General features: G+C 46.8%; 3 protein-coding genes, 3 long non-coding RNA genes and 1 pseudogene across 7 annotated transcripts; 3 read left to right on the forward strand and 4 right to left on the reverse strand.

Annotated features, from left to right (window-relative positions):
• Positions 1 to 9,186: 9,186 nt before the first annotated feature.
• On the reverse strand, positions 9,187 to 51,642 carry LOC149352696 (uncharacterized; annotated as a pseudogene). Its single transcript, XR_016289328.1, has 4 exons — positions 51,589 to 51,642; positions 50,343 to 50,764; positions 49,355 to 49,583; positions 9,187 to 14,047 (listed from the first exon to the last, which is right to left on the reverse strand). The product of XR_016289328.1 is annotated as an uncharacterized LOC149352696 (transcript).
• LOC149352697 (uncharacterized) lies at positions 27,045 to 29,081 on the reverse strand. The gene is made up of 2 exons (XR_016289547.1): positions 27,573 to 29,081; positions 27,045 to 27,170 (listed from the first exon to the last, which is right to left on the reverse strand). It is a non-coding gene; the product is annotated as an uncharacterized LOC149352697 (long non-coding RNA).
• LOC149352698 (pfs47 receptor-like) lies at positions 37,782 to 41,048 on the forward strand. The gene is made up of 3 exons (XM_089581923.1): positions 37,782 to 38,049; positions 39,852 to 40,063; positions 40,687 to 41,048. The coding sequence occupies exons 1-3, from the start codon at positions 38,028 to 38,030 to the stop codon at positions 40,939 to 40,941; spliced, it is 489 nt and encodes a 162-aa protein (XP_089438049.1). The 5' UTR covers positions 37,782 to 38,027; the 3' UTR covers positions 40,942 to 41,048.
• Prm (Paramyosin) lies at positions 51,465 to 81,804 on the forward strand. The gene is made up of 14 exons (XM_089581921.1): positions 51,465 to 51,742; positions 60,071 to 60,127; positions 61,058 to 61,311; positions 62,172 to 62,250; positions 62,981 to 63,226; positions 65,228 to 65,424; positions 68,892 to 69,241; positions 71,570 to 71,810; positions 77,531 to 77,726; positions 78,878 to 79,006; positions 79,564 to 79,728; positions 80,123 to 80,329; positions 80,785 to 80,985; positions 81,475 to 81,804. Exons 1-14 carry the CDS (start codon positions 51,641 to 51,643, stop codon positions 81,670 to 81,672), a joined length of 2,622 nt encoding a protein of 873 aa, XP_089438047.1. The 5' UTR covers positions 51,465 to 51,640; the 3' UTR covers positions 81,673 to 81,804.
• Positions 71,904 to 75,584, forward strand: LOC149352700 (uncharacterized). Its single transcript, XM_089581922.1, has one exon. It carries the CDS (start codon positions 74,822 to 74,824, stop codon positions 75,410 to 75,412), a length of 591 nt encoding a protein of 196 aa, XP_089438048.1. The 5' UTR covers positions 71,904 to 74,821; the 3' UTR covers positions 75,413 to 75,584.
• A 10,331-nt stretch (positions 81,805 to 92,135) lies between the features above and the next one.
• Positions 92,136 to 95,076, reverse strand: LOC149352701 (uncharacterized). The gene is made up of 3 exons (XR_016289548.1): positions 94,957 to 95,076; positions 93,121 to 93,250; positions 92,136 to 92,670 (listed from the first exon to the last, which is right to left on the reverse strand). It is a non-coding gene; the product is annotated as an uncharacterized LOC149352701 (long non-coding RNA).
• Positions 95,077 to 101,387: 6,311 nt separating this feature from the next.
• LOC149352702 (uncharacterized) lies at positions 101,388 to 102,023 on the reverse strand. Its single transcript, XR_016289549.1, has 3 exons — positions 101,858 to 102,023; positions 101,586 to 101,746; positions 101,388 to 101,507 (listed from the first exon to the last, which is right to left on the reverse strand). It is a non-coding gene; the product is annotated as an uncharacterized LOC149352702 (long non-coding RNA).
• Positions 102,024 to 144,179: the final 42,156 nt, after the last annotated feature.

Consider the following 144,179-nt stretch of genomic DNA (forward strand, 5'->3'; position numbering starts at 1 on the left):
CGAAGAAGCCGCACGAAAATTGCGACTATCTATCTCGTGGTTATTCCAGAGGGGTGTGCTCTGTTAACTGATGAAATTTAAATCGATTTTAACGCTTGTTATTCATGACATAGCTTAATTTGAAGATAAGTTCGAAAGGTACGTTTCAGAAGCGAGTATTCAAAACGGGTATACTGAATAAACGTTTAATTGGCATCACAGCCATCGCTGACGAAATGAATATGCTCGAACTGTACGAACAACTGCAGGCAGTGTCCTGGAGTCACCTCTGCTTATCGCTTCGCAGACACGGACACTGTTCGTTCTTTCACCATCACATAACGCGTAACCTGTACTTAAGAGTACAATGCGGTAATATTAGAGAACCTTCCCGCGCAAGTACTCCTCTGTCGCCTAGGTTCTGTCTACGTGCCCATCCATGCGGAATTGGTCATTCCCTACTTTACTTTCATAAATGGCGGGGAGTCCCCGTACACCCCACCCCTCGCGCAGTGGTGCAGCGATTAAGCGATGCGCCGCTGTCCTGGCGCTGTTTTGCTGGCTGTTTCGGACACAGCCACCTGTAGGTCTTGCGAGACCCAGGTTGCTTTTCCCGAGCAACCTCTCGCGACCAATGATTTATTTAACTGCCACCTGCAACGGTGGACAGTTTGCTCATGATCCGGAGGGTAGGCTGCTACACGGTGTAGGTTTTGATGACGTCATAAGGTCATGTGGTCTAGGTGGCCGGTGGGACACTTTCTTTTTCTCTCACAACGCCGCTTATCACGCCAGATTTTCTGCAAAACGGGCGCCTTATAACGCTATCGCGTTAATAGTTATAATAAATAATAAAAGGAAACATCTAATTTCGTAAAGAGCTTCTAGGGCAACCTGCCATTTCGATATTCTCTACGAAATAATGAACAGGACGAAATAGAGCATTTTATGTCCCGCTCAAAAACGAGCACTTGTAAATTGTCTTTTGCCGCAGATAATGACAAAAAGAAACCTGAATTATGGAACTGCTTTGCTTAATATCCCGATTTAGACCAGAATTTGAGTTCAAGAAATGTCGTCCGAATTTTGCGTTACCCGAATTTCGGGAAAAATAAAAGGGCCCTATGCATACGCAGTGAACGGCTCCCTCGATGTACTGCCTCGCGCGGCTTCATTCAGCGTAAAACAATACGCTTCTCAAACTTGAGCATCCCTTAAAAAGGGTTTCCGTTACTGTTTTCCCCGCACATATGGAAAAACAAGAAACAAAATTATACGGGATCAATACGAAAAAAAAAACACAGAAAAGGACGCATTCACAAGAAGAAAGAGAAGGCATGAAGACGCTGGAAACACAACTGAACTTCACTCGGTGAAAATTGTCACAACAGAGCGCATGGGCGAAAGCAACAACACGTACAAAAAAAAAAAAAGCTACGCTTCTTCAATACGGGATGAAATGTCACGACGAAACTTTATACACAGCATGATATTTGATATTAAAGCATATTTAATATTATATTTTATTATCATATTATATATAATATAATATTATATTATATAGCATATTTGATACTATAACATGACAGTATGATATATGTGTGCGTTAAAAGACAAAAGGGGCAATGTCATTAGCAATATGGATAAGATAGTTCAAATAGCCGAGGAGTTCTACACAAATCTATACGGTAGCCAATGCAATCAGAATGTTAATGAGAGATGCAGTAGAGCACAGCAATGGGACATCCCACCAGTAATGAAGGAGGAAGTAAAGAAAGCCTTAGGATTAATGCAAAGGGGGAAAGCAGCCGGTGAGGATCAGGCAACAGCAGATTTGTTGAAGGACGCAGGAGAGATTGTGCTAGCTAGCCACCCTGTATATGCAATGCCTTGTGACCTCGGGCCTACCAAGTGCTTGGAAGAACGCTAATATTATCTTAATTTATAAGAAATGAGACGTCAAGGACTTGAAAAATTACAGACCGATCAGCTTACTGTCCGTTGCCTACAAGGTATTTACTGAGGTAACCACTAATAGAGTAAGGCCAACCATAGACTTCAATCAACCAAATGATCAGGCATGGTTTCGTAAAGGATACCCGACAGTAGACCATATTCACACTATCAATCAGGTGATAGACAAATGTGCAGAATATAACCGACCCCTATATATAGCCTTCATTGATTACGAGAAAGCATTTGACTTAGTGGAAACCTCAGCAGTCATGCAGGCATTGCGGAACCAGGGTGTAGGAGAATGTTATGGGTAAATATTTGAAGAGATCTATAACGACTGCACAGCTAACATAGTCCTCCATTAAGACAGCAAAAAAATTCCAATAAGGAAGGGTGTCAGGCGGAGAGACACGATCTCGACCGTCTGTTTACAGGAGGTATTCCGAGGCCTGAATTGTGAACAGCTGGGGATAAGAATTAATGGAGAATAGCAATCTTCCATTCGCTGATGACATGGCCTTGCTAAGTCCCTCAGGACATGGACTGCAAAGCATGATCAGTTAGTTAGACAGGCAGAGCAGAACGGTGGGTCTAGAAATTAACAAGCAGAAAACCAAGGGAACAGCAGTTCGCAATTGGTAGCGAGGGGCTGGAAGTAGTAAGTGAATATGCCTACTTAGGGTAGGCAGTGACCACTGATCCGGATCATGAGAGGGAAATAACTACAAGGATAGGAATGGGGTGGAGCGCATATGGCAGGTTCTCTCAGATAATGAATGGCAGTTTACCAATATCCCTCACGAAAAAACTATACAACAGCTGTATCGTACCGGTACTCACCTATGGGGCAGAAACGTGGAGGCTAACGAAGAGGGTTCAGCTTAAGTTAAGGACAACGCACCGAGCTCGGAGAGATCGGAAGCAGGCGGAGTGGGTGAGGGAAGAAACGCGGGTTAATGGCATCCTATTCGAAATCAAGAGGAAGAAATGGGCTTTGCTAGGGCATGTAATGCGAAGGCAAGATAACCGCTGGTCCTTAAGGGTAACGGAGTGGATTCCAAGAGGAGGCCAGCGTAGCAGGAGCGGCAGAAAGTTAGGTGGGGGGATGAGATTAAGAAGTTTGCGGGGATACGTGTGCAGCAACTAGCAAAAGACAGGGTTAATTGGAGAGACATGGGAGAGACATTTGCCCTGCGCTTGGCATAGTCAGGCTGATGATGATGATATTTCTAAGATCTTCGCTTGCTGCTCAAAGACAGAGACTACAGCTGCATGGAACGACAGCTCGGGTTCCCGCGTTAATCAAAAAGTACGGATGATTTAGTGCACTGATACACAAATTTTATTCCCCTCATCGCAAACTTATTAAGAAGTGGAAACTGGGGTGGAGGATATGGCGGGATATCGGCACTAACAACCCCGAGCAGAGAAATCGACACCCCGTACCACTGCGTCGGCTGTTGCTCGCCGAGGTGCTGAGTCGCCCCTACGATAGCCAGAGTTGGTTGTGACTGTCTAATACAACCAAGAACTCCTGGGCTTGTCAACAGGGTTGCGGAGCAAGCGGTAGGGTGGTGGCACAGACTTGGAGAAGTGTCTGAGTGCAGCAAAGAAATTTAGAAAAAAAAAACACTGATAGCGTACGTAATGGAGCTTGAAAACACCCGCTGAACACGGCGCACCTTAGGGGTTCAACCCCCGAACAACCCCATCTCTAAGCTACTTTACCCAGCGTACCATTGGCTGGGAAATGCATTGAAATAGACGGGAGTCAGTTCAGTGTACCTGCGTGTATCTTTAAACTCGGAGGTCGTGGGTTTGGATCCTCTCGGCGGCATGTGGTTGTTTTTCTTCTGCTTTCTAATCAATTATCTTTAATCTATAAAATGATTATGCTGCTAATCTCCCACTGATCGCCGCCACAAATTTAACAAAAATAGAAACAATCCCCTGTGCTCCTTGGTTTCGGTGACGGTTGGCTTCTTCCATATTTTTTCCACATCCAGGTTGCATTTGCTGTGTCCAGAGTGATCAAGTGTGATTAGGGTGGGATCGAAAACGAAAGATACAATGCTTTTAATTCATATGAGTCGTTGGAACAATCTGTGGAACTTGCGTAAATTTCGTCAGTATATGAGGCTATGGGTAATTGAATACTGCTTTACGTACCACTCACGGGGTGGCACGTAATTACCTAATATACATTAATTAAGGCTAGAACTGCTCGCTGAATTGCATAGTTGAATTGCAAGTACTGTATACTTGACATATGAGCAAGTAAAATTCGTGTTTGGGCTAGCTGGTTCATGGTGAAAACAACATGAAGACGGCGCGACCAAAGGGGACAGAAACGAGACGCTGGCCCTGTAGTTTGTGTGCCCTTTCTGTCCCTGTTGGCCGTGCCATATTCATATTACTTGACATATGACACTGGAGCACTTCTTATAATTCACGTAACGACCTTATGCTTCGAAAGTATTGTCTCATAAAAGTTGCATCTGAGCCCTACCTCACTGTGAACGTAAAACGACACGGAAAGCAGCGCGTGTGTTGTCCTTTTTTCCTCTCATTGTCATTTTGCGATCACAGTCATGTACAGTCATGTACAGTCATGTACAGTCATGTACAGTTATGTACAAAAGTTTGGGGGATCCGGATTTGCGTAAAAAGAATTATTTCCGTGTGGCCTAGATGGTCCGTCAGCTGGCGTTTTTCCAGAGTATGCAGCGCGGTTGTCTCATTATGCTTCAATGCGTTTTGCTGATCTTCCCACGAACACACAGAAATAATTTTTTTTTACCGCGAACCCACATCTGGCAAACGCTTTTCCATGACTGTGTGATCAGTGGCAACTAACCCAAATTTATGATTTGATTTATTTGATTTATTGGGGTTTAGCGTCCCAAAGCGACTCAGGCTATGAGGGACGCCGTAGTGAAGGGCTACAGAAATTTCACCACCTGGGGTTCTTTAACGTGCACTGACATCGCACAGCACACGGACCTCTAGAATTTCGCCTCCATCGAAATTCAGCCGCCGCGGCCGGGATCGAACCCACGTCTTTCAGGCCAGCAGCCGAGCGCCGTAACCACTGAGCCACCGCGGCGGGTAACCCAAATTTCTGTTTTGTCTCATCTGAGAACCAGCTCTTGAAGGCACCAAAGCCGGCACAGTTTACGGCGTAAGTGGACCTGTCATTTTTATTAATTTTTTTGGCATTAAATGATTGTCAGGAGAGCCAATTCTGTTTTAGCGAAACTGCAGCAAATTCTCGTGGAGCATATCGCTTAATCTTTCAGAACTGCGCAGTTTTACGTCTCTCCCGAAAGCCCTCTTTCACCACAAATAAGCAATCAGGTAGTAAAGACAAAGCCACTGGCCGAAGAGGCTGCGCTGATCGATGTGTCGACCTGTCTATTCCAAAGCAGAGCTCGGCCGTCTGAGCACTGAAACCACCATGTGGCACCAGCATACGCTGCAAGAAGTTGATGCTGCCGGTCGAGGGCGCTTCATTCATATGGATGGAAGGTGTTCTTGGCCTTCATCGTGAAATCGACGCGAAATTGACGCGAAATATGAACAATGAAGACACAGCACTTATCTAATCACTACAGGCTCCGAGAAATGTTAAACATCGCACCGTGAGTTGTCTTTTAGCTGTTCTACAGATTAACCTTCAGCAACTCCGGCGTGCCCTGATACGGCATCGAGCACCATCGCAAATAACGCCACGCCGCCGTACGTCACACCAGTGCTGCAGCATTCGGCATATGCCTAGTTATATAATCTAAGATATACTGATCGTCACCTCTGACCAGGGGCGGATTCATCGGACGCTCTTGGAGGGGGTTGTTGAGGGGCATGGGGGCGAAGGGAATAATGCATTACTTTAACTTTGTTCGTAAAAAAAAAGGTGGTTTTAACACGGTTTTCTTGCGTAAAACTTCTCGCTTGGAGTAGTGGTTGGGGGTGGGGGTGATTGCCGCCTTAAATCCGCTCCTGGCGCCGTCGAATGAATGCTTGTTTCGAAGCGCTTGCTTCATGTGTTGTTGTGCAATGGTTACAACTGTGAGGCATGACCAAACGTCAGCAATAAAATGCGGTAATTCTTTCATTAGCTTCGTTGATTGTTTTGGAAGCTACGAGGTATGCTGAGGCGTCAGGAACTACGCATAGGGATATAGCTCCGTGTTTCAACGGCGCCTACGTTCTAGACTCATCGTTGTGTTGAAGTTGAGCTGCTCACACTTGTTTCAAAGCGTAGTGGAAACCTGGATAACGGACTGCAATGTGCCCCACGTTTGTGTAATCAATGCTGCATTTCATGGCCCGATGCGAACGGTGACTGCACACTTGATCATTCCCTTCCTTAAATCACTGATGTGACCCGTAGCTTCGGCTTCACTATAGACGAAGACGAACATGTTGAGATGAAAGATTGTTCACATCAGGTGATTTCTGATACGATGCTGGTAATGATTTCCTAACTTAGCTTCTGCTAGTCGCATATGAAATAGGGCATACTGAATTCGCGTACATGCCTTAATTTTATATTTAAAAAACGACTTTTACACTTCATTTGTTGTAATCTCGGTTCCAAGGTCCAGTTCAGATAAATGTAAGCAAGAAAAAGTTTAGGTGCTTGGTTTGGTTTATGGGGTTTAACGTCCCAAAGCGACTAAGGCTATGAGAGACGCCGTAGTGAAGGGCTCCGAAAATTTCGACCACCTGGGGTTCTTTAACGTGCACTGACATCGCACAGTACACGGGCCTCTAGAATTTCTCCTCCAAAGAAATTCCAGCCGCCGCGGCCGGGATCGAACCCGCGTCTCTTGGGTCAGCAGCCGAGCACCATAACCACTGAGCGACCGCGGCGGTAAAGTTTAGGTGCCTCCATTTACTTAATCTACCTACGTTGCTTGTTGCCTCGTGAAAACCTTTCGATGGCAGCGCCCGTTCATCTTTGAGCTTTGCCTATTACGGTCAGAGTGTATGTTTTGGTAGAGAGAGACTCCAGCCCGTACATTGCGTGTGTAAAGTACATTACGGGTTCTACTCGGGTGCGGTAATTAGGCACGCTTGTTATGTCCACCAAGCCACCAATGTTGACATCTCGCAGCTTGTGCAAAGGCTGCTCGAAGTGTGTTGTTATGTTTCGGACTACGTGATGAACTATCGCCCCTCTTTCATGTCGCCTGGGTCAACCGACTTTCCTTATGGCTGAAGCAAATCTTGAGACGCAGACATTGCTTGAGTGGCCAACATTTACTGCGGCTGATCAATGAGAAAGGAATATAATGAAATCAAAACTTTATTTGATACAGAAATGCAGATGTTCGCAGAAGAGAGAAATATGAAGCCTGAGAGAAACGGCTTCATCTTGAGTGTGTCCGTTCAGTACTAAATGCGTATACAACAATTGAAATCAGTGCATATGCCACATACATTGAGCACTTTACTTGGTAACAGTGGGACTATTTACATTCTTGGGAGTGGCACAATTTACTATCCCAGGCGTATCAGGGAAGCCCGCCACTAATTCTTAAAAACATGTTTTCTTGAGGTAATGGCACGACTTTTGCGACATAGTAATATCAGTGTTAGAATACACCAGAAAACCGGTGAATCGGTTTAGCTGGTAAGCTGGTGAACTAAGTTCTAAAAGTTATCTTTTTAGCTATTAGAGGTGGATGCCTCGTTGTAATTAGCTGGCTTTTAGTAAGAGCCATATCAGTTTCTAGAAATTCAGAAATCTGATTTCCAGTGGTGTTGTTTATCAACAAACTTTGGCCATCTCTTCCGCAGTTCAACAATCCCGCGCCCGCGGTGAGCGCTCAGCGACGTTTATCAAAACGCGTCAGTCGCGCAGGTGCCACGTGACCTTCCCTGCCACGACTGAACTGCGGCGCTCACCACTGCTCGCTGCCCTCGCTGCACCAGTCGATGCCTGACAGAGAAGGTCACATGATACTTGCGCCAAGGAGTGACGCGATTTGATAAACGTCGGTGAGCGCTCACCGGAGACGCGCGGTTTTCGAATTGCGGAAGAGATGGTCAAAGTTTATTTATCCACAACACGGTTGGAAATCAAGTTCCTGAATTTCTAAAAACTGACATGGCTATTGCTAATAATCAGCTACAAATCTCGAATTACAAAGAAGCGTCCACCTCTTATAGTTAAAAAAAGTTAACTATTAGAATTTAGTTAACCAGCTTTCTGGTTAAAGCGATTCATCAGTTTTCTGGTATCCTCCAACACGGTTATTACTATTCCGCGAAAGACACACTGTTACATCAAAAAACCTATTTTTAAAAACTAGTGGTGGTCATCCCTGATGCTCTAGGTATAGTGTCGTGTGTTGTCAGTGAGGCCATCTATATTTACAGAGTTTGGTTTATGCATGCTAATTCCTGTTAGAGGCACTGTAGCGATGATCGAGCGGCCTTGGGCGTCAAGCAGGTCGTCTGCTGGCTCTGCGCTGGCTCGGGTTCGAATCCAGTATCTAACGTTCAAGAGTGTTTTCTTTTTCTCATGTACTATATATGACTACCGTTGGGAAGGAAATTTGAGACTTATTATGGCGTCAGTATTGGTGTCAACTAGTGTTGGGCTTTCAGGAGGCTGTTCGACTCAGTTTGCCGCAAACGAGAACTGAAGTCATTTCATGCCTAAAAGAAGAGGCTGAAACAATGATCAGCTGCTTGAAAGAAAAACAATGAAACGCTGCAATTTCATACACTTTGGATTTAGAAACTGCACTGCGACAACACACCATGAAAACAAGCACGATGTCTGGATCATTCACATAAATGCTTTTCAGTGTGAGCTTGTGGGGCAGGCGTATGAGTGGCTATTAGCGACACTTAAAACTGTTTTCGCTGACCCATCTCCCTTTCTTGCCACAACTGGAGGAGAACATTGGCGGCTCTTGAAAACCGCATTCAGGGTAAAATGAGGAATATTTTTTTCTGACGTCGTTCAACTTCATTTTCGTTAAATGTGTTATATCCCTGTTGCACGGTAATCTCGAATGCCATCGAACCGATAGCCTATCGCCTCAAACATGAATTGAGGGTTCCTACACGGGCAGCTCCAATGGCAATCCAGACGTCTGTCGAGTCAGTGAAGCAACGCGCAACTCTATCGAGATCTTGAGGGTCTTCGAGCGGCGGCTGCGGGCACTCTCGGGCGCGGAGTGCTCGCAGCAACGTGCTGGGGAATAAAATCGGAGAAGTACAATCTGAAAAGTATAGAACATAAAATATATATACTTTTTATTTTGTAGGAAAAGGACAGGCCGGGCTACAAAACACTGCGGCAAGCATAATACCATCGTTGCCAGCGATACAAAAACAATTGACACCAGATTCCTCAAAAGTGCATGAATACTGTGCAGCTTGTCCAAAACAACGAAATTAATTTCATGAGTGATTAATATTACGGTAACAAATAAACACTTTATTTTTAATCTTTCCAGGTCTGCAAATTTATTGGCGGCGACGGGGGAGCCAAAAGAGTCTGCAGGATGATGAAGTTTCTCGACGGCGATTGAGTCAGCGGCGTAGCCAGCGGGACCGCTCCGTCGAGTCCGATAGCAATCGAGACTCTTGGAGGCTTTCGACTCATTAGCTTTTCAAGGTTCTCATGTGACAGAGGTAATACTTGAGGGTGAGGATACATATATGTATGTGGACGGTTTATTCTAAAGTCAGCTATGTTACTGCCTGGGACATAGTTGAAGGGCAGTAGATAACTGCAGCTTGGTGGGAAGACCGTTATAGATGCTGCTAAATAAGAAAACGAGGCCGAGAATGTAGTCGTCTGGGAACGTGGGCCGCAACTTGAAGGGGATGACCTGTGCGTCGAGATATGCACATGCGGAGCACAGTGTAAGGTGCCTGGTACAGTGAGCTGTGAAAAATTATCTGAAAAGAAAAAAGGACAGAAGCTGTAGCAATGTGGCGTCAGCAAGAAAAAAAAGCGGCAAGTTAATTCCTGCATTCTCAGATGACACGCTGATGTGCAATGAATGCAGTGAATTTGTCTTCGTGAGAGGGATCGTCTTAGATTTCGAAGCCATTCGAGGTGGGTTCTCAGATAGCCTTGATTGTCAACGGACGCATAAGTGGGATCGAAGTGCAAAACGTGAGCCCCGCATGAACAATGCTCCCGCAGTAGTCGCTTCGGCAGGAAGATAGCACAAGATAAGGCCGCATTGTCACCAGCTAAGTGATTTGCGGTTCGAAAGTTCCCGCCCCCACAATCAGCGCTGGGTACTATCATGCCTGCAAGTGCTTCCGACCGTAGACCAAGTTGTGTAATTCATGATTGAAGTGTATGGAATGTTTACCGTCCGAGCACAAGAATTCGACTTATCAAGTGAAATCGCACGGTTTGAGCCTTGGATGCAGCAATGGCCCTCACACGCGCAAGAGCTACAAGAAACGGGGCGATTTTAACCGAAAACCGTAATTTCGCTTAGTTTCAGCTTCGTTACGCAGGAGAAAGAAAAGTGAAATGTAATGTGCCAAATGCCAAAGCTGCTATATACTCAATTACAGTTAGTGCTAGAAGGGCGTGCTTTATTTTTGTGGTGTGTGAGCATCTCGGTTCACATACCCAACAAGTCTAGACAAAAGCATTTTTAAATGAGAAAGAATTTATGAACTCAAACTTTTTATATATATTGCAATATTTCATTGTAAAAATCGATATATTCGCAGATCTCCCGTCGACAGGCTTGAATTTTTTTTGGTATTTATGTTTTTGCCATCGTGAAAAGCGGTCCCAATTGGCTTTCTATGGCAGTATTTACTGCTCGACGCGAGCGATGGAGAAACTTTAAAAGAAAGATTTTGCTACTCATCGGAAGAATGGACCATTACTTTCAGTGTTTTCATAACTAGTGCCTTACAATTTTCGAATATTCAAAATTTTTCTCCAAGAATGTTGAACATGATTCGATTCGACACCCTGGCCTTGTTTGTGACGAAGGGTTCTGCTGCCGCAGGTGACTGGAGTGCTTGCCATGCGTATTGTCGCAGTTGAGAGAGCTGTTAGTGTTACACAGGACATTTTCGGTGGTCGTCAAACTCTAGTTCTTTTGAATCTGTCAAGGACCATTTGTGCCGATTGGAAACAAACACTGTTGCAAATTGCGAGCCATTTACTGTAGAAACCATTCATTTTGAATGAGGTGGTCAGAAAGTGCGTCTTTTGAAGCTCTGGATGATCCTGGATAAGTCCGCGGCGATCCAACTTTTTTTTTTTTTAGTTTTTCACGTTCTTTTTGCTTCTTGTGGCTCACTGAAGCTCATTTGGTTCAAGAACCTTACCTTGTCTGCTGTGTAAAGTGGTATCAAAAGCATATCGGCTTTTTATTAACCGTACACGGTGATTGCTGGCATTCAAGAGACCTTTGGAGCCATCGGCGGTGCCTTTAAAAACCAACTTACCCATATCTCTTTCCTGGAAACACTGCTGATGCGCAATTACGCATCAACAATCCCTAAATACAAGACAGAATGACAAGCAGGAAAACGAAAATTCTGAGAGCACTTAAGTCTGCTTATGTGGAGTAATGCGAAAGCGTGTTTTTTGAGGAAAGGAAAGGGCGCAGTAGCTCTCAAATCTCGATATCCAGGTGGACACCTCATCCGCGCCTTAAAGCATGCAACTGAAGGTGCATATGACATCTTTCCGAACCCCTGTCGTCAGCTAGCCTCCAACTTCACATCTCGACATCTCGGTGGACACCTCAACCGCACCTTAAGGGAAAATGTAGTCTCAGAAAGCATGCGATTGAAGGTGCATGTGTCATTGCTCCGAACCCCTGTCCGAAGCTAGCCTCCAACTTGACTAAAACGTGTAACTATAGGCAAAGAATAATGCTGTCACACCACCGGAATGCTGTACGACGAACGGTCGCTCAAAATTTTGGTGAATGTATTCGGGAATACTGCCTCCACATTGAGATCAATCTGTGGTGACATCACTGGGATTTCGTCTGCACCTGCGATATCTGTTGCTAAAAACAGCGTCGTCGCTTCCTCTTCTCTCTCCTGTCCGCACATGGGAGCGATTGTGACTCAGCTGGGGTGTGACCTCATCACTCTCTAAATTTTAATCTCTCTCGCACGCCGGCGGCTCGGGTTCGATTCCCATCTAGACCCCCATTTTTAAGCATGAAATGCTTTTAGCCCCCGTTGTCGGAAGTGTGGTGACGTCACGCCGAGACCGAGAGCCATCATCCGGGCACTGAAATCCACTCATCCGGGCACTGAATTCCAGTCATCCGGGCTCTGAAACGAGAACATCCGGGCACCGTACGAGACTTAACGAGATTTAACGAGACTCTGTAAGCCCTCCTACGCGACCGCCGGCATGCAAGCGCCGGTTGGTCTCCAAAGGAGTCAAAAAATAACTGCTGCCAGTGCCTTCTCAATGTTTATCAAGATATCAGTCGCTGTGCGTTTGATAATGCACGGAATTATAATTTCCGATTTCTAATAACGCGTGCAAAAAGCACATAAATGCCACGATACACTTCGTTGTCATACGTGATCTCTTGTCATACGTGATCTCTTAGGGGCTTCGCGCATCGAAGCAAAGCCGCGCAGGCGCACAGGGGCCCGGGGGAGAAGCGCTGCGTTCAAAGGGCAAGGCATCGCGCCGAACGGGTGGTGGCGTTCCTCCCTTCCATTACGGTGTGGTTCGGGTGTCCACCGAGATGGCAGAGAATTACTGCGCCATTTCCTTTCCTCAAAAAACCTTGCGCTCAAATGGCAAGGCATCGCGCTGAACGGGTGGTGGCGTTCCTCCGTTCCTGTACGGTGCGGTGCGGGTGTCCACCGAGATGACATTAGGCTCGTAAACATTTCATGCTTACTCTACTCTCGGTTACGGGAGAGGCAGAGATTATTTTTTTCTCATTTTTATTCTAATGTCACATGACTTCTTATGACCGATGACGTCACAAGCGACCAATTTCCGGTGACTGATTTTGCGGACACTTCCGGCGTCAGCATAGCCGTGTAATGCTTTCGCATTAATAATCTCCGATGACACCGACACTCGCTCCGTCTTGATAGAAAAGGGCATGCACTAGAGTTCTCAGAACACTAACTCGCTTTTTCAAGAAATAAACGCTGTTTGTTCTAGTCAAATCTCCTTGGCCAACACGAGCGCACTGACTAAGTTTGCGCTCTAGTAACCTTAACGTTTCAAGGCGTCACTCGTCCGTCATAAAAAAAATCCGTCTAATTAGAGTATGCAGTCCTCAGAGAAGCCAATTAGTCAGATTTACAGCACAAAACACAAACGATTATTTCTTTTACAGGCACGCACATAATTTCGTATGAAGGGTAACATTGGTTGGAAATTATAACATTGCAATGCCAGAATTTTTCAAATTAGTACTTGGGGACCAAGGGATAACATTTTTTTTTCGAAGATACGCATGAGGCTAGAAGCGTTTTTTTTTTACGCGTTACAAAATCTATTTGCACTAGTAAGTCGAAGGACGTGATACCAGGCTCACTGCATTGAGATATATTACTCAATGCATTCGCTAGCAAACATGAAAAACAGCGAACAGAAAAAACATGACAAAACAGGAAGCTTCGCCGACTTCCCCATCTGCCGAAATTCAGCGTTCCCGCTTTGGGGGACCACTCATCAAGTGGCAGCTCTGTCCACGCTAACGAGAAGCCAGTTAGGTGAGAGACTGTGGCCTCTTCGGCAGGCGACATTGCGAGTGGAGTCGGGGCCGAACCGCTGGTCCCCGCGACCCCATCGGTGAGGCGTCGCGGCCGGAGCTGCCACCGGTCACCGGGGACGGCCCGAAGCCGCCGCGGTGCAGAGGAGGGAGCAGCAGACGCGCCGCGTTCCTGCCACCGAGCAGCGCCCCGAGTGAGCGCCGCCCCTCAACGAACGAGGAGCGTCGTTCTCGTCCTCGGCGCCAACAATAGCTGCGCGCGGCGCCAGGAATGTCGCTGCTGCTTTCCGTCGCACGTCTCCTCCCGGGGCGGGCAGGGGCCGGCTGCGGCGGTGGTCGAGGTTCGGTCCGCCCTCGGCGTGGCTCACCTTGGCGGCATTCCACGCATGACTGAACTGCGAGCAAAGATAGAGGGGGGGGGGGGGGGGAAAGAGGAAAAGAAATAAGTATTGATGCTTCAGCGCCAGTGGTGGCTGTTGGTCCTGCTTGGTGGCAGCACTATGGCTGTTACTTTTCAAGACACTTTACTGGAAGCAGTGGAAGCGCATATTCGCTGTTGGTTGCTGTGTGTAGTGCTCTCGAAGGCGAAGGAAAGTTTGCCACAAGCTAAGGCTGGCGTTAGCGACTACAGTTATTGTGCATCTACAGGCATCAGGAGACAGAAAAGGTTGCCGGTGAAAATACTGAAATGTGGAGCTAGTATGTATATTTTTCTGTGTGTGAATTTAGCAATTGGAAGAGCGACCTTGACCTAGCTCTCCCCGTCAGAGATAGCGAGTTAGAAATTTGAACCTTGTTTTTTTGTCCTCTGTTAGAGTGACCCGTCGTTCAACGCAGCCGAGTTGTTACTTTTCCTCTGCCGAATACTTAAGTTTTCTCACATCGGGAGCATCGAATCGGACGCACCCAGGCTATTGTCTGTAGGGCAGCTGTGTTTCAGATTGCCTCACTTTTCCAGGCCTTAGCAAACCCCATCTACGAAGCGCTATCCCTTCGGAGAGTTCGAAGTGCGAGGCTAACGAGCGTCTTTATCGCCTCAATACGCCCACACCTGCAACTGTAGGCTGTGCACAGTATCCGTTCGAGTGGGAAGGCCGCGGGCGATAGCAGAATTCCTAGGAAGGAAGCAGCTTAGAAGACTTTGCTTCTATCGGAAGATACGCGGCCTACTTCCCGCACAATGAAGTGGGCAGATGTCAACGTGACCGAAGAATCATACGTACACCTCCGCTATGGCTGCAGGCGTGACGGCAAGACCACTCAGCCTTGTGCAAGGATACATACGCGCCACGTGTATCTCAGCAAACTGAGTGGCAACTGCATCCGTGGGAGATAAGCATGGCAACAAAAAAATAATGAAATATAAAAACATGCGTTCTCGATCCAAAATGAGCTGTGTCGTATCTCTGATATCTTTGCTCAAGGTTAAGCACTGAGCGGAGGCACAGACCGATATATCCTTTAGAGCTACATGCCTCTGCTTACGAATGGACTGGACAAAAGTATTGGATAATTTTCGCACACACATCGCACAGAATGTTAGGCTGCCCAGTCATTCAGATGTTCACACATTGAATTCGTTTAAAAACCACACATGAAAAAATGAATAAAGAAAAGACGCAAATTTTCTTTTAAAAGTAATTATTCTTAAAGCACAAAAGAAACAAAAATGCTGTTCAATCGAAACTAAGTTTTAACTGACATTAAGCAATTCAACGGCTTGCATGTGTTAATGCTAATAAACGCTTGATTTTGATAACTGTCAGAGATGTTGCGAAAAACCCGCGTATATTCTGCATTATGGCTTGTTCGTCTTATCGTTGGACTTAGGGACCTTCCTTGTCGCGGAATGAGTTCCTATCTGTCGCACCCACGGTAGATCAGTGGGCGTTCCGCTCCTGGGCACGATCGAGGTCGCGTGTTCGGTCGCTACCGTGGCGGCCACTTTTCGATGAACCCGAACTGCGATGGCTTGCGTGCACTGAGATTTCAATGCACCACAATGCACCCTGGTGGAATCTCAAGGGTAGCTTTGGCATGAAAAAAACCGCCGGTTACCTTTCCTTCCTCTCATATACCTTGCACTTCTCATCGTTCAAGAACCGGACGGGTTGCATCATTAATATCACGTACCCTAGCAGTGAAGGGGCTGGGAAGAGAACCTGCCGCCTTTGACGCCAGCAAAAAAAGAGATGGCCACCGTAACTGCTTCCGAGGCTCAGGCGGAAAATAAGCGGAAACATACACATACGTTCTGGCACCTGCATTTGCGGTAAAGCGGTGCATTGAACAATATGTTCGACATAATATGAACTAAGCTTCGTAAAGAAGGTTTGGTTTGGTTTATGGGGTTTAACGTCCCAAAGCGACTGAGGCTATGAGAGACGCCGTAGTGAAGGGCTCCGGAAATTTCGACCACCTGGGGTTCTTTAACGTGCACTGACATCGCACAGTACACGGGCCTCTAGAATTTCTCCTCCAAAGAAATTCCAGCCGCCGCGGCCGGGATCGAACCCGCGTCTCTTCGTAAAGAAGGGTCCACTTTATTTCAACGAAAAAGTATGTTTTGTGATGCGCTAACGCGCGGGGCAGCAACTCTTCATCCGCTCTCTACAAAGCACATTGTACTGAAAGGCCCCCTTGTACCAAGAGTATAATAGACGAATACAAGTTACCGTAATCAGTTCACTGAATTATTTAGATTTATCTATATTTATCTCGATTAATTCTTGCGCTTAGGCTACCATCATGGACCTCAGCTGTGAGGCCGAGGCAGTGCTTTTTAGGATGTAATAATAATATTTTTCAGCAAATATTGTTTGGTCTCGAAATCTTGCCCAAAAATATTGTTAGCCACTAGTACATTTCTTCTTTCGCACTGTGTGTCGCAATTACAGCCGTTGTTTTCGCTGGCTCTAGATTCATTGATTATTTTTGCAGAATGGGGTAACAAATTCTCAAGAAGCTCCTGATTAGTGGAGGAAAAAGTAATAATTGGGGCTGCTGTGCCCTTGGACAAGAATGTATAACTTCAATATTCAAAGAAGCTGTGTATTGGTGATACTTGTATGAAACCTGCAAGATTTGCAAAGAATGCGAACGGGGGTTGTTCTTTGGATTCACATTGCTGTCCCCTTGCTGCATCTGAGAGATTACGCCGCTGCAGACGCTATGAGTAAGCCGCACGGTTTAGAGCTCTGAACTTCTGCAACTTTCTCAGCGCTTTCTTCGCACTACAAAGAAGAAAAAAAAAACCTACCGGTGTTGCGTAATTCTTTCGTTAGCGCGGCTCTACCCATTTCTTTTGCTTGGTGGCTAGCCTTTTATCGAGAGGAAGGAGAAGCACCCCTGACTGAGAGTATTTAGCTTCATTGAACGGTAACAAAGTAATATTTTTTACGATATGTAATATATCAGCCCGCAAAGCATGGATAGGTAGCCAATCATCATCGAAAGAAGATGCTTACATTATATGCAGAACTTGACTATTATGTTTTCCAAGTCATGTTACGCGGAAGGAGCGAGAAACATGTGCTTAGAAAACACACAGTAAAATGTTCGCAAATTGAAAAAAAAAAAAAAATGGCCCACGTTAGCATTTAGCAGCCGTTGCTTAAATGTAGTATGTTTTTTTCTATCCATTCAAGGGATACAGACACAAAATTTTGAACGCGAACAAACGACATCATTTGTTTGGTGGGCGTAACGAGCTGCATTCTAGCGAGTTTCAGTTGCAGGCGTTGAGTGGGACATAATTTAAAATGATTTTTAATGCTGTCCGAGGAGCCGCTCCGCATTTCCACCTACATCGTGGCATCAAAGTGCACTTTCCCCAATTATTGTGACGTCACCGAATCCAGTGATTGTTCTCAGGAACAACCAGTGCTTGCCGGCGACGCCGACGTCATCAGTATTGTGAGTTCAGGTTGGCCGGTGCACCGTGACGTCAAGGTGCACTTTAGCACTGGCGCCGACCGAGACCGAAACTGTAGACACATAATCGTTTGTAATCAATTATTAATGCTGCGCGCTGGTATTTTCAGCTCATTTTCGTCATTACTAGGCCCGTAAACCTCTTTCAAAGCAAAAAAGAAAAAAAGGGACACCCAACCTTTTGTGTCTGTACCCCTTTAAGTTTGCCTAGTGAAAGCGGGGGCGGATAAAGTTACGTGATCAAGCTGGCCAAACGGCGGCTGCGTCATAGTTACTTCCATGAGTGAGCATGAACAGCGCCGGCTACGCGTTGGCGACACAGCAGCACACTTCTGGTAGCCCAGAAGAGGGCCAGTGAAGTGGCTCAGAATCCAAGCTACGCGACCAGTTTGCTCTGGTGGGTGGTTAGAGTCGCGATTTTACGGCACAAGGCCGAGGTTTATGGTTTGGGGGGGTTTAACGTCCTGAAACGACTCAGGCTATGAGGGACGCCGTAGTGGAGGGCTCCGGTAATTTCGACCACCTGGGATTCTTCAACGTGCACTGAAATCGCACAGTACACGGGCCTGTAGAATTTCGCCTCCATCGAAATTCGGCCGCCGCGGCCGGGATCGAACCCGTGTCTTTCGGGTCAGCAGCCGCGTGCCGTAACCATTGAGCCACCGCAGCGGGGCTAGCATCCAGCGTAATGGTGACTGCCGGTCTGGCACATCCTATATGCGCCTTGTTTCGAATCCAACACACTCGCTGCGTATTTTGCTTTCCTATTTGTATCTTGAGTAAAAATATGCGAGACGCATCACAATAAGGTAACAATGATAACTTCTTAAAACAGAACACTCTTTTAAGAAGTAAACATCATAAACCCTCGTGCCAGTATGTTTTATAATCCCTGACAGGAACACGTTGAATTTCAGGCAAAATTTGAGCAAGCGGGTGCATGTTCGTTATCCGTGCATTTTCTGGTTGCTGAGAAGTCTGCGAGCACCGGCGCCATCTAAAGAGCAGAAAGGGAACTTTTATGCTAACCTCTAACTTTGTCACGTGCAGCTGGTTTATTCCCGGTTGACACAGCCACAAAACGAGTTAAGATGCGTTCTTCCTTCGGTATCTCGGGCCACACGCAAACAACCAGCGCAGAAAGCCATCAGTGAAGGGCTCCTCCTTTCAGACAGCTCTATGACATGATTTGACCAGCTCGCATGACCTTCGACTTTTGCGTGGTATACGCACGCCTCAGTGCTTTTTTTTTTTTTTTTGAGAAGCGATTCGCATTTTTATCGCTTTCCCTTTGCTATCACTGTTGAATTTCACAAAGATTCTGCCCTGCTGTCGAGCGCTCGAGCCAAATATTGCTTTGAAAACAGTATTTCAAACCACTGTTAACCTCTTTACCAGAGGACCAGTGATTAACGGCCCGTTTTTCTACACTATATTGTCAAGGGCTCCTGTTACCTCCACACGAGATGGTTAGTTAGGACTTCTAGTTAGCTTACTCCATACAAAACGGTTAATATTAATAAGTTCTCTGACCTGCACTAGATTATGCTTGGCTCGCGGGTTACATAAAACAGCTACTGAACACATAAATATGCCCACGTATGCAGTTCTTTTTAATAAGCCCTCTGTATTTATTACACCATTCGCTTCCTACGCGCAGGCAGGTTACTATAAAAAAGAGACCGCGTATATCATCCGCGCCTTTTAAAACAATCTTCCTCTGAATTAGAGGAAGTGGAAAGGGAGCTGGCTCACTTTGCATACTGACTTCGTACGCTGTTTTCTGTGTGCACTAAGCTGGCTGCTATTTTCGGTGCGCGTTTACCCGTGATAAAACAAGTGCGAATAAAAGTCTGTCCGGCTGAAAAAAAATAAAAGAGGTGTAAAAAGATAAAAAAAAAAGAAGAAGCGAGTATACGCTCACCAAGGTGCCGTTCAAACAGCTATGGGGCAAACAGAAAACGGCGGAGCCCAAACGAGGCAAAGCGCGCAGCAACCAGCAAAAAAAAAAAAAAAAAACGCCACTGGGGTTTCTGCTTCCTTTTCCACGCATCTGCGGCATTGCGCAGTGACGGGAGTGCTCTCCGCAGGCTTTATGCGCGCTCCAGCGAAAACCGTTATCGACCGTCCGCTGCGCCGGGCGTACGTTGCGCGCAGCATGCACTGAATGTTTCGCAACCCACGCGGCATCCGTCTGGTGCTGCTGCTGCTGGCGATGGGGGTAGGCACACTGGGCGTCAGAGGATGCCTCCATCCACCGGCGTACTTAGCGTCGCCTCTTCCCCGCCCCTTCCGCGCTTCCTTTTCTCGCTGTTAGCTTTTGCCTCAGAGGCGTAAATAAGTATTCAAGAGCTCGGCTCCCAGCAGGCGGATCTGATTTCGAGACGCGATGTTTCACATCTCCAAAAGCGCGAAAGACGAGCGCACAAGGAGGTTTTTTTTTTATGTCTACTTCAAAAACACTTCTGACGCAAAGTTTTTTGGGGCGCGGGCGTCGTGGCCACAAGTGTAACATGGGAGTTTTCGCGGGGGAGCAGTGCACGGGGCTATGATCAACCAGTCGGCTCAGCATCAGGGGCGTGTAGCGAAGGCGGTGGGGGCTGGCCAAATGAAGCCTCTGCCTCTTTTATGTAGAAATCTCTGTACAGATTCCTTACTACGCCGCTGCCGGCCGTAAATTGCTGATGGGATCGAAAGTGAAAAGATGTGTCGTAAAATTTTTGATGCCAGCACTGCATTTTTTTTTTGCCGCTGGAGTGGCTTTTTCCGCGATTTCTTTTTACCAGTTTGGGAAAAGCAGAAAAATAATGTTTCGGAGAACATTTATCATCGTTTGCTTCATTTTGTTCCTATTTAACGACGGCCCTGGTTGATGTACACACTAAGAAGATATGAAGGCGATTAAAAACTTGTACATTTTTACATATATTTTCACCTGGGCTGTCAGACAAGACGTAACGGACGGCTGGGTCATTTTTAAGCAACCTGGAATTATGTTCGCGCACAAGATTTTCAGTGCGTGGGAGTTTTTTTTTTCTTAATTTCGCTTCCATTTGAAAGAGGCCGAAGCAAGCAAATGGAGCCCCCGAACAGGTGCCCCACATAAACCTAACTACCGCGGCGGCTGCATAATGGCGACTGCTTTATGCTCAATCTAGCTGAATTAAAGTGTTTCACCTAAGCCCGTTTTTGCAAGAAGGCAACAAAAAGAGTTAGTATTTTCCACAGTGCGAAACTGTTTTCGTGGACGAGGGAGCGACTGGCTACTCTGGATTGGATGAGACACGGTAGGTGGCCTTCACATCGCTTCATACTGTGTACGTATACCGCGTCAGTAAGGTAAATGCTGCAGCAGAAATAAGAAGCGAAATTCGAGTGTCCCGAAAACGTGCAGAGTGCGTTCAGAAGGGAGCCAGGTGCTACGCAAAAAGGTGTGGCCGGTCGTAGCGGCCCCTCGTGCCTATTGTGTAACTGTGCGATTTCCTTCGCGATATCACTCATCTTGAGAACAATTCCTCCAAGGAGTGCAACTTCGGGTGTAGAGATATGGCATCCGTAAGTGTGCATATTTATTTAAAAGAGATATGAAGAAAAAAAAAAGAGTGAAGAGCACAGCCTCTTTAGGGAGGAAAGCCGGCTACACAACCCGCGTAGCGAAAGTGAGGTCAGAGAGCAGAGTGAGCGGAAAATGACGAAGCTGGCGAAGAGAAGTACGGGGAGGAAATGATGGTATATCTGTACCAAACATATCTGTCCCAATAAAAAGAACAGCCAAAATTCAAAGCGGCCAGAGTGACAGTACGCTCGGGTGTGTGGTAGTTTAAGTACAGAGGCGAGCTCCCATTCACATCTTGAAACAATCCCAGCCGCGGCGGTTGAATTTCTTTGGAGGAGAAATTCTAGAGGCCCGTGTACTGTGCGATGTCAGTGCACGTTAAAGAACCCCAGGTGGTCGAAATTTCCGGAGCCCTCCACTACGGCGTCTCTCATAGCCTTAGTCGCTTTGGGACGTTAAACCCCATAAACCAACCAACCAACCAACATCTTCAAACAATCTTTGACTTTGGTTAGAAGGTTATTATCTGCATTAATGAGAAAGCATTACGGTGCTCTGTATTGGAAATCAGAATTATATAGCAAAACAAACTGAACTTTTACGAAAGGGGCCACCGCTGTTCTTGGCGGCGCCTCAACGTTTGCGGACGATGAAAGAGAGGCCGGGTGCTCTTTTTATACGTGGTGGCCTATACCGTGTGTCGATATTATTGAAGCCAAGCTGTTTGATTCCAGTGTGCCATCATCAACACCCAATGAAACGCGAACAGAACAACTGAACCTCGATCACAAAGAGTAAAAAATATTAGCGGCTGGAAAGGAGAAATACAGCCATTGCCTATTAACAGTTCCAAAGAATGATCTTTACCCCTTCGATGCGAAAATCCGCCGCACTGGTACTCTCCCTGCCTAGTTTAATATCTTCCATTTCTGTGGTTTGCGTTTCAGTACTCTTGTTCGCGTTTCACTTGACGCTAACAGCATAACTGCTAGGGCGAATGTGTCTACATTAGCCAAGGCTCAACCGCACTATAGGAAGACTTTTCCTAGAAATTTTTCCGCCCAAGATATTAGTGGCAGAGTGCAACAGTGCCACAAGAGGCGTTATCTGGTACGTGCGATCGTGTCTTCCAGTGATGCCGACTCGCTCCGGATGATCTATTCATTGGTCAGCAGGTGAGCATTACTCGCAGAACTATGAGAGCAAAAGAAATGCGATTTCAGGTAGTGAATTAAAGAGCAAGTCTTACGAGCAAGGAAGAAGAGAAAAGCGGCAGGTGAGATCAAGTGTTTGTAACCGCTATGCACCCTGGCCAACCCCCCGCCGTTGGTATGTGCCATTAATCCTGAGGACATCATCATCATCAATCATCATCAAGTGACTGCATTGGCGATTTTTACGAAATCGACGCCACTCTGCGGGGGCGACGCGAACTAGTCTAAGAAGGATCATGTTGTCAGAGTTTTGGTGAAAAAATACACCTTGGAAAAACCGCTGCATGGACGTTTGGATGCTAACGAAATAGAAGAGCCGCTAACCGTCACTCGAAGAAAACGTCGACGTCGCCGCCTACCTTCAACACGCAGAAGCCCGAAGACTTGCGAGATTACGGATCAAAGAGCAGCAACGGACCGACGCTAGACGCTACAACCCACGAAGACGCAACGCGTAATACAAGCCAGGAGACAGAGTCTGGGTTTGGACGCCCATTCGCCACCGCGGATTGAGTGAGAAGCTTTTGCGCCGTTATTTCGGCCTGCACAAGGTTCTGCGTCGGCTAGGTGAACTGGACTATGAAGTCGTCCCTGAGGAAATGACTGCATCCCAGCGACGCCGCGTACGACTAGAAGTTGTCCATGTCGGCCGTCTAAAGCCTTATGGGCGCTAATGAACGCTGCGTTTCCACTCTCGGTGTTTATTGTGCGAAGTACATTTTATTTGTTTTTAATCACTTTAATTGTTTTAAAGCATCTGGTCGATGCTTCTTTGAGAGGGGAGTAATGTCGCGATTCTGTGTAGTGTTTGTTTGTTCATTCTTTAAAGCTGCCGGCACGCCGCTGTATCGCTTTGTTTGCGATGCATGACGCGACCAGACTTATCTCGACTGATCGCATCCAGGCGGAGCCGATTCTACGTTGTTCCAGAATGTTGTAACTCTGCACGCTTTATCTCGAAAGTTCGCTATTGTCTTTAAATTGAGCCTGGCCGAGAACAGTCGGCATTCTGTACTTTGTGGGCGCAAGTCAGCCAAAATAAAGAGTTTCGTTTGGTAGCCATCCTCGCTCGCCGGACTGCAGTCACCACTACGTGACAATATTATCAAAAAAGGCTATAAAACGATACACGTATTAGCCTTAACTAAATAAAACTATCAGTGCACATCAAAGCAAATGCCTAGAGATTATGGGGCAGTGAAACTAAAAGCTCTAAGTGCAAGAAAACACGTCTGCGAACTGGTTCACTTAGCCACTTCTTCTACTTTCCTCCTCACTTAATGCTATTCCAGCAGTTATTGATTTACTGACTTGTTCATTTGGTCATAAACTGATGTAGAGACTTTTGTCTCTACATATTTTTGTGAAAATAAACATCAAACCAAACCAAACATCAATGCTCGACACCCACTGTCGCTTACAAATACTCCTCGTTCGCTAATCAGCAGTGGCCTGATCTTTTTAAACTCGGACTGCACTGCACACAAGTAACGCTTTTCTGCACGTCTGACTCATGCCTCTGCGCGCCCCAAAGCAGTGCGAACACAATGCGACTTGTTCGGTTCACTGCCCTCGGGGCAAGATTTCTGAAGCAACTGCAAGGGTTCTCTATCAGAACAAAGTCTCACGAGTAATTGCGCTTTTTCTGCATGCTTTAAAAATACTGTAGCTACTTCCTGATTGGAATTGCAGATTTTTAAGGCAACAGCGTTAAGGGTTCCGTTCAGCGGAGAAATTGCCATAGTTTGCATTGGCGTGTCGACAAAATGGGGATCGATCGAGAGGCTGGAGACGTCACAACCACATGACCTCGCGGGGGTAATTCGAACACCCCGCAACGATCACACAGTACAACAGTGATAATGTCACTGCACAATTACTCATTGGCTTACAAGGTCATGTCGTCATTCCACCACCATTACGTAGTGAGTGAAGAAAGAAAAACAGTTCCACTGAAAAGGAAACTGGTTGAGCTGGGACTCGATCAGCGGCCCCCTATAGGAGTTGAGCTGGCCGCGCTATCCCTCGACCACTGAGGAATATGTTCGTTCATTGCGATAGTTTGGGGGCTTTATGCGACCACCTCATACTGCATAGTAAGGAACAAATAAAAAACAAATAAAAAGAAAAGAATACAATAAAAGAAATGAAAGGAAAGAACAGAGTCCGTGTCGAAGTGATGCGAAAGAGGACGCCGTGTCGAAAGAGGACGCCAGGCCGCTGAAGGCACCCATTAACACTACTGCGTCATACCCTTAAGGCGGAGCTTAATGGTCCCCGGAATTTTTTTAAATAATGCAGCCTATCCAACAAACATGTGTACCACTGATTATTTTAAAATCTGCAAGATTTATGCTGGTCGCTATCTGCGGCGCTGCACAGTAGAATTCGGATGTTTATGCAATAGGGACTTGTCTAAGGAACCGTTGCTGTTAAAAAAGGTCCTTGAGGCATCTCAAATGAAAATAACATAAAATAAGCTAACGTTTAAGCTGTGTCATTTCGGTGGTGATTGACCATCTATTTTAACGGTGTAGTCAATGAAGACGCACTCGCGAATGGTTGTGTAGGAAGAGGTGTAATGTTCTTTTTATGCGATGTCGACTTGCAAGTAAGCGTGTCAGATGATCTACAGATGACACACAGCAACGCAGCTGTCTACACGGCGGAACCTAGACTATACTACAGAGCAGCAACACGGGCGTCGCGAAGACAAGTTTGTCATGAACCAATGAGAAGAAACATCTGAAGACGTTGGCGGCGCTGTCATTCATCGTGCACATCGACCACAGCAACTGCGAGCCACAGTCGTGGTGCTTACGCACATCACGGGTGTTCAAGCAACATCACTAATAAATATTTCAGGCTTCACTAAAGAGAACAGGTCATTGCAGTTGTCAGTGTTATGCGGCTGAAGGCTAAACAGCTTCAATATCGACACCGCCTTTCTTTCAAAACAAGCTCGAGCGACGACACGACGCCCTATCAGGATCCATCGAGGAAGCGAAGCGTTTTTCAACAAATTCGGACGTCGGACCACAGTGTGCAAATCCTGAGACCACTCCTTCTTTCTTTTTAACACTTTGTTTCCATACAAATCCAAGTGAAAGCCCAGGTCACCTTGGTCCGTGTTGTACTTTCCGTTGCCTCTGCAGTTTCAAGCGAGAAGTCGCCGACAACGGAGCGCAGCTCATGCCGCGATACTGCACATGGCGTAAGGCGGAGCAGTTGTTTCTTTTGCCCTCATGCTCGCTGAGTCATCGAGGCTGTGCATAGCTGATGCTACAGAGGCTGAACTCACATTTAGATAAACGGGGTCTGCATAGTCATCTGTACAGAGAGCGACAAAGTAAGGCTTGGTATACGCCACAGGCTGCAAACACCGGCAAAACTGCATCGTCGCGCAGTCTGAAGTTGCACGTCTGGCGCTAAGGCCTTGCTATGCACACGCATGTGTATTTGTTCTCGCAGCCATATCTATTTCTTCCCTTCTGGTGAACAAACTGGCGATATGCAGCGCATGTCACGAAGGGCCCCAGTTTTTTAATCACCATATCACGCTCGCAGTTCGACGGTGCACGACGGACGATGATAAATGCGCTGTTCACTTCGCAGTGACTTGATAGATAACATAGTGTCGCAACAGATCTTACCCTATTTTTTAGCCGCAGGTCGTCCTCAGATAAATCGACTTCTCCCCTTTCACAGGAACCCCCATGGTACCGCGCAGGAGTCGTCTTTATGTGTCCGAAATTCCCGTTCTCGACATTGAGAGAATTGGTCAAGGACGTTGAACACGCACCCAGCTATCCCACTACCCAATCCAGCCCTCTCCACCCACATCTCCTCATACTGAACACCGTTCTATGACATTCTTATCTTCGTCTACGACAGCTGCACCGTGATGACAGCTGTTGCTAATCATCCTGTGCATTTTTTTTTTCACGTTCTTACATCTACCGTCCCAGTAAACCATAAAACGTACCATAGACATCAGCAAGATATTTACGCTGGACATTAGACACCTCCATTAGACATCCATATTAGTACCGTTTACGAAAAATCTACGTACCTACAACATGAAAATTGGGGTCCAGTTCACGTTGTAGGTACAGCCTTTGTCAAAAGTTTGGAGCCCAGAGGGTTTGCTTCTGAAGCACACTGTCTGGTTCGTAATGCATCTCCAGCGCTCCAAATTTGCTAAAGGTAAGAAGATTTCTGGTCCTGCCTCCTACAATCGGTAGGACTACCACGAATGTTACAGGAGTCCCACTGCGAGGCTTAGAAGCAAACCCCCTGGGCTCTAAACTTTTGACAAAGACTGTACGTACTGCAGACATCACGCTCTACATTTATCAGATATTTGTGAACATGTAAGTACGCCCAGTCTACGTAGCCTAGACGTCTATATAAAGAGAATATGACTATACATAGATCAATATCCAGGTGAAAATTTCTAACTGGTTCCAGTCCTACTGTTTTAAGAGACACATTTCCAGACTGGAACCAGCTGCAATACGAGACGCAGCTGACACCTGTTACAATTCCAGATGGAACGGAGACCTACTGCATCCCAGCCACAGACTTCCCTATGGAGTCGTCGGGACGTCCAAGCACTCCAGCTAGCTCAAATACAGTTGAGTAAGCGAGTACATGGCCATCATGGGAGCCCAAAACACTGCAGATGACTTCCTAGTGCGTCAGTATTTTATTGCGCTCGGCGCTTTCACTGAATCTTCTCGTTGAGCATAATCGTCAGGTTAACAGCTGCGGTGGCATCAATACTCTTCAGCCGAGCCCAATAGGCCAGGGTTGCTGCAAAAGAAAGCATAATTGTTCACTTTTACAGGTGACAAGAGAATGGCACAGCAACCACAACAAACAAACCCAGTAATTTACGCCACTTTTACCGATGCAAGTCTATGAAGCGTGAAAGGTTGCCCTTGCAGCACTAAAAGGCAGTCGTGCTGAGCGGAGTGTGCTTGCACACGCACTTCGGCACACCATCCGAACGCATGCCCACATTTCGGTAGTAGAGGCCAGCTGGTTGCATACATCACCAGCCTTTGTTTCAATACACAGCGAGTTTGGCAAAACAGCCAAACGAGTGAGCGTAAAAATATAACGTGCCGATAAATGCGTTAGAATTTTTTCATTACGAACGCAAAAAATAGCATAAAATACACTTCAATGAGTAAACTGAGACTGAGTACGCACCAAGAAAGGTCACGATCCCAGCCGGTGAAAACGACTTGTAGTCCTAATTCGTACTGACGGGTCCACTTCGCCGAGTAGTAAAAGCAAGCAAACTGTCTTCCTTCAGCTCCATCAAGGAAAGAACGGTTGAACAATCTCGCCAGCAATAATAAGGGAATAATTAATTCTGTGTCGAGGTTCTTCAAACACAATGTTCCCACGGAACACGATTGAAATCGCACACGCCCTGCGCTCTACCACTGCCGCCATGGCTGAACCTAGCCTCGTGCGCATGTGCGAAACTGTCACATATTTTGTATCGTCTCTTTTTTGTACTTAGTAGCAGGCTTGGTGTGGCATGAAAAATAAGTTAATTATTTTTAAATTGTAGCATATTACTTTTTTCACAGCTGCAATCGCCATGCGCAGTTTGCGCTATTATTGATAAAATACTATACGAACTACAACGCGATGGCGGCTTAGACAATTCACCGCACTTTCCCCGCCGCCGCCTGTCCGCAGCATAGAACAGGCATATGGGCAGCGCATGTAGCATGAAGGCAAGATGACCAATTATCATTAGGGTAACGGGCTGGATTCAGAGAGAATGCAAGCACAGCAGAGAGGATCAGGGCAGGTGGGCAGATGAGGTTCGGAAGTTTGCTGGGATAAGGGGGCCGCCGCTGGCACAGGGTTAACTGGAGAAATTTTTGGCCTGCACTGGACATGATTACAGTGTTGACATGATGATAAAAAGCGGGACTCAAGAAGTTTATTCTCAAGAAATATGAGGTCACACATTCAGCAACACAAATGCCTAAGCTTTCCTCAGCTCAACATTCCAATAGTTATCATTGCTAGCGCGATTAGCAGATTTAAGACATTTTTGAAAAAAAAAATAACTCCCAAAAATTGAACTGAACCAATTCTTGTATTTTAAATAGTTGGATAAGTTGAATAAAACATGCTTAATCAGAAAAAATGGTTATTATATAGTCCTGGCTGCTAAATAACAAAAGTTTTTTAGTGTGTCCTCACTTTTCAGTGTGGTTGAGATAGCTTGCAGGCTGTAGCACAAGGTATAAATTGAATGTAAGAATAGTAATGAAATAACAATGCGAATCCTGACCAAAGTGACTGGCATTTCAAACCAACTGCGTACAGTTGAGTCAGAAACCTGATGCGTGTGCATTCAGATTTGTCTGTACTACTTCCCGTATTTTTCTTCTTTCTAGGCAGGATAATGTTGCCGTGAAGCGAGCACGAAAAAACACAAAAACACAGGCAGCGCTGGTCATGCCTCCAATTTGTAGTCAACAGCGATTTCAAACTTTAAATGCAGTAAGGCAACACGAAATATCGAACGATTGAAAAATATGGAATTCTTAAATTATATATCTCGCTTACATACCCAGGACGTGACAAGTAATATCTACGAGAAGTCTAGGTTAAGGCAGATATGATGTCGTGGGTACGTCTGCAGCTTTTCCACGAAAAAAGGTTGGTAGATAAGACGTCTGAGAGATTTTGGTTTGGTGCATAGACGTTCAGACTTAATCTGGACATCTATGGGAGGTTTGTGGTTTGCTGGGGTGGCTCGCGCGCCGACATGTCATCGTTCGTTTACCACGCGGTACGCATTATAATTTTCACTCTCGCCAGACGCGCCGGTTTGCTCTGAAGAAATTGTGATCACGTGCGGCACCCTCGACAATGCATAGGAACATTCGCAAAATAAAGTTTCTCGCTTCAATGCATTCTGCTTTTCGGCCTGTTCGCTCTCATTTGTAGACAAGACGCTGTCTTTAAGCCCTCGAAAGCAGCAATGAAGGGAGGCAATAACGCATGCTGAGCTGGTGCTTCGCCGAGCCAGCTAAGATAGGTTATCTGCCAAATCACTGCAAAGCGAAGGGCGCACGCTTCCCCGGCCGTCGTGAGCCGCTGAACTATGCACGCGACGCGATAGTTGAAAAACACCGGCTCATGGCGCCCAGCCCTCGATCTAACTAGCTTACTCGCCGGAAAGTCGGAACAGGATATGGCTGCGAGCACGAAGAAACGCGAATTCACGCACTAAGGTCACTACACCAAACGTGCAACGTCAGACGGCGCGGTGATGCAGTTTTGCTTTTTTTTGCCGGCTGTCGCGTGCCCCGCCTTATTTTGCTGCTGGTTGCACTCGCGAACAACTATGTGCGCCTCTACAAAGAACTCGACACACCTCAAGCAATACCTGTGCTACACGGGCGTTTAAAATGCCTTCGAATTGAATGTAATCCCCCTCAACTGCCGGTTTTGTGCTACTGCACGAGGTTTTTGAGCAGCATTCGGTTGAAATGAACTAATATCGGCCAGCAGTATATATGTGTAAATATCTGACCGAAAACATCTTCGACGGTAGTCCGTCTGGTTGGGTTCTTGAGATAGTTGAGAGGAAACTGACGCCAACGAATATTTTAATATTGCCCAACGTTTCAGGACCAACTCGGTCCCTTCTTCAGGGCTGACTAAACTGTGCCAGCAGCAGCGGGGTGCTGGCTTCGCTCTCCCTTTGTTAACACGTGGCGCAGTCCACTAAGGTACGCGGAGTGGAGCGTTCCTGGAGTACTATTCATCGCCACCTTTGTGAGCCGTATGTGCCATGACTCCACATGTCGCCTCTTGGACAGGTTTGGCTCCACGGCCAAGACGCTCACCTCCCCGAAGGATAGCATTGGGAGCATTGCAAGTAGGTGGGCGTTTCTATAATCCGCTTATTATCGCGAGTGAATTATATTCCTCACGAGAGGGAAAAACTGTCAAAGGAAGTTCTCCGCACATGTGTCCGCAGAATGTGTCCACACGAAGTCGTACCTGTCATGTGTTATATTTAATTGTGTGATGACGGTGTAGTGTGTAGTAACGCAAACGAATAAACTTGAAGTGTCATGTGAAGAACAATGAGTTGCATAAAGAAGTGATGACGTAGTCTAAGGGTCGTGTGACAAGTGTCATGTGACTAACGATGATTTATGAAAATGAAAGAAAGTAATGACGTTTTCCAATGGCCATGTGATAAGTTTCACTTGACAATGATGGCTCAAGAGCCATGCGACGTGACAACGAACTTGAGAAAGTTGCAAAGTCATTCAAGGGTCATATGATAAGCGTCATGTGATAACGAACTTAGGAAAGTTGAAACGCCATTCCAAGTCACGTGTAGTGTACAAACGAAGCACATAGTAGCACAAACGAAGCACCTAATCACTGCAACAGCAGCAACAATGCAATGCTTACGCATTTCTCCAATGCAGCAGACTGCAGTGCTCTCAATTTTCGAACCCTGCTATGGTTTGCAGTGCGAAAATTATGCTTGGCTCACGATCGCGGCGCCCGTGACGTCAGGTGCTGGCTATCCACAGAAAAAGGTGGGCGCCGATAAAACGTAGCTCACTGCCACACTTTCAACCATAACTCTCGTGTAGTAACAACAAAAATACGTGAAATGACACCCGTAACAACCTTTTATTATCGTTAACGATTTTATTGCGGAGCAAAGCTTCAACTAAAGTTACCAAACCAGTCTTCACGGTAGCAGCGCCAGTGCGACATGGCGAGTGAATGCTGAAGCTTCCGACTGCCTTGGAAAATCGTCTTGGAGCACCACAGAACTCCGTCGGGTCCGAATGCCATTCGACTCAAATGTCCATTGAATGTGTTTGTGCAGCATGGGTATTACCGTATCTGCTCACGTAATGAACGCGCTCGCATAATTAACGCACCCCATACATGGCTGTCAAAAAGTGCAATCTTTTTGCCCCGCTTAGTAATAATCGCACCCCCTTCTTTACGCGCGCAGTCTGCTGCTGATGTTAGTGAATGCTATCAAGCGTCCTTTTTGGAATGCCCGAAGGACTGCACAATATGCGAATGTCAAGACTGCAGTATATCATCTTACAGGACGACGAGCCAATAAGAGTGTTCCGCAAGGAACCCAGAAACGAAACAACAACTCAGGAACAAGAAACGAATCGAAACCACGTCTGGTCGCAAAGGGTTTCTCGGTTCGGTCTGGCACATCAAGGATTGAAGCACTTGTTGCGGTTGGGCTTTGCGTTTCTAATGCAGTGAGTTGCACCAAAGTGAATTCTGTTTCCTGCTTAGAAAGCATTATGGGCCGCTACGCGCGCTATATGCGCGCGGGTTTAAATTCTCGAGCACGGAAACCGTGGTGAAGAGTGTGTTTTGTATTATTTCGAAGGTGAGTCACACCAGATTAAGTATTTAATCCACCAGTCTAATTTTGTTCCGCTCATACAGTTTAAAAATTTTAAAATATTTTGCCCCACGTAATGAACGCACACTGAAAATTTTTGGAGATTTTTCGGAAAAAAAAAGTGTGTGCATTATGCCAGTAAATACGGGGCTATAAGCCATAGAAGTCTACGGGATGCAAGTGTACGGGAATAATTTTATTTCGAAACAGTCACGTGAGCCACTCGCCTGAAATATTTGAAGGTGAGTCGGAAGGAGCATGCCTCATCAGCTGGCAACATTACCAGGAGGCTGGGCCGCGAGGCTGGAAATAATTCCCCCCACTTATGCCTTTTTGGCAACAAATGGTGATGTCACTTACTGTTAACTGTCATGTGTTTTCCTAACTCTATACAGGTTAGTTATTACTATCCGTAGCTCGCCTGTGGCGTTCATGATTGTCAGGACAGTTAATGGGAAGAGCACCCGCTAGAAAAGGCGTGAAGAAAAAAAAAAACACACCAAAAGCGCTGGCACGCAACTGCGTGGTTAAAAAAAGGAAATAAAAAAAAAACATTAAACAATTGATAACTGCGCACACCAGGTGCCACGAAAAGAAAATGAAAAAAAAAAGGTATAAAACATCGCTTAACATGCCAGTCGAGATAGGCAAACGCTTTCTCACGCAGCACGACATATGGCTGGCTAATCTAATCGTCTTTCAATCGCACCCTTGGTGTATGTAAACCACTCACTTGTCCTGAAACCGCGAGGTCAGCTCGTACTTACTACAGCGCGCAGCCAAATGCCAGTGAGGCGCTCCTTGCTATGATAGACTGTGTTCTTTGTGCGTTATCTGCACCTTGCGCTGCTCCCGTTAACTGTGCTGTCATTTACCAACTCGCCAAGATTTAAATCACACATACTTTGAAATTTCTTCTGTGTTAACCAACCACAGTGACTGTGTGGGTACAATGTTCTGTTGCTGAGTACAATTAAGGTCGCAAGTACCGCACACTGCTGGGGTGGCAGCCGCTAAATTTTGATTGAGACGGGCGGCTATCAGACGCTCATTTGGCGAGATTTCAGCGCTAATACCAGTTGGTGGAAATGAATTGAGAGCGTTCTGTTTGCAGCCCAATATTACCCACCCTGTAATGTAATAATAAGCTTAAAAACCCTTTCAGGGGAAAAGGCCTAAGACAAAAATTCTTTGCTCGCGCTTTGGCTCGTTCTTATTTTTCACAAAGCAGCTGATTGAGCTATGCCTTTATTTTTCGCAAAGCAGCAGTACAAAGCTTAAGCTTGACAGGCTTTAACAAACATCAGTCAAAACGAACTGTAAAGTGAAACAAACTGAACTTTGCCTCTAGGCGCGTTCCAAGAAAGCGGTAACTTAGCGTCTCATGACAGTAAGCGCGTGGAATGTTAGTCAGCATAGTTAAAGTTAATAATGTTCGCGGAATGTTGCCAGTAACGTCTCCGTTAACATTTCTTGCGCTATTCTTGGAAAGCATCTTCATGCGCCCCATCCATCTTTCTCTGGCGATGCGCACAGGCTCCCCTTGCTGTAAAATACTTGATCGAACGCTACCGCCGTGCGAGTGACACAAGGCTCAACCTTTCCTCATCTGGGCCATTTCAGCTCGTCGCGAGCGGGTGCATCGTCGCTTCACCGCCTACGCTTGGCGTCCAAGCCACGGAGAGAAAAGCTTGACGAGTAGCAACAAACTGTGCTCGCGTTCTTTATACGTGGTTCTCTCACACCCTCTCGAAATTGTCCTTTCGCACGCATCGCGAGATTGTGAAAGGGATCTATTTTCCACTGCTTCCTGCTCGGCAGAAATTCTCTTGAAATGGCGTTTTTGATTTTATGTTTCAATGAGCTATCGCCCCGACAAATGAAGCCATTTTTAAGGTCAAACTGACCTCCGTGCATGTGTGAGACGGTCGTAACGAGACAAAAGTGCAAGCCTGCCCGTTCACCGAAAAGTTGGTCATATAGCTTCCAGTCGATGGTTCCCTGTAGGGTTGCCGCCTGTTTGGTAATCCGTATCGCTGCATATAAGGTTGCTGCAAAGCGTTAATCACAAGGTAGCCGCCAGTACGTTACATTTCACGTTGTTCGTAACTGTATACGTGTACGGTTATGACAAAGAACTTCGATAAGGAAATTTTCAAATTGCAGTATGGTATCTTTAATTGTGGAAGCATATTGGAGGACGTCATCGCTACGTTGAAAGTTATTTCTTGACCCTGCCGAAACAGCCTGGAGTACAAGTCTCGTTCTTAGACACGGTGTTTCTGATGATGACTGCCGTTGCACGGAGAAATAAAACCAGAACTCTTCGGTTGCCTCAGGTTTCCCACCGTTGCCAATGCTTCCTGAAGACGCCTCCGTTCGAGGTGAATGTTGTGGCACCGACGAAAGATGCTCAGGCTGAATACCGAGACCATATAATGTGACTGAATATGCAACGAACACAACTGACGGTCTTACAAACGTTGAGTTGGCAGCACGTAGAAGTGCTGACCTGTTGAATTTCGAAAAAGAAGGAGTTCGTGTAGTCTACGTCGGAGAAGGTCAGACGGAGCACAACTCGATCGCGTTCGCTGAACACGCCCGAGTTCTCGCACATTGCCTAGGTTGCATGGATCTTTGTGTGTACTATTTTCCAATGCCACTTCGAGAGGGAGAGATAAAACTTTATTTCACCCGAAGGTGGAAGGGGTTATCGGACAGGATCTTGAGCGATGGGTGGTCCTATGTCCAAGATCCCAGTGGAGCTTGTCGTTGCTTCGGATTGCTCAATTAACATGACCTGGTCTTGCGGGTCTGAGCGGGTCAGAAACTATTCACACTGCTCGACTGACGGATTTGTAAACTGAGGTTTTATCGGGCTATCCCGACATCCGCAAATGATGTGATAGAGCGTGGCGTCCTCTCCACATCGTGCGAAGTTTGCATTAAATATAGTAGAAAAGCAGCGAACAACAGTGCCACCGCATCCGCTTTGAGCGGGACTCTGGTGAGTGTTGATGGGTAATACTTGTTGGGGGGCTAGTTGGTGCATGTTTCTAGGAAAGGGTTGTAGCGCCGAAAAAGACAACACACAGCAAGTGAGACGTGACAGGCGCAACTTCCAACTGTTTATTCACCGCGAATGCGAATGAATATAAGGCAAGCGTTCAGGAGGGTTAGCAAGAACCACAGGTGCGCGCGCGGGTTGTACAAAAATTGAAAAAAATTGAAAAAAAAAAGACAGGTGAGCCACTCAGGTGTCTCACTCCCGTGTATCTAAAAAAAGCAGTTTCATTCTTATATATGGTAATTGATGGAGTACTAACACAATCACAACAGTAACTTCTGATGTAGAAAGCCTCCAACTGTTCACGGGCTGTCTGGTCCTTACTTCTGTTTAAAACCTTCGTTTCTTTCAGCCTTGCTGCACACTTAATCTTTCTTCACCGCAGGCTTTACAGTGATGGGGCAAATGTGAACCAGTACCATTTTGTAAATCCCGATTATGTTCTGCTAATCGGTCGTTAATACAGCGGCCGGTTTTGGCAGATGTACTTCTTTCCGCACGTGAGAGGAATCTGATAGACGACTCCCACGGCACATTTAACAAACGGAGGTGCGTATTTCTTCTTACATTCAGTTTTGTTTGCCGTGTTCGGATCAGTTTTAATGCACAAGGCAGCCAGTTTTTTTTTGTGGCGGAAAAAACCACAGGAACCTTGTATTTTGTTGCCACATGCTTCAAATTGTGCGCCACCTTATGGGTGTACGGGATGAAAACCGGTCTACTTTTGGGTTTGGTGACCTCATCTTCATTGCGTTTTTTACTACAGTCTTTCTTCACTTTTCTCAGCAAAGCTTCTGCTACTGCGCATAAGATCGACGTTGGAAAGCCTGCTTGTTCCAACTTCAGAGCCTGGGTTCAAACCCAACTTCAAACTTCGAACTTCAAACCCAGGTTCGGAAGTTGGATCAAGCAGGCTTTCCAACGTCGATCTTAGGCGCAGTACGGTGCCATACATACGGTGCCATCATTGCCGACGGTGTTGCCATCCCATATCATCGCTTACACTCCCAGCGCCCCCGCTTGGTCGATACTCCCGCCTACACCGCGTCGCAGGCGAGCTCCGCCGTCCCCGCTCCTGACGCGCGAAAGCCATCGGTGTAGGAATCAAGCGAAGAACTGCGCGGCGGCGATGGACGAGCGCTGCTCGTGCCATGTCGTTTCATGTGGCTGCCTTTGGGGCGGTGTTGCCGGAATTGCTTTCGCTCGTCCTACTCGGTTTAACTACGTTAAAACCCGATCATTTGCGACATGAAAAATATCATGATAAGCCAACATTACAAAGCCAACAGTAAAGTAACAAGACTTAAGCCAACTTCATGCAATTATGCTTTCGCACGTTTATAGAATTTCATTGTCTCTCTGTCATTTTTGCTAATAATGCTACTCGTATGCTTGGTCTCCCTCGCTGTAACTTTTCCCTTGCTCCTGTGTCCTTAAAACTTATTTTATATAAGCTTCTTGTGCGCCTGAAACTAGTGTACGCCTCTTCTGTTCGGGATCCTGACGTTAAACATTTTCTGCAAACCCTCGAATCTATCTAAATTCGCTTTGCTCCTCCCCAACTTTCATTACGCCTATGTGTTTCTGGTTTATGCCTTTTTCACTAAATTAACCTCACTAATGAAAGCCTAAAACACTAGCTTTTTAGTACCCCTACTTAAGTCTTATCCCGCGCAGAGACAAATTTGGCGAAACAAACTACAAAACAACTTTGTTCCGAATTTTTCGCCCCAAAGACTAGCACATACTGGAACCACCTTCTTACCTCCGTCGTGTCCATCATCGCTCTCTGCGCCTTCAAGTCTGCTGTCTCTGATCATCTTCGTTAATCAGCCCAGTATACGTGTCTACTTCATTTTTTTTCACATCCACTCCTCTTTCTAATGCCGATTCCCTAAGAGTAAATAAATGAGAAGAAATGAGACGTCAGCTCCAAGTCGGGACAACAATTTCTTCGTGGCAAAGCCGCGGCTTTTGAGCACAGCTCAGGTCCGCACCTCATTGACTGAGAGCCGGCAAACTTGGCGCTCTATGTAAGTAGCGCTTCCTTCTCTTCCAGGTGCCCGCGTAACTCGTAATCTGTACGCTGCGCAACTATGCGCTAGCACAGCATGGATGATGGGAGCCGTCTCCGTGGCGAAGAGTTGCTTCATTTGTGAAGCTAAAGAAAGGAGAATGCCAAACGAATATTTGGAAAGCCATATTTCCAAAAGCCGGCTTCATTTGCAAAAGTTAATTATCAGCTTACGTTGGTTCGGCTGTTTGAAGGTCATTGTCCATGATTTTACATGCTTCCTCCCTTACAGATCACACAAACTGATATGACCTGCACCGACTGTTATTTCTTTTGATTAAATAACTCTGTAATATATTTAGCCTTAGTCTACATGTGCGCCCATTTTAATTTATTTCGCAGTCAAATGAAGAGCCTCAAAACAAGCTTGTAGTATATGTAAGAACAAGCAAATAAACAAACACACGAGCGAATAAAAACAAGCAAAAGCAAACCAATTAATCTTACACCCGCAAATGGCAATAGCAAACCTAGAATTCACAAAAAATAAACAATAAGGGTGTTGCAGGGTAGGAGCGAGAGGTTCCTTTGTTGTCTGTTGAAACCAGAGCGGATAAGGCAGAATTGCAGATCATTTTAGGAGTAGCAGAGATCCCAAGAGCTTCAGACAATACAACGCGGCAGTTTCAAATCAAGATTCAGGATTGTTCCCCAAGTGGTCGGCGGGAACTTTTCTGATATTGTTAGATCGATGCATTAAGACTCGGGTCATCTCGGTATATGCAGTGATATACGCTTGTGCATATCTATCTCCGCTCGCCTCTTTGAGGCCTCTCTACGGTGGCTCTTATCAGGCGCGTTTGTACTTTGCCGCGAATGGGCTTATCGGACACTGCCTTGGAAGACCAGACTGAATAACACCTCATTCCCTCGCTTTCTCTCACTCGCTCCTCCACGGTGTGCGCCGTGGGCAAGTGCGCACGTACGCTTGCTCAAGTGCCTTGCCCACCTTCAACAAGGACCTCCTTGCCCGAGATCCCTTATGCCTATATATGCTGTGAGGTTTCTGCCCGTCAGCTACCAATTCCGAGGCAGGCAAGCTGTTGTGATCTCCCGCCGAAGACACCGCCCGCTGTGACCATGGCTGACGCCGACTACTCAGGTATGTCTCAAGCAGTCGACAGCTTTGACAACGAAAGGAAGCTTAACGAGCTGATACCTTGATAGGACCTGTTCCATTTTGAAAATGACTCAATAAGGGTCTAAGTACACTGAATTCCTGCAGTGTTTCACTGGTGTGGCTTTTTGGGAACAGGTGATAAAATTTCAATCGGCGGTTTATCGCCGCATTTTTCTGCAGATTGTAAACGTGGTTGTCCAAAAATGAGTTAAAATGTGTGTTCCCAAGCTGAACTACTAGCTTTCCTGGTACTTGACGTACTTCGGCGCAAGGTGAAATGTAAGATGTTTGTGGGCATGAAGTGTGATGCTAGGCTGAGACGCTTCAGCAAGACTTCTGACGAACGCGACAGGACCTGCCGAGCTGCTTCGTAGAACGAAGAATGTCCGTGCAATGAACTGCGTGCTTTGTACTTTCATTTGCTCAAAGCAGCCACGTACGCGGTGCTGGAGCACGTACGGATGAAGGGAAAAAAGTTACTTCTGCGCAAGCCAAAGCTCAGAGACCTGTTAACTCGGGGATCGCATGGAAAGTGTGTCATTCATCGGAGCTTGAAAATATTGGAAAAGAAAAAAAAGGCGGTTTCAAGACTGCACACGTTTTGTTGATAAAACCCATGTGCGTATTTTGGTTGTTGCTTTCTAATTTCGAAACATGCTCCACTACTCGGAGGGAAGACACTTCTGGAGATTTTTTTCCGGCCAGCAGAACACTTCGATAACATGACAGCCATATTACCTGTGCTTGTGGTATCTTCAATATGCACTGAACCCATTGAAGATGCATATTGGACATGCCACTCATAGAAATAGCATAACGTTTGCGCCTGTGATTGTAGCGTTAGGTCAGCGAACTGAGCTCAACGATACGTCTTAGAGGCGTTTTTATATTTCCCCAAAGTGTTCTGAAACACCAGCAGGCTTTACCGATAGTTTTTCTTGGAAGTTGGTCGTTGTGGTTACGCCAGAGCCGTTTTCATGAATAAATTATTTTGTCGGGAATGTTTCAGTGCTTTTTGATAACTCAGTAAGGGACTGCGAATGAGGTTTACTTTTGATTCTGCAAGAGAGAAACCCGTGACGAATGTTAACGGCTTAAAAACAAGCTACAGGCTTCACTGCAGCTTTAATGCCTTCCTTGGTGAACACTCAGCTGCGGGCTTTCATCGTAATTTAATTACGTCGTTGTCAAAAGAAAACTGGGTTCAAGGTGGTGAGGTAATTTGATATTAGTTAATTCGGGGTGACATTAGGCGATGTGAATCAACTCACTCGTGAAGTGACTGCGTGTGGAATTTTCAATGCGAAGGCAACCTGAAATGAAAGCCGCTGAGATCGCATATACGGAATGTACAGAAAGAAAACAGAAGAAGGGAAGTATACCACGGGCTATGGCCGCCGCGGTGGCTCAGTGGTTATGGTGCTCGGCTGCTGACCCAAAAGACGTGGGTCCGATCCCGGCCGCGGCGGCTAGAATTTCTTTGGAGGAGATATTCTAGAGACCCGTGCACACTGTGCGATGTCAGTGCACGTTAAAGAACCCAGGTGGCCGAAATTTCCGGAGCCCTTCACTACGGCGTCTCTCATAGCCTGAGTCGCTTTGGGACGTTAAACTCCATAAACCAAACCAAACCACGGGCTATGAAAGATGATAAAGGTAGGCAAGCTACGAGAAGAGGCACTTTTGGTCAGTGATTGTTGCGGCTTCTGCGTCGTATCTTCCCGTATGTGGTGTTTGTACATGCGTGGCGGGAACCTCACTCTGTCCGCTTCTTCGCGACGCAGTGACCAAGTACCAGTGCTGCTGCGAATGGGTGACGTGCTTCGAGAACCGGCTGCCATACCACGCTCTTAGCGCGGGCACCCTGAACGGCCGGGACGTGTACGTCGCACGCGCTGTGCACGAAGGCGAGACGCTCATCGGCTGGGCGCAGCCTGACAACTCCTGCTGCTACGTCAGCTGGAGCGGCGCTGCGCACGCGCACGCTGAGTACCAGGTGTGCCTTCGTTATTTATTGCCAGAAAAGAAAAACCCAGGCGTGAGAACGTGGTTTAAAACTTCGCTCATCACTCGTCAACTACCGAGTTGCTTCGGTATATAGCTGATCCTTTGCTCGACATGACTAGAACAGCGTAAACAGCTAAGTCGGGTAGTATTATTTGCACTTTTTTATTGTCCAAAGAGGGAGAATGAAAGTAATCAAACGAAGGCAGTTCACATAAGAACGAATAACTTGGGAAGGGCAGGAAAATTTGTTCAACTTTTTTCGACATCACTTTTATTTGTGAGGCGACTGTTTCAATATTGTAAGATTTGAAAGACTATAAGAATGAACGCAACAGGCGTGCACAGAACCTAAATCCCGCGCTACATTTTGTTTTCATCAACCGTTAAGCTGGCGCTTGACACTAAGCACATGCGATTGTGTGGGCCACCCAGTGTCTATGAAATACTGACGTTGCTTCAGTACAAGTTCACCCCTACCAGTGGGGTATTACCTGAATCGCAGAATTGATGTTCAAGAGCAGCAATCACTAACCCTCCCAGACATCCACGCATTTAGGACCCGTCCTCGGTGATGGTGCAGCTAACATGCGCACGTTCCAATCGTTCGTACAGTGCTTGGCGACCGAGACCCCCGACAAAATGGCCTGGGTGCCTGCCGCCGATGGAGACCTGCCGTACGGAGCCGTGCATGGCGGTCGCGCAGCCGACAACGAGCCCCTCTTCATCGGTCGCGTCCAGACCGATGACGGCGTGCTTGTCGGAAAGGTGCACCCCAGCCACAGGACCCTCTACGTGGCGAAGGACGACCAGGAGCTCAGCTTCAACGACTACGAGGTCCTCGTCTGCAAGAGGCTCGAGCTGAGCTAGCTGACTTGCGTCGAAATGCAGGCGCTCTATCGGCAGGACGTTTGCAAAAGAGCCACTGTCCTTCGCTGATCTGGAATGAAATAAACGGTACAGTTCCTTGCACCACAGGCAGGCCCCAGTTTTCTATTGGAAATACATAAACTTCGGACTCTTATTCACGGAAAAAAGATACTAATGGACGTCTTTCGGAGGATCATCGAATGGCGTAGAATATATTACAAACAACCTAGAATATCAAGGTTATCAGAACTCGCTCATGGATCGCACGGAGCCTCGATTGTCTAATGTACACTAGTATACACTCAGAATCGGCATTCGCTCTGCGTGCAGTGATTGGCGCCTAAGCGTAAGGTGACTGAATAAAACCCTTATGGCACCCAATGCACGCTGAGGCGTCTTCTGCCGAGAGATCTTACTGTCGTTCACTACTGTGGTCCGGAATGAGTCAATAAGCATTGCCAAGCGTTTAAACATGTCAATAAGCATACGGATAGGACAGCGGCATCCGCTCCCCTGTCACACACCTTATTTCCTTAAGCGAGAATTCAAACTCGCGTTAATGGAGATTTTCTCAGACCCTGCTATTTTCAGCAACAATTCGATACACAGGAAAATTTGTCTTTTTTTTTTATTTCAAAGCGCCGTCGCCGCCCCAGAAACCTCTGTTTTCAATTTGTCACGCGTTGCTTTCAAGGATTACCCACTCTGTACCGGAGTCAGGATTTTTCCTTTAGTTGAGCTCGAATGTACCCAAGAATTAAAGCTGGCCTCAGTGCACAGAACGATGCACACACTGAACTGTAGGGGTCAACACATTCCACTTTTCAGTAGAGCTTACCTCTCAGCTTTGAATGAAGGGCGCTGTTCTGCCTGTTCTCTTCCACGATATCAGAGCCATCGAGAGCCCCCCTGCGCACGATATATCGGGTGTGGATTCCACACCTCCAGGGTAACAATAGATGGCTTTGCTACAGATATCCCGATATAAAAACTATTGTCCCAGCGGCAATTGTCGTGAACGCATGGCAAGACGCACTGGACGCTCGGCTGCTCAAGAGGACTCCTGAGGCGCAACGTGCTGATAACAGCATAGCATGACAAAATCCAAGTGCCGAACGAGCCTCTTAAGAGCCCCAAAATTCGGATGCGATTTTCAGTTTGTTCGCAATAACAGGTTCCATTTATAGCTTTAGTATTCACAAAACTTCCCAGGGAATTTTATATAGACCTTTCGAACCTGATTGTCGGCATAATTAAGGCTGGGCTGCTATTTGTACCTGGCGCTACCAATCCACCGTACCTACGGGAGGGTCGCACAGCAGCTTAGTGCAGAATAAGGCGACGCCCAGGAAGCGGTCGGTAGCGCTACATAAAAAAAGCAGACCAGCAAGCAATATGGTGGCAGTAAAGTAGGTAAGCTTGATGGAGACAGAACCAGCCACTATAAGAGGCGCTAGCGTCGATTGCAGGACAGCAAGCTGCTGTTCTGCCATGAAAGAGCCCCATCCGATTAAGTTAAGACCAGAATGGAATACAGGCACTATCTACTTTCTTTCGCGCTGTTTTTTCCACGTGTTATGCAGAATAAGAAGTTGGTGATCACTGACACCTAGTTTGCGTTGAATGATGAAGGTCTGTCCATCTAGAAGGCTGTGCCCTCCAACCGATGTGCGCCGAAGCGCGGTCTCTGTAGGCGGCGCACAAAGCAGGAAGTTTTGTTGCCAGGAGGAGAGCATTACAAGATCCTGGCGCTACTGTTGGCGAACGGCTTAACAGCTCGTGCGCTTCCTAGCCCGAGGCCATTTATAACATTTCCCCATTTTGCCTAAACTACCTGTGAATCAGCCGGTTGCTTCCTCCATTTTGGGTGGAAAAAACAGCGCGAAACGGACGGAAGACAAAGATAAAGGAAACCACACGGACGAGCGCTGACTCACAACTAATTTTTTTTATTATTCAGAAAAAACAGACATTTATAGTTAAAAAGTCACATGATCTGACGTCACTCGCGCACATGCCCAGACTAACAACAGTCTAAGAACTACATCATGAGTCAAGATTAAAACCTTACAACGCGATTTCAGAACACTGTGATTAACCGAAAAAACACGAGACAGCCAGAAACAAAAAAAAAAAAACAGACAAAGCCACTAAAAAACAAAGCACAAATCACGTGTTGTCAAGAAATGCGACCTCTTTATCGACCATCAATAAGGAAGGCTGAATGACGCATTCACCCCGTCTTTTCCGAATATGATATGCCTCAATGAGCTCCCTTGTCGTCTTATCTCTATGGCGGAATAAAATACGTGTGTGCGCGACTAAAGGTCTGCATACTTTTTTATTTTCAAGCTTGCAAGCTTTGCAGTGCTCTTTTAGATGCGAATAGTTTGAATCTGATAGTGAACGAAGATGCTCCCTAAGTCGAATATTTATACATCGGCCGGTCTGTCCTATATATACTCTTTTACATGAAAGAGGAATATAGGACAGACCGGCCGATGTATAAATATTCGACTTAGGGAGCATCTTCGTTCACTATCAGATTCAAACTATTCGCATCTAAAAGAGCACTGCAAAGCTTGCAAGCTTGAAAATAAAAAAGTATGCAGACCTTTAGTCGCGCACACACGTATTTTATTCCGCCATAGAGATAAGACGACAAGGGAGCTCATTGAGGCATATCATATTCGGAAAAGACGGGGTGAATGCGTCAGTCAGCCTTCCTTATTGATGGTCGATAAAGAGGTCGCATTTCTTGACAACACGTGATTTGTGCTTTGTTTTTTAGTGGCTTTGTCTGTTTTTTTTTTTTGTTTCTGGCTGTCTCGTGTTTTTTCGGTTAATCACAGTGTTCTGAAATCGCGTTGTAAGGTTTTAATCTTGACTCATGATGTAGTTCTTAGACTGTTGTTAGTCTGGGCATGTGCGCGAGTGACGTCAGGTCATGTGACTTTTTAACTATAAATGTCTGTTTTTTCTGAAAAAAAAAATAGTTGTGAGTCAGCGCTCGTCCGTGTGGTTTCCTTCGTCTTTGTCTTCCGTCCCTTTCGCGCTGTTTTTTCCACCCAAAAATGAACGTATACCAACTCGCCCAACTTTCCATTCTACTACAGTGGGTTGCTTCCTCCTCTAAAAAAGTCCGGAGGTGCTCTGTCTATGGCAGGAACGGGGATGCAAAATTGATTGGTCATCGATGAGCCGTAGCTAAGTATCCGCATTTGGGCGCAGTGTTCGGCCTTCAGCACCTCCGGTATGATGCCTTTAGTGGGTGGGACGCGCCACATCGGAGTGTGCATGGACTGCACGCTCGACTGTGATAAATAATGAATTAAGCCACTTCCACCGCTCTCTCTCTCTCTCAGCACACTGTCAAATAACAATGCAGTTGGTTTCCTACGAGGACAGTCAGTTTTGTGATGTGAACCGAAGACTTAAGTCGAAATATAACGAAGCTTGACAAATAATAGTAGAACCACGCCTGAAAAAGTTCCTTTCTTTGTCCGCCTTGCAAAACTTCAGAAAACCGTGCCCCCATTACCATTACTGCAGCCGGCACTTGAATCGGCACCCCGTCCGCGTGCAGATACCTTTTGTTTCGTGTGCACGTGTTGAAGGTGTACTCGTGTCACTTCGGAAAAGGACAGGCGCTCTGTGCTATCTTTCCTTTGTAACAATGGTAGAAACCTTATGTTGGCAGGCCCCGCCGCGGTGGCTCAGTGGTTACGGCGCTCGGCTGCTGGTCCGAAAGACGCGGGTTCGATTCCGGCCGCGGCGGCTGAATTTCGATGGAGGCGAAATTCTTGAGGCCCGTGTACTGTGCGATGTCAGTGCACGTTAAAGAACCCCAGGTGGTCGAAATTTCTGGAGCCCTCCACTACGGCGTCCCTCATAGCCTGACTTGCTTTGGGAGGTTAAACCCCAATAAACCAATAAACCAACCTTATGTTGGCAGAACATATTTAGGCTGCAGTATGATGTCTAATTCTAGAAAACAGCCGAAAATGCCGCACTCCATTTGATGCAGATAACAGATTTCTTCGAAATTAATTACAAAGGTTGGTTGGTTGGTTTATGGGGTTTAACGTCCCAAAGCGACTAAACCAACCAACCTAATTAAAAAGGCGTCCACTACTTTTTCGCCTTGCAATCTTAGAAATTCCTACAGTGAGCCTGCGGTTTACAATGTCTAATACTAATCGACGTCATTATTGCCACGTTTTGCGTACCAACTGACTTTCAGACCAAAGGAAACAATAGAAGCAAGGTTAAAGAATAAAATCATGTTGGACTATTGGTGGCCACCAGAAATCGAATCAGCTACGTTCGTCGCACCCATTGACACCACAGTCACAGTCACGGATATCAGCAAAGAACGTTCGGAAACCTCACCGTACAAATACACGAGATCTTTGAAGGCAGTTGCTGCAGATTTCCAGCATTCTGAGTAATCTGCTGAGAAAACAATATTCTCATATAATTCGATTGGCCACGCAGCAGTTCCTTATATTGTAATCGTAGGAATAGCAAGAATCACGCCCAAGAAGAGAGAACTTCCTGCTAGTGGCTTGAAGTTATGACAGTTCTGTAAAGGCGACTGCAGCAAGCGGCTATCGGTCACAGCATTTCGCTTTCGTCATTGAGATGCGCTTACATTGATCACCGTTCCTTAGCAAGTCACCACGGACGCAATCTGTCATAAAAATGGTTGCATCTGAATTGCCTTTCAAAAGTTTGTTTCTTATATGTTCTCCGAAACGGTAGCCAGCACGTAGAGACGTAATGACAGAATCAAGCATTGTGAATCATTGTAATGTCATGATAATTTTTCTAAGCATTGCACAAAAAAATTACAAAATATTGCACACACAGGCACCCATGCAAAAAAAGCATCATGTAAGTTGACGGACCCGGTCTGATATTTCGCACCTACAAGGTGATAGGCTACTGGACATGTGTTTGCGGGCTCGTTCCCGGCCGCTGCAGTGGAACTGAAAGGTTTCGGAATACAAAACCACGCGTGTACTGCGCTTCTGCTGCACGTCTGGAAGTTTCAAGTGGTGGAAATTAATCCGGAGTCCTTCAGTACAGAGTGCCCACAGCCTATAGTGTTGCTTCGGCACTCAATGAGCTGATACAAGATGTCTGACTTCATAGCAACTGCAAGAACTCCCTCGAATTACTCAGACCCAGCCAGACACGGCTTGGAGCGCCACGGGTGTAGAGCACTTTTTAACGCTTTATTTAAGCTTTCGCCTAAATCGTATTTAAGCACCTCACTGAAAAAAAAAAAAACATCAGCAAAAATGGAAGTTTTCCTGAGTTCTTCATGACATGCCGGTGACTACCTGTATTCTCTTCTACGCATCGCCTTTAAGTGGCATGAAACTCGCAGCTGTCATCAGTCCCGAAGCGATGTTTCCGCTTAGCCTCCCACATTGTCCGGGTCGTTGTAGAACAAGATGGAAGCAGCATTCCCTTTCACGCACTTAGCCCGAAAAAGTCCACAGGAAAATCTGCAGTGGCGCGCCGAAATCCCTGTGACTTGCTTCCGGATCAGTTCTACGCAGTTCTATTTTATTTATTTGGTCTCACGCCGTTACTCGTGGTGACTAATACTGGAGCGGCTGTTGTTTCGAAAGGCTGTCGCGTGCTAGTGAATCAGAAGAGGGAGCATCCACTTCTTGTCGCTGACTCATCTCGGCCAGAATCAGGCAGCCGCCGGGAGTAGTACCGTGGGCTCCTGGAACAGTGCCACGGCTAAGGCGACGGCGGCAAGACTATACGCGGGCCGCGGGTGGGGAAAAAATAATGCAGACGAGGAAGATCGCGCGGCCGTTGACAAGCGCTGGGACCGTCACCGGCGGCGGCGGCGCGCTGCAAAGCCCTTACGGACAGGGCGGGCAAGAGAGCGCCGAACGGACCTGGGCGCCGAGAGGCGCAACAACTACAAGAAACGAGGCTACGAGCGCAGAGACATTCGTGACAAACGACGCCTTCCCTGAATTAATATGGGAAAGGCAGCGACATCGCGAGGAAGGCCCCTTCGCGACTCGCGTTATGTCAGGAGGAGGCGAGCTTCGCGTCGGAAGCTGCGCGAGGCTCTCTAATGGCTCGCGCTGGAGCTACTCAACGTCAGCATCAGGCCTCGTGAACCAAGTAAAGCCCAGGGCGTAATTAACCTCTCGCGTTTCCAGGCTTCACTCCGCTGGGACAACTGGCGGCTTACACGAACAACGAAGGAAACGCTGTTGAAGAAACAAGAAACTCGGTTCGTGCGAGAGGTGGGAGGAGCATGTGGGTACTCGGATGCTTAGAAGATCGGGGTAAAGCTGCGAAAAGAACGACGACGTCCGGTGGCCTGCCGTGCTTGTATACTATGAGCGGCGTGCAGCTGAAATTTGTTCGACGCCCTCTTTCCCGGCCTCACTAACAGCTGCATGGAGTTTTGTCGTCGTTAGAGGTCAGTTATGTCAGTTTTTAGAAGAGAGGAAGCTCGTGGAAGCCCAGTCACCCCAAGTTGGCTGCAATGCGGTACGCTAGCTCTTCAACGAAGATGACACAGCTGTTAAACAGTGAGCTCCCACTGCCTTGTTCTGAATTCCTCGCTCATTGAGCGGCTGGACACGCGCTGCAAGAGCCCCAACCGACCTAGCAAGACAGTGCCCCGGTAGATCCGACAGTTGCGGAAGCTGAGTGTACAAAATTGCACTCCTCTATCCCGTTTCGCAGTTTGTTAGCACTGCAGTTTCGCACTGCTCGAGCACTTTCACTCGTGGAAGTGCTGATGGTCATGAAGGTCGAAAGCGTTTAGTGCTTTCACGTACTGCGCACGCACAAATAATTGCATAGCCTGCAGCGCCATATCTTCTGTGGCGGTGATCTATTGATACGGCAAGCTTAGCAGAAACCGAGTGAATTCCAGGGGAAGGCAAGCGTAGCAGGGGTCGGCAGGAAGTTTGGTGGGCGGATGAGATTAAGCAGTTAGCGGGCATACGGTGGCCGCAGCAGGCAGAGGACAGGGCTAATTGAAGAGACATGGGAGAGGCCTTTGGCCTGCAGTGGGCGTAGTCAGGCTGATGGTGAAATGATGAGCAATCAGCATGCGTGAGGTGCGATACCGTACACCTCACGCATACCGTACAAAATAAAAAAGCTACCTAACAAAGTAACGCAGCTCAATTGTATGGAACCAAATACAAAAAGCTCAGTATAAACACCGATGATTGCTAAGACTTAAAAGAACTCCCTCAAGACAATTGGCGGCGGATAAATTTTGCCACAGCAACTGGGCTACTTAGCCGCAACCGTTTCGCACAATAGCGTATTGCTCCGTATTCACTCTCGAAAAACAGCGGGCTAAACTCGGAATGTTCTAGCCTTGATTTGGAGATTTCGCAGCACTGGGTATGCAATTGTATCCAATGTGGCAAACCAGCCTTAAAAATCAACTGAGGCTAAATCGCTGACGGTAATTCTTTTTTGTTTGTTCTGAGCCTGTCGCAAACTGTAAACCGGCTTTCGACCACACGTTTTGCAGCTCTTGCATGCGCTGATCTCAAACAAATGTCAGCATAACGTTTCTATCAGGAACATTAGAGCAGCAGCAAATGCAATATTTTGAACCTTGCGATAAGTAAGGGTCAGGCTGGCTCAGAAATCGCAAGAGGAATTTTCTCTGGTGTCAGAGCGGCAAAGTGTTCTCGCCCAGAACCTCAGAAAACAAGGCAGGCATCGAGCGATGATTCTATCTAAATTATATTCGTTTTTTTCTCAGCGCTAGTGGCTCAACCACCGGAACACTCACTGTTTGTGCAATCAGAGCTTCTGCGTGGCGTGTGATGGGACAGAATAAAATGGACGGAAAGTATTGTTGCAATGTACCGGTCCAATTTTCATTTCGCCGTGGGCAAGTTTCTAGAGAGACTAAACCGTCAAGCCATAATGCACTTGAAATGCGCGGCCGAGGTTCAGAGGTCTCAACAACGCCGCGCTTCACTGTTCATTGTGTTACACTGAGACCTAAAAATACCAATGAATCGATTAGATAACAACCACCATGTTAGAATTCCACAAGAATCACTCGCACAGAAACAGAATGTGTGATAACAGCGATATAGCAAACGGCTTCGAAATTGATTCGGTCCGAACACTAAGCGCGTTTCAGATATCAATAAAATTCTGCGGACACGTTGCTCTAACAGTCTTAAGTTCGCGAGTTAGCTTGCTAACCATACTATTCGTCCTCCGTCCCCTTGCGATGTTCCAAGCCTGGCTCTCATGCAGTAACCGCGACAAGAGCAAACACAGCGTTGTTGACTGGGGAGGCGCTCGGAAATCAAACGCCTTGTCATGACGTTTGATCACCGTGCGCCTAAGTCCACGAATAAAGAAACAACAAAAGAAGACTTACGCGTTGTCTCACGGAGCGCATGCTGCCATCATCGGCGCTGTTCTCTTTGCAGGTTCTGAAGAATCTTCTCAGGCAGCGGGGGCGACCTACTGATACTGATGACAAGGACGCTGCTTTGCGTCGCGCTGCCTTCAGCAGTCGAGGAGAGACTGAGCCATCTTGCACGCGCTGCAGTGGACCCCGGCAGGAATACTGCTGCTAGTAGCTACTCGACGTCTCGGCATCCTGGCTGCACTCATAATGAGGAACCACTACGGGAACAGAATGGTGGTTCTATGAGGGGGAACGCCACCTAGCTTCCAAGGCGTCGCCACGCAGGCGAAAACTAACGAAATCTAGCTGCGAACATAGACTTCAGGTTACAAATCAGGCCAGTACAAATCAGGTTAGAACAAAATAATTATCATCAGCGAATGTTGTCCCGTTTGTGCTCTTCCGCTCACTTTTTGGAAACTAACATTCAGCTGCACTAGGCGTTAGAGCCAGGGGCGCAGATTTGGGAGAAAAATAGTAAACGCATCTTGTGCATTCCAATTTGAGCACGACAGTGAGACAAAAGTGAAAACACCAGTCATAAGTGAGGATGACTCCACGGCGGTGACACCAGCGCTTGCCTCCACTTTCACGACGGGCCCGACGCAGAAAGCAGGAGAGAGAAAGAAGCAAAAAATAAAACCTCAACTTGGGTGTTAATTTTTTTTCTTTTCCTTGCTCGTAGAAAGAGAAGAAAAAAATTGTGGAGACAGGAGCTGGAGACTGAAAGACAAGTTGCCACAAGCGAGCCGCAGCGGAAACAAGAAGGGAAAGTAAAAATACGCGTGAAGGAGTCGCAAGCCAAGAACAAAAAAGAAACGCTGGGGGCTATTTTTAAAGGATTCACAAATCAGAGCGGTTGAAGCACCCGCAGAAAGTGGAGGAAAGGAAGGATGTAAGGATGGAGAGGGAGAAAAGAGCGCGCGTGGCCGACGACGGGGGAGAGGGGACGAACCCTGGCAAGTCGACGTTTTTGAGCGGAGAGTCTCGAGTTTTGCCGGTCACATTCCGAGACGCTGCTGGGAAAGGTGATTCCAAAATGGCGGTCTCCCAAATCCGTCTTGACGAAGCCAGGTGTGCCATTACGTGTGCAGCGCGTGGACAGCGGGAGGTGTCATTTACGCCCAGGCGGGCTGCTTCGGCAGCGAGGACACGCGGCTCTCTGCACGAGCAGAACCAGTCGCTCTCTTTGGGAACAATCGGTGCCCTAGACAGCAGGGGACGCGCGCTTGAGGGGCCGGCGTCATCCAATGTGCCCCGCCCACTGACGATGCTGGGGTATGGTGCCTCTGGCGTCACTGACGCCCAGCACCGTTTGGGCACGTTTGCGCCGACTACGTCAGCCACCTCAACGCGGCCAGAGACCCTTAGCGCGAACTACGTGAATGCCTAGAAATAAAAAAAAAAGAGAAAGCAAAAATAACGCAGAAAGCCAAACTGCAGTATTCGCTATTAACAATATTCTCAACAATGCTACCAAACTCCTCAGTTTCATCGCAGCAACACCACATACAACTAAAATTGTTGAAGATGGTCTTTATTTCCCAGAAAATAAACGCTTCGGAATTTTCTCAACACAATAAGCCTCTCCTGCTGCATTCACCGTGCTCGCGCTTTCGTCTTGTGGGCCGCAAATCCCTGCGCGGTATTTCCGCATCTCGCTCGTTTCGGATGCATGACCTCATCGCGGTGACTGCTCCCAGTGCGCGGCTTTCTTATTCGCAGCCACGCGATGACGTTTGAACGTGGCAGCGATTGCCCGCTCTGGTAAACGCTTTCTTTTTTCGCGTATATGGCCATGCGCGAGCGGCGCGCGGCTGAGCGGCGCGCGCGCCGGCGGCCGAGCGCCGACTCCTCGGAGGCATGCCCGCGGCTCGCGCACTGGGCCAACGGCGCGCTTCCCAAAAAGGGCTCCGGTCCGGGAAATCCGAGCTCGGAGCGCGGAGTCCCAAAACGGGCCGCCCAGAGCCGCCCTCTTGCAGCCGGGCGGGCGCGCAGCAAAAAAGCAACGGCCTAAAGCCCAGCAGGAGCACCTTGTTGGCTGCAGCCGACCAGCACGCCCTCACGCGGCGGAATCAGCCCTCTGGAAGGACCTTCAAGTGGCGATCCCGGGCCCTGCTCACTTCGACGTCGAGGGCTCTTACCGCTCACTGGTGTGGTGTGTGAGTTCTGGTTCCCCGGTGCGCGGACCCCAGCCTTGCCCACACTTCGACTCCATTTCGACGAACTCGGCTCCGCTGAACAAGAGCGACCATGTCTTCCAGGAGCAGCAAGTACATGTACAAGAGCTCCGGAGGTGCTGGAGATATCTCCATCGAATATGGCACCGACCTCGGCGCGCTCACCAGGCTTGAGGTAGGCATTCACCGAGCTCCTGCCGCTGCCCAGCTGCGTGACGGACCGCCGCTCCTCCCTTGCGGGGGCCGCGGTCTGTCTCGACGGCTGGACACCGGTCGCTCATGCCGGCGGCACTTCGCCGACGCCGCCGCAGCAGCTAGGCTCGGAAGCTAGACGAAGGAACCTTGGTCTCGCCTTATCCTCCGCCAGCGTTTCAGCTTGGAGGCTTGTCTTCCTGACAAAGCCAAGCCTCCTGAACGAAACGGCGGCAAAGGCTGAGGTGGCGCCTTGGTGAAGCAGCGCAGCGCTATGCTTAAGAAGGGAACAGTTAACTTAACGCATATACATTAATGCTCTGTTCGTAAAATCAGCACAACGCATGGGTAACGGTAACTAACGCTAAACTACTCGGTGAAGGGTTCCTCTCGTATCTACCAAACCAGGCGCTCGAAGTGCGATTCTTCGATCCTAAGCAGAGTTCACAAAGTGTACGGGGTGGACGTACCGCATGTGACTAAAACGTCAGAGTAGACGCTAAAAGACAGTTCACGATGACACTCAGCGGCGTGCACTTGCGTCAAGATATTCCTCCTGAGTAGGTTCTACCAAAAATTGCGGCTGACGCGATGAGCTTTGCAAGTGCATAATTTTAAGTATCTGGAAATGTTCAGAATGCAAACAAGCGTACGTACTTGTAAATTCAAGATCCAAATAAGAGCAGAAAAAACAGTAAATAAAAAGAAATATCAATAACAACGTAGGCACTAATCTGGGACACCTAGTTGTCGTAATTGTATCGACAGGCAAAGCCGAATAAATAGCAGCAAGAAGTAGACTTTCGGAGTTCTTTCACCGAGAAACTGGGGCAAAGCGAGGATGGCTTTGTGATCTCATCTTCTAGAGAAACAGAATAGTACGCTCATCTATAAAATTTGTTTTCCCACTCCTATCGTACGTCGTTCATACTTGGACGGAACGCTGGCCGGCACTCGAGGACGTCATAGTACCGCTCTCGCTCTGGTCTCGCAGTTTCTTCCCATCAAACATTGTCACCAAGTGTGTGCTCGCGTAGCGTTCAACAATGGGGCGAAATATGCAAAGGCGAAGCTTGCTTTAAGCTGGGCTTGTTTCGTCCGAACAGAGGGCACACATAGCAGTGGTTGTTCTTTGTAATTCTATCCAAATACGCTGATTTTCCCTAACCTCGAGCACAACGTGTTGACGGCGCAACTTCTGCTGCTTGCTTCGGTGGCATATGCGTCCAATACGTCCGTTTCAGACAGAATAGAAGCGAAAATTGTACTATGAGCGAAACGAAAGGAACGAAATGAAAACGAAAGGGACAAAAAGTAGCCTTTTTTTTTCGTGTTGTCGACTAGTCAGGAGCCTTGTGCGTGTGGTTACATCTCTATCTTGAAGTCCAAACGGTCAAACGAAAACAATGAACGCTGCAACAGAATATGTAAGAATACAATCTTGCTCTTTTTCCCCCTCTCAGTACTGTAAAATTCAGAGGTGGCACTTGGGAGCGCATCTATGAAATTACTTCGCCTGATTTGGTCATGGCGTCGGATTTCGGGGCTCGCGCCTTGTGCTGGCGGCGCTTGGAACAACAAAAAAAAAGTCGGTTATGGCTTCGTTTAGTCGTACAGGCTTTTAATATATGTGCATATCCAGAAAAAAATTATCATTTTTTTTTTTTTTAGTATTAAGAAACCAAAGTTTAGAATGGCAGTGAAACTACCCCCAAGATGCTCTGATATAGCGTCCTTCGGACAGGTAACTGTTTTCGCACATGCAGTCGCACTCGCTAAATCCACAATAGTGTTCTACAAAGGAATAAATTTTCTACGCGCTGAAGAACGGAATGTGTTTGCAAGGCTTTTTGTACTAAACGAGTCACCTGCCAGCAGCTGTAGGACAGTAAACTCATTCAGCAATTTGTAACCTATTATGCTTCTCGCCAAGCTTAGAGAACGCTTATAATTTGTTGCCCGCCAGAACTACTCCAGTCGGTATTATTCTGCGGGCATTAGTACTGTTGTGTTCTCACCACGCACTTCTAAAGACTCGTGCAGATGTTCTCTGAAATGACCAGACCAGTTTTGTGCCAACAGAAGCGCTCCTAAACCCCCCGCAAGGCCTTCTCCTAGGAGAATTTCTAGGTTTTACGTGATTCATGAAGCAGTCCCAGTGAACGCTGATGGGCTGATCCTCCACTCTGTGACGTGGCGCTAGTGTCACTGCCATGTGTTCCCTCTTTGTCCTTTCGTGAGACGCTACCATCAAGGCGCCTTTTCCGGAACGCTGCGGCCCATTCGTGGGTGTGAGAAAGCACGTGACCTCTCGCGTCCAATGAGAGCGTGTCTCTATTTGGAAATGATGACGGAGCATTGGGAAAGCAGCTGGCTTCTCTTCCAGCCCGAGCGCACCCGGGACATGCCGGGTCTTGCATAAGTGGCTCACACCGCATCTCAAGGAAGCACCTGTGTGCTCCTGGCTACTCTCGAAGCTGGCCAGTTCAGCTCAGGCGCACTTAGGGACAAACGTTTGAAGGTTGCTTAGCAATAATTAACTCTGCGTTAAGTCGATTACTTCTGTCTGAACAAAAAAAAAGAAAATAAAAAAGCGCTCGTACTTTCAACCACCCTCAATTAGCGAAACACGCTTTCCCAAAATGCGCGTCCGTTAATGGCGGTGTCTAGGGGATATAAAGCACTAGGAAAGCAGTCCTTGCTGCATGGTATTTCCTACGGTCACCTACGTCGACACTAATCAAACACAACAGCTACACCCGCCTGCTGACATCTTGCTGCATAAGACTGTTCGGTTAACGCAACGGAAAGATTAGATCGTGGTCTACATTCGTAACAATTGCAGACACGCCTGATGGCAGAGTCTACCGAAGTGTTATACGGGAAGACACATCTCCCAAGAACTATCCCTTTTGAAAAGCAACACGATAAACCTAGCAGATACCGTTTGCAGCTTTCGTTTTGCTACCGTATGCTGTTTCGTGGGGAGAGGTACCCGAATCGGACATGCTGCGGTTAGAAGAAAGCGCACGCGCACATCTGGCTGCTAGAGAACCACGAGTATGCAGTCGATGCGTCGGGTCTGATAAGTATTTATTGTACATGGTCGGAGTAACTATTGCCTTGATCGCAAGAAACACAAGGACGTGCATTGCATGGAAAGTAACGGATGCTCTGTCCCACAGGACCCGCGACGCGTGGCGCTTCTCAAAAAGCTAGAAATTGGCTCGGTATCATGCAACATTCTCAGCACATGTCAGCGAAAAAATTAAAGCACTGTGCTGGCATACAGTGCTGGAGAATTATCAGCTGACAAAGACTGAAAGGCCGACGAACATCTTGATATACGGCACGTAATCAGTGTGCAGCCATTTATTCCAGTGGAATGAGCAAGGAATAGCCCTTGTCTTAGACAAGTCACATACCAAGCTAGCCGAGCGTGTCCAGTAGAGGTCTCGCAGTTAGTCTACGGGACAAGAAGGAGCCTCGGGGGACCACGCTACCGGCGTCCCTTTCTGAATTACTCAACCTCCCCTCCCCCCTGCCCCCCTCCCTCCTTCCAAAAAAACAACAACAAACGGAATTACCGTCACGGTTGACTCATTGTCTCTGTGAGCTGGTGGGATAAAGCCTAACAGCGGCCAGACATATAAACTGTATGAACCAGACTCAAACGCTAAAGCAAGATAACGCAAGCAATTTACTCTGTAATGCAACATCTTTTAAAGGAACTCTTCGATTTAAGGAGATCAGCTTTTGTCTTATCAGAAAGAGAAAACACGCGCAGGGACATTCTCAGTTTGAATGACAAAGTTGTTGTGAAATTCATAGTATGTCGAAAAGCCTTATTCAAAACTCATTACGAAATGCCACAAAGGAAAGGTTACCAGAGCTTGCTGCACGGAATGACCAAGTTATGCACAAAAAAAAAGAAAAACAAGTAATGCAGGTCATGTGATACGGTATTGAGAGCTTTCCTTCGTTTAATTTCATCAGTCAAGCATTGCGGCCTTCTGTGTACTTATTCACTGGCACTAGAACAATGTGAAGCCACGAATTTGGCTACAGGATTTTGTATGAAGCAAGTTACATCGTTTCTTACTTGCACTCGCAATGCAGGCAGAGAAAGAAGACCTAAGAGGCAATCGTAGCTACCATCTGCAAGCTAACTGAACTCAGTTTTAGTGACTTGATATTATTTCCATCTCTTACAGTAAACAGCGACTAAAGTATGTACTCTACATGGTAGTATTCTATTTAAAAAAATGTTCGTCATACAAAGACAACGACGGTAGAACCTGTGCCAACATGTTCTTAGGTACAGATACGTCAGAGGCTTACGACCGCTATGGACAACTAGTTCCAAAGTTGTATAGGATACACTTCCAGACGCAATAAACAGTCTTCGTTAGAAACAACGAAACTGCGGTCATAGTATTATGTGTATTCTGGCGCCTCAATATAATTATGCTATCTTACGAGGTCAGTGGCCACTTGGCAAACGATTGGCTGACAAGCGACTGGCAAGCGAGAAGGACGTACATGAAGCTCGGCCTTCAGATATCAGCTGACGTGCCCAGTGTAGAATCTGTTGCAGTCTGAAGCAATGAACACAGTGCTTTCAACTTCTCAGTGGTGAAGAAACAAAAACTAAAACAGTACTGATGATATAATAAGCATTTGGCGGACGGCAATCCTCTGAAATGTCGTCTCCATCATAGCTGCCGTTTGCACCGGTCAAATGCAATGCCGGATGACTAAAGCAGCGCTCTTATCTTCTGAGCAAGCCTGCGAGGCTGGCGGAACTTCTGCAGTCAGTACAGCCATCTTTCAAAAGAATCTGTGCGAAGACCGCCTTTCGTGCGTTCACTGCCCGCAGTGGACGGACCCTGTAGGCGGCGATGGCGGCGCGGGGTGAAGCGTGTGGGGGCCGCGCGAGAGAGACCCCCAGCGAGGGCGAGCAGCCCACGGGGGCCGCTCTAAAATTTCAGGCGGGGAACGGGCGAGCAGCGATCGGGCGTGAGCTCACCAAGAAAGCTCGCGCGCCGGCACACCGGCGGAGGAACCGTCGGCTGCGACGCTAAATTTGGCCACTGCATGGAGATCCCGCCGGGTGTATTTATAAACGTCAGCAGGTCTCCTCGGCTTGCCTCCCGGGCCGCGGTGGTGGCGCTGCCGGTTGGAAACAGAGCGTGGTGGTGGCTCGGCACCTCCTCGGGCCGTCTCGGCGGCGTGGAGCACAACGCGCCGCCACGTCACTCGCCGACCTCTGTCACTGTCGTCCTTTCCGGCCGACCTCCGGCCTGTCCTTCTATTTACGCCACCGGCGGGGCCTTCCCTAGTTTGGCCGGCGCTGAAATCGGAAGAAGACGAGCTCCGGCGCGGCGCTTCCACGGAAATGTGCGGCCTCCCCTGCACGCGTCGGGCCATCCCCGACGCGCAATTGAGCTCGGGTGAAACAGCGCGTTCGCCGATTTCCACGAATTGGTCACTTACAGTGGTGTCCCTGCCCAGCCCTCCGGTCCGCCAGACACCGCGGCCAGTGCGGCGTGCGCGATCGAGGCCCTGCGGTGAAAGAAATGTCTGCCCTGCGCAACGACTTCAAATGAGAGCGCATTAACTGTCGTTGTGCTTGCTCAGGAGATTTCAGCGGTCACAAGTTTCATAATAAGAGGCATTCGGTTAGACGAAGCATGCCGTCAACCCTTGTACAACAATTAAGCATTGATAGCTCCATGTCTCGCTGTTTTGATTAGAGCAAGTTTAGTTCAGTAATTCAATGGGAACAAATAAGTGCGCGCCAGAAAGTGACTCGGGGCAATTAAATCATCATGCTTTCCGCCATAATTCAGTGGGATGAAGCGATAACAATATCCGGATCTCACAGCCCCCGAGTGCGGCCACTCAGCATAGCTCTCATAGCCCAGGCCCGGATAACGTTATTGTTGTTCAGCCGAACGAGAAAAAGCTTGTGGTTACTGCATTCGGTGGCGGTGATAGCCTACCTTATGCCATACGAGGTCTTCAAAGCCGATATCCTTGCAAAAAAACTAATTTAAACTAAAGTTGAACGAAACCTACCTTTAAACATATTGTTGATCACTTTGCAAGAGCGCACCTACGAAGTCACTCTTCGGTAACTACACTGTCAGCCTGAAGTCAGCACTGCGAAGATTTATTCTAAAAATGAGCACTTAGGCCTAGTGGGGACGCGACATTAAGAAGGGACATAGAAAGGGCACTTAAGAGCAGACACCAGGAGCTTTCGTAGCGAGCATGAGTTGAATTATGCATACGGTAGACACTTTCTGTTTTCATTTATACTTGTTGGGAATAGTCTGAAAAGTACTGTTGACTCAGCACTAATCTTGAAACAGCTGGCAGCGTGGCAGCTACTATTGTATGATATAAAGGTGCACGACACAAACAAGAAGCGCCTAGTTTTTATGAGGGCAGCGCATGACTGTAGCGCAGATTAGGAAATCGAGTTCTTCATATCTTCACATCACTGAACACATCAAAGCTAATATTGCGGATGGAAACAAAAAATTCTGGTTCAGCGTCGATTATACGTTACTCTTGCCTTCTTTCGCTTTAGGAATCCGTCGCAAAGAAGGAGCTCAATCGTGCATTTCCACCACATTTTTAAAGGCAGTGACACAAAGGCCAGCGGTGCATTCCCTTTGCCTGAAAGAGGATCTTTCCCTTCTGTGTGCGCGTCCTACGGTGAAACTCGATTTCCAAACTGCTTTCGTAAGACAGCCTTCTCCTTCCCATGCCTTCATTCGTTCCTCTTTCGCCGTTTTTTCCTGACGCTAGAAACGCATTATCTTTACAAGGCACGACAGCATGCCGTCATGCGAAAAAGAACCGAAAAGAACGAAAGCGAAGTCCGAATAAATGAACCTTAAGTTACGCGGAAAGAGGACCAGACAAAAGAGAAGCGAAGCAATGCCAGCTCTTCATTTTTTACTGCGAGATACACCCTTTAAAAGCTGATTGCAGAAGATTCTGGATCGCGAAACACACCAAGATTTTCATTCCGGAGTAAGGTAATGGCTACCTAATAAGCGTAACGCTAGATCGACAAAGATAGCGCTCTACCGCCATGCATTCCACAAAAGCCATTAAAAAGAACGCGGAGAGCAAAAAAAAAAAAGGAAAAGGGAGGACCAAATTAAACCGGAAAGCCAGAAGAAGCAAAAGAAAAAAAATGAGGAGCTTGGGTCTAAAAAAAAATAAACGAAAATCCGGCCGGGCCTTTTCCGTCCCGCCGCTCCGAGATCGAGTTGCCTGTCAGTGGAGCCATCTCGCGACCACCGTTGCCAACATTAGTGCGCTCCTGTCACGCGCCCATCGGGAGAAAGTCAAGAATGCTAGCCTCGATTTTTATCCCCAGACGCGATATTTTTTACGCTCTTTTTGCCTCCGCGCCTCTCTTTATTATTTGTGATGAAGTAGGGGTGTCCTCAACCTCTTCCTTTGCTTTTTTTTCTGTACCCTTATGTTTATTGCAGCGTCCACAGGCGCCCAACATAGATTGGAATATTTGATTGTCACATGGCCGGTTTAATATTTATAAATTGAGAGTAATTTTGTGGCAGCTCAACGATTAGGCCGTTAGCGCAAGGAACTCAGGACCGTCAGATTTCATTCAGGGAAACAACTCTAAAACATCCGTGAACGCCAGACAAAAAGACAAACAATAAGCAGTAACATATCAGGAATGAAAAGAGCACACTAGCCGACCTTCTGCCATAGCTACGAAACGAAATAACCTGTTAGGAAACCCATGCGACCAGTATAATGGTTGGAGAAAGGCCCGTAGCGCTTGTTCTGAGCGCCCAAAAAGGTCTTGCCCAATCGGTTGCTTCAACCACTGAGAGATATGCCTCCTTTCTTTTTGATGGGGGGGGGGGGGGGGGGGGGGGCAGAAGGGAGGGCAGCGGTAACGAAAACTCGGCATCGAGCAACTATGTGCCTCGAACATTGTCCCATCTCTAAGCGCGTTCGCACCGAGTCAGCCGTATTATAATGGAAAGGCGTCTTTCTGCAGCGTTACCACCGTGCGACACTTCCTAAGGGGCGCTTACGTACTCACGGCATGAACTACAGCGCATACTGAAGGCCGTTATTGCGTTTGATGAATGAACGCCCAGTGAATGTCTGTAAAAAGGCTGAAGTGCTCCTCAGCACGCTAATGCACATACAATACCGGATATTTTAATGTGGTCCTCAAGATTGAATGGTGTGCCCATGTCGCCTACGTGAAACTGTGCGACTAATATCTGCTCCTTCCTTTGCTTTGCAGGACAAGCTCCGCCTGCTTCAAGAGGACCTCGAGTCCGAACGGGAGCTCAGGCAAAGGGTAAGTGTGGAAGCTTGTATGCTTCAGCCTATAAAGGCACTTAAACACGAGCCTTGATATCTTGTCTTCGCGTGCGCGAACACGAAGCTGAGGAAAGTTAGAAATTATAGCAACATTTTTGGCTCGGAAGTGCTCTACATAGATCGGCTAGGATGCGCGAAACGATAAAATGCTCAAAAACTAAAGCGCAAATCTCATCTCTATTTGAACTCAACGTTTGCAGTGTTTAAAGAAAACGGAAATCGTTTTATTCTTGCGCTGTACAGACAGCTTTTTTTTTTCCCTTCTAGCACCATTCTTGCACCCGATATTTTGCAAGAGGCGCTGTGCCGTCCCTAAGTACATTTTGTTTTTGTTTTTTTTTTTTAAAGCAATCACGAGAACAACCGTACAACATCGCTTATGCGACGACTAATGCAGGGATCATCGTGTGCGCGCTCATAAAAATATTAGGTTTAAATACGAATATTATTGTAAGTTCTGAGTCACGAATTAATGGTAGAGCGAAAAGTGTATTTCTACAACAAACATAAAGAGTCTTTACACCAATACTGCCAAAATACATCGAAGCATACACGCATTCATTTTTCTCGTAAGAGTAAGATCTGCGCCTTATTTTCTGAGTCGGCGTGCAATGACGTACCTTTGAGGGCTAATCTACCTTCGGCTTTCCTCACAAAACCCTGAAAGTAGCCATTAACACCTGAGAGAAATGGCGAAAGATAGACAACAAGAGCCTTCGCTCTTCGTGGAACTATCGCGCGGAGTGATTTTTACGGTGCGACGCTACGTTAAGGAGTGTTACGCCGTGTGCGGCGCGCGCATTGTTTGGCTTTGTGCTGCAGTTTTAACCACGCGGCCCGGCAATTCCATGCGGTAATTCGGGGACTTACTTGTGGTCCGCGTACCGTGTTTCTTCTTTCCGTGCAGATCGAGCGTGAGAAGTCGGACCTGACGGTGCAGCTGATGCAGCTGAGCGACCGGCTGGAAGAGGCCGAGGGCTCCTCGGAGACTGTGGTCGAGATGAACAAGAAGCGCGACACCGAGCTGTCCAAGCTGCGCAAGCTCCTTGAGGATGTGCACCTGGAGAGCGAGGAGACCGCGCACCACCTCCGCAAGAAGCACCAGGAGGCCATCGCCGAGTTCCAGGAGCAGCTGGATGTTATGACCAAGGCCAAGAGCAAGTGCGTGTCTTTTCGCTTCTGAGCTCGTTGAAAGCTGGTGGCGTCCCATTTGACCATTACGGCTTAATGTCCCTTAGCAATGCGCCATTTTAGTTTCGGCCCACTCTTAAAGGAACACAGAGGACAAATTCAAGTGGGCCGTATTGCTATATTACCGCGTTCTATAGATAAATACGCAACTATGACTGAAAAATGAGTTTTTGTGAGATATAAAATTTCAAAAAACGCTCTAAAGATGTCTTACGAACCTGTCAGGCCTGCAGCTATGTATTAAGCTAGCATACCACCATTGCGTCAGTAGCGCAACGCTTTTGATCTGGAAGTGCTTACCAGTTTAAACAGAAATGGTCTACACGCGAAGTAGTTCCGAACCACCTCTCAAATAGCTAAAGGTAACATTCACTGTCACACAACTACATGAGATGCAAGTACCAAATCCTAGTCAGTTTTTTCACGAATGATTCCTATTTATTCTAATTACAAGTACACTTCTGTCACAAGCTATGGATGTGCCACATTTTTTTGTCTTGTTGCCTATGTAAAGAGGCAGTTCTAGTATTATTCAGCTCATCTGAAATGCACTGCAGTGCTGGTGATTCATCTACTAAGGTCGGGGAAGCTGCTTCGATCCACTTACTGGGACTTCTAAAAAAAAAATAACCCAAAGGCAACAAAACACGAGTTGCGAGTTTTTGAGCACACGCACATAGGCTGTAAAACTGACGAATATTTAGCAGTATCTAACGCTTAAGAGTTTTTATGCACTGTATCTCTGACTTAGTTAATTTCATTGCATTCTGATGACAAAAAAAAAAAAGACAAGTAGCACATGCTTGAAAAATTTCCCTCTTCTACCGCAGGGCCGAGAAGGAAAGGCAGAAGTTCCAGGCCGAAGTTTACGAACTCTTGGCTCAGGTCGAGAACACGACTAAGGAAAAGGTACGTCATCCCACACAGCACGTAGTTAGAGAAACCAGCGCAGAGACCAACGCGCGGCTCCAGCGACTTGATATTTGCTTACGATACCGTCTTAAGATACCAAAATCGAATTCTGCTATCTTTTTTGTCGGCTAAGAAATGTACGCTTGCTATATCTTCTAATGACAGCGAACAGCGTCACAACCACGCGTTGCGCCAAAGCGAGGAAGACCCGCGGCCGAAAAAAATAACGTGCCGTTGATGATTAGCGCACATTCATTTGCCGGTAACGTAACCGAAGACAAACAGGCTGTCAAGAAATTGGCACCCCCTCTTTCTTTTTTTCTGAAATCTGGTTTTCCTGTTTGATTCATTAAACGAGAGCACTTTTATTTTACGGATGGCTTCAGGGTTCACCTATCAGATGTCATCGATTAAATGGACTTGATTCTTTCATTACCATCAATTTGTAGCATGGCCCAAGTTCTTAGTACTAAAACAAGCCTAGCATAGTTCCTTGGTGAGCAGAGAAGGTTTATAGACCTCGCAAATCACCCTCAGTCGAATGAATGACGATGACGCGTTGCAACCTAAAAAAGTTTGTAGACGGTGACGAAACATTATACGACCACAATAAGCCGCGGAAGCTTCAGGCTCATGGTTAGCTCTTAGTCACAACTTGTGAATCAGATAACAAATTCTTGAGGTCGACGGCTGTGACGCCCTGACAGAGCGTGTTTGGTGTGCGCAGATCACGATCCAGAAGACTGTGGAGAAGCTGGAGCACACCGTGTACGAGCTGAACATCCGCATCGAGGAACTGAACCGCACCGTCACCGAGGTGACGGCCCAGAGGACCCGCTTGAGTGCCGAGAACGCCGAGTACCTCAAGGAGGTGCACGAACTCAAGGTCTCGCTGGACAATGTCAACCACCTCAAGACTCAGCTCGCCACGCAGCTCGAGGACACCCGCCGCCGCCTGGAAGACGAGGAGAGGGTGAGGGCGCTGATCGCTGGCCTTGCACATCACGCACGATTGTCACGGCCAAGCTTCCAGAGCTTTTTCACACAGCTCCTGGCCATCGCAGTGAAAAGAACTGAGGCTACCTTCTTGATCGCACCTTGCTAATGACATAGATGAAGGTCATTCAGAGGCGTAAGTCACCAGGAGAGCTGTACCTGCATCGGGGTGAGACGAGATACCAGGAATTACAACGGCCCGAAATAGTGTCGCCGCTTTCCACTGGCAATGACAAAGGATTTGGGCTATCCTTCTAAGAAAAATGCCTGAATATTTGTCAACACAACCGGAGATGTACCATTGCAAAAGAGAGAAAAAAATGAAACACTTAATTGTTCAATTGGCAATTGCTAGCGCTAATGAGCATAATAATGTGCACCTCATATAATAATATGAATACTCCGTGTTAGTTTTGATCTGCTGAGATCCCCCGTTGAAGCATAACAGCGCCAGGGGCTGTAAAAGCTACAGGAGGGCAAAAAAAACTTTCGCCCTCTGACCCAGGCGAGCTGACTTCCTATGCACAATTTGGCGCGCTTCACTGCTGAAAACTGCCGCCCCTTTTTCGCTGCATGGAGGAAAGTGTACGACGACCGGCTAGCAACACGTCGCAAGAGCTCTAATGTCCAATCCGCCATTACAAGGCATCCAGAACTTGAAAGCAATAACCAGTGACACTGGCACGCGTTCGGTTTAGTGCTTGCAATACCGTGGTGCGTCCGCGTTCTTTGAATGCTATTTTGCAAGACAAAATTTCAGCTTTCGTTGAGTGGGCATTTTTTTTATCCGGCTACCTCTTTCTACTGGAAGTCACCCACGCAGTGGTTGGCAGCTGCTTTATGGCAAGAATAACTTATAGGCAACGTTTTTACTTTTACTTGCGCAGCGAATTGGTTGCTTTTCTGGACCCCACATCCCCATTTCTCTGTTATAAAAATAAGCCTACGCTGCAGTGCAAATGGGCTCTCTAAAAAAAGTAATGGATACGAGCGCGAAGAATTTTCGGGCCTTTTAAGCGCATTCATCTATTCGAATAGTGATGCAACATTTCGGTATTCTGTCGTTTCAATCAACCGAGGTGTATGGCAGGCACCGTTTTACTGCTGTTTCCCTGCTCTATGACTCAACGTAGTCATTGCGCTTTCATCGTGCAATTCTTAAGGTGGGAAGGCGTTGCGACACACGAATACGTCGAGAGTGTACAAAAGCATTTGGAATTTTTTTTTCCAAGCTCAAGTGTGTTCTAGCCATACTTGCTTGCTTCTCCAAGTTTTCTACGGTTCAAAGGAACTCAGTTCGTTTTATACGCTGGGATTGCTCTAACGTTTTCATTACACGAGTGTAATGTTTCCTGACTGTGCTACTAGAAACTTCACTTGCATCTCTTAAAACGAGAGAGAGAGAAAAAAAGAAGAAGATGCCAGTAAATTTCAGAGCTAGGAGGCTATTGAGTTACGTATTTCATGGAGAGACATGTGAACTGAAGTTCGTTTGTTCTCACACAGAATATTGGCGTCTACATTTCTCTCCTTTTCGCTGGAATTACTGAAAGCGGTGGTCTTTCAGCGCACAGCATAATTCATGGTCGGATTCTCCAGAGCGTAGGAATGCCACCTGCGGGGCTAGGAAAAAAGAAGTAATAGTAGTTTTAATCATTTATACGGCCGCCTACGCAATACATGCCGTATTCGAATGCAGCCGGTGCAAGTCTGTGAGCCCAACTTCAAGCGGATTTGCAAACTTGAAAAAACGTGATTCGAAAGTATTCTGCGAGCTTTAGCTCGAGAAAGTTCTGCCTCCATCTTAGTAAAAGCCGTCGCAAAAATCATACCCAGACTTGGGCACACTGAAGGCGCCTTATTCGGGAACGAACTTACCGCCAACGCGCACGCGGGGAAAGGAACGATAAGAGAAAATAGAGATGAAAAAAAAAATCGCTTCCCAGCTCACGTTGCTGTTTCTTTTGACTCTGCACAGAAACGCGCCAGCCTTGAATCGTCTCTGCATACGCTCGAAGTCGAGATCGAGTCCCTCAAGGTTCAGCTGGAAGAAGAGTCTGAGGCTAGGCTCGAGGTCGAGAGGCAGCTGGTCAAGGCCAACGCTGACGCCGCTGCTTACAAGACCAAGTATGAGACCGAGGTCCAGGCTCACGCCGACGAAGTTGAGGAACTCAGGTATGTAGCCCAGCTCGCGCCAATACTCACAGAGCACAATTTTAGCAGTGTTTTTCTCAGTCATCCGTGCACACCACCAGAAGATTTTATTCGGAGAAATAATCGATTATTTGTTCAGAAGCGCTCCATTTTAGCGACGGATGATAAAAAATCCAGCTTTCAGTGGATCTGCCACCAGGCGCAAAAAGCCTGAACGACGGGCACCAAATGACACATACATTATCTCTTAACAATGCGAGAGAAACAAAGTTTGTTATAAAAAAAAAGAGCCACTGAGGCCGGATTTCTAAACTGTGTAGTCATATCCGGCTTTCTGGGAGAAAATATACAAGGCTCTTGTAGACAACTTCATATTAAAAAAACCTTGCCAGACACGCCTTACCAGAAACCTAAGCGCCCAGATTTATTGAAGAGCCCCATTATTCTACCTGCGCGGGTGAGTGAAAAATATTAGCGACGGAAACGAGGCATAACATTTGCACTGACATTCGGTGCGCCTAGCCGTGGTTAAGATGCGATGAACCAAATAGAAACCAAAACCAAACGTCCTCATGGCGAGTCTTGTAAAGCGTGCTTGGCCACAAGCTGCGTCGTGTTGCAAAGAAGCCGTCTTCTCTTCTGAAGAGCAAAAGATAGCTTACATGACTACAACTTTTTTTTTTTTTCGGGAAAGGTGGGGGGGGGGGGGTTAGAAGACCGACTCGGGGAGGTTGGTAGCTGTTACAGTCATATTCGTGTGCTTGTAAGATACAATGCAGCGCCAAAATTATATAAACTATGAAATGTTAAATTAAATAACTGATTCTCTTATTTGGAAGGATGGCTACACGGTGAGGCTAACACTGCTATTACCTTGACCAGAAATAAAAGTCAGCCAAGCCACTTCTTCCAGGTTGGTTAGCGAACGAAAAAGAGGTAGAGAACGTGGGTGAAAAAAAGTGCTCTGCATGTATGTGAACAAACTTTTAATGGCGCGCAATCGATGGTATATAGTGCCTGCAGCACTCCGCCGCTGAAGATATTCATGCGGAAAGAAGTATGTTGAAATTTGACTTAAAATCTAATGCCTGGCTTCATATTAGTGAAAAGGCGTACCAAAATTGTGAAGTTCATAGTAAATATCTTTTAACAGGCTTATCACTTCAACAAGAATTACTGTGGGCGTCATTGCACGCTATTGCACCCCCGTGAAGCAGCTTGCACTCCTTGGCATCATTAATAGACAGGATATCTAACCCACCAGATATACGGACGACATCTGTCTTATCTAACCTCACAGATTAATTCACGATGTCAGCACGACTGTCCATTGCGTCGCTGCTAGTTGGATCCAGATCTCCAATTCTGAGAGATCACATATATGAATTATGTAAGAGGACCGAGGGCGACACCAATAACTGTCTGATAGACTTCGCGTCGCGCAAATTGACACACGCGGAATGGGCAGAATTGACACGCCAAACGGAAAGAAAAGCTCACAAATGAGATAACACAAGCATGCATCGATGGTTTTTTTTTTTTTTGGACGTGGATTCTGCCTTCTGCCGACGTCGATCTGTCAGCAGCGACAGTCGCAGTAGCCCACCGGGTGTTTTTTTGTGATATAAAAAGGATAAAAAAAGGAAGCAAAATGCCACTGTTTGGTCGCCGAACAATTTAAGACTCGATGCGTTCGAGAGCCGCTGGCGATGAGGCGTGGGAAACGTAAAAAAAAACGTTGCGCCCAGTACACGGTAACCTGCGTCCGAAGTTTATCCGAAAGGGCATCGCCTGAGAGGAGAAACGTTCCAGTTTTCTTCTTTTTTCGATTTCGGTGCCCATTTGTCCGGTGGCAAGGAGCCGCAGGCCAGTGCCTTCTTTACTAGACTGATCGGCTTTATTCTCTCAAGTACGGAGCACTAAAATGGAAGGAAAGTGCTGATGCCAAAGTTTCAGGCTGCCAAACACGCGGCTGTCAGCGCCACATTTTACTTGCCTTTGCGCCAATCTCACGGCCACGCCAGCGCCTTTTATATGAAAGCTTCGGAGCTTTTCACTTCCACATGCTCTTTTGTTTTGAGTCAAGTTATAGAATGACCCATCTGGAAGTCTTTTCTTGCCACTGCCGCATTCAAGCACCATGGCAATGTTTAGAACGCCGAGTGTCAAACTCGTGCCTTATTCTAGACCTTGATAGTTCAGTGATAAAAATGAGTCAGGGACCAAATATAGTATCCACTCGAAACAGCTTTTACGGGTCCTCTCAAGGACGGCGATTGCGGCCGTCCTCCAGAGGATGGAATTACTCGCCGCGAGTGTAACTGCATGGCGCTGTTTCGAGTAGCTGCAATGTTTAGTTGCTCTCTTTGAGAAGCAGAGGACTCTATTGTTTTGTAAGCAATAAGGGACGTCGTACTATCTTACACACACTAAATGTAGCCTTGTATCTGGTGAATCGCTTCAAGTAACGCCGAGTTTTGTTTTCCTGTGGTGTTAAGAGATGTTTACACGCGCCGAGTTGACAGCCTCTTCGCATAAAAGCTCCGAAGAACTTTTCGGCGGTACCCAATGCAATCATGGCTCTAATTATGTAAACGCCCAGTATATAAAGAGAACACCACTTTTTTTTTTTTAGTGCCAGGCACGTGGTAGTTGGGCTTAAAACCGATCAACCAACAGTTTTGTGGGTGACGGCGTAAGCTAGCAAGAGCATCAGTTGTCTGAAATACGGTGTTTTGAGAGAGCCAAACAACGCCAGCGCTGACCATACTAAAATTGGACACGACGTCTGTTTGACTCTCTTAATCAGTCGAATTACGTCAGGTTCAGGGACGGCGAGGAATTAAGAGTTTCATCTTCCAATCGATGTCGCAGTCATTATTAGAAAGACGTCGCCTACGCTTCACGTAGAAAGATAAAAGAGCTAATGAGAACTGCTTGATTATGCGATTCAGCAGATCTGCACCAATTAAAACGCTTGGTTTTTATTCATGAATTGCCGATCAAAATCTCTAAGCCAGCAGTCACCTGCTCTTTTAATGATCTGATTTTCTTGTCTTCTTTTTCGATGATAAGGCTCCCTTGGAGGCTTTTATCTCCGCGTAATTTACCACAGCCATCAAAACAACTGCAGGTTTTAGTTAGCGATTGTGAAGCGCTCTTAAACACGGTTTTCTTTTTCTTAACATACATATTTTGACATCCTGTTATCAACGGCACCTTTCTAATGCTTAGCAACGAAACAAAAAATCATCCTTTCTCAATAATGTGGTGATAATCGGTTTACCCATTTTATTTACACCGACTTTCCCCGCTCACAGCAGGGGCTTTTTTATTTCGTGGGCCTCACACTGCATCACACAGCGTATTATATGAGCTGACACAATTCGGTCTCTGTAGTTGGAGACCTTGGTAGAGATGTGTCCCATAGAATGCAATGTGGACCAAGCCTAACTGGCTCCCGGCTGTTCTCTCTCTCTCCCTGCCAGGCGCAAGATGGCTCAGAAGATCTCGGAGTACGAGGAGCAGCTCGAGGCCCTCCTGACGCGCTGCAGCAACCTCGAGAAGCAGAAGTCGAGGCTGCAGAGCGAAGTGGAGGTGCTCATCATGGACTTGGAGAAGGCCACAGCGCACGCCCAGAACCTGGAGAAGCGCGTGGCACAGCTGGAGAAGCTCAACATCGACCTCAAGTCCAAGGTTGAAGAGCTCACCATCCTGCTGGAGCAGAGCCAGCGCGAACTGCGCCAGAAGGTGGCCGAGATCCAGAAGTTGCAGCACGAGTACGAGAAGATGCGGGAGCAGCGAGACGCCCTCCAGCGCGAGAACAAGAAGCTCGTCGGTCCGTGCTCTCTTCCAGCGTACTGCTTCGCTTTGCCGCGCTCTCCGCTGTCGCTCTCCCCCGACCCCCGCGTGCTTGTTCACGCCTGCAACCCTGAGTGCGCGTCCTTTGGCAGCAGCAGCAGCTGCGCGAGCTTTGCTGATGCATCGCCATCAGCGGGGCTTGTGCAATTGGAAAGAAATGACAAAAGCCAAGCTCACGTCCCACTCGTGCGCTTGCCTTTCGTCATGCTGAAGCTCTGTCGAAGAGTATACGAGAAAAAGAGAGCGCTAGTGGCTTCGCTACGATGCTACAGTAATTCATTGCTAGTCTTCAGCTGCGTTCCTGTTAGCGCTCAAGCTCGCTGCTAGTTCGAGAATGAGCTCCTGGTCACTGAACGCCGTCCGTGACGTGGGGCGGAAAGCAAAAGAAAGGCAAAATAAGCCAGCGAACGGGATGAAGGAAACAAATGAAGACCTGTAAAGGTCCCACAGAGATGACCAAAGCGGCAACAGCCCCCGCGGCCCATCGGGTCACTGACAGGATGTCACGGAGGGAATCCTTCGTTGTGTTCGTGCCTGCGTAACGTTGCCCAAACGAAAAAGAAAACGACAGAATCCCCGAACAAAGTTTCGCTGCAGGCGTGCGTCACGCAGTGGATCTCATTCATTAGCAGCTTCCTTGCAAGGAAGCCGGCCATGCCCGCGGCAGCGAGCCATGCCACGCTCCTAGGAGCGAGTAAGATGCCCCGGCCATCTTTTAGCCGCGTAGTCCATTGGTTATTTTCTTCTTTGGATGGGGGCTCCAGTTGTGATTAGTACTTATTCCAACACTGCGTCAAAGCTGGCGGACGTCGAAGTGTGGGCGCGCACGTTTTTCTGCCCTCTTCTATGGTTGTGTTTCGTAGTTTGCGGCCGCGCAGACACAGAAAAGGGACGAACAAGCGAGAAGAAAACGGTGTACAAAGCTCAGCATGGAGCCAATGTCGAAAGACTAGGTAGGCTGGGGGCTATTGAGAAAAAGTATTACTACTGCAACATTTATGACAGTAGAGGGAAATGCTCAGGACACACGTTCTTTGGGATATTTCAGCGTCCTTTATATGGCAGTTTTCGTTTGCCAGACGATTCTTTATTTTCGCGTCCTTTCTTTGCTTGAATTAATTTTTGGCCATACAAACATCAGTTTAAATTCGCCAGGTTGTTTCCACGGTAGCTGTGAAGGAATTTTTTTCTATGGCTGCACTAGCGGTTCTTTAAAAGAAAACTACTCAGATTTAAACTTTTTGTAAGGCTGGCCGGGCGGACCTCATGCTGGTTTTGTTGTTTTTTATTGGTACTTGGAGTAGAGAAAGTTCTGTGTTGGGCCGGTTTCTCAGAAAATTGGTACAGAAAGAATGGAAGTATGGCACGAGTGGCAACTTAAGATTCACTTGCGAAAGATATATATATATAAAAAAGGTTTGCCCGAAGACCTTTCCGCCCGACTCTTCATCTCACAGGCCCTTCCTCTAACGACTCATGAAAGTCATAGAATGCTCGGTTCAGAAAAAAAAGCTAGACGCAGCAAATGCGTAGGCTCGCCATGTGCAGTTTGGATGCTACTGTGGCAGTGCATCTATTGTCGAAAATTCTTAAGCAACGTTGACTTAAAGTAAGTTGACGTACATTAGACTCTATGCTCGCTCATTCTTACGTTGCTCTTAGTGCACAGGGCGTTTTTGGCGGAAATTGGGCCTAATTTGTTCTTTTATTTGTTCTCTTTTAGTCTGCGAGCTTCGTTAACTTTTGAAAACTACCGAATCAGGATTACGAAATGCTGTTCATTTCAATGTAGGTGCAGTGACTGGCTTCTCACACCATATTATGAACTAGGTGTGCATTTGCGCGGATAGTCTGGTACTTATACTAAGTACAGAGTGCTGGTATCAAGCGCCGGCCAGTAGTTGGTTGCTAAAGGCATTAACGCTGCATTTTTTAACCAACTTTTAGCGCACCAGGAGCATTGGGTTGTAGACCAACTTACCAACTATATGAGCACAATAACGCTCACTGGTAGTTCCATAGTTGAAAAAAGCTTCACCCGCGCAGGTATCCTTCTTAACACTACGACCATTTTGTCTGCAGACACAATCACGCAAGTAGTAGTGAATGCTTCAGGACAGCTCCGCCATGATTAGTGCCCTAATGATGTCAGCTACCTTTCTGCTACCTCTCCACTGTAATTCGAGGGTAGTAAGTACACCAGGAGCACAGGGTGTGCGTTGCGCTTTTTTCGCGGATAATAGCGAGGCGCTAGCGGCCGCGGCCAGGCGGCTGCGGCTAAACGCGTGGCATCATGGCCGCGCAGACGACCTGTCCGAGGCCAAGAGCCAGCTGGCCGATGCCATCCGCCGGCTGCACGAGTACGAGCTGGAGATCAAGCGGCTGGAGAACGAGCGCGACGAGCTGGCCGCCGCCTACAAGGAGGCTGAGACCCTGCGCAAGCAGGAGGAAGCCAAGTGCCAGCGACTCACCGCCGAGCTCGCCCAGGTGCGCCACGAGTACGAGCGCCGCCTCCAGGCCAAGGACGAGGAAATCGAAGCCCTGCGGTGAGTGCGTTTTCGATATATCGCTCGCAGAGCCACTCCACTTCGCGCACTGCTCGAGGTACAGCCCAACATTCTGACTGAAAACGCGAGAAAGGAAAGATGCGGCCCTTCGCGCGTCGCCAGAGAAGCGCGAATGCCTTGCGCCCCGAAGAGCAAGTGTTGGACGATGTCTTCGCAGCCAGTGCGATGCGCGCACTAGCAGGAGAGCACGCACCGTCACTTCCGGTCGGTCGTGGGCCGTCGCGTCGCTGTAGACGAGCTTGTGAAGCGTATAGGATGAGAACAAAATCCTGTAAGGGTAGTTAACTGTAGGAATCATTCCTTCGCGTGGCCTTCCGTCGCAGCGACCGGCCAATGACAGCGAGGAACATGGCCGCCCAGTCGCTGCTGCTGGGGTCGAATGGAAGGAATGGTTTCTAAAAAGAGAATGACATGTATCGACACTCTGGTCGAGGTTAGCATCACGCGTACGGCGATAATTTCGCCCATTTGAAGCGCATTTTGAACTGTTGGCTTATAAAGGTCGCGTAAGAGTTATGTCGTGCAATGCACGCAATTGGAAACATTTAGAAGGTGCGTGAACGCTCACGCGAAATTGATTTGATGAACTAGGAATTAAATTTTGCCGTGTTGGCGCCGTGTCTGGGGTGTGTAAAGCAAATTAGACTCCCATACTGCGGTATGACGACTGGTACTAGAAAGAACAGATTTGTTTTTCGGCAGTATGTCACCGAACGCTAGGTAACATAGCGCAGTAACTTTGTCACGTATAATTCATATTATAGCGGCTAATTGCAGAAACAAAACTAAAACACTGTATTCTGTCCCATTTTTGCAAAGGTGGAAGTCATTGTACACACAAATCGTTTTGCTTGCAGAGCGTCACATTTTTCGGCTAAAAATGGGACGCTTGGCAGGCTTTGTTGTTCGGTCATGCTCGCCCAACAATGGCCTTGCAGTCTCTAGCATCTCGCGAACAATTACCACTAGGTAAGGGCGAGAGCATGGGACGTTCATTGCCTTTGTCGCAAAGTAAGAATTACGACATGACGCAAGAAACGCCCACAAGACGGTGAAAGAAGAGCGAGTTCAAGAAGGGACAAACGCCGGCATGTCAGCAAATGTCCTCAGTGGGAAGATCAGTTGGTGGAATGTATATGGGACCAAGCCCTGCATTTTCGCAACGAACCAGTCGTCGGAAGATTCAGCGCAATGCAGGCAAATACGTGACCTGGAAGCGCGTCCTTACTTCTCGCCATTCGACGAAGACCGCACTCGGGACCATCCACACTGAAATTTGACCTCATTACGCTACAGACTGCGTGACTGCTTTCTCTCTCCGCTCTGCGTAGTCACAGTGTCTTGGTCGCCGCTGTGCGCGCCAGCTTCTACTGCCGACTCTTTGTATGCGTACACCTTTGTACTTTCAATGAATGACGTCACTATCTACTTCCGGTTCTTCACGGAGGTTATCAGGGTCGTTACTCAGCCTAATTTTAGAGCGACCCAAAAGATCACAGTGACGTGCAGGAACACATTAGGTTTCGGTCGTAAGAGGACCCGACGCGTCACCTATTTCGGACGCGCCGTATTCCGAAAACTCTGCGCTATTCTAAAAATGCTTGCAACCAAAGAACGAAAGCGCCGCAAACGAGGTGGCCTTTTTTAGCCTTCTCCCAAGCGCTGTCCGCGTACACGCGGTATTTATAGCAATCTACAGAGGTGATCGGCCTAATAAGTCGCCTCTTTCTGCATTGCATGTAAAAATAAGCCAAGCGCGTATTGCAAACTGCTTTGCGATGAAAAATTGAGAAGGTTCTTTAAAGCCGGGCCAGATTGAGTTGTGGGTGTAATTTATTGCATGCTTCGCTCATGCAAAATGTCACATAAAATTAAGAGGCAAAAAAACAGCATTCATATAATTTATTGGTGGTATCAAGTGTCCGTTGGAAAGTGAACAAAGAGTCAGGAAGGAGCCCTTCTCTCTCATGAGGGCTATTTTGCGAAACGTACAGAGCTTTCAGGTTATATGGAGGCCAGATCAAGTTTTGCAGTGCTAACATTAGTCGGTTTCTTAAGCTCAAAAATATTTCTTAAGAACATGTTCTGTAAAGCTTGAACAAAAGAGGAACTATGCCGGAGAGCTCCACTCATAAAAGGCACATACCCTGCGGACCACTTACACTATTTTTTGTGCATTTACTGCAGTCATTCGACTTGCAAAAGCAAGACAACGATAAAATCGCCGTTTTTAAGCCATGCCTACATTACTAGCCCGCCAGACAGCAGAAACGCCTTACAGCTTTTTTTTTAGTTGTTTAATACCTTTGGCAACGGTTGCCAGACGAAGGTTACCCAGATGACTTCATAAGGTTAGCGAAGTCAAGCGTCTGAAGAACAAATGTGCAAGACCCTGCGCCCCCAAAGGAGAAAAGTAAGAGGGCTGAAGCAACAGCTGTCACGAAGCAGGAGCGCTCCCATGCTTTTCGCCGGCAAAACACGGGGTGCCACGCCTTTTTGCTTCTCTTCTGCTGCCGGCGAGTCCTTGGCCCGGTGTGAGAAGATCGCCTCTGGCCACCGTCAACACGGAAGAAACGTCGGGAATTTTCAGAAACACCGCGTCAAATTTCGGCTGCTCGGGCCACGTAACGATGAGCTAACGCTTCAATGCAAGCAAGAATGCGAAGAACCTGAGCCAAGCCAATGGCCTGGGTGCAGACCTCATCTGGATGGGCTCCAACAGCAGCTGTCTTGCCAGAAGCGCATTCTTGCGCATCTCGGAGGACGGCAACAGATCGGGTCACCCAGACTCGCGCTGGGGGCCGTGTGAAGAGAAGCCACGCGCAGCCTTGACGCCCCGCTGGAAATAGGAGCCGGCGCCCCGGGCCAGCGCCTTCTTGGGCAGCGCTCGAAATAACAAGTGGCGGAGAGGGGGCGGGCCCAGCAGCTGCCTCCAGCGCCACCGCCACAGGGACTCCGTCGGGCTGAGGCCGCGGCTCGACGGATCCACCATGGGAACCCGTCGACGACAGCCCTACCTCCACATGGTGTACGACCGGAACCAGCAGTACGGCGACAGCCTGTACCGCAAGACCGTGGACGACTTGTACTTACGAGAAGGCATCATGCCTCCGCGCGCCCTGCTCGCCAGCAGGCGCTTCGACGACTCCTACTTCATGACGCGCTACCCACGGATCCCATCCATGTACCGCCTGCTGAAGCGTTGGGACACTGGCGACGACCTGGCCCTGCGGCGAAGCATATCGCTGTCGCACATCACCCACCCGGACTACAACAGGGCCCTTCTCAACCGGCTCCTCTACCCCGACGAGCACTTGTCCCGGCGCTTCGGCAACCAGCACAAGCTGCACGTCCACTCGGGCCACGACCGCCATGTCCGCGCCATGGAAGACCACCGTTCGCTGATGGCCGAGCTCGAGCTGCAGGAGGTGCAGGACAGGCTGCGCCGCGAGCACAACCGCAAGTGGTTCAACCCAGACTCCATTGTGTACGAGGTTCCGTCGTACAGGGACGACCCGCTGGCCACCGTCTACCGCCGCCGCAGGCCGTTCAGCTACTACGACTTCTACTACTGGCTCTAGATATGCCGTGCCCTTCTCGGTGGACATTCTCGATGACAACGACTGTGAGCGCCCAGGACTTTAGGGACAACCGACTGCCCGGTACAACGGTACTGTTCGACGACTGCCTCGGATACTCGCTTAGTGTAACTGCACCCTTCTAGTAGAATAAATCTCTAAATTTCTGGCTTTACACTGTCGTAGTGTGGTGAATGAGTCACGCTGGTGCTGTGTTTGCTAACGTCATGATCTCACCAGGTAAGACTGTGCAGTTCCTTCTTCCCTTTCGATGCGGTGCTTGTAGTCGCTTACCTGCTTCGACATTCAATCATTCTTTCTCGAAAGAAAGATTGTTTGTTGAGAGGTTAAATTTCTCTGGAACGTGTCATGCTCTGTCCTGAGAGATTATGTGCTCCGGGTTAAACATTCTTTGCACTATTATTGCCCTTACATTAACCTTGAGAGCTCTTGCGCAACCCCCTTATGCTCGTTGGTAGCTGTGTGCATAACGTAGACCTCTGCCTGCCCTACAATGTTACCCGCGCTTCACAGAAAGTGCTGTTTAGCGTTTTTAAATGCTATCTATCGGTGCCGAGCGCATGCACGTAAAGGTTTTGCTTGTAGATATCTATAAGTGATATTTCTGACCTAACCTTAACCATGCATCGTTATAAAAAAGAAATAAATGAACCGCTGGCACCCCTGGATGTGCAGCAAATATTTCCTTCTTAGCGCTTAGCAGTCAGTTTCGGCAGTTTCAGAGAGTCGCATGTAAAAAGGCAATTATTCGGCTTCTTTGACCTAGAAAACATCCCTGTCCAAGGAGAATACTTTTGAATAATTTGCAAACCGTGTGACGCAACAAATGCTTATAACTCATTCAACTTCACTTAAACTAGAACCGTATGGCAATCGGGAACCTTTTGTCACTTCTAACAAGCTTTTATTTCGGCAGTATATCAAACACGTCGCCCAGGATTGCTCTCGACGTGGCGTACGGCCACACGACTGCCGGTTCCACACCGTTAGGCAACCGCTTATCCAACAGTCTGTCCAGGAAAGCAGAACGGTGAACTGAGAGAGAGAGAGAGAGAGAGAAAGTGGTTCGGTTGCCAACGTCCTTGTAGCTCGACATAGCTCAGGAGAAGCAACCTTGAAAATGGATGGGGCTACCTGGCACTCATGGCTCCTCTTTCTCGACGTCAGCGGTTGAGAAGAAAGCCCTGCGCATCCGGAGGACCAAACAGCGACAAGGCCTGATATGGAATCCTCCTTTTACTATCTTTCGCATTTATCGCCATCGGCACGATCGATTTCACGTTGCTGTTCAGTATCGCATGATTGAGAACGACTTTCCAGAGTGTGTTTGTACTCACGTAACCTTAGTCCGTAATAATTATGGCTGACTGCTGTAACCTTATAAGTAGAACACACAGTTAGGCTTCCATTCACGTATACATAAAAAAGTGGGGCGTGGGGAGGGGCAAGGCGTCGACGCAATGCCGACGCCATAGCAGATAAAATCTGAAAGCCTAAGTTTGGTAAGTATACTAAAAACGCACGAGAGAGTATAATACAACTTATAATATATGCGTCCATTACACATAGACACAACGGCGTAATGCATCTGTTCATGACTTGGCTCGAAATTGTTCCAAGATGCCGACTACGCTGTCAATATGCTTATTACGCTTTCCTCTATAGGTTTAACGAATGAGGCGTACAACGTAGCCTCATGTATTCGCGCAGACCTTAAGGAATTGAAGAAACAAGATTACCATGTGAGGGAGTACAGCCATGATACGAGTTTCGAAAACTTCTACTGTCTCTATTCAGCTTTACAATACGCAAGAAAGACGACGTTGACATATTCTTACATCTTGGTGAGGACCCATCGCCCTTGGATCTTCCATTCATAATGCCTAATTATGGTTCCAATGAGGCGTAGGAAGTTGGAAATCATATTCACGCTCTGATTGGCTCAGGCGGAAATAAGGACATTCTGCGCTTACATATCAGCCCGCGACATGCCAACCTAGGCTGGACATTGAGCGAAGCCTTCGAACAAACTTCCTCAGTGCGACAACATTACTACGCTGAGCTTCTTCTTCACTGCGGCTCCTTTTTCCTACTCTGCAGCAAGCAGTACCAGCTGGAAGTGGAGCAGCTCAACATGCGCCTGGCCGAGGCCGAGGCCAAGCTCAAGACGGAGATTGCCCGCATCAAGAAGAAGTACCAGGCCCAGATCACCGAGCTGGAGATGTCCCTGGATGCCGCCAACAAGCAGAACCTCGACCTCCAGAAGATCATCAAGAAGCAGGCCGTCCAAATCACCGTAAGCACTCCTCTCTCTGGGCGCTGTGGCATTTCTTAAATTCCAGCTCTTCTGCACCGCAGTTTGCTCTTTGTACCTTGGTAATTTGAAAAGAAAGATGTACGCATTTGCCCTTTAATCGGCTTCAAATTTCGCACCTGCAAGACGTCGAAAAAGCTACGAAGGCGTATTTAGAGTTTAAAATTGCAGAAGCTAATGGGCAATTCGCACGAGTATCGTTCCGTTTCCGTTTTGCAATTGCCTTTTTTATGGCACACACCTAGTTAAAATTAAGCCAGAGCTCCATATTCTGGCCTCATCGTTCTTTCACTCCTTTTTGTTTTTTTGTTTTTTTAAAAAGGAAAAGACTGCGTCTACATGTCATAGCTGCCTTACTTTGAATAGCACCAAAACCTTCCCCACGGTAAAAAAGATAGCAGCAGGGGTGCCGCGATTATGCGACCCGACAGAAAAAGTTAACAACAGCTGCAGAAGAATTTAGTGAGGCATTTGTCTGAAGTAATGCGCTGCTTAGTTGATGAGTAGTAAGATCGGAAGTAGAGTTAAATGCTAAATTATAGCCTCAGACGGAAGGTGCTTCGCGCAAACATTGTGCGCAGAAAGTGATGTCGGAACTTGGCAATTTGGTACATGTTATATAGTGAAAAAAAAAAAGGTTAAGAACACTGATGGCAAAATTCAGGGTGTAGTCCTCAATACAATGCATATTAAAAGTGTTAACTGCTCTTGCAGGGGTATCGTTTAATAATGCTTTTTTTGTTTTACATAGGATACACTACTTATAATCAAAGTATACACTTCACCATTCACAAATTACGAAGCTATTTGGCAGTTTAAAATACCGACATATATCGATACTGGCAGTTCATGCGAAAAGTGTCCACGGCTGTAGTTAGCATCGTAAAAAGCGTGTTAAAAGAATATTGTTTTCGCTGACATTAAATCTTTAAGTAGCGATTTCAGAAAACATGCATGGCTTCATCACGCTTTTCTACGGTTCCACCCGCAAGTGAATGAACTCCTCACACGTCGAAACGCGTGTATGCGGCAAAAGAGAATTCCACAGTTGCATCTAGCCGCGCTTGCTGGCGCCTCTCCCAAGGCGTTGCACCACTCTGAGGCCTTGTGTTGTGTGTCTGGCGCGCCCGCAGGAGTTGCAGGCCCACTACGACGAGGTGCACCGCCAGCTGCAGCAGTGCGCCGACCAGCTGGCCGTGTCCCAGCGCCGCTGCCAGGGACTCCAGGCCGAACTGGACGAACAGCGCGTGGCCCTCGAATCCGTGAGTCTTGCAGCGGGAACAGCCTTTTGTTTTCCTCAGTGCCCGTGTGCCTGGCCATTCGTCTCCAGGCCGACATATAGGTTTCTACAGTACTGTTCCTCGAGGCAGGCATACCTTGTTTTACGAGTGTGCCTTGAAGGTGTCGAGTTGAGAAAGAGTTTATGCCGCCGGGGGTTGGTATGTGTTGAAGCTCTATTAACTTTTCAGACCACGTACATTCGTAAGCAAGGTTTTACGATCGCGTATAGCTTTTAGAACAGTTTTGCCTGAGTTAAATCGAGACGTTCTATAACGTACCACACCATTTGATCCCGCCTTCTAAAGGTCTGTATTTAGGGCCGGAAGAGTAGTAGCGTAATTGCACTCATCAATATTCATGTCTGAATGGAATTACTTTTTTTTTTCTGGAGACGTTGGCTGTAAACAAGGGGGTGTGTGTGTGTGTGTGTGTGTGGGGGGGGGGGGGGGGGGCGTAGCAGCTTGTCTCTGCTCGGACGCGCTAAATTTGAAGGTCTGCGCCAGACGAGAGACGCGCTCTGTCCTCTGCACTGATGTAGGCCCTGCGCTCAAAGCGCGCTGCCGAGCAGTCCTTGGAGGAGTCGCAGGCACGCGTGAACGAGCTGACCACCATCAACGTGAACATTGCTGCTGCCAAGAACAAGCTGGAGAGCGAGCTGTCTGCTCTGCAGGCCGACTACGACGAGCTGCACAAGGAGCTCAGGGTGAGCGCGCTCGCCACTGTCTACTTGCCTCCCATTTTCGAGTAAAAGCCTGGTAGAAGACGTGGGGAATTTTACGCATCATAAAACGCCTACTATCCTTGTTACATTTTTTTAAACGCACCTTCTTCACGCGTATTCCTTGCAAATGATTCTTGAGATTACATTAACTTTAGCGATCTGCAGAATGCGATGTTATTACTCGGAGATCACTGAAAACTTTCAATTGCAATTAACAGACGCATCGTTTTGATCGCTGTAATGTGAGTTTCTTCAACGAAGGTAACTTATGCTAAGAGATGTAGCCGAAGGGTAGGATTACCAGGCGAATGAAAATTAAGGCGACTGTTATGTGACACGAAAAACAAAAGGTCCCGCTTTCCGCTCCCTTTACCAGGTGGTTGACGAACGCTGCCAGCGCACCATTGTTGAGCTCAAGAGCACCAAGGACATTCTGGTGGAAGAACAGGAGCGCTACATCAAGGTCGAGTCGATCAAGAAGTCCCTCGAGGTCGAAGTCCGCAACCTTCAGGTTCGCCTGGAGGAAGTGGAAGCGAACGCCCTGGCCGGAGGAAAGCGCGTCATCGCCAAGCTCGAGGCTAGGGTAAGCATTGCATCCATTGCGCGCTGCTTGCTTAGGACGAAGTGACACATATGCCGTGCTCATCAAGCAGGTACCAGGTACCTCGGTCCTCGTCGTGATTCATGCCAATGCTTAACGCCTGAGTGCCTGGGCGACTTCGGAAAACTTGAGATGACAATAAGAGGGGCACATGACAAAAAAAAAAATGAAAAGGAGAAAATGCCATGGGTAGCTGCCCAATGATGCACGGATCCAGTTAAAAACACATCAAGGCTTTAGATGGCACTTCTGTGGTGGTCCCACATATTCCTCTTACTACACTGTTGTACCTTTTCCATATTTTCCCGCGCTCTAGTTATCTGCTCACGGATGAAAGTAGATGTGGCCTGAGCGGTTATCGCAAAATTGACACTGCCGTGAAGTCGTTCGCATTATCCCGCAAAAATACAAATTCTTGGCTGCACTCGTTTTCCCAGATCCGCGATGTGGAGATTGAAATGGAGGAAGAGAAGAAGCGCCACGCCGAGACGCAGAAGATGCTGCGCAAGAAGGACCACCGCGCCAAGGAGCTGCTGCTCCAGACCGAAGAGGACCACAAGACCATCACCATGCTCAACGACGCCGTCGAGAAGCTCAACGAGAAGGTCAAGGTCTACAAGCGACAGCTCAACGAACAGGTGCGTGAAGGGGAACGTACCACCGAAAAGCGACACAGCGCTAAGGGTTCCAATTTGAGCGATATTAGTCAAGCTGCGGACTGTAAGCAAACTTACGACCGTACGTAATCAAGTGAAAGAGATTTAGTGTTGATTGGGATGATGGGAAATACGGCTTCTCGCGCTGCTCTAAAGGGGCTTCTGGAAGAGAACCAGGTACGACTGTAAAGAAGTTGCACGTCATATCTGCGGGCAGTAAAGTACGGGCACCGATTCCGTCGCGAGATAAGTGTTATGCAGGTTTCATTAGACTGCAGACTACATGCAGTACCCATGATGCACCCTTCAGTTCGACTACCACCGGACCTTCTCTGCAGAAGGTAAAATGCATTTGCGACTGCAACGCTCTGGCTAGATTACTTCTTCAAGAAAGGAAAAATCGGCCCATCTCGGTCGGAGCACTTGAACAGCCGTGTGCGTGTGGAGTGACTTGTTGCCTCTTTTCCGCAGGAGGGTCTGAGCCAGCAGAACTTGACCCGTGTGCGCCGCTTCCAACGCGAACTGGAGGCCGCTGAGGACCGCGCCGACTCCGCCGAGAGCAACCTGTCCCTGATTCGCGCCAAGCACCGCTCCTGGGTGACCACCAGCCAGGTTCCCGGTGGCACCAGGCAGGTCTTCGTCACCGAGGAGTCCAGCCAGAACTTCTAGGCCTAACGACGATCCCGAGCGACAGCAAGCACCCTGGCCGCTACAGCATGCAACGTCGACGACAGCGAAGCCCTTATCGCGTCGTTCCTGAAAGAGCATAACCGCTACAATAAACAGACTCCAGGGTTGCTACGCTCGATGTTTCCAGCTGTTCTTGCCTGCCGTTCTCATCTATGACTGCCACTTGAACGGGGCTGACGAATGTGCTGTGTTCTCGCCCATTCTTTGGGGGGCCGTCGCAAGAGGGCCTTATTGCGGCGCGGAGACGGAATTATCGCAAACGCCACTGCCCTCATCTGCCACTCAATGCAGACTGCTAAATGAAATATAGGTGCTTTTTTTTTCTAACTAGACTCAAGGAACGCCAGACTGTTTTGCCTGGAGTACTTACGAGAAAAGAAACAGAGGATGAAGCGGCGGCACTTTCCTCAGCCTTTCCTAACCTGCCTCCCATGAAATGAAAAGAAACCCAACGGAGGCCCCACAGAGACGGCCAGCAGAACGGCTATCATTGACTATAGTAATCCTGGCGCACATTATATATAACCTTCTGGTTTAATTTACCTTCAGGAGACGCCTAAATCATTTAGTGCAAAGAGAGCCAAAACTGATCAAGCGTAGCCATGACAAAATTTCATTAGAGTACTCTGATATATCGCTTTCAGAGGCGTGCTGCCTGTGGCCAGCTGTGCGAGCTAGTTGACTCTCAAAAGACATCGACAAGCAAAACGAAATAAAAAATTCAAAATTAAGGAAGCAACTGAATATTTCAATCTGTTCTTTCCTCGGTCGCTATAGACCACACACAGCCTGCCATGGTTATGCTGATATAAGTCGACCACAAAATTAGAAGATCGGCCCCTCTGTTTTTTTTTCTTCTGCCAGTATTGTTCTTAATATATCTTTTGGCCATACTTTGCGACTACTGACGACAGTAACACACATGTTAACCCAGTTCATATGCCGCTGACAAATCTTGTTTTATTTTATCCTTTCTCCTGTGGAACTTTTGTCGTCCAATTTTTGCTAAAGCTCTCTTACTTTCCTTTTACTTGATGTGATTTGTGTGTCGTAGAGCGTGCACGCTGCAGGTGTAATTTTACAGAAAGAATAAAGGCGCCTCCAAAAATCACCCCCTTTTTTCCCATGCATCTTTTCTCTCCGCATCACACGCGAGAATAACATAGTTGATAGTTGGTCAAGAAGCACGAGCTCTCACGTTAACGACCGGAGATGAATTCACCCAGTATTCGCAGTCACACACACAACGACTGAAATCGCAGTCTTTGCATGCAGTAACCACCAGTTCTTCTGCGCTACTCTGTCGTCATAATTTTAATGCGTTCGATGACAACGGCCAATTGTTTTACTTGAACTTGTAGACAACGCGCAAGCCTGAAACCACAGCGAAATGAAACAACTTTTAATCGAACAATTATCTGGCTTACGTAAGACCACATTTCGTATGGTCTCAAAGGTCGAAGAGACGAGATTTATTCACAGAATGAAGCTTGAAGTGAAGGATTGTTTCCCTTCAGGCACAACAAAGACCATCCAGCCCACCATTCTATTTGCCACCCGCAAGTTAAATTTTGCAAAAATGCATTATTATGCATCTAAATTCTGCCTTCTTCACGAAATTAAGCGCCGATTCATCCATCACGCACTATGTAGCTCTCGCCTCTCCAAACCAATAATGCACGGATGTTGACTTGTGTATAGGCGTCCAGTATACGATACTGGCTCTGTAGAGTAAAGCCTGCACGGAATGATATAAGCACTCAGTATCAATGTTACACATAGTGTAGTACATATACAGTCGCTGACTTAGCTCAGTTATTGTAGCCACAATTCGGGCGAAAAGGTGCATACGCGACCATGAAATTTCAGGGGGAAGCGTTCTTGTGAATAGTTCAGTTACTTCTCAAGTAACGGACGTATAAAGGAACTGAAGGAAGCGGTGTCCACTTGATCACGTGGATGGAAGCTTCATTGTTGAACGCTGCTTACTGAAGCAACAAAAAAAAATGTCATTTTCTCTTGCACTCCTGCTCCTCAATCATTTGTGGCTGGGTGGCCGTGAACAAGAGCAACAATTCTGACCAACCGTGCGGACTGAATGCCTGCGCAGCAGCAGATTTTTGTATTTTTTAAAAAGAGAGCGTTATATTTTACGGTAAAAAGAAATTTTAAGACGTTAACTGCCAGAGTGTTAAGCCCAGACTCTAGGGCACACCGCAGTGCAGGCCTCTGGACTTATTTAGACCACCTGGTTCTGTTTAACGGTGATCGGAATCACAGCGTACGGACATTTCTCGATTTCACCTCCATCAAAATGCCCTCGCTACGCTGCCACGACTGGTATTGAACCAACGAACTCGTGCACAGCCACAAAACGCCTTGGCAGCTATGCAACCACGGCAAGTTTCAATACTAGGGACAAAATAATAAAAAATCAAGCTGAAGATATACTTGAACTTTCTGCAGCTCACTTTTGTCTTCCTCTCTCTGCACTCTCTTGATCGAATTAGATGCTGGAGGCGTGGGCGTTAGCTTTTTTGTCTGTGGGCAACAACAGTTGAACACACTTAACAAAGCACTTTATTAGATTCAGTGCCAAATATAGAATACGAATCGAAATTCAGTGCCAAACTCAAAGTGCCTGCACATTTCCCATCCTTCGTGTGCTCGCCACTTGAAAATACAGGATTAAGAAACCTGGACAGTGGACACTGACTGCACCTCGAAGCACCTTTCCTTATCCGGACTTGTCGCTAAATCCTCGCCGGTCTTCCGTCGCGCCACACGCTTCTCAGCGGGCCTTACATTGTGCACATGAAAGACCCACGTGCGAACATTGTCGTTATTTCTTCTCTTATTTTATAGCATAATTTACATCTATTACTTGGCTCTTGTCAAAAAGGTTTTTTGAAGAGCTGAAACGCCGTATAGACTAACGCGCGGGTGAATCAAATCAAGTCCGTGGCCATTGCGCTCAAGCTGGCGTTGACAGTAATGAAATAATTTTTTTTTGTCGTATGTGCTTTTATCCCTTTTGTTACTTTGGAGTGAAAGAAGACTCATGTTCCTAATCTCTAGGTCATGTAACAGCCTTGGAAAAGATGAAACAACCGGAGCAAAATGACACTTTTCCGACCACGCCTTTTTCATTGAGTGTTGCCGTACTCTGCTTAACAAGCTTGCTGTTCTCGCAATATAAGCGATGGACATCACTGCGTGTGAACAAAAAACCCACTGTACATAGAAGAACTGGCAGCCAGTGTCTGGGAAGGTAAAAACAAATAAGCAAGAAAAAGTTTTTGAAGGAATAAAGAAGATACCGATCTTAACAAGAACGATATCGGACCGGCTGTTGTGTACTGCATGAAAAAAGAAAAAAAAGGAAGGATGGAAGGAAAGAAAGAAAGAAAGAAAGAAAGAAAGAAAGAAAGGAAGAAAGAAAGAAAGGAAGGAAGGAATGAATGAAGGAAGGAAGGAAGGAAGGAAAGAAGAAAGAAAGAAGGAAGGAAGGAAGGAAGGAAGGAAGGAAGGAAGGAAGGAAGGAAAGAAGAAAGAAAGTAAGAAAGAAAGGAAGAAAAAAAGAAAGGAGGAAAGAAAGAAATAAAGAAAGAAAGGAAAAAGAAAGAAGTATGAAATAAAAAGAAGAGACAAAAAAAAGTAACGTTCGTGCACTCGCCAGGAAAGGCGCAGAACTCACGATAACCTGTCGCGCGAGCCTGCTGTCTTCAGCAGCGCAAGCACACTTTTAAATATGCCCTCAAAACTTCCTACTGGCATCTACGGGAGGCACATTTTCGGCGAAGTCGTGCCACTTGTTCAGTGCGCAGCGAGCGCTTGCCTATGCACGCTCACGCGAGACCAGCTGCGATGGATGAGCGAGATTGTTTCGTTGAAACGACAGCCGCCTGCAGTTGTTGCGCAGCGTCGTAAGCGTCGTATTGAATGAATACGAGGCTTGCGAATGTCACTGTAGCTCCACTGAGCCAATGAGAGCCCAAGCACTAGAGAACGAAACCCTCTGCTGTCCCAGTTCTCTATAGGCAGGGATGTGAGCCCGTCGAGTGCTGCCGTGGGAAGATTTGAAAAAGCATTTCGGGGCCCTTTTCGGCTGCGTGATGCTGCACATGGTGGAGCACCGGCTACATACACCTGTGATGAAACACCCGGGAGCCGCTACTGCAAGGGCGGTCCGAGGCTGCAGACACATTGACTCAGGCCAAATCTCAGCATCTGCTTACTGTAACTGCAAGTACTGTGCTGATTTTCTTTCTTCAAGACAATCAGCTCTCGAATCACTTGAACAACATGCCTCCAACATGCCTCCAAAAACATTTTTAGAGTTGGAGGTGAAAGAAATCTCCAGAGCTGTGAATAACACAAAGAGTCAGATCGGTGAGAGAACCACATCGGGACTTCGTGCTTTGACGCTCGAAACTGAGGGTTTTAAATCAAGCATGAAATTTATGAACGACACGTTTGAGAAGTTCAAGACTTCTCAGGCTGATCTGGAGGCCGCAGGCAAAACCGCCAAGGAATACATTGTTTCATCGAAGCATTGCTTTATGGCTCAGAGGCTGTTCATCATGTCTGTTCTTTAGAGTTTTGCCATCACCTAAAAAATTTCTTTTGATGGTGTTCCTATTTTTGTTTGACCGCTGATTTTCAACAAAATGCGCTGTGACCTTGAAGTTTCTGACAATAGATACGTGTCGCTGTTGGTACAATTTGATTTTTTTTTTACTATTTAATTGAACGAAAACAACTCTTGGCACGATTTACAGATTACTATCGTCAGCACTCGTTGACATTTGTAGCTCGTTGTCAACAATTCTTCAGAGCATATCGTTAGAGAATAACCGTGCGCTGATACTTGGAAAGGAAATAATAAATCAAATTACTGCCTAACGGCAGCCAAGCAAATGATGAATTCACAAATTTTTGTAGCCTTTGGCTTTGAATAATTAATAACTATTCCCACCCATAGCGTGGAATGTAATCCGAATTCTTTACGTTCTTCGGTTCTTGCAAATTTTGAAAACTCCCCAAGCGTTGCAGTTGGGCATGTGTACATAAGCGATCCTTACCAGGCGTTTCTTTCGTTTAGTTAGAGTTACAATTGTTGCACGCGGCTGCCCATTAGATCCGAATTTGATGTGCCCAGGTATATTGATCAAAGATAGAAATCCGACTTTTCCCGTATTTTTCATACGTTGATACCGAAGCAGCGTTTGCGGAGTTCATTAGAATACTTAAAGCTGGGATTAGCGTGCGCACACGAGAATTCATGTTAAGGAAAAGAGTCGGCACAAACCGCTTTCCGTGGATGACCTCTGCCCTTATAAAATCCTTGCGCGCAAAAAAAAAATTACAGAGGAAGAAAAGAGCAAACGTTTAAAACCAGCCTTAAAAATCGTTACAAGGCTGTCTCCAAGAAAATAGCAATGATCTACGAAACTTGCAAAAAAGAACTACTATGAATGCAAAATCACTGAATGTGGTAGTGATTGAAAGAGAAAATGGCAAGTAATAAATAAATTTCTAAACGCTATTCTCCCAGACCGCACTATCGTAATGTCTTTATCGCATGATAATAAAATAATACATAATATATAGGAGAAAGCAAATAAATTTTGTGATTTTTTTTCAGTGTAACTGAATTAAATACGCTCCCTGCCACTCTCGTTCTGCGACGATAGCTACGATTACGCTTTCTTAAGCCATGTAAGATATAATGTAATAACAAATTTGAATATAACAGGAGCTGGCCTTATCAAAATATGGCCCTTAATTATTAAACCTGTCAAACGCGTAACATTTGATGTTTTATGCAATAATATTAACCTTATATTTACCTTAGGTATCATTCCTAACGTATTAAAGCAAGCTAAGGTTATTCCAATATTTTAAAAAGTTACCCATATTTGATGCAAAACTATAGGCCTAATCAATTCCTCGCGCTTAAAACAAAACAGTAGAAAATGATCCAAACACAAATTTGTGGCTATTATGCAACTTTTATTTTCTTCCTTACAGTTTCGTTTTCGCCGTGGATCATCGACAGAAACTGTGTTAATCACTTTTTTTTGGCTACGTAAGGACGCAAATAGATTGGCGTGTGATAGTTGAGTCGATATTAATACATTGTAGAAAAACATTTGGCAGAATTAATCATTACATCCTTTTCTTTAAACTAGAAAATTATGGAATCACTAGCTCAGTTTAAAAACTTGGAAGCTTTTTTTCTAATGGGCCTCAACCAGTTTTCATCGATAAGTTATTTCACCAAAGAATGATCACAAAAGGCGTTCTGCAAGGCTCCATACTTGCACCGCTCTTATATTTAACGCATATTCGCGACTTACCATTACATCTCGATCTACCTTATACAATTACTACATTATAATATTGGCTTCTGGCGATAATATTCCTAAATTAACGACAAATATTACGGCCGCGTTGTGTTCATTGAGAGGTGGGCACATGATCGTTACATGGAGATCAACACTACTGAAACCTGCTTTGTATAATTTAATTCTCCACAAAAAAGGTGATAACATTTCCGCAATATGTATTAATAATATTAGAATACAGCGGACTAGCCAGACCACCTTTTTTAGGTGTAGTAGTGTATTCTAATCTTAAATTCAACTAACGTATAGCTTCTGTTGTCAGTAAAATTGGCTTCATTACAAAGAGCCTAATCAGAAATCGTGGTATAGTTCACACTGCCCCACTGCTATCCATTTACTATACGTTTATTCATTCTGACATCAACTGCTGCATTGCATCTTAAGGCAGAACGTATCTTTCGCCCCTTTCTTGCCTGATACATATACAGAAGCAAGCACTCCAAATCATCAACAGAAGAATTTTCTTATGTTTTGTTATCATCTGCACCTCGGTTTTCTAATTAAATACATTGTCTATTACTAGATCGCATCGAATCAAAATCTTTTTTGTTTATAGTTCTCAATATGAATTTTTTTTAGATTCTTACCCTCTATCATTGTTCACTGACATGAAAACAGTGTTTTGCTTGAACAAATAACTTTTTACCAAAAGCCCGCACAAAAAACGCAGAACAGTCTTTTTAAGTGCCATTTTCTTATGAAATAGTTTACACTGTTTTCTAGAAGCGCAAAGTAATAATATTTTCTCGCTTATTTACTTAGTCGTGCCTGAGTGAAACTCTTTATGCCGTAACCCAATTTTTTTACAGCCGCCGCGGTGGCTCAGTGGCGATGGTGCTCGGCTGCTGGCCCGAAAGACGCGGGTTCGATCCCGGCCGCGGCGGTTGAATTTCTTTGGGGGAGAATCCGAGGCCCGTGTACTGTGCGATGTCAGTGCACGTTAAAGAACCCCAGGTGGTCGAAATTTCCGGAGCCCTCCACTACGGCGTCTCTCATAGCCTTAGTCGCTTTGGGACGTTAAACCCCATGAACCAAACCAAACCAAACCAATTTTTTACATAGAGTGATGTTCCACTTTGGGTTTTACGCCCTTATCTTTGATTTATGCTGTATATGCACGTATATCGATTTGTATGCTGTACAGTCGGGGACAAAAGTCTCCGGACCACGTGTTCCTCTAACGAAGCCGCAAGCTCGGCTATTAGTGGGCGGCTGGAGCACATGTGGAGGTAGAAGTTAAATTTTTGTTCTTTCATCTCCACAAATGCGGTCTCCAGCCGCTGCCTGATAGAAGAGCTATTAACTTCGTTTGAGCAACACGTGGTCTGGAGACTTTTGTGCCCGACTGTACATGTAAGACTATGTATGGTTGTATATTACTGGATTTCTGATATTATAACGCAGAATATCTGCTTGCTACTTCATTTTCTCGTATATATTGGTTGACACTGTTTTATTCGATCAACACGGGAGGCCATACATATTGCCGCGTATCATTGTAGTGTTTGTTCGTTTCAGATGTCACGTTGCAGTGACGGCAGTCCAGCGGTCAGGAAGACACCAACCAGTCTTGGAAACGAAGCTCTTTATTTGGGCTGACTTGCGCCCACAAAAGAACTGAATCACTCGGCGGCGGCGTAAGCAACAAACGTGCTCGTCGGTCGTCGAACTACGAATGCCCGCCGCTCGCGGCATCGCTCAATTTAAAGCCGGCAAGGAAACTTCCAGATAGCAGGACAAGCTCATCTACAGTAATCTGGAAAAACCTAGATGCAGCCTTTCATGGCTGCGATCACTCGAGATTAGACTGGTCGCTTCTCGCGTCACGAAGAAAAATGATAACAGCCCTTTCCTGCAGCCTTGAGCGTAAACGAACAAACACTACAATGATACGTGGCAATATAGTTGTTAATACTTAGCCTTCTTCTGTAAACAAAACATGACTCTTAATACTTATTGTTCTTCAATAAACTGCTTTAAAAAAGCAGGAAAATACATGTTGGAATCTATCTTCGTAGTAGTGTAGCTGTACAATTGCAGTGTCCGTACTTCTACTCAATATCTGAAGTTCCTTAAAAGCAAATACCACTATTAACACAAGTAAGTCTGCTGCTTTGCGTGAAGTCTTGTGGCCTATGTCATAGAAAGGAAAAACAGGGCACGAGGAGAGATCGATTTTGTTGGGCACTAGCGTGACGCATTTCATCAACAGCGTGGTAAAACAAGATATTTACAATGTATTTAGGCTTCACAAACACTTTTCACAAGCTGCGCGCCGAATAAAAAAGAAAATTTGGTAAGTAAATCTTCAGTTATAGATAGAGCAAGTTCTGCCCACATGCGCATTTTTTCTTGTCATCTGTATGATTTCACACGTCGCGGAAAAAAAAAGCACATCAGCTAGCATAACAATTTTTGGATTAGATTACTCTTATATGTTTGCGTAGTCACTGCAGTTGAAAATTAATGCTAAATCAATATGTTAAACATTGTTTAGTGCTTGTTACAATGCCTGTGAACATAGGCTCAGAAGCTAGACACGCCACATAAAGCTTACGCAGAGTTATTCGGGGCACTGGTTCTGGCCGCGCGTCGCGTGAATAGTTAGTTCATGGGAGGCCAGCCCCATTCAAGAAACCGACAATTTTTACAAATAATTGTCACAAACTAGACTTGAATTCTTAATTTGAAACCATTCGTAAATTTCGCAAAAATTATTTAAATCATGCATTCTTACGTACCAAAGATAGGCAGTCGGTTAAGAGTCCAGCCATGCGGCGCTGCCGCAGCCCCGGGCCAGAACACTTTCCAGGGCACGAGCAGGAGCGTCGCCGTCGTCACACCATTCCACCTTTGCCGCCCTCCACCACGTCAATGAACGCCTTTTCTATCCGCTGCTTCGTCTTCTGTTCTCTAGCAATCCACTTATTTTTCCACTAATCACGTTATACCTTGTTCACATTCGCCGCATTTTCCCTCTGTTTCTTAGCTTCTCCAACTATTCTTTTTTTTTCTTGAGTTATGGCAAATAGCCCATCTGTCGAACGCCCACTGCCTCAGCAGTGGTTTAAGTATATAGAACTATATTCTAGTAACATCGCCAGCAGCCCTGCGGTAATGAACCCCCTGAGTGGATCACCATTCTTGACGACCTTTAGTGTTTTAAAAATTTTGATTTTTTCGCGTCATCTGAATTCGAGTGACGTATGTTTCAAGTGTCTGTGTGTATACTGCCCTCTTGCCGAAATAGGAACTAAGGAAAAAAAAAAACGCGATTTCCGAGTGGTTAGAGACGTCTGCCTATCGGCCAAGGGGCTTCGACTCGAATCGAATCTAAACCTACGCTTTCTCAATACTGGAGCGGGAAGTAAGCGTTCAGAATATGCCAGACTTTGTTCATATTTGTGCGAACACTGTGGAGCATTTCCTCTCCAAGCCATTTTATAGGCTTGGCTGCAAACGCAACTAAGGACGCATTTGCGCAAAACCCGACGTCTGAAGCGTAGATATAATTTTTAACATATTGCTTTGTCCGCCCAAGGATCTTTATAAGCGCGAGCGTAGATAATTTACTGCGATGCCTTATTTTGTTTGTGCAATTTTGTAAGAGACCCTTTGTCTCTTTTTTTTTGCTTAGTATATTTTATTGTTTTGCAGCAGTGGGCCTTCAGACGTGCAATAGGCTAGACGTCGTCTGCAACGGGCTCATTTCGCTGATGCTTCATCCAATTGAAAGTATAGAAATTACTACCTAACCGTCAGAGCTGCTGTAAAACTTTCGGTTCACGTATTGCATTTCTTTTTACACGCCCAGATACTGATTACTACGAGAACTGTTTTTTCTCAAGAATCAACTTTCCAGAAAAAAAACCTGCCCGCTCCATCCACACGGGCAACGGGTTTCCCCAGTGGCACTTTTTCATTCAACAAAAACAACTTCTGCAGCTTGGGCCACAAATTTTACATGTTGAGTTTATTTGCAGTTATACAGAAGACGTCATTTGCAGGCAACAAAAGTACGGGAACTGCCATTCTGCGGAAAGGATAGGCAAGGAGATGATAGCTTGCGTTATGCAAATCGTCACTGCCGTAAAATGACGCCAAAAGTGGTCCGGCGCTTCCACGTCAAGCTTAGCTCAGCTGTTTATTATGTTGCACCAGCACAGGCCAAGCCAGCGTGGTCTTTCGCTACTATAGGTCTCCGCCTTGACCCAGCGCTAATATGTAAGAAATTGTCTGAAACTATTCGCTTCTTTACAGGTGCTGTAATTTAGGCAGAAATAAAACGCTCCTTGCAAAGCATGCATTTTGCTGGAGTGCAAAATAACACAGCTGGCTGGAAAGCCCACTCGTCAACAACAGTAACAGAGGTGATGTGAATACAATACATTTCACAGCCATTTCAGTTGTTTCCGGCCTCCTGGGAGCAGTTTTGTTTTTCACATCAATCTTTTTTCACATGAGGGGAAAAAACGTCCACATCAGTCATATTCAGACCCAATTGCTATGCTTATCTCGTCGCCGAGAATCTCCGTCTTGTGGTACCATAGGTTGGAATCGACGACAACTGAAAGTAAAGAAAGAAAGAAGAAATTGTAGTTTCGGCAAATATACCCAGCTAAAAGTCGATGTCCGCGGACACCATGAGTTAACATGGCAAAATTGTTCATATAAGGAAGGAGGCGTATGAAAGACCAAAGTCTTAAATTATATGCTGAGTTTTTTTGTATTTCGGAAACTCCGCGTTCATGGTCAGACGATCCGTGCATTCCAGAGCTGCTTGCGCCACCCGAATGCCAAGCAGCGGCCGCTAATCCAAGCACATATCCACCGAAATGGCGGTCAGCAACCATTTGTCATATCGCGGTGGTGATGCCCCTGACCGAATCCAGCACATTTACTCTGATGAAGCACGAAGCGTTCGCTCCTTTAAAGCACGCCGCAGATGTGAATGAGAGCTAGAGCAGACGTTACGAAAAACACTGAGAGCACAGAATGCAAAGGTGACAGGACTCACATATTTCACCCGGATGTACGACTACTTGGAGCTCGTGGCATGTGGAATAACACTCAGGGACGGGCTTCAGTGTCCACAGTTTTTTCCCCCTAATCTGCGCTTGCCAAGAGGGTTTCCCGACATGATCAATCTTCGAGAAGTAAAGGGCGATGTGAAGTGGGAGGGAAAGACGAAACTGTTACAAGGGGCACAAAGAAACGCGTCGAACGCTTCTGCTAGCACCTGCTTGCTCACTGCAGGGGCAGAGAAGAGAGCGCATGTTTGAGATGACGCTGTGCCTTGGGCTCTCTTATATAAATACGCGAGAAAGCGTGGGGATTCCACACGGTAGTCGTAGTACAGATTTTAATGTAGTTGGTTGAATTCCTGCCAAACAGCGCTTTTTAAGAGCCAAAGCCTTTCTGTGAGCAGACTCTGCTGCGCACTGACAGGCTAGAGTTTGCTTGTTGCACAAGTGAATGCTTAACGAACACGTAGACGCAGATCTATAATATCAAAATGATATGTGCGAGAGAAAAACAGCTATGCGAGAACCGTGTCCTCACCGGCTACGCTCCACATTATACATTGATCGCAACACTTCACGCACTCGCAGGCCTCATCATGATGCTCGTGTCGGGGAGAACGTGGCTCATAATGACCGTTGGTTGTTCTTTATTACATACAAAGACATCAGAGACAAACAAAATTACTATTGGCGTGCATTTGGATTGTGCAATACTCTTTGTGGAAGTTGACAAAGATTTTAGTTGTACTGAGACAGGGGCGCACTAGGTTCTAGACAAGGGAACAACACACACAAAGGAACAACACGTGACACGAGCGCAAACTTACAACTTAGTTTATTTTCGACATGGCGTATATTTATTGTTCATACGCATCTAATCATGGGACGCACAAACATAAAAGTGTTAAAACCAGCCAAGATAGCCAGGCAATCATAAACCATGCAAGATACAAACTATCCTAGCAAGTCATGAATTTTACAACTGACCGGCTAAAAACCATCTTTCTTTTTTTTTTTTTGTTAGAACCACGGACGGGTCGCTAACGTACCCGCCGCAGTTATTTACTGAAGCCATGCAAAATGCTTCCAACAATCCCTTGTGGTCTTGTCCTTCGATTTAAGAAGAACCGTCGTTCTGTACAGAAGAGGTTCGCACTTGTGCACGGTGCAATGTGCTGCGAGGTTGGCAGGGGCACTGACCAGAGAGTTGTTGTAATTGTGCTCCCGCAATCGCTCATTCGAACACATTCCTGTCTGGCCGGCGTAGGCCCTGCTGCAACACAGTGGTATTTTGTACACAACGCCTTCATATGCCACAGACATGTTCTTGTGCCTCAGGAATGAGTGATAGCGGATTGGGTGATATGAGGACTCCCAGGGATCTATGAAAGTACAGCAGATAATGACGAATCCCGCCTATATGGGCGTTAATTCATTAACGCTGTCGCTTAATACCCGTAAAGCGGAGCTTAGGCATGTACCCTCTCCAGTTTTTAGTAGTGTTTGCTTTGGACAAAATCGAAGTCGATGGCCTAATTTTTTCTTTTCCACGGGGATTGCACAAGTATACACTGCCCATTACATGGTCGATCAAAAGAAAAAGAAAAGGCTTTGACCACATTTTGTAACTGTTTCCTGATGTGTTCTGCTTCTGTATCGTTGGTAGCTGCTGCATGTGACGCCGGCAAGGAGAGCCTCTCCCTGACTTTAGAATCAAAAGAGGGGATGATCAACAACAGAGCAGGAAATGAATGGTCACAAAATACGGCCTTGATTCAGATTGCAACTCTCCAGAATCTTCTTCAGCGGAAGATGCGGAATGCACTCACATGGAGATGGGCGCCGTAGCCAGGACTGCCCATGAAAATCCAGTCTAGAGTAGAACCTTCCGAATGTGGAGGGAGGAAGTAAGGAGCTTGATAGTGCGTTCGGAGAATATTGGCCACACTCGGGTTGCAGTTGCTCCTGCAAGAGTACGAAGAATCATCCGTATGTCTATTATAACTAGGACATATAAGTAAATAACTCGCCAATGGAAACTGCAGTCAGACTATAAAATGATTGGATAAGATGTGGGATCAACGAGCTGTTCACAAATTGTTGAACTGCTCTGCTATGATGCACACGCAGAAGTGGCCTTACTGCAGTAAATAATGGCTGGAGACCATTCCCCTGTCAAAGGCCACGTACAAGTAAGCTAAACTGGGCTAGTTGGAGCAGTTGCAAATTCAGTTGTGAGAAGCGCTCGTGTCCTGTCTTCACCTTTTCTGTGTCTCGTTTTTCGCGCTACGTTTTTTCAAAAATGCAAAGGCTACGTTCAGCGCACAGTAAGTAATTAGCGGCAGTTGTTTTAGACGTCTGTGCAGGGTGCTGTAGGTAGCAAGCAACAAAATGGCCACGCGCCTTTGTTGGATGAAGATTATATGATGATTATGATGATGCAATACGAGGAACAAAGACACGCAGTCACACAGCACGCACGCACTGATCACAAAAACAGCTCTGAAATTGTTCTTTGTATCGATCCGCCATAAATGTGATTGGATAGAAAGTGCCTTCTCATGTAGTTCAAAAAGTAAACAAAGAAGATGAAAATATCTCCCTTTGAAGATGCTATCCAAAATCTTCATACAGCCTTATGACATGCCTGATAAATATATACGGCTCTTCAATGGAATATAAAGCGCGTGACGTCGCACAGCTGCAGAACCTACCCGTAGTCTCATACCTGCAGCTGTCGTTTAGCTACGAAACTTTATATGTCATGCATGTCTCGTATTGTTCAGAAAAGCGCCCTGTCAGGTTACAGCAAAGACTGCAGGTTCTCAGTTTGCGCCTAAAGGAAAATGAAGTGCAACTAACCGCTGGTTCTGACCATCATTGTCACTAGCGTATTTACCACACACACAAAAAAAAAAATGGCCACAGTTTCTTACCACCCAATGTACCATGGCAGCTTAGATCGCTCTGCCGTCATGTTTAGAACTTCTTCAAGGCTCTTAAACTCCGTCTTGTAAGGGAAGAACTGGCAGGCACTTCTAGACGTCCCCAAAGCCATGTCCTGGTAGAGGTCTTTGAAAAAGTTCAACGAAAATGTCTGAAGTGCGGTCCAGTTTGACGCTCCATCGGTGACGACGACCGGCACGCCACTGTAGGCATGCCTGCAACAGAGCAATATTCATTTCGCACTGAACATTGAAGGGTCCTCAGCACGGGATGAAAAGAAATAGGCAAATCTTTTGATTGAGCTTTCAACATCAGCGGTCATGATAGTGTTAAGACAGAGTTATCACAAAGTCGAGCAGCCCTCTTGCTGATGATGATGTGTGCAAGCAGCACATGTTCGCAAACATTGCAATAAGCAGTGTTTGCATGACAGCACATGTGACCTAGGTGGTGGGCAACCTAGGTAACGTAGCCTTGTGACTTCACGACTTCCTGCCCAACGAATTGTGAGCAACCAGCCCAATGTGGCAGGTGGCATTTAAATTAGCGATTGCTTGCAAGAGGTTGCTCAGGAAGAGTAACCTGGGTCGCACAAGCCCCACCGGTGGCAGCACCTGCATCGCAGGGCAGTGGCGCATCGCTTGACCGCTGTACCACTCCGCCAGGAGTGGCATGAGGACTCCCTGGAGTCGGTGAAAGTAAAGTAGACGACGACCAATTCCGTATATTTGGGCACTAAGCCATTAACGCTTTCACGTTATATCCTGAATGCGAAGCTTAAGTGCCCCTTTACTTACTCTGCTTTTGTAGTCAGGTCAAGTATTTTACCTCTCTCAACTGTACTGTCCACATCAGTCGGTATTTTATGATACCTGTGGAATTCGTAGCCAAGAGAGAGAGAGAGAGAGAAAATCTTTAGAAATAAAGGCAGGGTGGTCAGCGTCAACAATAATTCTGAAGCCAGCTACTGTACGGTGAATGTCGTACCTCTCGCCGAAAATAGAGGAACTGTAAAGATTTGAGCGCTGATGAGCATGAACATAATGTCATGGAACGCGAAAAGGTTACAAGCGCGAATCTAGTAACACAAAGTAGTGCCGTATTTTCTCGTTCTATGATACAAGTAGCGTTAATCTCCTTTTGTTCCTTTATTCATTTTTTATAGCGGGCCTGTTTGACCATAAGGCACTGCAACTAAGCACAGACGCGCTTGAACAAAAAGAGAAAAGCGCCTCACAGGAGAATTTGGCAGGCACGGAGCATTGTCTGCCAAAGCTCAGGTAAGCCCACCTCCGAAGGTGGTAGTGAGCAGGCGCGTGGATGTGCCGAAATAGGCCCGCGCACACACGCACGGGCTGTGCAGAAAGGCCGGCTGCAGCCAAAAGGGACGCGCTGTGTGCTGGCGCTCTTCTGCATTCCGATATATTATTAGGCTCTTAGGAAGGCTGAAGACTTCCATGACAGCCCATAAAGGTCATAAGCCGTCCGACTATCCCCCATAAAAATCACTGTCGAACGCTATTTTCTCTTGGAATTTTTTCGCAGTATGTCGCAGAACGACATCCGATCTCCTCAACGTACCAAGCAGCCATCTCTAGCTGTCTGTAGAAAGCGAGCAGAAAGACTGAGAAATAAACAGCCATATACACTAACCCCCCATGACTGGTTCTAGCGATTATGAAAAGGACACCTTAAGATGGTTAGATGCACTTGCGTTCGTAGCACTCTGAAATAAGAATGAACAAAAAAAGAAAGCTCGCTGAAAGATAATGAATACTTGAAAGAAACGTTTATGTCACACAAGCGCCATCGTTTGGCTGTGAGGAAAAGAAAGTATTCAAAGCGAGCACATGCGCTCATAAGAAAAAACTGTCACATTGTCATGAAAGTGGAATTTCGGGGTTTTTCTGGACAACGCAAAAAAAAAAATATTAAACACTCAGCCGCCGTTAAGGTATTGGCACTCAACGGATCTTCCAACCCTCAGATATATCATAACAAGAAAAAAAGAAGAGGAAAGAAACAAATAAAGCAGGATTTCACCTTGTGTGCTCATCCGCACTTCCTGCGCGATCCCACTACTTTTAAATAGATTCACTGATTATAATATTGACGTCCTTCGTCTTTCATTTTCGAGCGTTCGAAATTTCATCTTTGAAAGCATCTGCTCCGACCATCCTTGATCATGTGCAACACCACCACTGCTTGTATATGATGCCTTGTATTGTGTGTTACTCTTTGCTGGATTTTCTTTTTTAGTTTTTCTTACGTATGCGTAGATGATGTATGTACAGAGTGAAAGTGTTTCTCGCTTTATACCACTGCTTCAAAGGTGGTGAGAAGGTAATCAAGCGTCTTTGCTTTTTTTCTCACCATCTCCGTCATTTCTGTACGCTATGACGGGAATAAAGATTATTATTATTATTATTATTATTATTATTATTATTATTATTATTATTATTATTATTATTATTATTATTATTATTATTATTATTATTATTATTATTATTATTATTATCATCATCATCATCATTATAAAATACACGGTATCAAGAGACAGATAAGAGAAAACAATCGGAAAGTAGCGAGGACTATACGTCGAGCGAATGAGGACAAAGGAGTGACACAGCGGTGACAGCGCTGATGGGTCGCGCATCTGGCGGACACTCGTAGCCTCTGACTTCGGAGGGCTGAAAATGGTCCCTATAGCTTTGTTCGCTCATATCGCGCGAGGGCAAGGCCTCAGCATATATCATGTCCAAGTTAGCCAGTTGTTGGACCTAGTAAGCAGTATTAAAAGTATGGGAATCGGGCCTAATTGGTTGTTCATCACGGTGAAACGCGCTAAACTTTCTGTTTCTGCCCGTAAAAAGTTTAGCGCGTTTAACCATATGAAGTGTCAAGGAAAGAAATATTTGTTAGAGAAACAAAATGCGTGGCAAAGAAAATCTTTCGTGTTCGCTTCGTCGCAGCAAGCCACACACAACACTTCGCATGCAACGAATCTTCCCCTGAAAGTTGATTCGCAGCGATAGAGACCCAGTGGCAGGCATAGGGTAAAGACGACAGGTCCGTACTACCTTCAGCGAATGCGACATAATCATTTCTGAAAGTGCTTTTATTGCTTTCTCTCGGAGCGCCTCAGAAAGTTTTGGTATAAATTTGAACCCACTATTGCAAAAGGAGACGATGGCAACAGCTCTCGCACACGTCATCATTACCTTACATGGCAGGCATTCATTTAATGAAGAAGATCAGGGCAGCCGTGGCTTCATTGTCGGATGGTAACTTCAAGGCGCCGAAACCCGGACACAAGCGAAGAATCTTTAAAATTTTATTTGAGAATCTCTATCCGCCTATATAACTTGACGCTACCCAACCCCCCTTAATCTTTTTGTTATTTTAGTCGAGTGGAGGCGTTGAACGGGGCCTCCACAGACGCGAGCGCTTGAAACATCAGTGGCCATACAGCAGCGCCAGTCGTCCTGCTCGAGGGCTCTCGTCCTTCCCTGTGTAGCCTATGCAATGCAGGTGGTCAGCCTGGTTCGCCCTTTCGCAATCGCGAGGTATACGTGCAAGATGCCGCTAAAGCAGATAGCGCCCGTTCCCCCATTAAGTGAAGTACATGTGGTACTCACGCAAAGCTTGCATTTTCAAGCAGGTCCACGAGGGCTTTGCATACCGCAGCTCAAAAAACGCTTCACTGCGCTTTTAATTTCTGAGAAGTCTGAAACTAAATTCGTGAACTGAAAATTTGATTACTTGTTTCTCCCATCTCGATTTGTTTGGTTATTTTTTCGACAAAAACACATCTGTATGAGCCTTAATTCTCTTACAAAAAAAGTTTTAGACAGTCTCTAGAGTGTCTATAGACTTCTGTCTATAAAGTCTATCGACTGTCTATGGACTAATCATAGACAACAGTCTATAGGCAATACAAGTGCTATAGGCAGTCCATAGACAATCTATAGAGGCCCGTGTCATTCTAGAGGCCCGTGTGCTGTGTGATGTCAGTGCACGTTAAAGAACCCTAGGTGGTCGTAATTTCCGGAGCCCTTCACTACGGCGTCTCTCATAGCCTCAGTCGCTTTGGGACGTTAAACCCCAATAAACCAAACCAAACCAGACAATCTATAGATTTATGGCCATACACTTTTAATAGACTTTTGTCTACAGACAGTCTATAGACTATGAATAGACAAAAAGCAATATCTATAGGAAGTCAATAGAGTCAATAAGAAGTCTGTAGATTGTCTGTAGATTGTCTATAGACTATTTTTATCAGGGTTTGTTCGCTTCCTGATTAGAAGTCCTTACCCTTAACGGCATCCCAGGGCAGGTAAAAATTGTGAACGTCAGGCGAACGTTGTAATTACTAAAGAAAATGCTAATCTGGAATGCTGTCAGGTATCTGTTCCTTCTAAGTTGGTCGCAAGGTGCCGAGAATGTCTTAAGAGCTGATACTGCCTCGTTCGGGAATAGTCTTATTCAAGGCTAGTGCAGTGATGGCGTGTGAGCAATCTTCTGTGCGAGTTATGCTGTACACAACCTTGGCACTAGCTCTAATCTTTTAGTTCCTGTGCACGCTATCACGTCCTGGCACACAAAGTAGACAGGCAAATTTATATATAACCAGCGTTCCTGCCTCTCTGCCTAAGTCCTCTCTCTCTCTCTCTCGTTCGATTCCCTACCCCTGTGCACATTTGAACGCTTGTATGGGATTAATCATTCGCTGTTTAACATACGCTACGTTTATGAATGAAACTGAACTGAAAAGCGATTATCTGGTTTCTCTGGTTTTACATTAGTTGTTCAAACTTTAGAAGAGGTCTAGCTCCAAGCTTTTACGGGCTTCCATCAGACAAAGAAGTTTTAAAGTATAATGAATGTGGTACTTGCTTTGACTCGAAGTCGAGATGGCTCAGAGATGATCTTCTCGACACTCTCTTGAGGTCCTGGCAAACTTTGCAATCAAGAGGAGGCATCATGCCGTTCTGAAGTCTGGCCGGCATGTCCACTACGCACGGCTCAGTTTCGAGCTTCTCCCTCTCGACAAATAACGAGACCCAACCTTTCTGACTGAACAAGCCAAAGTAGCAGCACTGAAATATCACCGCGAGCAAGAGCAACGCCGTGAGGAGCTTCATGTAGCGGTAAAACGGACTCGCGCGTCGGACGACGCTAACAAGTCGGGCGAAGAACCGCGCCAAGCGACACGTGGTTGTGCCGATGTTTTGCAGCCTTTTAACGCCGGTTAATACGCACAATTCCTTTGGAGACAGCCCTAATGCCAGAGCCTTCTCATGCAGCTCCGCGAACTTTTCCTCGTAGTCTAGTAGCTTCTTGGGAGTGGCCGAACTCGTCTTTTTGAGAGATTTTTTCTGCAGCTGCATGGTTATGTGAAAACTTCTTCGCAGTATCTCACCGGTAGGCACTGTATCAAAAAAAAAAGTAAGAGAAAGGACGCCTTTCAGTTGCTTCTCGACGTGCGTCTAATCACTTGGGCGCTTACCTTGTCCGCTGCTGCCCTTCTGCCTGTCACCCTGGGTTTTCGCCGAGTTACGTGCCAAAGCCTTGGGGTCAATTTTGTTCTTGTCTTTCAGAGGGAAGCGACAGAACTCCGTTGCCGCGAAAAGTGGATTTTCTCACCAATTTCTGTAATAAGATAACTCCCTGAAAGAAATAAAGTGCCCAGAAGACGGCTTTAGCCACTTTCTTACGCAGGGAGAGCACCCCGCAGTGACGCAGACCGCCTTTCTCTAATGGAGATTTCTCTTCACTCACCGAGTGGACGCCGAACTTTGCGCCTCAACTCCCTCGGTGTCGCCCGCCAGAGCACCTTTGTCTAGAGAGCGGTTAAAGTCTCAAATTGAAGTGGACCTGCCAGACGGAAAGCCGCTTTTGCTAAGAAGGGATGGACAGTGACGGCGGGACGATTTAACGCGCTGACGGACGCACTTCCTCGGGCTTCTGAAGTCGGAGCAGCAGGAGCCGCGCTAAACCAGCACCCGCTTGTGCGCATGCTCTGACAGCTCGGCCTTCGGGGAATGGAGCAAAGAACACGCGCCTTGTGCGTCTCCGTGCGCCGAGAGCACGCGGTCGTCTTAGTGCGATGATGCGCCGCTGAGGGAGGCAATTACAGCGGCAGGGGGATTTGCTATCTCCCCGCTGCAGGAGGAACAAACAGACTTTAGTCTCGCTGTTCACGGATACCGCGCGGAATTCCGTAGAAACAAACTGGGGGCGGCAAAACTGAAATAATGTGGTAACAATGAGGACAAATCTACCGACCGCTTGTAGTGGCGAGGCTTCGGCGGCTCATCACCGTCAATGTAATCTTAATGGCCATCTGTAAAATGCAATATTTACCTAAATATGAAGTGGTATCCAATGAACTCCCACGCAGTCTTATTTTAAAGTGGGCTTTCTTCTTCATTCAAACTACCCCGCCTGTATATATCGCAACTAGGGCCGGGTACTACATCAATTTTCTTACGATTCCATTCAATTTGAATGGTTTTCGCCGTTAGTAATTGGCTCAACTACACCAGCGTCCACCGCCATGGCCGGCCAGCCTGCGGGGAAGATTATCAGAACGGAAAGGAGTCGAGCAAAAAGATATAATCGATTTAATGATGATCTTCGCATGAAAGAAAAAAAAGGGTACTTTAATACATTTTCTTTTGTAATGATAAATTTGCCACACGGCATAAAATGTGCTGTCACTGAATAATGTTATGAAGCGTTATCTGGTGGTCGTTGTGGCTCAGCGCTAATGAGAACGATGATTATGGTTGAAACACGGTAAACAGACGGATGGTGGAGGAAAGAGCATGTTTCGCTCAGTGGCTAAGCCCCTCCAAGATATGGATGGCCCTTACGTGGTTCTCGGTGACTGATGCGCCTGAATGCAAATGAATTTAATACTGCGACATTGTAAGCTGCTACTGCGTACGCTTCTGCCGCGTAAACGCTACCAAATGCCTCCTGTTCAACATACAGCACGAGGGTGGTCGGCATTGTTACAGCGCAGAATGTGCTCCGTACAAAACTGTTTCCACCGTATTTTTTCCCCCTCTCTATTCACAATGGAAATTCAGCAATATTATATAAACAATTTATACCCATTCTGGCCCATGAAGCTTCCGGCTACACTAACTTCGAAGCTTTACAAAGCTGCACCTGACCACAGACTCATCATTATTCATGTAGGCTCAAGCGAGGAGGAGCGCGCAGATTACGCTTCGTTGGGCGAAACATTGATTTGCGTTCAGTTGAAAGAGAATGCCCGAGGCTATTCATCATCTCATGTATGTCTCCTGTGTCAGTGAAAAAGTATTGACTGCTTATAAAGCTCACCTAATACGACGTACACGCTCGCTTGTGAACCAGTGACGAACAAAATTTTAGTACACTGAACATCTGAAGAAGATTTCTAGTGTGCCTTCTTTTTTCCCCTTTCACTGATCTGATGTCTGCCATGCATATATTTTGTACGCAAAAAAGATTGCAGTGACTTCCCATGTTAACTGTTCTGGTTTGTTGCTTTTGCACATTGCCATTCTAAACCTCCGATAAGCCTTTAGCTATGGACCTATCAAGTACGGTAAAAATGCGCGCAAAATATGAAGACGTAAGCAACAAAATATATACAAAAAACTGAACTGTGCTGCTGACACCATCGCACAAAGCACATTTGTTTGACGAAACTACCCAAGTTCTGTTACTGTCAAGATCAATGATAGGCGTAATCACGAGAGTGCGGTGTCTTTTATCGACTGAGGCCTTATGAGACGCCCTACTCGGAAGATTGCCTCCAGGGGAGAACAGTAAATAATTCACCGATTTTTTTTTAGTGTCCTCCGACGCCTAAGCAACGTTTCTATACAAGTAAAATCTTTCAGCGCCCACAACGACGTGATAAAGCGCTGGTCGCGTATTTAACAGCGAAACCACGAACATGCTACAAATTTATTGCACAGAACTCAAGAATTTTTAGACGAAGGCAATGAGAAAAAAAGATACTTTGGCTGGTATCAACCCGCCGAAGAGCTAAGGACGACATGAATTCACATAAATAGTGACATGAAAAGCAGAAATAAAAGGCGTGGAAGCAACAGGACAAGCGCCCGTTTAGAAACCCAGCACATGGAGAGGGGAGTAAATGAACAAGACATGGAAGAGTTACCAGAGTTTTCTGTCATCATCATTGAGACAACGACAATAATCAGCTCAACTACAAAATTCCCCCTCACTGACCTCCAGTTACCCAGGTCTTGGACGCGGCGATGGCTCAGTGGTTATGGTGATCGGCTGCTGACACAAAAGACGCAGGTTTGACCCCGGCCGCGGCAGTCGCATTTTGATGGAGGCGAAATGCTAGCGACCCGTGTACTGAGCAATGTCAGTGCACGTTAAGAAACCCCGCGTGGTTGAAATTATCTGGAACCCTCCACTACGGCGTTCCTGATTGTCTGCGTAGTTGCTTTTTGACGTTGAACCCCATAAAGCCGAAGCAAAGCTCTAATCTCATCTCCCCCTCCTGGCTCCCCGTCGCCGGCGGCTGAGTTTCCCTCCCTTGTTATACAATCTGCTCTTCTAGCAGATCGCCATTTGCCTGTTCTTCTCAATATATATCTCGGCCACGGCCTGTTTATTCTTTTGATTTCAAATTGGTTTCATGCTGCCTGTTTCTGAGCCTTCACGTTGCCGTTGTAATTTTTGCTTTCTGTATTCCGCTGCGCAGACCTTTACCTCCAAATTTCAGCATTATGATCCTTACGCAAAAGTGCTGGCATATATCGAGGCTTAGGCATAGCCTGCCAACAAATTCAGGCGTAAGCTGACTACAGGAGGGCTCACTTAAAACTGAGACGTCTCTGGAGCGCAGCAACGTTCCGGACAGAAACCCTGTCATGAGGAAAAGTGAGTTTTCCAAAACGCTCCGAAAAGCATGTTGTTTTCACATGAAGCATTGTTTGGTCTTTTGACTGCCTTTGTTGAGTTCAGTTCTGGCATTGTCAAGAAATGTAGCATAGTTAGCCCACTAAAGAAAAATGAGCTTGTTCCAACTTATACTGATTGCCTGATGAATTTCGAAGTAAATAAAAAAGGATGCACATTGTTAGAGCACGTGGATGGACCCTGGAATAGGTAATGGCTCAGTATTTTGGCAGTGGATTTCTGCAAAAATTCCACTTTCTGCGCTTTGTCTTATCCGACGGCCCCATACAGCCTGTTTTTCAAGTTTGGCTAATTTGAGGCAAGGAAGAACATGCAGCCGGGCCGGCCGAATCGCGAGCTCTGACGTATCACGGGCAGCCGCTGAAGCTGCTCAACAAGACGATAGCACAATCTTCTTTTGCTGCTCATCAATGCACCACTTTGAATTAGTTGTCGTGTCCGCTTCGGTACTACACCTTAGGAAAGAAAAATCAAGTATTTATAAGAAATCAAGTTTAGTGGTCCTATCGTTTTGCGAATACATGCTAGGCAGTGGCCGGCCGTCTAATTTAATTAATGGACAAAAAAAAAGAAGATAAGAACATGCGCATTTTCACATCAGCTCCACATCACCAATGCACAGATGCCGCACGCAGAAGAGGAAATGGAAGCCTGAAGCTGTGCTACGCCCAATGTTTTTATATACGGGCAGTTGGAAAGAGAAGACAAGCGTAGCAGGGGGCGGCAGAAAGTAAGGTGGGCGTATGAGATCAAGAAGTTTGCGGGGATACGGTGGCCGCACTGACAAAGGACAGGGTTAATTGGACAGACATGGGAGAGGGCTTTGCCCTGCAGTGGGCGTAGTCAGGCTGATGATGATGAGTGGAAAACAGAGGCGACGCGCCAGGGATAGTTAAATAAGTCATTTTAAAAACTAAATACAAAAAAAAATTCAGGGTGCAAATTATAGGCTAAATGGAGCAAGCTGGCGCCCGATACAAAGGGTAAAGCCTTTACCATCCATCCATCCATCCATCCACCCACCCACCCACCCACCCACCCACCCACCCACCCACCCACCCACCCACCCATTAACCCACCCACCCATCCATCCATCCATCCATCCATCCATCCATCCATCCATCCATCCATCCATCCATCCATCCATCCACCCATCCACCCATCCATCCGTCCGTCCGTCCGTCCGTCCGTCCGTCCACCCACCCACCCACCCACCCACCCACCCACCCACCCACCCACCCACCCATCCATCCATCCATCCATCCATCCATCCATCCATCCATCCATCCATCCATCCATCCATCCATCCATCCGTCCGTCCGTCCATCAATCCATCCATCCATCCATCCATCCATCCATCCATCCATCCATCCATCCATCCATCCATCCATCCATCCATCCATCCATCCATCCATCCATCCATCCGTCCATCCATCCATCCGTCCGTCCGTCCGTCCGTCGGAGCGGACCCACACGATCGCCGCCTTGGCGGTGGCGCTGCGGTCGCTTTAGGATGGGCGCATCATCTGCTACTCCTAGCTTGAGAAGCGTCAGCAGACGGCGGCTCGCGTGCGTACAGAAACGTATTTAAGGAGCACAAACATAGTTTTCTTCGCCTTGATCTCTTTTGTATTAATGAAATAAGACGGTGTAGTAGCATTTTTAACCATAACTTTAGCCGGGCCCTTTAAAGACGCGTTGGTAAACGGCTCCTCGTCTCGCTGTCACTTGCTAGCTAGGCAAACCTTCAGGGAGCCGATATATTGTCACGGGCGCCGGTAGAACGTTCTGTCCCTGGCGAGCACACTGGGCGGAGCACAGCCGGCCGACTCTAGCACCGAGTAGAAGAGAACGAAGTCCGGCGCGCGACAATGGTCGAAGACAAACCGCACGGGGGCGCTGGTAGAGTGTGGCATTGCCCCTCCCCTCTGGAAAGGCATCGACTCGATGGCTGGGATTGAGGGGGAGCCACGTGTGTGCGTGAACCGAGTCCCGGGCGCGGAACGTGGTGAGAGTTGTTCTAGCGGGCATGGTAGGGCTTGAGTCTTGCGACGTGCACAATTTCGGATGTCGGCGGGCGTCTTGAAGAACGAACACTCCCTTGCGGGAGCACTTCATACGTAACGTCGCTGAGTTTGCGGAGTACCTCGTAGGGACCGAAATAACGGCGCAAAAGCTTCTCGGAGCGACCGCGGTGACGGATGGGGCTCCAAACCCACACTTGATCTCCAGGCTGGAAAATGACTTCGCGATGACGAAGGTTATAGCGGTGAGCATCGACTTCCTGCCGCACGCGGGTTCGTTGCCGAGCCAGCCGGCGGGCAGCTTCTGCATGGCGAACGAATGCATCAGCGTCGGCAACGGATGGGTGCGCAATATCGGGCAACAACATCGTGTCCAACATAGTCACGACTTCACGACCGTGTACCAAACGAAATGGCGTGAACCCCGTCGTCTCTTGAAGGGCAGTGTTGTAGGCAAACGTGACGTACGGAAGTATTGCGTCCCAGTTCTTGTGGTCATCGTCGACGTACATAGAAATCATATCAGCGATAGTCTTATTGAGGCGCTCGGTTAGGCCATTGGTTTGAGGATGGTAAGCTGTGGTCTTACGATGACTTGTGCCACTGAGCCGCATAACTTCCTGAGTAAGCGTGGACGTGAACGCTGTGCCTCGGTCAGTTAAAACAACAGAAGGGGCGCCATGGCGGAGGACTATGCTGATGATGAAAAAGTCAGCAATTTCAGCAGCAGTACCGCGGGGAAGGGCTTTCGTCTCACAATACCGGGTGAGGTAGTCGGTGGCAACCACAATATACCGGTTACCCAATGATGACGTGGGAAATGGGCCCAGTAAGTCCATGCCGACTTGGTGGAAAGGAATTCTCGGCGGAGCAATGGGTTGGAGCAAGCCAGCCGGCTTGAAAGGTGGTTTCTTCCGACGTTGACACTCGCGGCAAGTGCGCACATAACGCTTGACAGCCGCAGAAAGCCTGGGCCAGTAATAACGGTGACGAACTCGTGCCATCGTTCGAGAAAATCCGAGGTGGCCGGAAGGAAGCTCGTCGTGGCACGCCTGCAAAACGTCAGTGCGGAGCGCCGTTGGAACCACGAGCAGGTAACCAGAGTCCGTCGGGCCGTAATTTCGTTTGTAGAGGACGCCATCTCGCAAGCAAAACGACGACAAGCCACGCGCGAATAGACGAGGTGGTAACGAGGCGGTTCCCTCGAGATAATCGATGAGTGGGCGCAATTCCGTGTCGTCTCTCTGTTGTTGAGCGAGGGCGGACGTGGTCAGAGCACCAATAAATAGAGGGTCATCTTCGAGGTCATCAGAGCTGGACGGGATAGGAGCACGGGACAAGCAGTCTGCATCGCTGTGTTTGTTGCCCGACTTGTAGACAACTGTAACGTCAAATTCTTGCAAGCGAAGGCTCCAACGAGCTAGCCGGCCCGAGGGGTCTTTAAGATTCGCGAGCCAACACAGTGAGTGGTGGTCACTCACGACCCGAAACGGGCGACCATACAAGTAGGGCCGGAACTTCGTTATCGCCCACACAACAGCTAGGCACTCCTTTTCAGTGGTTGAGTAATTTGCCTCGGACCGTGACAACGTGCGGCTGCCGTACGCAATCACGCGTTCAACACCATCTTGCCACTGGACGAGGACTGCACCGAGGCCAATGTTGCTGGCATCGGTGTGAAGTTCCGTGTCCGCCTCCTCGTCAAAATGGGCAAGAATGGGCGTTGTTTGTAGGCGTTCGCGGAGCTTTTCGAAGGCGTTCTGCTGTTCCTGTGCCCAGACGAAAGGCTGATCGTCTTTTGTCAGCCGTGTGAGAGGCTCAGCCAGCCTGGAGAAGTCTTGCACGAAGCGTCTGTAATATGCGCAGAGGCCAAGAAACCGACGTACAGCTCGCTTATCAGTGGGAGTCGGGAACGCAGCTACAGCGGCCGTCTTGTCAGGGTCGGGGCTGACGCCCTCAGGTGTCACAACATGGCCCAAAAACTTCAGCCGTTGGTACGCGAAGTGGCATTTTTCGGGTTTTAGAGACAGACCGGCTGATCGGATTGCCGTCAATACTGCACTCAAGCGTTTGAGATGTTCATCGTAGGTCGCAGCGAAAATAACCACATCATCAAGATAGACGAGACACGACTGCCATTTGAGGCCAACCAGGACAGTGTCCATCATTCTTTGAAAGGTGGCAGGAGCGGTACACAGGCCAAAGGGGAGCACCTTGAACTCGTACAAACCGTCGGGGGTTATGAAAGCGGTCTTTTCACGGTCACGTTCATCGACTTCGATCTGCCAGTACCCACTGCGTAGATCAAGAGAGGAAAAGTAGCGGGCATGACGCAGGCGATCGAATGAGTCATCAATTCGGGGCAACGGATAAACGTCCTTTTTAGTAATCTTGTTGAGGCGACGATAGTCGACACAGAATCGGAGAGTGCCATCCTTCTTGGCGACCAGCACAACGGGCGAAGCCCACGGGCTTGTTGACGGCTGGATAACCTCGTCGCGGAGCATTTCCTCAACCTGCCTCCGAATCACCTCCCTTTCTTTCGCAGACACTCGATAGGGGTGGTGTTGTATAGGCCTCTCGCCTTCATCAACTACAATGCGGTGTTTAGCGACCGATGTTTGCCGAACTTTAGAAGTGGTCGCAAAGCAGTCGCGAAAAGAGTCGAGGATCATGTGGAGGCGGTGTTTCTGATCGGCGGTTAGGTCGGGGTTCACGTCAGTCAGAACGGGGGCGTCAGACGTCGATTCATGGGTATCGTTGAGGGTCAAGGCGCAGTGGGAGACTGAGTCACTAATTTCATCGAAATATGCTATGGCTGTTGCTTGCGGCAAGTGGCGGTATTCGGCGCTAAAGTTGGTAACAAAAAGCTGCGTTCGCATTCCGCGGAGGGAAGCAACACCACGCGCAACGCAGACTTGTTGACTCAACAGTAACGACAGGTTACCTTCCGCAATCCCGTGAGGCGTGCGTGGGTTGGAACATTCCACCGTAATAAACAAACTGGAGCGTGGTGGTAGCGTGACATTGTCATCACACACGCGAAAAACAGGCCTGTCGGGCTCGCTTCTGCCGGCTGTGGCACACTGAGGTGAGAACGTCACGACAAGTTCGCGGAGGTTGATTATCGCACCGTGTTCTCGAAGAAAATCAAACCCGAGGATGAGGTCCTTCGAGCAATGAGCCAACACAGCGAAGCAGGCAATGAAGGTTACACCGCGAATCTCCATTCTAGCGGTGCAGACACCTAGCGGTGTCACCAGATGGCCTCCAGCTGTCCGGATGTGCGTTCCAGGCCAAGGTGTCAGGACTTTCCTCAGGACAGTCGCCAGACCACGACTCATGACGGAGAAGTCGGCGCCGGTATCTACGAGAGCAGTCACGCGGCGGCCATCAACGATGATCGGGATTTCAGCCGAAGCTTGGTCACCTTCGGAAAAACGCTGTGTGGGGGTGGTCGGACTTGGGGATCGTTCTCGCGGTCGAGTTGGTGCGTCAAGCGGAGACGTCTCTGGGCGTCGAAAGGTCGTAGCGGCGTGAGGTCGGAGGTCGGGTGGCATGCTAACGTCGGTGAGCGGAGGATGTTCGTCATTATGTCCAGTGACGGCGGCCCTACCTCCGGGGGTCGCCGTACTCAGTTTTCCCGGCGCGGGCTGGAGGACTGCCGGACGTAGGACTGGCGGGCTGGTGAAGACAACCGTCGAGGTGACGGTGACCTGGACTGACGTTGGGCAGTGGGTGCAGGTGGGACGTTGGCCGCTAGATACTGATCGATCTCGCGGGGTCGTTCACCATAGCGTGGCAGGGGTGCGTCTGGCGAAAAGCCGCGCAGGCCAATCCGGCGGTACGGGCAGTGACGACGGATGTGGCCTGCTTCGCCGCAGTGGAAGCGCAAGGGCCTGTTGTTCGGCGTGCGCCACATGTTTGCCTTCGTGACGGGTGGGCGGTCGTCTGGCAGCGCTGCCGTATACGGGAATCGGCGGGACGGCGCGGTAGGGGCAGGAGAGTAGAACGCCGGCGGTGGTGGCGCAGTACTTCGCAATGCCTCGCTGTATGTCATCACGTAGGGCGCTGGCGGTTGGGGAGGCGGAATGGACTGCACCGTGCGGCGTATCTCGTCACGGACAGCATCCGAGATGGCGGTCACACTAGGAGGCTGCTCCACAGAGCGAAGCTTCTGCAGCTCTTCGCGCACGATGCTCCTGATGAGCTCTCGGAGGGAGGTGTTCTCATCCCCGGGCTTCGGAATGTGGCACTCCACAGCAGTTATGTTTGATGGACGGCCGTAGTGCGCAAACCGCTGTTGCAGGGCGCGCTCCATGCCTGCCGCTTCCTTCGCAAAATCGGCGACTGTAGCCGGAGGATCGCGCACGAGCCCAACGAACAATTGCTCCTTCACTCCCCGCATCAAATGGCGCACCTTCTTGGCTTCAGACATCGAAGGATCAGCGCGGTTGAAGAGCCGGGTCATGTCCTCCACGAACATCGCCACGCTCTCGTTTGGCTGCTGCGCCCTCGATTGCAAGGCCAATTCAGCACGCTCCCGCCGTTCGTTGCTGCTGAAGGTATGGAGCAACTGCCGCCGGAAGTCTTGCCAGGTGTGGATGGCGGACTCGTGGTTTTCGAACCACGTCTTGGCGGCGTCCTGGAGGGCAAAGTAAACGTTCCGAAGCTTGCGGTCTTCGTCCCACAGATTAAATTCAGCAACCCTGTCATACCCGTCCAACCAGTCCTCCACATCCTCAAACTTGTCACCATGAAACGACGCAGGCGTGCGAGGCGTATGAAGAAGTAGCGGTGGCGAACTCACAGATGGCTGGAAGGTCTGGCTGGCCACCGTAGAGGTCATCGTGCGGGATGGCGCGGTGAGGGGTTTGTACTCGGGAGCTAAGCCTTTCAAGCGGCGGCTTGACTTGTGGACAGGTGTCGTGTCCAGGGGGTGTGGCGGAGCGCTGGAGGTTCCTGGGACCTCTTCGTACATGGATCGTACCCCGCACCTCCACCAAAATGTCACGGGCGCCGGTAGAACGTTCTGTCCCTGGCGAGCACACTGGGCGGAGCACAGCCGGCCGACTCTAGCACCGAGTAGAAGAGAACGAAGTCCGGCGCGCGACAATGGTCGAAGACAAACCGCACGGGGGCGCTGGTAGAGTGTGGCAATATATAGTGAAGGAATGCTATGCTTCGTCATGGGAGCTTAAAAGCTCGTTTTTCGGATATCTTTAACCGTATCTGCATACATGCCGGGCAAATTAACTTCTTTCGCCTCCTAGAAGACGGTTTTGGCGGCTTCCAAAAGACAGATTCTGAAATTAACGAGGTGGTTTTACGAAGCAAATGGGAGTTTGCACCCAGGTCGAGGCTGTGAAATTGAGTAGGTGTTTCAATTACTTCTAAGAATGCCAATAAGCCAATCTTTCATTCCCGAACACAACTATTAAACGAAGGCAAAGAAAAATCTCTTAATATAGTGGCTTTCTGCGTAGTCGGTGCTGCAAAATGAGCACTAAGGAGCCCGCACTTTATCCGCAGTTTTAGAGGTGTTCTAAGCGACGTGAAAGAGTTCTTGAGCCTTCACATTGCCAGTAAGACAAAGAAGGTCAGCATTAACGGTCAGCAGAGATACGTCCTGCACACGGTTGACGAAGCGGACCTGCAAACTACTTTGCACAGCCGCACATTACCCGCGTGAAGAGTTTTATCAAGCTCAACTACAAGGGGACAAGCGGCACGTCGTGTTTCTTCGATTTTGCCATGTTGAACCGCGCAAAGAAGGGCATTCAGTTTCGCCCGAGATCTACACCCAAAAGCTAAACCCCGAATATCCTGCCCTCTCGTGCTCCAAGCGTAGAACGCACGCAAACTTAGCAATTCGTAGACGAAATCCAAGCAGTGAACATCAATAGCAACGTGCAGCTTGAAGGAGCTGCACCTTGCGTAGACGGTGCAAGGCGCGAGCCAGCGTGGACTAGTTATGCAACGAACTGACCACGTGACCAAGCGCAGCCAATGGGCGTCGCGGCGGCGAAGAGACAACCAAAAAACTAACGCCGTATTGTCACCAGCCTAACCTAAAATGGCGCTCACGTCTCTGAGATTAAAGCGGCGAAAGAACGGGGCCGCATCCACGGAGCAAGTTTTCCAACTGTTTTTATCTAAAAACGCTTGCTACAGCTCATAAAAGCTCTAAACAGTGGCAAAACGCTATAACCCATTTGCGGCTTATGTTTGCTTTGAGGGTACTATACTATTATTGACTGCGTAAGAACAAGAAGAACAATTAAACAACATACTTCCTCACACTTCGGCTCTTGAAATAAATATTTATATGAATGAAACCCTCGAAACACCCGGCAAAACCTAGTTTCACAAAAAAATCACCATTCGATGGCTACTAACACAGAAGATAATCACAAAAAGCGTGAAATATAGAGTGGTGCACCGACTATGCTTCGCAAAGTGCGTCCATCATAGCTTGAGCCGCTTTGGCACGTTAAACGACCATAAGCCACAAGCCAAGGTTTGCAAAATATTGTGATACCTGCGCAACATTAATAGTTCCGAAGGTTCATTTTCTACTTCTCGAAATGCACCAATATGTTAAACGAAATTGAGAGCACAGGAACGGAGTGCACAAAGTCAAAGGCGGCATAAAAGAGCAGAGTCTAGAACGAGAAGAAAAAAGATAACGTGCATTATTAATAGTGTGCCTTGAAAATAAACTGTGTGCAGGTGAATCAAAATCACGCAATTTATGACGACTGATCCAGGAACAGGAGTTTAGAATACAACTGAAAAAGCCTTTTTCGCGGTGAAGCAGTAAAATGTTCAAACATCATCGTCCAGAATGTTCCTTCCGAACGGAAACAGCGCCTTCGCCTCTGCTTGTGACAAGCTTCACTTTTTCTCTTACGACGTGACACTGAGGTGCAGGTCGAAAACAAAAATCGACACAATGGAGAACTGGTGGATTTCACAGCAGACGCAGTGCTCGTTCTGCTTCACCCGCAATTTCAAGGCATGTTTTAATACCGCTTAAAAAAACAAAACAGCCCAGCATTATATTCTACTGATAATGGTAGAACAGAACAAGCAGGCAAACGGAAGGAAGATGGCCCGCATATCCAGAGGTGTATAAGACGTAAAAAAAGTCATCTCGTGCCTATCGTACTTGCAGCGAAAAACGCTTAACTATTCATACCTTTCTGAACAAAGATGATGAATAAGGGCTCCCACACTTTTATTATATACATATATTTTTTGCAATTCGGAGCAAGTCGTCACAGGCACGGATGATGATGATGATGATGTCCTCAGGCTTAATGGCACATACCCACGGCGGGGGATTGGCCGGGGTGCATAGCGGATACATGTGGAGCGCCACTTTGTTTTTCTTCTTTTGATGTCGTGAGAAGGATGACGGAAAACGAAATGATGGCTGTGGCATATTGCGAAGGAGTGCACTCTAAACGGAAAGAAGTAAAAAAGAGTAAACTGTCCTCTGTTTTATAAAAGGCAGTGCGCTAGGGGACAGCTTGCTCTCTTTTCACTCCCATATAAGCGTATTCATGCTGAGAGTGTGAGGACGACTGAGCGCTCGGCGCAAGGTTATTGTTCCAGTCGCCACAAGCAGCAAAGGGAAAAGCTTTTTCTCCGCTCGCACGAATAAGATTGATGCGTAACGAAGCGCCAGCGTAGCGATCGTCCTGTTTCCCACTATCAGCAGTCATGCAGGCATGGCGTAACCAGGGCACGGAGTAAGCAACCATATTCCCTCGACAGGAGGGGTGCGAGGACACAAGTCAGGAAGGTTATGAGTCAGGATGACCCAATCTTACCGCTGTTATTCACTGCATATTTGCAAGAGGTACTCAGATGATCACATAGGGAAGGGCTAGATACTCACCTACGCGGCAGAAACGTGGAGGCTAACGAAAAGGGTTCAGCTTAAGTTAAGAACAATGGAGCGAGGTATTGATCGAAAAATGATAGGCGTAACGTCAAGAGATCGGAAGCGGGCGTAGTGGGTGAGGGAACAAACGCGGGGTTGATGACATCCTAGTCGAATCCAAGAGGAAGAAATTGGCTTGGGCAGGACATGTAATGCGAAGGCAAGACAACCGCAGGTCTTTAATGGTAACGGTAACGGAAAGAATATGTCTATTTAGGGCACGTAGTGACAGCTGATCCGGATCATGAGAGGGAAATAACTAGAAGAATAAGAATGGGCGGAGTGCATATGGCAGGTTCTTTCAGATCATGAATGGCAGTTTACCAATATCCCTCAAGAGAAAAGTATGCAACAGCTGTATCTTACCGGTACTCACCTATGGGGCAGAAACGTGGAGGCTAAGAAAGAGGGTTCAGCTTAAGTTAAGGACAACGCAGCGAGCTATGGAAAGAAAAATTAGAGGTGTAACGTTAAGAGATCGGAAGTGGGCGGAGTGGGTGAGGGGACAAACGCGGGTTAATGACAACCTAGTCGAAATCAAGAGGAAGGAATGGGCTTGGGCAGGGCATGTAATGCGAAGGCAAGATAACCGCTGGTCCTTAAGGGTAACGTAGTGGATTCCAAGAGAAGGCAAGCGTAGTAGCGGGCGGCAGAAAGTTGCGTGGCCGGATGAGATTAAGCAGTTTGCGGGGATACGGTGGCCGCAGCAGGCAAACGACAGGTATAATTGGAGAGACATGGAAAAGGCCTTTGCCCTGCAGTGGGCATAGTCAGGCTGATGATGATGATTATGATCTCAGTACAGTGACGCCGAACATAGGTGTAGTTGGTACGTCACCAAGAAACAGGGCGCAGTACAAGACAGAACGCAGAGAAGGAAAAAGCCTGTTTTTATTTCTCTCTGTCTCGTTCTGTCGTGCGTAGAGATGGAAAATTTCCGGAAATTTTGCATGGCTTGAAAAAAAAATTTTCCTATCGAGTTTTTCCAAGAAAAATTGAAAACTTTTTTTTTTAATTTAAAAACACAGCAAAAATAGATATTTTCATTTGATGAATAGCAGAAATACCAATACTATTGCTCAGCAGTTAATATAAATATGCAAATATAAATGTCATTTTTGTAGAACCAACTTGTTCTATTGCATCGAGAAAATGAACATGAAAACCGACCAATAAGACACTCCGTGTCAGAATCAGGAGTCACTAATCCTTTATGTGGCACTATGCGCAGCAGTATTGATTTTAGCTGTGTCCACAGCTAGGTTCTACTGCACACACACAAGCTTTCGAACGTAGTCAACTGCGAGTTTGTTGCGAAGCTTTGTATAGACCCATGATATGTAGCTCGAACAGGTCGAAGGACAAAGAACGAGGAGCAGAACACAGGCGCTTACTTCCTACTGAAGGAAAACTAATGTGATCAAGGAGAAACGGAAACACTAAAGGACAAACAGGCGCATGCGCCCCGAAAAATAAGTGAAACAAAGCAGCAGGTGAAAGAAGTAAGACAACTTGGCGATCTACGTTGCTTAAGAATGCCAGCTCTCTTTTGGACCGGGAGATAGACGGCTCGCTAACACATATATCTTCCAATGCAGTGATCTGCTTGGCTTCAAAGATTTTAGAGGTTAACTGATCCCGGTGTCTGGCCACGACCGAGCACTTATCCAAACAGCCGCACTCTTTACAATGCATTGAAGTTTTTGAAATGTGACTAGTTTCGTTCGCAGCTGGCGGATGATGGTGGTATCTGCAGCAGTCGGCGTGCCAGAGACGAGAGTGGCTGGTTGGTGCAAAGGTCTTGCCACCAGGTAGATGGTGACACGTCTTTGCGGAGTCCCAGATCCCTGTTCTGGACCAAATCCTTCTGGACGTCCTGTACTCTGCTGAGTTGGAAACCAATTTACCGAAGTCAAATGAAAGTTGTACTGCTTGCGGAAATATCCATTCAATGCTCTCTTCAATCTGCTCATAATCCAGACGTTCGCCTCGGTACCTTGATCCCAGAAAGTTATCTGCCATATGGACTGGTCGTAAGAAAAGCTTTCGCGCATGCTGACAACTTCTTTCGTTCGTATCTGTTCCTCGCTTGACAGTGCGGAGGTCACCAAGTTTGCTGTTAGTTAGCTTCTAATGGAACGGAAAGCTTCCGAAACGTTTGACAGTAATGCCTTGTCCGACTCCAGCGAGGTTATAGATGAAATTGGTGCAGTGAGCTGCAGGCAGCTTTGCATCGGTTTCCGGAAACCGCCCTCGTTCAAAACACCTTCTTGCACGAACTTACTTACTTTGTGACCGCTAATATCACGGTATGTTGAAGGGCTTCCTTGTTTTTCAGCAGACTTTGAAGTGACAGAGTCATACCGCCCCACCTTATTCTGTTCGGAAGCTTTAGAGTCTTCGACCTTCTGTTTCCGTCTTTTGCTTGTCGTTTTTCCTGGAACGTTGCAGGTACTATATGGGTACGCTTCACGTCCTTTATAACTTCTCTTGCCGTCTGATGGCCAATTTCTAATATCTTTAGCTTCATCACATCATTCAAAAGCAATTATACCATTAGCAGTACATTCAATACATGTGATACGCTCAAATTTGCTTGTAACAATATTACAGGCTGCTTGCGAGTCGCTGGCGCTGTCCGTGTCTAGTGAACTACTTTATTGCTTTCTGGCGATTCAGTCACTTTGCGAATCTAGCTAGCAGCATAATACACCGTAATTTGACGATTCTTGCCTGTTTCTACCGATGAGTAGGACAACGGTTTGGCGTAGTCACGACGAAATTCATGACCGCCAAGCCACGAATATTGCTGCATCCGTCTGTCGAAAGTGTCAGATGCGAAGCATTTCTCCAGATCTCTTCTACGTGATGCTTCACTCGCGTGTACTCCAAGTCGAGCAAAGGTCCGCTCAGAAGGTTTCGAGAAGATAGAGAATATGATGGGCAAAACGCCTTAAAAGCTGCTTTCCAGTGCTCGTTCTCAGTCACAGAAAGAGGTAAATAGGCTGAGTCAGTTGGCTGAGGCTGGAGCGCCGCTCGAGCCAAGGCAGCATCAGTTTGGCTTTGCAGCTCACCAAGAATGTTTGTATTCGGAGAAAGCCGCTTATGTGTTCAGAAAGTTTTGTTGTTTTGTGCCGTGTGCTTCGCGCGGCAGCGCGCTCAGCCGTTTTGTTGTGTTTAAGTACTGAGTTCAAATATTAAATTTGTGTTGTTACTTTAAGCCCGGCGGATCTATGTGACGGCGCCTTCAAAGTGCATCCTCGAAGCACGAACGTTTGAAAAACGCTATCTGACACAGGCGATGAAGACTGCTCTCTAATTGTTCGTCGATGTACGCTGTAGTTGTTTCCAAAAAAAAAAAAGACAAAACTGTAAGCAAGAACTCATAAAACATTGAAATCTCAGTCCGAAATTTTCGACTCAACTTTCGCCTTTTTCTCCGCTGAAAAAAAAAAAAGTTCCTATTTTTCCAAAATTTCCGTTTTTTTTTCGACCATCACATCTCTTTTTGTGCTCCATGTTCCATGAACACCTTAGAACTTCCGGTTTGCTGATGGCACCTCCTTGCTAAGTAACTCAGGGAAGAAAACTCAACGCATGATTGGAGCCCTAAACACGCAAAGTACAACAATAAGATAGAATATAAATTTGAAGACAACAAAGGTAATGCTGAACAGACTTGGAAGGGAACAGTTTACGGTATACGTGGTGAGATATCGGAAGTGGTAAGGAAATGCACCAACCTAGGCTAAGTAGTGGCCGAAAACATGGGCCACGAGACAAAAATTTAAACTGAGAAGATTGCAGCGAGCTATGTATAAGAAATTAACAGTGGGAACCGGTGAAGAGACAGAAGGATAACAGCACGTATGAAATAACAAGGACGAGCTAATCACACAGCTGAAACCAAGAGAACGAAGTGGACATGGGAGAGACGTGTACTAATATAGAGAACGGAGAACCGGCAATCCGGGAGAGCAAGAGAGTGAGTTTGAAAGGGAGGAAAGTGTAGTTGGAGCCGGCAGAGAGTGAGGTAGGAAGATGAAATTAGAAAATTTAGGAGGACAGGGCTAATAGGCAATCCTTGGGAGAGGTGTTTTTTCTGCAGTGAACGTAATCGGTTGAAGCTGAAATTTGGGCTAGTTGGTAAGTATTCATGGTTCGTAAGCAGCACAAAAGACAGTAACACAAACAAGCGCTGTTAGCGCAAAAAGATGGGACGTCGACGGAAACACACTCAAGCGCTGTGTTTGTGTTTCCGTCTACGTCCGACCTGTATTTTCTCTGCTGACGCCTAATTAACGTAACCGGGTTGATGACGCTGCGCACCAGGATCCTCTGGATCAACCTTTTTCGGAATGCCCAAAATCTTGATGTTTTCAGGCAACTACCGAAAAACAAAACAACGGTGCCAGTAAAGCTCTTCTAGGCGGACATTGTGAAGCAGGCAGAAGTGGTTCAGCGTTCCATACTATAAGGTGCGGCTGTACAGCACTGGTACAAAACGTCGCAAGAAGTGGCATGCGCGAGTGGTCCCCTAAAGCCGATTCTGTGATTGGTGTAATAAACGACCTACGCGGCGTCCGCTACCCCTCCAATCCTCCCCGGAAACTGATCTGTTGAGCATAAGGATTTTTTCTGTTTTTGATGCGCCTGTTCGCTGTCGTCACGCAGAAGCGCCGATTGAGAGACGGTGGCATTCCTGTCCCTTATTATCGTTTTATTTTCCACGGGGCTCTTTCATACAAGTTGCGACTAAAAGCGGCCTTCGAGCGCTGTCCGTGACGAGGGGGCATCGGGAGTATAAAATTGAAAGTAATCATTCCAGGGCGCTAGGCAGGCGAGGCGGTGCTGGAGCGAGCGATGCGTTGCTCTGGAGAACCCCGGGCGACGAAACGACGAAACGGCGCGGACGCCAAGCGTCTTCTTCGCGCGAAACGCGCTTTGCGCCGAGTTCCACTCCACTCGGGCATCGCTTTCTTTTTTTTTTGCGCACTCGGCTTCGCATTCACGGAGAAAATAGACGCCAGCACGCAAATGCGAGAACGATTTGCATTGCCAGGTGAGAAGTAGGAGAAAAAAAAAATGCGGCTAAAGTTTGTTGCTCGGTGACTGCGCATGCAGGTGAAATGCTCTCTTTCTTCTTACCTTTCTCCGCTTACCTGCGCGTTTCGTTTATTTCTGTTGTTCTTGCTGCTGCGGCGTCGACGAACACTCATATTCAGTCTGCGGCGGAGACGGCAAAGGCAAAGGAGACAGAGACAGATTTATTTTCCGTTCATGCCCGGTCTCTGCACGCGTTACGTCGTTGCGGAGCGTTCGATATGCAGGCATACTCGATGGCGCGCCAAAACTCGGCAGCGCTGTAGACGACGCAACCGTCGCATTCCACTTGACGGAACTGGCCCTGCGTGGGGGCTGGGTAGCAGCGAAAGATAATAGAAACAAGGAGTGAGATGCGACTGGCGCACTAGCGGAGAATGACGCGAGAAGCGCCGCACAGAGTAAACAAGTACCTCCCCTCCCTCTGTTGTTGTGGGTGCACGCAGTATTGCACACGTGGTGCCGAATTGCTTCGGGTGAAGAGCGTGTACATAATATGGTGCGAACCGACGCAACGCTAAAAAGAAAAGCGCAGGAGCCCCGCGCCAGGAGGACAATAGCGTGTGTTGCAGGCAGTGCGAAGACGCCGTCAAAGTGGCGCACTCCATGAAAATTGAGAATTGAAAAATACGACGATTCAGCTGAGAGAAGTCGTAGCAGAATATTTTCGAGTTTGCTGCTGCTGCATGTTTAAGTGTTTACGCATCTGCGGTGCCCATAACCGCCTTCAGTCACGCATTATTATTCAGAAGGAGGAAAAATCTTCACTTTTTTTAACTTTTTGCAAAGAGCATATTAAATACTCTGTAAATATCTAGAATTTACTAGGATGATGGTGATGTTAGGAGCGCCCATGTTGAAACCAGGTGGCGGTAGGTGCCACCATGCTAGATATTCTTTTTCTTTAACTAAGCAGTCAAATTTAACCGTATTATCTATAAATTCGACATTTTTTGTAGATATATCTTTTATCGATTTTACGTCTGACAAAATTGTAATCCAAAATTTGCGTCCCTACGCTACCAGGTATATAGGGCGGCTAGGTGACAGCAATCCTAGAACTTCATACTATTTAACTATGTCATTACATCATCTAGGCAAGCTTACTTCATAAGAAATAGTTGCATTTTTAGTTTTAGGTGCAAATAGCCGGTTTTCGGTTTTTACACTTGTTATTATTTTATAAGCCATCCTTGTTTGATCATTCCAGGTGCTAGAACAAAAATTTTAACTGCAGAAGAGGTAAGCAACATTATTGAAATTTATGAATATTAAGTACCATGAAACACAGCGCAATTTCTGTGTGGTCATAAATGAATGGAATGCTGTTTACATGAGGATTAAACAGGATCAGGTCTAAGACGCTACCACGAGGCACGCCGCAAAATACTGTCCGAAATTAAGCACGACTATTTGACGCAACACTATGCTCACAGCCAGTAACACACGATTCTAGATGTGGCTAGTGGAGACCACGAGAGTGCTAATGGTATAAGGTTGTAAAAATAATAGCAGAAAATACGGACCACACGGTGCACAGGTCCCAGGAATTGCTGTCTATTGTACCTGGTAAATTTTCGCGAACGCAGCGAGTTTTAAACTGTATAAAGCTGCGCCAAATGGTTCGATTTCACATCTAAGCAGCTCATAAATGGGAAGAAAAAGCAAAGCAGAAGCAAAATATGCTCCCTGCATTTGGTTGAGCACAAACTGCTAAATGGACATTATTACGCTCAGTTGGGGCGTCGTGCTGGCGTAGTAAGAAACAAACGGGTTGAAAGTAAACGGACCCGTGTAGACACTTGCACTCAAGATGCTTGGCAGAAACGGTTCGAGCAACATGTAAGACGCAGCGCAACTTCTAACCGGTAATTTGCGTACCGAGGAGGGCCTCTCCCGCCCCCCGGTGGAAACCACGTCGTTTCCATCACCGATTCCCAAAGCGTTTATCATTTTTCTTTTTTTCCTGCGGTAGCAAGCCGTCACAATCTTTGCTGGCACTGTGTTTATCGTGCCTCCGCTTATCGTTGAGCTGTCCATCATGGATGCCCCCGAAGTTTTTCGTGTGTTATTTTCAGCTGACATAAGTTAGACGGACCGGGAAATTATTCCCCTGTGCATATCGTGTTTTATAGCAAAATTTTAGCATCCCAATCTAAAAACTATTAAAGAATGAGAAATTTCTACCACTCAGAGTTGTTATGACGAACACAAACAACGAAACTATAATACTGCCCATCAGACATATTCTCAGCTTTGAATTTTTTTACTTTCAAACTTGTTTACCCTAAATTTTCAGTAGGCCCAGATACGGGAAATAACAGGGAATATGTTCCGAATTACCACTGGACTACAGAGAAACGTTTGCAAGTTAAAAGAGATAAAAAACTACAGACAGCTAAAACAATTTATTAAGAAGTAACACATTGTAAATCAAGATGAGCAATAAATTATGTGCAACTAGTGGTGAGCTAATATATTTTTTTTTAAGTAGGAATCGAACTCGAAAAGTTTACTTCGAAAATCGAATCGAGTAGTTAAGCGTAGATGCATTTACTGACAAGACTAATTTTTACTTTAACATGGTGAAGCATCGAACTTTGCTGATTTATGGGCCAGTAAACTGGAAGCTAAATACAAGGTTCGGATCAGAAATACCGCAGGTTGAGGTAGTGATGAAACACAGTTACGTGCACGCAATTTCGTGACTCTGTAATGGCAACTGGGCAGGTGAAGCTCGCAACACTTTCTTCACAGTGCGATGTTCACATGATGCTACTGCAGGCAACAGTCGTGGTGGGCCTTCATCAGAGTCCCTACTAATCTGAGCTTCATTCTTCTTTCACATCCTGAAGACATAACGAGGCTCAACAGAGAAAGCATGACGTACGACGGGAGGAGACGGGGACGAGCTCTGTCGTCTTCCTTGAATCGTCTTCCTTTCTGTGTCAAGCTGCGTTATGTCCTGGGGATGAAATACCAACGAACCAAACGCCTTCCTTGACCGCCATACATGGATGGCCCAAGCACATGCATGAGTGCAAAGTTCAATGACAAGTGATAGCAACAGTTTTTGTAATACTGGTGAGTTTGTAAAACTTCGGTATTAGACAGATTAAGAGCCCTCATAGTGGCCGCTTTGTGATTAGCTTTCACGCCCTCCTTTTTTTTTTTTCCTCAAGACCTCTGCGGGGCGCCGTGAATCTCATGCGCAGCGTTGTTGATGCCGGCGTCCCAGAAAGTTCTCTCTGAGCTTTATTTCCTCTTTTGGGGCATACGTCCCCGCTTCACAAACTGTTAAACGCAGTCGTCCCTTTCTCCACTACTGAAGTAGGCGAATCGCTACAGAACTGGTCGTCATTCGTTTTGTGCACCCCCCGAAAAAGGAAAACAAAAAAATGACGGATGATTTAGCGTGGTTAGGGCAAATGGGAATTAGGTGCGCTAGCACTTCGGTTTTATCTTAAGTTTCCAATTCGGTTTTGATTCGTGGCTTTGTTTTTAAGGTCAAGCAGACGTCTGTCAAAAATGGGTGAAATCTGTGAGTGGGGGCCTTAGTGCTAGCGCAATCTACATTTCTGGGGCTGCTTAACGCACCTGACCAGGGCAATGCGATAGCGGTATGTCCTGAATCCATTGCGCTCTTGATGTTTTTAGATGACACTGCCCTTATGAAACAGTTTTTTTTTTATCCATAGAGCCCTTTTGTTTGAAAGTTGTGTGCAGCGCCAACGTTCGTGGTTTTCGGCTGCACGCCATGGAAGTTCGCCTCTTAGCTTATGCTGATGATATTGCTGTGTTTCAGAAAATGTTCCAAAAGGTTGAGAAAATTTTGTTCTGCCAGCGCTAGTGCGATGAACTGGGAAAAGTGTTTGGGGTTCTTGCATGGTGACTAGCATGCTACTCCTGACATTGTCACCAACATTCCATGGGTGAGTAGCGTAATTAAATACTGCTAGTACTGAGTAGACCAGCTGCTACTGAGCAGGGACAGTGGACCTTACTGGATTCGAGAGGCCGAACTGTTGTGCGAAAAAACAGAGAGCTTGCTCTATCTATAACTGCACACGCCACGGTGCCCAACCTTTTATTGCTAAGCATGCAGTGGTATTTGCTTCTGGTCATTCATTGCTCGCAGGTTAATGAGCAGAAACTACACCGCATATTTGCATCTTCATTGGGGTGTCTACATGGGAGAGAATGTACAGAACAAGTATTTTTCGGTCAGTCCGCTGTGGTGGACTGAGTTTGGCTCATCTATTCTTGCGACAGTTTGTCAGCAGATTTCTTCCGAGATGTTTCGGACCCTTTCTTCGAGCTGTATGTCAATCTAGGCTGGGCAGATATTTACCCAACCGGATGGTCTAAACAACGAAAATATCTGGTAGCTGTGTTGCTTACTTCTGAGAACTATATTTAGCCTACCGTTTCTTTGAAGCCCATTTCTCTCTTCAGTAGCCTAGCAGTGTCTCTCAGAAAAAAAAAAAAAACTATAATTATCTGGTTCTGCCAATCACGTTGTACATGTCTCTGTGGGGTGAAGGCCCAGACCAGAATGTTATGAAACGCGCGAAAATTATGTAGTTCTCAGTAGGCTGTAAGGGTTTTCTTTAAAATGCACACTAATTTATTAGAGTGAAGGCCTATCTAAAGAAAACGAGCCTTTTTGTACCGTTGGGAACGCAGTGTTTTATTTGTCGGAAGCTTGAAGCTGCTGGGCATGTTTTGTTTTGTTTTTTAGAGTGTTGGGAGCGTTATTTTTTCCTGGTGTGTTATCCAATGGGCTCAGAAAAAAAGACTCTCCAACAGACGCCTATGGAATCAGGTTTCTGCCAGTGGAAGATGATGATGACATGCCACTAGATATGTAATACTGCTGGGCCTTCACAGCACTTGGCAATCATTTGATATTTGGCAGCTAGACATGCTGATGAGGATGTTATGCCTTTAAAGTCTTATTTTGAAGAATCCATCAGCAACGTCATCAGTTGAGTAATAGAAACCTCAAGGAGTACGGCTTTCAAGAATAGAATAGAATAGGCTTTCAAGAATAGCGGCTTTATATCCAGGTGAGTCTTCGGTATGTCTTTATTTCTTCTTTTCCCGATCTGGCACTGAAAAAAAAGGCATCACGTGAACATGACACATCAAATTCCGCGGCCCAGAAAATCTTTATAGCCTGGATAGAAAACACGGCCGTGCTTCCTCGTTGGCAGCCTGGCCGATCCCGTGCATCATGACTGGAAATAGCTGCTTCACCAGATAAAAAAAAAGAGATCAAACAACGACAGATTACGTTAGCAATGACTGTTCACTGGGTGTGGCTGGTAGAGAGGTGCTTATCTTTGAGTGCGCTAGAAATTGCGAGGAGGGAAGATGTTGACAGGGAGAAGGGTAAATTTTGGTTCCCGCTAACTACGCATTGATATTACAATTCTAAAAATACTTTCTTCCGACGATATCCACGAAGCGTGCTAAAGCAGTGTCCTTAAACATGTAATGTACACCGCATCGTTGTTGAGGAGTGTTTCGTGGCCCATTTAAGACGCACCACTAGCTGGGCAAGAAAAAGATTGTTAGCAACAGTCAACTCCCATTTCGCTATAAGTTTATGCAATGCCATTCTGCCTGATTTCGATCATGAAAAAGCAGGCGGAAAATTTCACAGTGAGAGAAGTTTTGAAAGAACAGTCTGCGTGTCCCGGAGGGTGAATGCACGGCGGCTGGGCCTATGGCACTTTGGCTATCATCCCTCCTCGCGACACAAATGGGAAAATTTGAAAGCTTAATCACTCGCACTTTTTATCCTCGCCGCATATCAGCGACGTAAAAGGTTGAACAGCAGCCTCCTAATTAGTCTCCCCCCGGCCAGGGGGCCGGAAGTGCGGGCGCTGCGGCGCACAGAAAGCAGCGGCAAAGCAGTGACTGCATTTTTCCGGGAAACAAAATCGCCGGCTGCTCCCCTCCACTGGTGCGGGCTCTGGTGGCGCGTATTTTTAGGTCCACCCTACGTGGCACTCTCGCGGCGTCAGTCGGCGTAGGAGGCGAGTTTTAAGCGCTGTTACACGGGGTGCTTCCGGCGACAGCAGGGATTTCGCGGGACTCGTCTCATCCTCCAGCGTACGCCGACCGCCGGCGTAAGCTTTTATAAATTCCCCGCGCCAGCCGCCGAGCGCCGCTAGCCCTCGACGGATGTGCAGAAAGTGGCGCTCACTCGGGAAGAGCGGCTTCTCGCGATGCTCCAAGGTGGCCCCGGCCGGGGTGCGAGGAGGACCAGATTATTCCGCGGCAGGGCCGACACGGGAGGAAAAGGCTCATAACAAACGGGCGTCCACGGCCGCATCGTCGAGTATCAAACCGGAAGCAGAGTCGGAAGCATCGGGGGCGACCCGCGCAGCGCCCAAACAGCCCTTTCGCGACGACTTGGACCGTGAATTATTCAGTGGGATGCCGGCTGCACCAGCACTGGTCGCGCGCTCGCCCGCCTTTCCTGCTTGTGCTGCCACTGCTTCCGCTGCTTCTGCTGCTGCTGCTACCGTGTGCTCATGCAGAGCCCGCTGTGGTCCGGCACACCGCACGTTGGTAGGCTCCCCTATGCTCTCCATCCGAATCGCGCGCCATCTTCCCACTGCGACTGCTCACCGACTCCGAGCTGCGCTTACACTGCCGCCTCTCTAGCGGCGGCAGCAGCGCGCGCAATGAGCCGGTACGGAATTGCACTCTCCAGGAGCCTCATCTTCACCATCCCTTTCCGGTGTGCGCCTCCCAAAAAGCAGAAACAAAAGCGGCCCCCTCCGATAATGCCCCCGCAAACACTGCTCCAAAGCGTCCGAGCATCTGGAAACGAAGTGACACGTCGACTGCGCGCTAGAAGGAGAGAACGAAAACAGAAGCGCTTCCCGGCATCACAGACGAAAGAGGACGCAAATGCTTCAACGGAAAGGAGTTTATTAGGCACCTGAAGCTAAATAGAGAGAGAGAGAAAATGAAAGCTGTTTCCGTGTCATTTGGTTACGATCTCGCGAATGCTCAAAATGTACTCAGAAGCGACAGAAAAGCCATTTTCTCTTCGCTGGTGCTTTTCAGCCTGAGCTGCTTTGCGCTGCTGCAGGACGCGCCTAGAGTGCGGCTGCTTCCGGCATTTGCGCCACATTTCTGGGATAGGCGGTAAGCAGTCGCTGCGCGCGTCGTCTCGAGGCACTTAGAGTTCCTGAAGGAGAATGATTTCGAAGTACGCCGTCGGATCGCAAGTGCCTGGCTTGAATCGCGGCCCTAGAAGATGCTGAAAGACAACAAACAACCGTAAGAACACAATCGCGGCCTGCTATGGGTGCCTGTCAAGGATTGTATAGAGGCGTAAATGAACACATGCATGGTCTTCCGGTTGCTCTCTTAAAAAAAAAAAAAGGCATTAGAATATTAGTCGCTTCTGCTGCTTATCAATTAAGGCAGATTGTTACTGACTTGCAAGTGTTTTCTATGCTGATAAAAGATAAGAGTTCGCTGCAGTTAGTAACAATAGCTTTTTAACATCATGAATACTTGTGTAACGTTTACTTCGATCAGCTGTTTACTCTACTCGTAAGGAGAAGGTCGTAATATGCCAATAACCGAAACGTTTGCAAAAGATCTTCATTTGTAACTACCTAATTGGTCGGTTGTTTTCGCTGCAGAAGTGGCGAAATTAGTGAATGCTCCGCAGCGCACCTTTGCCGAGTTCAACTGACTGAAAACCCTTTTTGGCTTTTTTACGTGAACAAATAAGGAGAGGTTTGTGCCTGACAGAGGCGCCGGCTACTGCTTTTTGCAGAGGGGAACAAAATCACAAAATAACTGACGGTATCTAATAAAGCGCATAAACTTTCCCACTGAAGGAAATTTTGGCACGGAGATCGTACCTTAGCGTGAATTGCTCGCTCCATGCCATGCTGGGTTGCCATGACGAAACAGCACGACAAGTAGGGCAAGTAGGTCAGGAGTCATACTTCAACAGCGCTAAAGGCGCGGACGGTGAGTGTTTATTAAAGCCAACTTGATGAAAGTCAACGCCCGCATTTGCTTGCTTCTTCGTTGTTACAGGCCTAGTCAGCTGTCATGCGAAAATTTGCACCTGTGATATTTTCTCTGTTCTTATCTGTCCTTGTATCAGTATGAAGTTACAAGTATACAACAAAGCGTAGAGAAAGCCTCCTGTAAACCTGTAAACGTGCTGCATAAACTGCGTGAGCGCTTTACGCTGATACCTAAAAAATAAGCCCATAGTCAGCGCACTTTTGCACAAGCTGCAATGACAAAAGTTAGCTAAATCCGCCGCGGATTATACAGTGATAAATAAGGTAGCAAAAAGTTTGTTTTCGAAATTTTTAGCACTAATAAAGGAGACGAAAAGTTGTAGCCATTCTCAACAGCGGGATTAGAGTGCCTGATTAAACGCTATTATGGAAGAGCTGCGATAATTCTGCTTTTATTTGCTGTGTCTTTTTCTTTCTTTCTTTCTTTCTTTATTTATTTCCTTTGAGGCATACACCTGTCTCAGGGGCTGCATCAAAAGGCAGTATTCTTGCTGTACACACCCTGCAGCAAACAAAACAGAAAGCAATATATTCTTTTAAAATGTATTAAATAACACACCAAAACAAGGAAATAAGATATCGAGAATTTAATCCCAAAAACTTAAAAAATAACCAAATGAGATTGAGGTACATAAGGAAGCTATTCATTAAAACAATGAAGAAAATACTTTTTAAGTAATTTCTTGAACACCACGGTTGATTTAGAGATTTGCAATTTTTCCAGGATACTAGAATTATTGTTCTCTAATGCCGATATTTTGAAGCATAAGGTGCGTTTTTCGTAGTTTGTGCAAATCATTGGGGTTGAATTTGCGTCATGCCTAAGGTTATACGGAGGTTCTTTTTTGACAAAGGTCTGATTAAACTGTGCGGGGTCAGTGTGTCTCGGACGGAATGCTTCCAGTCAGAATTTATGCAACAAGAGGTGGTCTATAGAGAGTATGCCAAGCTCATCAAAGAGCGGCTTAGTGTGTGGAAGGAAATGAAGGTTACAAATTGACCTTACTGCTCTGTTCTGCACCTTGAAAAGTGGCATCAGGTTAGTTTTGATGGCGGTACTTCGAACCGGAAGGAAATATTTTAGACGAGAGTGTAATAATGTCGAATATAGCCTTTCTTTTTTAGATTCATCGGAATATAATTTTTAACATGTTTATACTTCCCGCCACTCAACAAATATCAGCTCGGGGGGACTTTGCGTGAACTGACAAATAGAGAAACTATGCACCTAGAAGTTTTATGCATGACGCATTTTCTATAATACCGCCCCAAACCTTAAATCGTAGTTGCACATCAGTGTTTCTCTTGGGTCTGAAGATGACATACTTTGTTTTGTCGCAGTTTAATTGAAGTCGATTTGAATTTTATTATCAAATGAGGTGCTTCATCCAACTATATGTATACATCTTCAATGTTATGACCAGACATGATGCTCGAGTAAAACTTTCTACTGGGGCTAGTTGGTACATTCTCTTCGGTGTGTCGTCTTGTCTGCCTCTCTCGTGTCCGTCATATGTGTGCTAACTTGTTACCAGAGAAAAAAACAACCGTGACATCAACATATAACACTATTCGCGACGTTTGGAATGTTATCTATGTCGTGATTATAGCAGAAATAAAGTTGGACCTCGGAGTGTATTCTAAGAAACCCCGAAGTTTATGTCAAGAAGCTGGGAACTGGACTACCCACGCAGTGGCTCAGTGGTTAGGGCTCTCCGCTACTTAGCCGGGGCACCCGGGTTAGAACCCGGCCGCGGCGGCCACCTTTCGATGGAGGCAGAACGCAGAAAAACGTCCGTGCGCTGTGCGATCATCAGTGCACGTTAAGGACCCCCAGGTGACCGAAATTATTCCGAAGCCCTCTTCTACTGCACCGCTTTCTTCTTTCGCTCACTCCGTGCTCCCTTACCTCACGGCGTGACTGAGGTATCCACCGAAATGTGGTGTCCACCGGGAATCGGACGAAAAATCTGATTAACAAACGCCAAAGCTTGAAAGCGTCTAACCCTATGGACATAATAGAACTGGCAGAGCTATCAAAGTTAATGAATAAGCGCACGTTAGCCGACATAAGGAAGTTTAACACGGAGAAAATTCAGCATGCTCCAAAGAACGGAGGTAGCCTAAAAGCGGTGAATAGGAAACTAGGCATAGGTGAAAACCAGATATATGCTCTAAGAGTCAAACAGGGCAATGTCATTAGCAATATAGAAAGTAACTGAAGAATTCTGCACAAATCTATACAGTAGCCAATATAATCAAAACGTTAATGAGAGAGGCAGTAGAGCACAGCAATGAGACATCCTGCCAGTAACGAAGGAGGAAAGAAAGAAGCCTTAGGAGCAATGCAAAAAGAGAAAGCAACTGGTGAGGAAAAGGTAACAGCAGATCTCTTGAAGGACGGAGGGGAGATTGTACTAGAAAAACTAGCCACCCTGTATACGCAATGCCTTATGACCTCGAGCGTACCAGATGCTTGGAAGATTGCTAACATTATCGTAATTCATAAGAAAGGAGACGCCAAGGACTAGAAAAATTACAGACCGATCAGCTTACTGTCCGTTGCCTACAAGGTATTTTCTAAGCTAACCGCAAATAGAATCAGGACAACCTTAAACTTTAATCAACCAAATGATCAGCCAGGCTTTAGTAACGGATACTCGACACTAGACCATATTCACACTATCAATCAGGTGATAGAGAAGTGCGCAGAATATAACCAACCCCTGTATATAGCTTTCATCGACTACGAGAAAGCATTTGACTCAGTCGAAACCTCAGCAGTCATGCAGGCACTGCGGAGCCAGGATGTAGAAGAGTCTTGTGTGAAAACACTGGAAGATATCTTTAACGACCGCACAGCCACTATAGTTGTCCATAAATTCAGCAATAAAATTCCAATAAGACAAGATCTCGGCAATGTTATTAACCGCCATTTACAGGTGTTCCGAGGCCTGGATTGGGAACAGTTGCAGATAAAAGTTAATGAGGAATACCTAAGTAATTTGCGATTCACTGATGACATTGCTTTGCTAAGTCACTCAGGATATGAGCTGCAAAGCATGGCCAGTGAGTTAGGCAGAGCAGAACGGTAGGTCGTAAAACTAACGTGCAAACAACCAAAGTAATGTTCAACAGTCTCGCAAGAGAGCAGCAGTTCACAATTAGTAGCGAGGTGCTGGAAGTACGTCTACATACGGCAAGCAGTGGAAGAGACCGGAAGCAGGCAGAGTGGGTGAGGAAACAAACGCAGGTTAATGTCATCCTAGTCGAAATGAAGAGGAAGAAATAGGCCTGGGCAGGGCATATAATGAGAAGGCAAGACAACCGCTGGTCCTTAAGGATAACGAAGTGGATTCCAAGAGAAGGCAAGCGTAGCAGCGGCCGGCAGAAAGTTAGGTGGGTGGATGAGATTAAGAAGTTTGCGGGGATACGGTGGCCGCAGCTGGAAAAGGACAGGGTTAGTTGAAAAGACGTGGGCGAGGCCTTTGCCCTGCAGTGGGCGTAGTCAGGCTGCTGCTGCTGATGATGTAACGTAGAGGCAAGAATACGGGCACCCACGCTCTTGCATCGACGTGTCGCACGCCGGGGTGCTGGCAGCGCATTGTTCACTAAGCGCTCCTAGGCCTAATATGCGTCACACCAAAGCCGCTGCGAACTGTTCTGCTGCCAGTGCACCATAAACAGAATAATTTCACATTAACATAAAGTCCCGCTGCTCGGCTTTACTTTAATTGGCTCCACCACAAGATCGCAATGTCGCGTGGAAGCTGAGTAAAACACATCGAACGCCATCCTCAAGTGTCCCCCATTCACCTCGTCACACAGCTTCACAGTGGCACCACTGCCAGAAAGTGCTGCAAGGCCACACAGCCGAACCGTGTCGGCGCGCGAAAAGTGATCGAAGAGCGCCATTAGGAGAAGCGCCACTTCCAGGGGCGCTGCGCGCAGCATGACATATATACAATGACCGAAAAAATTGGAGCGCGATGTACTCTGCGACTTTCCTATACTTTTGCACAATTTTTGCAAGTGAATACCGTACTAAAAAGTTTTTAAGTTTTTTAACTAAAAGTTCCATATGATGAGTTCCAATTCTATATGTTTCTTATATGGCTAATATGGAGTCCATATAGAACATACGGTGCTGATATGGATTATATAAACAGTGCAAATGGGAACATACGGACTTCATGCGACGTCATACGCGCAGTATAAAAATCGTATAGAAAAATACGGAAGGCCTACGGAGTCTATATAAAACTAATATGAAAAACATGTGGAGTTCCATATTTTTCATATATTTATCTATATGATATGGACTCTATATTCTCCTAATTCCTTATTGGCTGCTCAGATAGAATATCTAACAGTTTGAAATATTCGGGTTCGATATATCCGGGCTGTACTGTACATGTCTGCCGCTTGTCGCAGAAGCTACAAAATAATTAATTGTTTTCCGCTGCATGTACTATCAGCAAGAAATGAAACGCGAGCAAGAAAATTGAAAGGTCACCGCAAATACACGATCATATTAGGCCTTGGAGAGAGAATACAAACGACAATGATTAGAACTTCTAAAGGAGAGCCTTCGAGCCTTTGAACTGAATTTAACCTACGCTAGAAATGAGCTTCCCGCACGAAAGATATTCCCATTTTGCTATTCGCGTTTCTTTTGTTTTGTTCGCATTTAATTCGCTGCTGATAGTACGTCTGAGACCTACTGTCTCAGACGTATATAACAAAAGTATAACAAATGGGAATTGTTAAGAACTTACGCGGGAGCTGCCGTCGTTTCAGCACTCTTTCGCCACCGCCATTACGCAAACTGCTCTCTCGTGTTTTAATTCTTATTATCTGAAACAACATGCAGAAAGCCAAGTCATATAATGATGCGGTTGAACTGTTCGTGCTGAACTGTAACCTCCAGTGGTTCGCAGATACGATTATGTGCTTTGTTTCCTTCCAAATAGTTACAGCATTCAAACTTCATTACTTGTTCGACAGGTCGCGCTCAGACAGAGAAAAAAAAGGAACGCATATTTTTCTGAGCTGATCGTCTGGGTTCTGCTTGTGAAACAAAGCCGAAAATTTTGGAGTTTTGTATTCTCACTGCAAAGTTACGCAAAAGGCATATACGAAGAGCAGAAATGATGGCTTTTTTTTTTTTAAGAGCACGCCAACTAAGCTATTTATTTTCTGTTGTCCTTAGCTTATGAGGTAATTTATATATTTTCCATATTTTCAAATTATCAGCTGACACTGCTGAAAACTTCTACACTGTGCACGTTATGTATTTGGAACGCATGGCTCTTTTAGTGCTGTCTCTGCAGTCGGTGAGAAAGCAGTCATAACAGTGATTGACCATAACAATTATTTCGCTGATGAAGTGAAATGCAGTAATCAACTTTTCAATTGGTGTGCGTAAGCGGCTCACAGTGATCTGAAACTTGCAGTCTCTAATGATAGTTTGAAGAGGTGCAGAAACACCATCGTCCAATGGAGTATCTGTCGATGAATGCTCATCCCAAAGGAAGAAAATGCTAGGAAATACGGCTGGTGCAGAGTCAGGGCTGGTAGCTCTCTGTTTTCTCTGTTTCCTTTTCTCTCGTTTTCGGGCGCGATGTTTAGTGACTGAAGTTATTTAATTTTGGAAGCATTAACCTTTCCTTTACGGAGAAAACACGTGTGTTTTGCAGAACCTGCCGTTTTTTTTGTTTACTTCGTTCCTTTGGCCATAGATTTCTGCTGAAAGTATAATAGGCTCAGCATAATGAGAGGAGGGGGGAGGGGGGGAGTGAAGGACGCTAGTATTTAATAATAACAACAATAAACGTCTTTATTTTTCAGAAAACATGCTTACGTTTTAAAGAAAGGTCTGTCCGAGCCATAAAGGCTTGTAGGGCAGTACCCAACAGTCCGGGAATGAAGAAGATATCGCAGAACAGGCGTGACAAAACAAGCAAACAAAAAAAACAAAAATAACCTTAATACCAAAAGTAAACAAGAACAAAGAAACAGTTTAAGGTACTGACACAGCAGTTTTTAAGAAATGCTTTAATTGTGACGGCAAAGAAACTGAAAAGATAGAATCAGGCGGAGAAATAAAAGTTTTGGGTATACATGTATAAAAATTACGAATGAAGCGGCAATAAGGAATGTAGCAGCGAGGTAACGTAGAACGAGGGTGATGTCGAAGAGGTCAAACAGGAATGAAAGGAACCAAATATTCACTTTCTCTGAAGAGAGCACGAATAACTACATGATAAAAGAGGGCATCAAAAGATCAAAGTGACGTCTCTCCCGCCACTTTCATTTGCAGTAGCAAAAACTAAACCACAGAGCGTGAGTTGTAAACGCAGATTTGTCGTTGGAGGCAACTGGGGGAAGCCACTTCAGTTAGATACCTAAGAGACTAATTCGTTAACCCTGGGGGCTCGCATGAAGCCTAATTACCACGGTAAGTGCCAAGCCACGTTTTTCGGACTTCAAAGGGCGACTAATCGCGTAACGGAAGCCGCGTCTATCGAAGGAGGTGATTCTGGCTGGCTATTAGCGTAGCTTAAGAGGTTCGGACAAACACAGCTCTCTATAAATGCCTATACAAACGTCACCCTGTTTTTTTTTTATTTTAGTGCTTAAACTTTGACAATCACGAACACGTATGCTGTGTTTTAGACGTTTAAAATCTTGTTACTGCACGCAGACGGGCGTTCGCATTACGATCGCTATCTGCTTCTGTTTGTGCTGGATGCATGCTCACGGAGCGGCAATGAGACGTTGTATTTAGGAAAACGGGGAACGCGCGTGTACTGCAACGGACACTCAGGCAAACGTAAAACTTACTGATTGGTTTTCGAGGGAAGAAAATTCCCCTCTTTAACATAAAAGTAAAAGAGCATCTGTCATCTTCATCCGCAGTATTTTCGAGCACTTCGGCGCATGCAGCACTCATAGTGTACTGCCGGAACCATAGGAGCCGTGCAGCGAAAAACCTTGAACAGCCTCATCCCTACGGCTTTTTGCCGCTCAGAGATCGCGTCTATTGAGCCGAAGTTTCGCACCACGGCGCAAGTGGCGCAATCTTTTATTATAGTGCGCACGAATTTATGAGCCAGCCAGATAGGGAAGGGAGTGCGGCAGGCATGAGGGGCTGGTCGTCGCGCGCGGGGGCGCAAAGACGTTCGTGTGAGCAGCGACGCCTTCCGATTCTAGTCTGCTAAACAATCGATCACGTCTGATTATGACAGATCATCGACGGAGAGCAGAGCCGCCCTTGTGCTCGTCGCGCAAGGCTTTTCGCGTCTCGGCTTGTTTGTCTTCCCCGCCGGCACTAATGGACAGCAGCGGCCGCCGCTTTCTTCTTGCCGGCCCCTCCGACGACTCTGCACGGCTACGGCTGCATGCGGCCCCGGCTGGCGGCATCGCCTCGGCGCCGAGCAGAGACAAGAGCGTGAGCGCACAGCTGTTCCGGACAGCGGTTTCCGCACGTCACGCTCCATGGACGGCGGTATATGCAAGCTTTGCGAGCGCGAAGCTGGGAGATGAGAAGATAGGACAATTCAAATAGGACGCGCGAATAACGGCGAAACAAAAGAGTGGGGCAAAGAAACTTCACGCAGCACAAGATTGGTCAGAGATATAGATTACAGCGCAAAGATAGCGGAGCAGGGGCGATAAGCCTTCTTGCTATATGGGTTTTAATTTAAACCAACAATTGTTGTAGTCCAACCATATACGAAGTGTCCGGAATTCCCAGAGATGTTTTGACGGAAGGTAGACTTGGGTTGAGTGAAGCTTATCCTTTTTTAAAGTGTAAGTTTTCCCATCGCATCAAATCATGCAGTCAGGAAAGAAATAAGTAGTGCGTGCACGGAGAAACAGCGATGCGCTGAAGCTACGTCACTGAACGTGAGCGAGATCAAGTCCACAAGGGTGGCCGATCGGGCAAGTTGGTGATGAATGGTCCTTTAGGGAGCGCTAAAATTCGACACAAACAAACGGGGGAAAACACCTGCACGTGTCTGTCGTCCTTTTGTATGTTTCGAACTACAGCGCTGCCGAAACGGCATGAGCCAGATGATCATTCAATTGCGTGTAAAATTGCGAATTCAGCTATTCATTCTTGTAACTAATGTACGTCACTTTAACTATAGCTGTCGCAATTACTGCCAAAGAACCATACTTTCGATAGTACGCTCAAAAGGCAGTTTCAAGGTTTTCGCAAGGGGATTGCGCGAGTTATTTAAGCGTCCTAGCACAAAATCAGGCGGGCCAATTTACGCTTCCTTTAAAAATGGCGTCTTTAAAGGTAAATAAAATCGCTCTAAAATTCCTTTTAGCCAAGACTAGCCACGAGTGCAACCACCTTCATCCAACTTTTGCTTGCGCATCCGGAGTCAATAAGTTGGGTCATGGCAAATTTTCCTGCTAGCTTTAACGTTTATTTCTCCTGTCCAAACCCGCCTATAATAACATGAATGAATGAATGAATGAATGAATGAATGAATGAATGAATGAATGAATGAATGAATGAATGAATGAATGAATGAATGAATGAATGAATGAATGAAATTACAAACAAATGATGAATACAAATGACCATTCAGAACAACCATAACATCTCACAAGCTCTTATGAGTATTGCATGCAGTGCGATCAAGAAAGTAAGAAAGTCCCTATGCACATGACCAAAAAAAAGAATGAAACTGATCGAAGAAATTGGGACAACCGCTTTTGTATTTGGCACATCTGCAACGGGAAGGGCTTCCAATGGTTGCATGAATGCGTGAAATGTTACAGCAAACCATTGTGTTTCAGAGGACACAGACCATAACGCAATAAACTAACATTTTGTTCTATGAGCTTGAAAAATCCAAATCGTGCAAGAGGCTTTTCCCTTTCTTAAACAATGAGAACTTGGCTGAGCCTGAAAGTTACTTTCTGGAAGTTACCCTAGTCGAGGTACGTAAACTTTTCGAAGTATACTATGCCTGGCGTGTGCGAAATGCCATGCTTTCCACCGGTCACGACTATATGACATTACGGTAAGCATATGGGCTGGCATATCACGTAGGTGCAGGCCCCTTCAATCACCCTTCTTTGTTTTTTGTAAGTGCAAATTGTGGAAAACAAAAACAAGAAAACACTGTGGTGAGATTATTTCTCCTGTCATTGCAGAGTTGGCTGAGGATAAAGGTCAACGACGTTAACCTCCAGCTTGATTGCACTGCAACTCAAAAATCGCAGGCGTTCTTGAAATTTTTAAGCAACGCACTCGCAGGCAGAATAATTAAAAACAACTTAAAATAAATAAAAAACTTCGGCCTTTCCGATGGCGCCGTACAGCACAATTTTGTACTGTACGATGCCTTCAAAAACACAGGTCTGCAGGCATCGTAATGCCACTAGACGAGTGGGTCAAACACTGAACCTTTGTCCTGATGTTGGTGCTATTTTGTTCTGATAAAATTTTACTGTTTTAATTAGATTAGAGTCTTCTCATCAAGTGCACAGTGACTCTCTAATCACTTCATACAGAAAAATTAGGCTTAGACTAAAGTAAATGTATGCATATACCAGACTGCATCATTTCCATCACCTACGACGCTACGAGTAAGGGTCTAGCACCTGGAAACTCTGTTAATCTTTACAACAGAGTCCTTTGGTGTCTTTCTTCCTTATAGTGTAGGCAATGTATGTCGTTCGAAATTTAAGTTTTTTGTTCATACAGCTTGGAGGGCGCCTACGACACTGAAGTGGATGTTTTTGACGAGTTATAAAACTGAATTTCTTTCCGCTTCCTGCTTAGCTGCGGGCTAAGCAGTCTCGGCTTTTACTTCGTTTGGTACCAAAGCTGAAGTCCGACACTTCAGCTTTGGTCCCGAATCACGGCCCGGACTTACAAAGCTCTTGGTTGTTAAGATTGGTTCCCGTGTCCCAATAGCCTTTGATGGTGCCCCGACAGCTATCATCGATAGTGAGTGCACGAGCTGCAGCAAATAATGTACCGAACCAGGCTTTATGGATGCGGCATAAACCCTGCTGGCTTGGCTGTAATGGCGCTTTGCTGCTACGGACGAGTCTGCGAGTTCTGCCCCGGCCGCTACGACAGCTGCCTTTCTTTCTGCCGCCGTGCAAAAACACCCGTGGAGGCTGAGGTCTATCTGCGCGTTAAAACAAACCTCTGTGGCGCAGATTAACACAGAGCCGTCTACCACAGCGCTACTGCTCGCCCGGGCGCAGCATCGGAGTGCAAAAGCCGATTCGCGCCTGAATGCGATACCACCTGCCGACAAACAGGCAAACTGAATCTGCCGAAAGGCGGAGACGAACGTGAAAAAAAAAAAACTGCAAAGCGGAACACCAAGCTCTTTTAATAAGCCTAAATAAAACGTCATATATTTTTTCCGCGCAAGGATTTTTATTTACCAACCGCGCCATTCCAAATTTGGACTGTTTTCTTGAAGAGGATGCTCGGAACTCTAGAGCGGGAAAAAAAGATACGAAGATGCAGACACGTCTAAGCATCTGCACAATACCGCAGCAGTGCACACACATCAGACGCATAAGCTAACGAGATTACATATGCGCGCCTGGTTTCGCAGTTGGCATCCCACATTACTGCTCAAGTTGTCGGCTGTGCTTGGAATAGGGCTTCGATGGGAGAGGGCCCTTTTGACAAGCTTCAGAACCAAAGCTTGCTTGCAGTACACTTAGTATTGATTTCTGCAGAATCGAAAATGCGACAGAAGTGAAATAAATGGACATTGATACAAGGACTTGAATAGAGAAAGAAAATGTATTTTTGGCTAACTTAGATAAGCACGAGAAAAATGCGTAGGATATATCGGACGTAAACATTTCATACAGAGCAAGCAATAAATCATTGTCGATGCTTCAGCAATCTACTTTAATAATGATAGCCCTTTAGTTAATTATCTGCGTTTTTTTTTTGCCTAGGGCGAAAACTTTATTTGTGGAAAATTAATCCATGCATGCTGCTTGTACTGTTGCGTGAAGCTTTCTAAAAGGCTTAAAGTAGGACTGAAAGTGTCAAGCTTTGCATTTCAGGCACCATGCCTTTTGCCTAAAATTTAGTGTCAGCACTGCGAAGGCACAATAACTGTTGCGTCGTTCCAAACTGACCTCGAAGAGTAAATATAGAACAAGTCTAGGGCTGGTTTGCCACTAATTAATTGAAAGCCTTGTCTAACGATGCCTGAGTGCGTTGTAACTAAGTTTAGCCTCAGGTCTCTTCGCGTAGAAGCTATACAGGGACAGACGCTGCCGCTGCTTCTCGAATCTAGGGCAAAGCAGAAGGAGGCCTGAGCAGGCTGTAATACAATCACGCGATGTGCGATCATCCCGCCCTTATTGCGTGCATTTTCTTGTACCAGCAAGCGGAGTGAGGGACTGTCTTACTCCGCACGCGCCCTTCTGGGAGAAAGAACAAGCAAAGATCAAAGAGCGCCACAAGACGCGACCTCGATGAAATAGCTCCGAATTCGACGCCCGACCGTTTGATCTCAAGAGCAGCTAGGAATTTCGTATTCACTTTGATCCGGTGAACGTGTGTGGATTGTGAAGCCTGCATTACTGCTGCGTCGTAGCGGGACCCCCGTTCTTCTTGAACTCCGGCGCGCAGCAGCGCTGGTGCCAGTGTAATCACTCGCGTCTTGAGTTTCCTTTGCTGGATACCCAGCGCAAAGGTTGCAACAAGTGCTTTTGAACCTGATCTTTACCGGGTGACGTCGACTTGTTGTATACGAACGGTTCATCATTTACTGCGGCTCTTTACTGTAAGAAAACATAAGCTCTTGGAAGTCGCTTTGGTTTGGAACACGTGAAGTAGATCTCAGAATTACAAAACAGCTAGAAAGCAATTTTATTTAAATAATAATAGAGAACGTTTTGGAAAGAATTCAAAGGCACTTTGGAAGATAAGTCGGATGCTTGAAAAAGACATCTACTTCACGAATGAATAGCAAGCTATCTATGCAGGTGTTTCACCTTAGAATTGACGCAATTAAAAAAAAAAAGGCTTTTTGAGTTAGAACAGCGCTCTTAGGGCATAGCACAGTGGTGTAGTACATCAGAATACAACTATGATGTGCTAACTAGCAAACTGGTTAGCTAGTTTTAACTACTACTGTTAGGCTCTATAATTGTTTAGAGGCGTGTAGCCCACCGCAAATAACATCCATATATGTTTTTAGAGTTATATATATATATATATATATATATATATATATATATATATATATATATATATATATATATATATATATATATATATATACATACATATATATATATATATATATATATATATATATATATATATATATATATATATATATATACAGGGTGTCCCAGCTAACTTGGACCAAGGTTTATAAAAAAACTAAGCGTTCTTCAGAACTGAAATCGCGTGGATGTTGTTGAGGTTTATCTAAAGTTACAGTACCATTTTTTCGGTTCTCCTATTTGAATAATTAGTCGAGATAAATAAATTAACTTTTTAAATATAGCTTGAAACGTTCAGGCGTCAACAGGAAAGTTGTGGAGCTCCACAAATATCGTCCAACCCAGGCACTTCCAACGAGATAGACTTAGCGTAGCCGTTTTTATTCGGGAAAAACCAAAGCCCGCGGAGTTTAAAAAATACCACGTGACAGAGCGCTCCGTGCGCCCGGATGCGCCGCGATTACAGCGCTCTCATCCGTGCTTTGCAAGAAACGTCACCCGCTTCGGCCCTTTCGTGCTGCCCAAGACAGGGCTTCGCGATGTGCTTGGTTCCAAGATAAGCGCCAGTGGGTTCGGGCGGGAGTTGAAAGAAAGCGCGGCTCCCGTTTCTGAGGCCAATAACTGCACACTCACGTTAGCAGAATGCATGCGGAAGAACGATGACAATCTCATTAGTTTGAATTTGGGAGCAAGATCCCAACAAGCAAAGACGTATATAACAAGATTGATAACGTCATGTGAATTACGCTGAAAAACAGGAGCCGCGCTTTCTTTCCATTGCCGCCCGTACCCACTGGCGCTTGTCTTGGAACCAAGCACATCGCGAAGCCCTGTCTTGGGCAGCACGAAAGGCCCGAAGCGGGTGATGTTTCTAACGAAGTACGGATGAGAGCGCTGTAATCGCGGCGCATCCGGGCGCACAGAGCGCGCTGTCACGTGGTATATTTTAAACTCCGCGGCGTTTCGTTTTTCCCGAATAAAAATGGCCACGCTAGGTCTATCTCGTTGGAAGTGCCTGGGTTGGACGGTATTTGCGGAGCTCCACAACCTTCCTATTGACGCCTGAACGTTTCGAGCTATGCTTAAAAGTTAATTTATTTATCTCGACTAATTATTCAAATAGGAGGAGCGAAAAAATGATACTGTAACTTTAGATAAACCTCAACAACATCCATGCGATTTCAGTTCTGAAGAACGCTTAGTTTTTTTTTTATAAATCTTGGTCCAAGTTAGCTGGGACACCCTGTATATACACATACATACATACATACAGACACTACCACAATACAGCATCCTATTAGCCGCATTAACATATATAAGAACTCATTATTCCCATTTGTGACTGCGCATTGGAAAAAATGATCGGAAGACATAGGAGTTTCTTTTGGCTTGCAATATGTGGCAGCTTGTTTTTCGATGCACACGTGGCAAGATAACTTGTTGCGTGTCCCAATCGATCTTTTTCATGTGTTCTTCAAGCAATATGTCTGTTTTGTATATTTTTTATACTCTGTGTACCCACTCCTGCATGAGCCCGAGATGGGCCTGCAATATGTGCAGATAATTAATTAATTAATTAATAAGTAAATTAATAAATAAATTAATTAATAGCCGTGAGGAAGCCAGCAGTCACCAAAACCAGCAAAGCACAGAAAAATGTTGCTATTTTTCTTTATTTCTTTTTAACTTGTGTTCATGATGAATGGGAAATTATTAGCATAATTACTTTATGGAAGGGAAATACCACAGGGTATGGCCACATAGTATGACTGGAAACATATAAGGAGAGAACGTCATTCTCGCGCCTTGCAAAACTTAGTCGCGCCTGGTCGGAGCACCGTTTTTGAGAAGAGGTGAAAAATTCTTTTTTGCTGTGTTGCGAGTTTCTGTGCGAGTATCTATCGAGTACTAATCAGAAGATTTCATGATTTATTAGTAACTGATTTATCGATTGTTTGCACTTGTTCGCTCGGACTCCGCAAAGGTCCCAAGTTTGCATGGAAACAGCGCTTCTCATGGCTGAATATTTACGATTGCTTCCGTTCGCGTAGCCCCGGCAGTCGCTTTGCTTCAGCCACGCTTCGGCGGCCCATCAGCCTTCACATGAACCTCTAATAAACTCTTCTCGTCTTCTAGCTTTGGTCGTTTACGTCGACGTCCGACTGAAGGCGTTCACGCGACATTTGCGCCCACGCACCACGCGGCGCTGGGGCGTGACAGCAGCGCGTCGACCGGAACCAGTCTAGCATTCAGCGAGTAATTACTAAAAGTGCAATTACTAAACGCGAATAACGATGAACACGTGACTCCTTCAATTTCGCTCCGAGTTCGTTGCGATTGAAGGGCTGCGGCAATTTCGGGCAGGAAATGAAGCACAGTCCTCGGGGGCCGTCGATGCACGGGGCTGGCCGAGCGCGACACCAAGGAAGCTAGCTCTTCGCCCTCTCCAGAGGACACCGATGCTGGGAGGGCAAACTGCCGCGCTCGGGGTGCGCTTTCCGTGGAGGCGAGCAGAGCGCTCCGGCGCGCCACGTACCGTCCACTTGAAGATCACGAAGCAAGCGCCCAACGTAAAGCGTACTGCAGGCTTCCCACAGAAAAGAAAATGACGTGTCTTCAAAAGGTTTTACCGCCGGAGCCTCCAGCTGAGCGCCGAGTCAGGGCAGTTTAGCAGCGGTGTCCGCACAGAGGGCTTTTTCCGGAGGAAACGGCACCTCCGGTCGATGCCGTCACTGCGCAATATTCGGCGAGTGCTTGCACACGCAATGTAGTATCTTGCGCACGATATTTCACGTGTACTATTCAGCGAGGGCCCACTTTACCGCCGATTTCTGTTGGAGTGACGCTCGGGGTTGGTAGGCATTTGCAGGGGCGCTGCGCTGTCAAGTACGACAAAGTATACGTAAAGCCAAAAGTTTCTGCTTTAGAATATGTACGCTTGCTTTGATGAAAGCACGAATACTACAATCGAACAAACGGTTTTCCATGATTTTATAAGTACTAGGTGGTGCTAAACATATAGATGAAAAGAAAAAGACAAAATAGGAAGCAGTGACATGACTTTGAAGACGGCACGGTGCCATCTTGTCCATCATGGTGCATGATGCCATCGTGTCCTCGTTATTTTGCATTCCTTTCATTGGAAATCTTACTCCCAGTGCCACACGCTTGCGCGTTTTGGAGAGGCGAAACCAATGAAATTACGACCTTGATAAAGAACCAAGCGCAAGAGGTCCGCCATTACAGCGTCATTTAGCTGCTTTAGTCTAATCACTGACACGAAACTCAATAGCTGTAGTTTGCAGTGAAACCCACACATACACATGACCGCCAGACATGGTTCCGCTGCGCAAGGAAATAGTTTGTTGTTGAAAGCTTTCCTTGTTACCTGAATAGCAAACTAATTCCGAGAGGCATTCAAAAAGAAGGAATTTCGATGCTTTTGCTTGTTTATACAACGAAACATTAAAATGCTCATTTCATTTACTGTTGCGATTCAACAGAAAAGTAATAAAATGGCTGTTCGCTACAACAGCGCATGGCTTATTTTTTCCAACTACAGCTTTCTTAGATCTCTTCATACTACCGAAAAAAAAAAAAAACACGCCTGCGATGCACCTGTAATGCTTCAGTAGCTTCAGTACACAGTACAGAGTACACAGTACAGACACAGTAGCGCCATCATCTGTCGTCTAGACTGATACTAAGCGTGGATAGTCCCATGCTGCATCGGTGGCTGCGCT

This window comes from Amblyomma mixtum, chromosome 3 (genome assembly GCF_055824585.1).
Source record: "Amblyomma mixtum isolate Tamu chromosome 3, ASM5582458v1, whole genome shotgun sequence".
Classification (NCBI taxonomy): Eukaryota; Metazoa; Arthropoda; class Arachnida; order Ixodida; family Ixodidae; genus Amblyomma; species Amblyomma mixtum.

Bases quoted from the DNA above. Each gene is read 5' to 3' on its own strand.
- LOC149352698 (XM_089581923.1), top strand. From the start codon at position 38,028: ATGGCTGACGCCGACTACTCAG. The intron at 38,050-39,851 runs GTATGTCTCAAG...TTCGCGACGCAG, and splicing joins GGCTGACGCCGACTACTCAG to TGACCAAGTACCAGTGCTGC. The intron at 40,064-40,686 runs GTGTGCCTTCGT...TCGTTCGTACAG, and splicing joins ACGCGCACGCTGAGTACCAG to TGCTTGGCGACCGAGACCCC.
- Prm (XM_089581921.1), top strand. From the start codon at position 51,641: ATGTCTTCCAGGAGCAGCAAGTACATGTACAAGAGCTCCGGAGGTGCT. The intron at 51,743-60,070 runs GTAGGCATTCAC...TTTGCTTTGCAG, and splicing joins GCGCGCTCACCAGGCTTGAG to GACAAGCTCCGCCTGCTTCA. The intron at 80,330-80,784 runs GTAAGCATTGCA...TCGTTTTCCCAG, and splicing joins TCGCCAAGCTCGAGGCTAGG to ATCCGCGATGTGGAGATTGA.
- LOC149352700 (XM_089581922.1), top strand. From the start codon at position 74,822: ATGGGAACCCGTCGACGACAGCCCTACCTCCACATGGTGTACGACCGG.